This window comes from Biomphalaria glabrata, chromosome 14 (assembly GCF_947242115.1).
Source record: "Biomphalaria glabrata chromosome 14, xgBioGlab47.1, whole genome shotgun sequence".
In the NCBI taxonomy this organism is placed as follows: Eukaryota; Metazoa; Mollusca; class Gastropoda; family Planorbidae; genus Biomphalaria; species Biomphalaria glabrata.
This window is the reverse complement of record NC_074724.1, coordinates 36869390-37012430: the sequence shown is the minus strand read 5'-3', so window position 1 is coordinate 37012430 and position 143041 is coordinate 36869390. Positions and strand designations below refer to the sequence as shown.

Here is a 143041-nt window from a genome sequence, read left to right as displayed (position 1 = left end):
CTGACACACTTGTATTAATAATTTTTCATGGCTAGGTAGGACTTCATTGTTTATATATTGTATAAATTTTTGTTTAAGCAAGTTTAATAAAAATATTAATTAATATAGCCCAATATTTTATGATGAGAAATGTCCAGATGCTACTGTAATAAGTCCTTTCATTTAAATTTCAATATCTTGATTAAGAAACAAATGTTTTCCAAAGTTAGCCTATGTTTTAAAAATTTGGATTTGGATAAAGAATTGTTTAGAAATAACACAGGACTGAATATAAAAAATACCAGCAACCATCACAATATTTTCTTAGTACATCTAAAACTTGAATGTCAGCTTGTGGGATAAGCTTTTTTCTTTATATTTCATAAACACTTACTGTATTACTGAGTTTTTGTGTCTTGGTACAAGTTCTCTGGAAAGTGACAGTGTATTCAATATATCACTTGTAATACAAATAAATGATGATTCTAATTGCTCAAGAAAAAAATCTATTTACAACAAAACAAAATTAAGGTTTAACAATGCAAAACAATTAATTGAATTGCTTCTATATGCTACAAAACTAACCATTGGCTTCATCTGGATGGTTCATGCCAGAATGGTGGCGAGATCCTATGGCTGCTTCTTCAAGTGCTGGATTTGGTGGAAGTGGAACGCTGACATCTTAGGGAAAGTTATCTCCTGTCAGTTGTGGAAGTTCATTAGTGCCACATTGCCATGAAGGATTAGCCGCAGAGCTGTTCGTGTAGAACATAATATAAAAATTGCACATCTCATCATTTCCTGTAGACCTGCAAAAGGATATATTTATTGTCAATAAGAATTTTAAATAGTTGGGTTTATTTAGTTTGCTTCTAATTATGGTATACAAACTACAATTTCAATAGTACATTATTAATTTACAAGAGGATCAGAAAAAATAAGGTCATGTGGCACATTTTTTTAATGAGTGAAGGAACTTAATGGACTGTCAATCATTAGATTCATACAAATGCTACAGTCAAGTCCCTTACTAAGTTGTATATTTTCTGAGGACTAATTCTTTTAAGTTTTTCCTACATAAAAATGTAGTTCCTTTCAGACCTTGTGGTCTATAGGGCAGATGATGTAAAGGTCATCTGTTTCTGTGGCCTCTGGTTAACGATGGTGTTATGTGGCAAGTATAATGAAAACCGCCTTTATTTTTCCCCAACTAACAACAGGTATCCATTAGAGCGGGTTGGACTCAGAGGTGCCCAAAGATCACAACATTAAAAATTCCAGTCTTCACCAGGAGTCAAACCTGGGATTCCCTGGTGCGGAAGTCAAGCACTTTATCACTCAGCCACCCTGCTGCCCCCTCTTTACTTGTAAACCTTAAATTAATGATGATGACTGGAAAGAATCCTTTCATGACTTGTTAAACACAGTATAAATACATTTAAAAAGAATGAATAATAAAATAATTATTGAACTAATGGTTAAATTATTATCAGCACACATATTTAGAAAATAAATACAAATGAGGTGAAAATACAATACAAAGTCAATACACTAACCCAACACCCAACAGTATGATCCATTGAACTTGAGTTATAAGTACATCTAGCAGCCTACATAGGAAGTGAAAACAAAAAGAAATTAGCAAATAAATATCACACATTTGTTTACCTATGAAAGAATGTGATGTCTTGGGAATAGCAATATTTTTTTAATGATCATTCAATGTAAAAAAAAAAACGTTAAAATGTGCAGTGCCTTAAAGTGTATACTCTCTAAAGAGATGGAATAGGTTGCCTAAAACAGACATGAAAACCAATCACTTAGTATACAAGAAATAAACAAGTAGTTAAACATATGAATATAACAATATAGTTTGTTTTTTAAAACATAAAATATCAGTACGTTCTAGACATTGCTTTAAAAGTGAACTTTTCTTATAAAAATTCTTAAAAAAATAAAACAATCTTACTTTTACCAATTTTCTAGAGCAGGGGTGGGCAACCTTTTTGTATCGAGGGCCACATTTAAAAAAAATTGGGAATGGCGGGCCGCATATACGATTTAAAAAAAAAAATTGAAGTTGTCTTTTTATAAAAAACAACATCCCTGCAAATATACAGTTGTACATATTGTGCATCATTTTACTTTTTACACTCGTGCATAATGTTCCGGAACTGTGGAACTAGCTTACTTGTTGTTACCCTTGTGACTGCTGTCAAATAAAAGTCGAGCAGTGATTATACCTGTTTAGGTTTTTAAAAAATGCTTATTCACTGAATGAGACAATATATGTTCCGAAAGTTAAATGTAGGGACGAGCTAAACCTGACATTGTTTAGCATCACCAGATTATGCTGACCATGTCCTTCAATGGTGCATACTAAATCAAGGGATCCGAACAACACTCTGACCCCAAAACACTTCTATAGAACAAAAACTATTTGGAGAACTGCCAGATCTGGAAACCACTGCGCAGTTCATCTCATATTACTGATCTGAACCCTCCAACATCTAAAATGAGAAAGAAGAAGAAGAACAGATGTATGTGTACCAAAATAGTGTGAACAGCATCAAAGTTTTTTTTAAGTGTGGAAATACAGCTTCTGGCACCCATAAGACTCCCGCGCAAGTACTGACTGGAGATTCTATTTGCCAAGAGTCATGTCCTTTGGAACTGAATCAGCTTCTGTGATAAATGGTGAGCAGATGGTATTGAAAACTGGTTCTTGAAGCCTTAAAATTTGCTTTTATAAATTGCACAATTAAGGAATCTAAATAAGTGTTGTACTTTTAACCATTTCTCTAGAAATATTTTCACCTTTCAGGAAAGGAAAATGACAAAACTTTTCTTTAGCTAGCTTGTAGAAATGGGAAAGCCTTGTTTGAAAAGATTTAACATGCATTTGCATTTCATATGCAAACAACCCATTGCAATAGATATTATGAAACACATGAAATCTGTCTTCCACTCTTCATTACAACTATTGGTAACAAGGTCACGGTTAATGTGTTCCAAGTAACATAACATAATTTTCTTATCTGCCTTGCCCATTCTTACCTATCAGATACATTGGATTTTTTTGTTCCTAAATCCTAATTACCTGTGGTTAACAACCCCCTTGCCCTAATAAGCACTATTACTATGCAAATTTCTTTGCTGTTTAGAGTTTATGGTTGGGATATATACAAAATAATAATAATAAAACAACAACTATTTTTCTCCTTCAAAGCACGAACTCCATCAGTTGTTACACTTGTCATCTTGTTTCAAGCATATCCAATACTCAACACAGTTCTTCATAGCATTGAATAAATACTGGCATGAGATTGTGTCTTTGACTGAATGTATTGATGTATAGCCAATTAGCTTAATCTTAGTTTACTTAACACTTTTTATAATGAAACAGTTTCAATAATTTATATAGATATTATTTTTAATATATTTGCATTTTAATATGTATGTACTGTGGGCACACCTGATTTCTGTAGGTGACGGCGGGCCGCATAAAACACACCGGCGGGCCGCATGTGGCCCGCGGGCTGTAATTTGCCCACCCCTGTTCTAGAGAATGAATGTGATGTATTCTTAAATGATTAGGTCCAACAATTCAATTTTCAACAAATAAAAAAAACACATTAACTGAAAATTTCATTATAGAATAATGAATGTATAACAAAAAATAAATGTAGTAGGAATTCTAAAAACATACCAAAGCATCTCCAGGTTTGACTTCAATAATATCTTTCACTGGGTAAAAAGCCTATACAAAGGATATAATAGACAGTGCTCGATATTGTCTTGAAAATATTGCTTAGTCTTTTTTACACATAATTTCTTAATGTTAATATAATATTGTCAAGCTAACTCACTAGTGGCCATTGTGGATTTCCTTTGCCAATCTTAGGAAAAGAACCATTGTGTTGGTAACCAGTGATGACTCGACCTGGAACAATCGTTATGGTGGAAGAGAACTGAAAGGCACAAGGCTGTTACCTAGATCTAGTTTGAAGACCCTAATCCATTTTCTAGTTAGTGTGTGAGACATGAGGAAGTGAAGGAAGTGAAATAGTTTATCTTGAAGAGGAGAAAAGAGAGAAATTCTAACTCTTACCTAATCCATGAGAATGTGTTCTGTAGGCAAAGGGAAAGATACTCTTGTCCATTCTGAATGTACAGCTTATATCTACAGGGTACACTGAAATTTAAAAAAAAAATGTATGTCCTTGGGTGTTTATAATGTTTTAAAAAAAAGATTCAATTATTATTAAATTTCATTAAACAAAAAAAAAAGCTTTTTCTTTGGAATAATATCTACTGAAAATAGTCTATAGAATTTAGGAATTCTTACAATTTACATGTGGTGGGATGGTGAAGCCAGCAGACAACAAAAATATACCAGCAACATACTGGGGCCTAGAAGTGAAGGTTGTAAGTAAGCATTAAAGAGTATATAATAAGAGAAATAGAAAAAATCCTTGATTAAATTAACTAGATTTAGAACAATTTGAAGATAGAACTTTAAAAAGCAAAATGTTAATTATGCTAAGAGCCTTCAAATGCTAAAAGCGTTTAAAAATATAAAACAAGCTGTTGAAAGACTTCTGAAGATTCCAGCTCCCATGGTATCAACGAGGCGGATCGGAAACATTTATTTTGTGGAAAGTGGATTTGCAAGCAACAGGTGAATATGGTCCCCATTGAGTTCAAACAAGCCACCACACTATTCCACAAAGAGGCTGCCATAAGAGAGAGCTAAGGGCAGGAAATTGAGCTAAACAAAAACTATAGGTAGAAATATTTCTAATCGCACAGACTTATTGTTAGTCTAGATCTATTACAAATTTAATTACATGACCGATCCAAACTAATTGATACAATTACACTTAATATAAGCTTGTTTTTTTTTTAAAGTATTTTTATGTATTTTTCTTGTGTAATATTGTTTGTTACTTTACTTCTGAATTGTCTCCTAGTAACTTTACTCTTGGTATTACTCCAGTAATTGTAAACATTCATTTGTTAGAAACTAAACAGCTCTATTTTAGACCTGATCAACTTATAATGCTAAGATTAAATAGAATTTCAGTTGTATGTTCCTATTGGATTTCTAAAAATTTCTTTTAATAATTTTTAAGCTCTAATGATTTGTTTGATTTCTAAATTAATTCCATAATATTAATATAATATTATAATTCCAAGGTATTTTGAGCTTTGAGATATTGGTTTTGAATAATAAGGATAAGCAGTTTTCATTTGTTTTGGTTATCTCTATTAATAATAATACTAATAATAATCTTTATTGTCCTTATGGAAATTTGTCTTACAATTTGTGCATTACACCAAACAAAAACATTATAACTATAAGAAACCAAAGTGTACATTCACACCAGACGCACTCATAATTTACATGTGACAAAGTTTATACCAGATTGTTCTTATTTAATGATTTGATTGCCAGGGGAACAAAAGAGTGTTTGTGTCTGTTTGTCTTTGCTATCGGTGTCTTGTATCTCTTTTGTGATGGTAAAATCACAAAATCCTGACACAAAGGGTGATTCTTTATTTCGAGGATCTTGTTAGCTTTTTTATAGATGTTTGTCTCAAACAACTGACCAAATGGGGTTTGTTTCTTGCCAATGATTTTACCAGCAGCATTTAGGATTCTATAAAGTTTATTTTTATTTTTAATGCTCAGATTGCCATACCAGGCAGTGATATTGAAACTTAAAATATTGCAGATATGAGCGTGATAAAACATAGCCAAGGCCTTTTCGCTAACATTAAACGAGGACAGTTTTCTTAGTAATCATAATCTTTGCTGCCCTTTTTTGCTGACATAATCAGTATTTGCAGTAAAATTTAGTTTATTGTCTAGGATAGTACCAAGGTATTTAAAGGTTTGCACAATTTCAATAGTCTCTCCAGCTACAGAAACAACATCATTTTCCTTCTTTTCCCTACGAAAATCGATTATCATTTCTTTGTTTTTTTTTACATTTAATAATAAAAAATTATCTTTACAGTATTTTTCAATGTGTTCTATTTCTTTGAAATACTCATTTACGTCTGAGCTCTCTGAGAGCAGGGCAAGAAGAGCCGCATCATCAGCGAATTTTGTGAAGGAGCAAAAAGGACTATCGGATTGAAAATCATTGGTGTACAAAATGAACCACAATGGCGATGTCACAGCCCCCTGGGGCGCCCCTGTGTTAACTATGCATTCATTTGAAATAACATTGTTTACCCTCAGAGATCTCTGGGTCAAAAATTCATTAGCCCATAGTATTATGTATGGACTAATCTTCAACGCTTTCATCTTTTCAATCTCTCCCTAGATATAGCTTTTGTTTTTTAAACGGCAGTAGGTAGGAAACTACACATATTGAAATTTCTTACTTCTGATGTGTTGTGTAAAATTTTAGTCCAGAGTGATCTTCAGGTTCTGAATCTGAAATCACAAAAGTAGTAAAGCAAAAAACTATCTTGACTTGATATAAACATCAGTATATCTTTATTCTTTACTAAATGTTCTTTAAAAACAAATTCAAACATGTGAACACAAAATTTAAAAAATCATCAACAACTCAGTGACTTAAACAAAAAAAATTCAATTTAGATTAACCTTAGAAAATAAAATGTACCTTTAAAAACTTGAGCATAATGTACTTGTACAACAATAGTTGGAATGGAAGTTTTACTGCCAACTCTCAGACCTACACCTAAATAGAAAAAAAACAAACTTTGGCATAATTTACTTATAAAACAATAGTTTTAATTTACTTATTAATAATGATAATAAAGCTTATCTTCGAGTCCGAAGATTAGTGAGGAAGTTTTACTGCCAACTCTCAGACCTAAATATATATTTTTTTTAAATCTATTATAGCTCTATTTTAATTTCCTAAACATTTTTTGTTCATTTTAAGTTCACATGGCACTAAGAAGCTGCAACACATATCAATGCATCAGTAAAGCAGAAAAAAAAAATCCCACACATTCTGGTCTTCATGCACCAGTTTATCAAGTAGCAATCAAATCAAAGGTGTAGAAAATAAAAATATTAATACAAGTTATTACTGTTATATTATATAAGGGTCTTTAGTTAGATGATGACCTGGAAGTAAAGAAAATGTTGCCTTAATGGTTTCAATAAAAACATGTAGATACCTAACTATAGAACTAAGGAATAGTCTTATGTATTGTTACTATTCCTGGCTAGCTTAGACCACTGAGCTATGAATGTTTTTGTGGCAAAACCAAAGCTGTAAACATCAAGTTGTCACTAGAAATTAGTTAAGTCTGATAAAAAGAATTAGCTTATCGTTAAAGGGTTTAACATGTATAAATAAATGGATGGATTATAAAACCTCAGTCAGTCTTCCCTTGTTCAATTCATACAAAATGTGGTTTGATAGAGCACAATGGCATTAATAATTAATTAAATAATTCATCAATGCAAATATTTATTTTAAATTTTCCTTACCTTTGGGCATGACAGTTGGAGGAGCATTCTTAGCCCAGGCAAACATTATTGAGGACTGACCATTTTACACATTAGTGGACAGTTCCTGTTGAGTAGAGTAGAATAGAAACTTAACATCCACCAAACTTTTTTTTCTAAAGATTATTTCTTTTATATTTAAAACTTTTACATTATTCAAATAAGTCAGACTAAAAAAATAATAGTTGCTTTTAAAGTATGGAGAGCTCATTTCACAGATTCTTCTTTTCTTCTTCATCGTTCTCATTGTTATGTTGGAGTGTTCATATGACTAGACCAATACATGAGATGAACTGTGCAGTGGTTTCCAAATCAGGGAGCTCTCCATATAGTTTTCTTTCTATTGGGGTGATTTGGGGCCAATGTCTTATACGGGCCTCTTGGTAGAGAGAGCAGTTTTGGAGGACGTGGTCGGCATTTTTTGGTCATACTACACATGGGCAGATTTCACTGGTTCCAATTTTGAGCTTCCGGAACATGTGTTGTCGCATTCTGTTGTGTCCGGTCCTGAGTCGAAAGATTAGACGTTGGTCTTGTCGGGATAGCTTATAGTAAGCGTCATCTTTCTTGTGATTTGGATGAGAACTCGTCCATTTCTCATTTATTTTATCTACAATTAATTTCTTCATTTCTTCTGGATAGAGTACAGAGTTTACTTGTGAGTTAGTTCTCCCACTCTTGGTGAGTGTGTCAGCCTTCTCATTTCCTGCTAGTTGTATGTGAGATTTCACAGATGAATTTGACATAAGCATTGCAATGGTTTGAAATGAACACAAAAGATTTGCAAGACCATCAAATAGCCCTTTAAATTGACTTTTTGATGTTTAGTTTTTATGAATAGTTTATGGAAGTCTCAAGGAAAAAAAAAAGTGCCATTTAATAATGTCCACCACTTAGAAAGCCAACTATGTTCCAGTAGGGGGATTTATATTTATAAAAGAGAAATATTTCTTTAAAGACAAATAAAGGTAGACTAACTAGGAGAGAAAAAGACATCTTAAGATCATGTCCATTTTTGTAAAAACATTGTTGAAAACAAAGTTCTGTTGATTAATTGTACATTTTTGTTTGTATTATTATTTGTATTATTTGTATTAAAGAGTGTTGGTATTTTTGTAAGAGTGTTGGTATTTTAAATAACTAGAAAATTGCTCAAAATATTAAGAAGTCAATAAGCCTTTCAGTAAGTCTCTTTTACTGAGCTATGCCATTGAAAGAATCCTCTTAATGTCTCCAATGTATTCTGCTTCTTGAGAAGAAGACTCAACTCCAAGGTCTTTGTGTGCAAATAAATAACATCAAGTTCATCTTTTCTTAAAGGAGAAAGCTTCATTCTTTTATAAATTGCCTTTATATAGTGCTTGCAAAGCATGCTTAGTGCACTACTGTCAAATTTCTTGTATGGACAAAGGGGGGGGGGGGGGGAGAGAGAAGGTATTATGGAAGTTTTCATGCTGCCTTTAGGCAGTCAGCAAACACAAAGCTCAGTTGGGATTCAAGCAGACACTGCTAAGATATAATAATAATAATAATAATAATCTTTATTATCCGTAAGGAAATTTGTCTTACAATTTGTGCATTACACCAAACAAAAAACATTATAACTATAAGAAACCAAAGTGTACATTCACACCAGACGCACTCATAATTTACATGTGACAAAGTTTATACCAGATTGTTATTATTTAATGATTTGATTGCCAAGGGAACAAAAGAGTGTTTGTGTCTGTTTGTCTTTGCTATCGGTGTCTTGTATCTCTTTTGTGATGGTAAAATCACAAAATCCTGACACAAAGGGTGATTCTTTATTTCGAGGATCTTGTTAGCTTTTTTATAGATGTTTGTCTCAAACAACTGCCCGAATGGGGTTTGTTTTTTGCCAATGATTTTGCCAGCAGCATTTAGGATTCTATTAAGTTTATTTTTATTTTTAATGCTCAGATTGCCATACCAGGCAGTGATATTGAAACTTAAAATATTGCAGATGTGAGCGTGATAAAACATAGCCAAGGCCTTTTCGCTAACATTAAACGAGGACAGTTTTCTTAGTAGTCGTAATCTTTGCTGCCCTTTTTTGCTGATATAATCAGTATTTGCAGTAAAATTTAGTTTATTGTCTAGGATAGTACCAAGGTATTTAAAGGTTTGCACAATTTCAATAGTCTCTCCAGCTACAGAAACAATATCATTTCCCTTCTTGTCCCTACGAAAATCGATTATCATTTCTATGGTTTTTTTTTACATTTAATAATAAAAAATTATCTTTACAGTATTCCTCAATGTGTTCTAGTTCTTTGAAATACTCATTTACGTCTGAGCTCTCTGAGAGCAGGGCAAGAAGAGCCGCATCATCAGCGAATTTTGTGAAGGAGCAACAATAACTATCGGATTGAAAATCATTGGTGTACAAAATGAACCACAATGGCGATGTTACAGCCCCCTGGGGCGCCCCTGTGTTAACTATGCGTTCATTAGATATAACATTGTTTACCCTAACCCTCTGAGCTCTCTGGGTCAAAAATTCATTAGCCCATAGTATTATGTATGGACTAATCTGCAACGCTTTCATCTTTTCAATGAGTAAATGAAGTTGTATAGTGTTAAAAGCTGATGAGAAATCCATAAAGAGCAATCTTACATAAGTGTTCGGTAAGTCCAGATGTTTGTAGACACAGTTTAAAATATTTAGGATGGCATCGTCTACACCTTTACCCTTTTGGTAAGCAAATTGTAAAGGGTCTAACTTATTACAAAGATCATTCAGAAGAAACATTTTAACCAATTTTTCTAAACATTTAGACACAATGGAAGTAAGTGAAACAGGTCTATAGTCATTCATTTCCTTCGGTTTGGAAACCTTTGGCACAGGTACAATTATAGATGACTTCCACACAGGTGGTATCTCATGGTTTAGTAATGAAGTAGAAAAAATATCTTGGAAAGGTTCAGCTAGTTGTTCAGCACATTCTTTTAAGATTCGCCCTTTTATTCCATCAGGCCCACCAGCTTTCATTGGGTTGACGTTTTTGAAAATGTTACAAACTTGCTCTTTAGTAATCGCTAATTCTAAGCAGTTGTTAACATTGACATCCTCAAGGGCTTTGAGTCTTAGATAATTAAAATCTTTCGTGTCGAAGTGACAATAGAAATCATTTAACTCGTTGGCCAATGTTTTTTCGTCTCTTGTAGCAAGATTATTTTTAAATTTGACTTGTGCTCCTGCCATTTTGTTCATGATGCCCCACGCCTGTCTCATGTCACTTGTATTAATTGAGTCTTCCAGCTTGGTGCGGTAGTTTCTCCTCCCTTCCTCAAGAACGACGTTGAGATTTCGTTGAGCAATTTTCCTTGTCTGTCCATCGCCTTTCATAAATGCTCTTTTCTTTTTGATTATTGCCCGTTTTATTTTTGCAGTGACCCATGGTTTATTGTTGGGGTATATCTTGATGCTCTTAGTACTGACACACATGTTTTCACAGAATTTGATGTAATTTGTCACTGCGTCGACCCATTCTTCCAGATTTGAAGTGGTCTCTTTGAACAAATTCCAGTCAGTGCAGTCTAGACATCCCTGTAGTTTGAGAATATTGTCTTGTGTCCATTCTTGTACGTTTTTTTGAATGATTTTTCCTTCTTTAAGTTTTGTACGGTAAGTAGGCAGCAGTTGTATTGTTTTGTGGTCCGATGATCCTAGTGGTGGCTTTTCACGAGATGTGAATGCTCCTTTGATGTTACAATAACATAAGTCCAGAGTTCTGTTTTCTCTTGTCGGACATGAAATCAATAAAATCCAACTGACCATTGTTTTGTTCTGGGGGATTTACTCCTGGATGGTTGTGAGATCCTCTGGCTGCTTCTTCAAGAGCTGGATTGGGTGGAAGTGGAACACTAACATCTTTGGGAAAGTTATCTCCTGTCAGTGGTGTAAGTTCATTGAATTTACAATCTCCTGATGAGTCAGCTACAGAACTATTTGTGTAGAACATGATGTAATAATTGCACATCTCATCATTGCCTGTTGACCTGCATCAGAAACTATCATTAGTAAGTGAACAACTCATCATTTCCTGTTGACCTGTACAAGATTAAAAGAAAAAAATGTTTTGAAAATCAACAATAATACAATTGAGAAGAAAAAAAGTGTTTACTTAAGGTTTAAAACTGAAAGAGTTTTATCCTCATTATTTCTTTTCTTTACCAGATGTTTTGAGACTATCAGATATGGAATCAATTTAGACTGGTTGAGAAATGGAATAGTAAAATACAGAAATTTGTGGAGTTCCCACTAAGACTAAAACTGTTCAAAGGGTATGGATTTATATTTGTAAACATGTGATAACTTTATTTTTAAAGAAGTATCATTGTGGGCCAATAGAATGTAGACAAATGAAACTCCTCTTTAAATACATGAGGCTTAGATGTAAAAATTGATCTAAAAAGGAAAACTTTTTAAACAAAAATTTTTTGTTAAATAACCTAAAAAACTGCTATTGCAAAAAAAAAAAAAGCAGCAAATTAATATGTGGATTCATTTTTTTTGTTTTTAGTATCCAATTTTTTTTAGTGGTTTTTGTTGAATATTTAAAAAAAAAAAAGCAACTTTGTATTTTAAGATTTATGACTAGAAAGTAATTCAACCTCATGTACTAGATAAAGAAGTAAGAGTAGCTTCTTCAGCCATAATGATCTTTCTTAGAACCAAAGCTATTCAATAATGATAATAATAATAATAATAATTTTATTTATAAAGCCCTGTTAACAAACAAAATGTAGGCTCAAGGCGCTGTAATAACATTACAAACACAAACATGACAGCTAAAATGACAGTTAATCTAAAAAAGTTTAAAACAGATAGGTCTTAATGTTCTTCTTAAAAGTGGTGTAGCATGTTGTCTGTCTGAGATCAATGGGGAGTGAGTTCCAAACCTTTGGTCCGTGAACTGAAAAAGCCCGCAGACCGTAGCTTTTGAGGGAGAAACGTGGCACTATTAAAAGCGTTGAGTTTATTGAGCGCAGGGCTCTCTGGGGGACATATGGAGTAATCAGTTTGCTAAGGTACAACGGCATCTCGTTGTTATATATACACTGATGACAAAGTGTGGCGACCTTGTAATCGATTCTCGCTTTCACAGGAAGCCAATGGAGTGTGCGCAAGAGCGTAGTTGTAGTAGAATCTTGTCTAGTTTTTTTAAGGACTATTCTAGTGGCGTTGTTCTGTATACAATGCAGCTTGGCTATTTTGTCATCAGGTATACCTGCTAGCACGGTGTTGCAGTAGTCAAGGCGGGAGAGTATGAATGCCACAGCTAGCGTTTTTGTTGACTCCGTTGTTAAATATGGTCGGATCTGGCCTAATCTGTGCAGCTGCAGATAAAGACCTTTGCAGAGCTGACTTATGTGTGGGTCGAAAGATAGTGTTGAGTCGAAGAAAACTCCAAGATTCCGCACTACATGGACAAAAGGAACATGGCAGTTCATGATAAAGAGAGAATCTGTGCTTTCAACTTTTGAGACATTGTTCCTAGTGCCAATCTTAATTATTTCTGTCTTGTCTTCATTCATCTAGAGTTTATTTTCAACCATCCAATCGCTCACCCTTGCAATGGTACCACTGATTTTCTCTGCCAGATGCGACACCTCTGATGGTACTGATGAATCATATAACTGTGAGTCATCGGCAAAGAAATGGTATAAGATGCCGGTTGGCTGTATGACACCGCTGTAAGTTTACACTTGCAGACTTTTGTAAGTTTACACTTGCAGAAAATAAATCAAACTAATGCTGGTGTCACTAGTAGTGTCAATATTAGAACTAACTCACTTGTGGCCATTGGGGATTCCCTTTGCCTATTCATGATAAGTCCCATTGTATCGATAGCCTGTGATAACTTTGCCTAAGTTTAAAAATAAAAATATTTAAGTTTAAATATTTTTTATTTTGGAGTTTATTTGTTTTAGGTTAAAAAAAAAGATAATTTAAAAATTATGTTTTACCTAGTCCATGTGTAATAGACTAAAACAACACGAGCTTCAATAAACACAATGTTTTTATTGTCCATCTTTATGCTCTTTACTCCAGCCACTTGTTCTCTATACTCTGACTTCCTTTTACACACAGTTCCTGACACACTGCTGTTCACTCAAGCATGTACACTCAAGGTCCACTGGTCATTTCATACACAGGCACACACACTGCACTACCAGCCACGCAAAACACATACACTTACTATCACAATGAGCATGTGTTCTATATGCAAAGGGGAATATACTTTTCTCTTTTTGGAAAGTATAGCTGATATCTACAGGATATGCTACAATATGCTATAATATACAAAGAATAGCAAACAGTTTACATTTCTCAACAATTCCAAAAGACCAGACATTAGGGCTCTTACATTTTATGGTCAATAAATAATTTTGAAAATTATGATTACTTCCCTTACATTTAATCATAGACATATCTCTCTTACAGTGCTATCACATACTTCTCTAACACTTAATCATATATCTCTCTTACAGTGCTATCACATACTTCTCTTACACTTAATCATATATCTCTCTTACAGTGCTATCACATACTTCTCTAACACTTAATCATATATCTCTCTTACAGTGCTATCACATACTTCTCTAACACTTAATCATATATCTCTCTTACAGTGCTATCACATACTTCTCTAACACTTAATCATATATCTCTCTTACAGTGCTATCACATACTTCTCTTACATTTAATCATATATCTCAATTACAGTTTCATCACATAGATCTGTTACACTTTATCATATATCTCTCTTACAGTGCTATCACATACTTCTCTTACACTTAATCATATATCTCTCTTACAGAGCTATCACATACTTCTCTTACATGGTTCTCTTATAATGTGCATGTCTGTTGAACTGTTACATTGTTACCATGAAATGTCAATACTTACATGACACTTGGGGTGGAATTTGAAACCAGTAACTAGCCAAAAGAAATATTCCAGCCACATACTGAGGCCTAGAAGTTGGAGCAGAAAGAACGGTTGTAATAAGAGTGTTGACACTTCAATAGAAATGATTACACAAATTAAAATACAAGAGTAAGGGTTTAAAAACTTACTTCTGAAATGTGGTGTATATCTTAAGACTTGAATGATCAGTAGGCTCAGAATCTACATAAAATATTAAGAGTCAAAGTCACAACACTACAGGCTATATTAAGTAGATAGAAGGTAATTATAATAATAAGTCCAAAGATGAAGGAAGAATGCAGTATTTCATGAGACAGAAAGTAAGTGACATTCAAACACAAAACAAAGTAGTTGAGTAGTAACATCAATCAACAATCTTTTAGTTAGGTGAACTTTTAGCTTTTGTAGCCATTGTGTAGTTATATAATATGAATATTTATCTAGTACTCCCAATTCCAAACAAGCTGCAGCAGTTTCAAGCCACAAGAGATTGAGGGAAAATCCTGAGAGAACTCTATAAAACTTAAGAACTAACTATGGTATTCTTTACAACAGTTTAAGTTATATTAGCATGACAGGTGCTGGACTTGGTTGATACAAGCTATTAAGGATGTAGTAACAAATTCGTACAAGTGCTTCTTCTTCCTAGTGCCATTAGAGAATGGAATGGGCTGCCTGAATCAGCCAGGAAAACCAATGACTTGGCAGAGTTTAAGCCATTGATTAACATGCATGACTAAATTTACACATAAAATGCATTGGATTCTTCAACTTTAACTTGTTTCTTCAACTGAATTGAGATAAGCATTTCTCAGAATAACACTTGCAAATTCAAAAGAGAGACAGTGAACTATGAGATCTGTTTAGATCTCCTGTCTTAGAATGAGTCAGGCATGCATATTACAGTAATATATTAACATTGTCAACACAAAGTAAAAGTGTGACTGACTTACAAATATAATATTCCTCATCTTCAACAGGATAAGCTGTACATAAGTAGGCATCAGGCTATAGGGAAAAAAAAATTTAAACAAATTTAAACTATGCAAACAATATTGGAATGTGAAGGTCACATGACTTTCATTATTATTATTATAAAAAATTATTTTGTTTTTGCAAGAAAATAAATCAGTATAGAATAACAATCATCATGTTTTATTTATTATTATCTATATATAGTTATAACCCTGCCATGCACACCACCATTCAAGTAGTGCAGTAGGTGTGCACTGTTAGAGACTAGACTGAGAAGGAATGTTGACATTGAAAAGAAGAGAACCAAGTCCCCGCCCCACTCCCTCCCCAAGTCTAGGGCTGATGAACAACCTATGCTCAAGACATATTGTTATTATGTGTTTGTGATGTCCTGTGAATTAACATGTGAGCAGGTCAGGAGGCGCAAGAGAGACCTTTTCTCTCTGCTCAACATTAAATTTTATAACAGTAGGCAGATGTTAGCGCTACTGGGTGGGCTCAATCTGTGCACCTCGGTCTGCGACCAAGGGGCTAGAGTCGCCTAAGTAACCAGACAACTAGACTACACTAAACTAACTAAATTTAAAATGAAGCAAGAACAAAAACTTTACTTGAAATACTAAAAATAAAACGATACTTTATTTACATGAAAAATAAATCAATAATAATATATATATACACTAACCACTACAACTGAACCCAGAAATTAACTAAAACCCTCTAAATCTACGCCACTACCAAACACCAACAAACTAACCAAACCAACTATCTACAAACTGATAAAACCAACTATCTAACTAAATCACTACAACTACTGTGTACTATACTAGACCTAGACCTACTAGACACAAACACACTACAATAAACTAGTCTAGATCTACAATATTCTACTACTACAACCAACCCATAATACTAACACTAAAACAAGAACACCTTAGTTAGGCTTAGTACCTTAGCCTTACTATTAATAATAGTATTACTTCACTAAGACTAAGAACAAACTAAAGTTACAGTATAAGCCACTAAGCCGACTAAAGACTTTCTGATAGGGAGAGAACAAACTGTAATAATAAATGGCTCTAAATCAACACCGATAACAGTAAACTCAGGTGTACCTCAAGGTACAGTCTTGGGTCCACTACTATTTTTAATTTACATAAATGATTTACCAAATTGCATTAGTTCAGGAACAAAAGTCAGATTATTTGCAGACGATTGCATAATATATAGAACAATAAAAACAACACAAGACACAGATATTTTACAAAGAGAATTAGATGAATTACAGAAATGGGAATCAAATTGGAGCATGTCTTTCCACCCAGAAAAATGTCAGTTGTTAAGAGTAACAAAAAAACTAAAACAAATTAATTCCACTTATCTTATTCATGGCAAACCAGTATCACAGACTAAAAACGCAAAATACCTAGGTGTTATAATAAATGAAAAACTATCATGGAATCCACATATTGATGAAACTACAAAAAAATCAAACAAAGCATTAGGATTTATTAAAAGAAATTTCTATAAATCAAATAAGAACATAAAACTAAAATGTTACTTAACCTTGGTTAGGCCAATAATAGAATATGCATCCTCCGTTTGGGACCCCTCAACTCAAGAAAACATTAAGAAACTGGAACAGACACAAAATAGAGCAGTGAGATTCATAACAAACGAATATTCACATTTGACTAGAGTAACACCTTTAGTAAAATCACTAAATTTAGAAAGCCTTCAGGACAGAAGGCTCAAAAGTAAAGTAGCAATCATACATAAAACACTGAACCATAATCTTCAAATACAAAAACAAAATTTAATAAAATACTCTGAAAGACACAAAGATAAAGGCACATTCCTCGTCCCATATGCTAGGACAAATTTGTACAAATACTCCTTCTTCCCTAGTGCTATTAGAGCATGGAATGGGTTGCCTGAGCTAGCCAGGAAAACCAGTGACTTGGCAGAATTTAAGTCATTGGTTAATATGCATGACTAAATGCATGACGCGTAGGACGTAATCATCTTCTTTTTTGAAGTAACGTCTGTATTATATAAGATAAGAAGATAAATCCTTTTTTTTTCCTGACAATCCATTCAGATCAGATCTAGTCAATTCTAGTCTAGCTAGATCATATAATTAGATCGATCTTATATTATAAGAATATTAGACTGTCTAGAGTCTAGTCTATATAGAATAATATAGATCTAGAATCTAGGTCTACCATCTAGATCTAACAGTGAGTAGGCCTAGTCTAACCTGTTTCTAAGAAAAAGAAAAGGATTTTTAAAAATACGTTTAAATCATAGCATGATAGTAAAGGCTACTATAGAATGAGATCTAGATCTATATAATCTAGATCTACGTATAGATTATAGTCTATATTAAGTATATAGATCTAGATAATCCCGCCCTCCCCTAGGTGTTGATATGGTGCGCAAAGGTGCACGCGTTCAATATAATAAAGTATCATTCTCCGCCATGACACTATTGGTTGTTGTTTGTTTATTGCTGACTGTGAACCTAGATCATAATTAACATGGTGGCAGCGGTGTATTAATGATCAGAGGTAATCATTAATAAGTATATAAAGGTTTATTGTTTGCAATAATAAATAGGCAACAATTCAAGGCTACGCCGTGCAATGGCAGCTAGAAATTTCCTTCCTGTACCCGAGCCGCTCGAGGTAGAAGGAAACATGGCCGCTAATTGGCAAAAGTTTCACCGGAGCTGGCGAAACTATGAGTTAGCCACTAAATTGTCGGAAGAATCAGAGGAGGTCAGAGTGGCCACCTTTCTAACAATTATAGGGACAAAAGCGATGGACATATATGAAGGTCTTGAAATTGAGAAGGGAAAAGAAAGAAAGATGGAAGAAATATTGAACAAATTTGAAAGTTTTTGCATTGGAAAAACGAATGAAACTTATGAGCGCTATGTGTTCAATACTCGTGAACAGCAAGAAGGCGAGGACATTGAAAAGTACATAACAAATCTGAGAAGACTAGCAAAAACGTGTTGTTTTGAACGCCTGGAAGATAGCTTGATTAGAGACAGAGTAATTCTTGGTATTAGACATGAATGCCTCAAAATGAAATTGCTACAAGATAGTAGTCTCACATTGGAAAGGTGCAGAGACATTTGCAGAGCGTACGAGACCGCCAACAAACAGTTGAGACAAATACAAGCCGACCCTCCAATCATTGAGAAAGTATCAACACCTTCAAGAACAAACATTCAGAAAGGTAAATGCAGGTATTGTGGTACGATTCACGAATACATTAAAGAAAAGTGCCCTGCATGGGGTAAAATGTGCCTAGCATGCAAGGGGAGACATCATTTTGCTGTAATGTGCAAAAAGAAAATTCAGCAGGTGTCAGATGATATGTCTAACGATGAAAGACAGATACAGTCGGACACAAGAGATGATGTCATGATGGTAAAAAATGAATGGGTGATGTCTTTGGAGAACCACAAAACGAAAAGGATGACAGCAGTTATGACAGTAAATGGTCACCGTGTAAGGTTTCAAATGGATAGTGGAGCTGATGTAAATACCATCCAGGAAAAATACGTAAATAAGAATCAGATAGAAAAGGCAACGCAAAGATTACTAATGTGGAATAAGACTGAAATGAGACCCTTAGGGAAAGCCACTCTAACGACGAGAAATGAGAAAACTAACGAAACATTTGAGGTGGCATATATAGTTGTACCAAATAATCTAGCATGCCTTCTAGGTCATGAAACTTTAACAAGAATGAAGTTAATCAAAGTCAATAAAGATAGGTTCATAGCATCAGTAGTGAATAACCAAGAAGAAGACTGTAGTCCAAAGTTTACTGGTGATTTGGGTGACTTAGGAGAAGTGTCTTTAAAGATTGATAGCAGCATTAAGCCCAAGGTTCTGCCGTGTAGAAAGATCCCTATTGCTTTACAAGAAAGAGTTAAGGAGGAGTTAAAGACCCTAGTGCAGAGAGGAATCATAGAACCAGTGATAGAGCCTACAGAGTGGGTGAGTCAGATGGCAATTGTGGAAAAAGCTAATGGAAAAATTAGGATCTGCATAGATCCACAAGCCCTGAATAAAGTTTTACTAAGGGAATTCTATAATCTTGCTACTTTAGATGACATATTGGCAGATTTGAACGATGCCAAAATATTCAGCAAATTGGATGTGCAAGAAGCTTTCTGGCATGTCAGACTAGACACAGTGTCATCTAATTTGACAGCAATGATAACCCCTTTTGGTAGATACAAATGGAAACGATTACCATTTGGACTGAAAGTGAGTTCAGAAATTTTTCAGAGACGATTAAATCTAGCACTAGAAGGACTGAAAGGCTGTTTCAATTACGTTGATGATATTATAGTGGTAGGAAGAGGAAGAACGAAAGAAGAAGCACTCAGAAATCATGATATTAACCTAAGAGAGCTGATGAAGAGATGTCAAGAAAAGAAGATTAAACTGAACCATGAAAAGTCTGTTTTTAGAACAGCTGAAATTAATTTTTTGGGTCATATTATTACAGAAGCAGGAATAAAACCAGACCCGAACAAAGTATCTGCGATTTTGAGTTTGAATGCTCCAAAAGATGTTTCATCAGTCCGAAGATTCTGTGGCATGGTTCAATATCTTGCAAGATTTGTTCCAGACTTGTCGACAGATTTACAGCCCATAACAGAGTTGGTCAGAAAGAACACACCATTTGTTTGGTCTGATCAATGCACACGAGCTTTCAACAAGATAAAACAGAAAATATCGACTCATGGCACATTGATATATTTTGACCCTAACAAAGAGCTTACATTACAAGCAGGTAGTAGCCAAAATGGGTTAGGAGCAGCGTTATTACAAGATGGCAGTCCAATAGCATATGCTTCTAGATCATTAACTGATACTCAGAAAAGATGGGCACAGATTGAAAAAGAATTGTTAGCAGTGGTTGTTGGTTTGGAACGTTTTGACCAGTATACGTATGGCAGGACAGTTATAGTTCAGAATGACCATAAACCACTGGAAAACATCCTTCAAAAACCACTCAGTTCTGCTCCGAGAAGGCTACAAAGTCTAATGATGCGTCTTTATCGTTACGATATCCAGTTTCAATATGTCAAAGGCAAAAATTTGTTCATAGCTGATACTTTGAGTAGAGACCCATCAGAGGAAAAGAGTGATATCCCTGATGTTTGTGTCAATACAGTGGGACTGGCAATACCAGATGCAGTGCTGGAGAAAGTCAGAATCGAGACAGAGAAAGATAGAACATTGCAAACACTTATTCAGTATATCCTAAATGGATGGCCAGACAAACATAATAGTTTACCTGAACTCAAACAATATTTTTCACTTAGAGACATGTTAACATACGAAGACGGACTCCTGTTGAAAGGAGAACAAATAATCATACCGATATCACTTCGCAAGGAAATAGAAGAAAAACTCCATGCAGCACATCTGGGAGTAGACTCAATGAAAAGAAGAGCAAAAGAAACAGTTTTCTGGCCTGGATTATCAGCTCGAATACAGGAAATAGCCAACTCATGCTACATTTGTCAGAAAAATAAACCAGCAAATCAGAGAGAAGAATTAATACAGCACGAAATAGGTTCTAATCCGTGGGACAAGATTGGAATTGATTTATTTCAAATGTGTGACCAACAATATCTAGCCATAGTGGACTATTATTCAAATTTCATAGAGGTAGAAAACATGCAGTTGACAACAACACACGCAATTATAAAGAAACTGAAAGTTTTATTTGCAAGATATGGGGTGCCCAAAGTTTGTATATCTGATAGCGGACCTCAGTTCACATCGGAATATTTTTCCAAATTTATGATGGAATGGGGAGTGACTCATTTGAAATCTTCTCCAGGACACCATCAATCCAATGGAAAGGCTGAGTCAGCAGTTAAAATTTTGAAGAACATAATGAAGAAATCTAGAGAATCAAAGTCAGATGCTTATGAAGCTCTTCTGGAATTTAGAAATACTCCAAGGCAAGACACAAATCTAAGCCCAGTTCAGATGTTTTTTGGTCGGATGACTCGAACACTGATACCAAACAAAAGGAGTAACATTAAGATTTCTACATGTCAAGAGAACATTATGAGAAGGAAAGAAAAACGTCAGATGAGTGTAAAAACATCTTATGATAAGAGGTCAAGAAATTTAAGTCAGCTGAAAACTGGACAGATGGTCTATTTCCAATCTCCTAATGACCCTACATGGAGACGTGGAAGAATCCAGTCTCAAGTCAATCAGAGAGCTTACATTATTCGAGGTGACAATGGTGCAGTGTACCAAAGAAACAGAGTACATATTAACCCGAACAGAGAAACAGAAGAAGATATATTTCCCGATACTGATAACAACATACAGGACAATAGAACTCAGGATCAACACGTTCGCCACTCATCAACTCATCATTCCCTGCGACCAAGGGATCAGTTGAAGAAACCGACAAGATTCAATGACTATGTGTCTTAATGAACTATTGAATGTTGATTTTTAAATGTGATATGTTTCATATTGATTGAAGCGTATACATGTATGTTATGTTTAGTTGTTTATGTTGTGGTTTTGTTTTATTTTTTTTCCTATGATACTCCCCGAAATGTTTTATTTTTTTTTAAAGAAAAGGGGATGTTGATATGGTGCGCAAAGGTGCACGCGTTCAATATAATAAAGTATCATTCTCCGCCATGACACTATTGGTTGTTGTTTGTTTATTGCTGACTGTGAACCTAGATCATAATTAACACTAGACCTAGATCTACTAGACACAAACACACTACAATAAACTAGTCTAGATCTACAATATTCTACTACTACAACCAACCCATAATACTAACACTAAAACAAGAACACCTTAGTTAGGCTTAGTACCTTAGCCTTACTATTAATAATAGTATTACTTCACTAAGACTAAGAACAAACTAAAGTTACAGTATAAGCCACTAAGCCGACTAAATCCTTTTTTTTTCCTGACAATCCATTCAGATCAGATCTAGTCAATTCTAGTCTAGCTAGATCATATAATTAGATCGATCTTATATTATAAGAATATTAGACTGTCTAGAGTCTAGTCTATATAGAATAATATAGATCTAGAATCTAGGTCTACCATCTAGATCTAACAGTGAGTAGGCCTAGTCTAACCTGTTTCTAAGAAAAAGAAAAGGATTTTTAAAAATACGTTTAAATCATAGCATGATAGTAAAGGCTACTATAGAATGAGATCTAGATCTATATAATCTAGATCTACGTATAGATTATAGTCTATATTAAGTATATAGATCTAGATAATCCCGCCCTCCCCTAGGCATTCGAGGACACATCAGTTTACCTGGTTGACCTAAAAACAAAACATGCGCTGATCAAACTTACTCTAAGTATCTTTAATCTATGTAGTCTATTATCTCTATAGTCTATATATAACACAGTCTGACAAAAGAAAAAGGCCCCAAAGTCAGTACTGAATATTTTTTCCGGGGAAGGGGCTAAAAAGCTATGATAGCTTGTGAACTGTGTTACCTATACATCTAGATTCTCCAAGCCACCTAGTTGACCAAAAAAAAACAACGTATCTTAGAGCACGCTCAGTGTCTGTTGCACACATACAAAAAAGCATCAACGTTCTAGCATGCTTAGTGTGTGACCTAATTAACGGCTTGACCGATCAATAATTGGCTCCTCCCCCTTTTCTCTCATCATTGTTGTCAATAAAACTAGAGCAATGTTTTGGGGCGGTGTAGATGGCCTGGTATACACCTGTGTGTTGTGCTATTAATGAACTTTTTCTAATGTGTGTTGGTCTGATGGCTGTGATTGGATTGAGTCTTGAGATTTGTTACTTGATAGTATCTTCCCCTCACCCAAAGAAATTTTAAAATACCATATCTACATTCTATATCTCCCCCTTTCTTTTTATTTTAAACTAATTTAAAAAGAGAGAACTATAGTATTTGGATATAATTACTATTATATTGATTATAAAATAAATACTAGATTCATTATTAATTTATTAACATATAAAAAACGAGACCTATTGTTATAGTGATAAAAACGACTGGTCTTTTTTTAAACCTCTATGCGTCATGCATTTATTCTGCAACCCAATGATGATTTGAATATGATCACCTAAAATTTTGGCCGCAAATAATAGACATTAACAACTACACGTGCTTCTAGAGTCTGCCTAACTTGAAAGCCTAGGAAGATTTGATTGGTTAGTCTGTGAAACACGCCTTCCGATTTAGCAAAAACATCACAAGGTGTTATGTGCATTTTAACCGTGACCTCCGTGTATGTCGAAGGCGCCGTTTTAACGCGGAATACGGCAACTTTTTACTCCGCCCCACTGTGTAGTCAACTGTGCTGGTAGGAGGTGCTAACAAAGGGGAAATGCGTGGTCTTTTTTTCAGGACGCAAAGTTGTTTTTTTAATGCGTATTTTATTTTTTAAATCAGTTATAATTATACAGTTTAATAATAAATAATTATCTTATAGTCAATATTAGAGCGGTATTATTAATAGCTTATATTAGAATAGTCACAAGTAGATCTGAAATTTACAAAAATCCTACACACACGTAACTGGTGCAGGCTAGATCCATTTTTCAAAAATAGGGCGGGGTAAGACACATTTGACCTGTGTAAAAGTGTTGGCCTCATTCAGTCGTACAACGACTAAGGTTAATCTCGCAGAACACTTTTTCGTGTATATAACTGTAGAGCCCTATAGTGGAGAGACACTCTAGTCCACATTTTACGCATTAACCCTTAAGGCGCGTGAGGTAGTTTAGCCTCCATTGTTTATGCACTCATTGTAAAACAGCTCAGCACTTTAAGGGTTAACAGGTGGCCTATTTCGCTTTATTGGTCTATTTAGATGAGCTGGACATTTTTCGTATGGCACGCTTTTCTTCCAGAGCTGAGGCACGTGATTTTTTACTGTCCATACATTTCTTGGTCACCATCTCTCTCCGCGTAGTGTTCTAGGGCTATGTCTTCCCAGTATCAATGTTCACTGTTTTGAGGTCCCGTTTTATCTTATCTTATATAATAATACAGACGTTACTTCAAAAAAGATGATTACGTCATACACGTCATGCATTTAGTCATGCATATTAACCAATGACCTAAATTCTGCCAAGTCACTGGTTTTCCTGACTAGGTCAGGCAACCGTTTTATTACACCCAGATCTAGATTTTTCATTGACAGATGTGTTATTTGATCGCTAGACAACTCAACGCTATTAGTATTACGCACAAGGAAAAATACAAGGCAGTCTTTTCATCATATATAGCAACTAGTCGACGTATCGAGACATCGACTATACAAGCTAGGTCTATCTGACCAATCCAACACATTAATGGTTTACTGTCCAACTTTTAGTGTTCAGTCTAGGGCAGAGAGAGGGGGGATGTGAATGAAAGTGTTACATTTTTTTTCCCTAGGGTTGATTACCCGAATGCTCTGATACAACAAAAAATTACAACACACTAGCTATTGCAAACACGAAACATTCAAATTGCTGCAGTTAAAGTACACATAGCATCGAAGCAGTAAAAGGGATGACTATTGATATAAAGTAGCTAATTGGACTACTGTCAGTTTATCAATCAGGGCTGCATGTTGTATTTGAGAAATATCACTATTTTTATGTTTCTGGCTTAGCTTAAGCCTTCGCTCACTGATTGTCAATGTACATTGAAAATACACTTCCACTGGCAGTAAGCCTATTTATGGCAGGAAGGGTTAGGTTTCAGCAATCAACTCAAGAAAACATTAAGATAGGCTGAATTGATATAAGCTATGTAAGAACACTTACAGTTACAAATGATGATACATAAAGTAAGCTTAAAATAGTTTCTCAATTTTTTGAGATGACAAAATAGTTTTAATCGACTTTGATTTGCTTTGCCTTAAAAAAAAGTGGTTTATTGTGCTGTTATTCATAGTATGCGAATAGTAGAATATATGCATCTGTTTGGAACCCCTCAACTCATAAGAAAGTGAACAAACTGTAACAGACACAAAATAGAGCAGCGAGATTCATAGCAAACGAATATTCTTATTTGATTAGACAACACCTTTTGTAAAATCACTAAATTTAGAAACCTTTAGGATAGAAGACTTAAAAGTAAGTGCTTTCCTTGTGCTATTAGAGCATTGAATGGGTTATTTGAGTCAGTCAGGAAAACTAATGACTTGGCAGAATTTAAGTCATAGGATAACATGCATGACTAGATTGACACGCGTAAGATGTAATCATCATCTTTTTTTTTTGAAGTGACGTCAGTAATTTATAAGATGAGAATCAATGCCATCGTCAGAATCTTTTGCTCTCTTTGTAATGCAAATAATTGTCGAATTCATGTCTCGTGTCAATAATGTACTATAATAGAACAATAAGCATTTCACAATGAAGGAATCACGGCTTTTTTTTTATAAAAAAAAAATAGATGCCGGTACTCAGTGATTGATTGCCTAACTTTTAACTACTAATAAATTAATAATATAGATCTACGTTAAAATACAAGAAAAGTAATAATTTTTCCCCCACATTCCAAAAAAGTGCCGGTACTCCGTAGATATGCCTTCCGTCACAAAAAAAAGCCCTGCGTATATAGATCTATATTGTTATGTCTCTCCTACTGTTCAGGCTCTCTTCTAACTGCACCTTACGACACAACGAACTTAAAGAACCTCACAACTCAGTGCTCCAAAGTATCAGATCAGTCAATTTAATGACAAATACATCGCAACAACATTAACACTGTCTTTACAAAAACCTAGTCTTGTTACGCCTGGCTTCACACACCGTGCTGGTTCTCGCCTCGTACTGGTCACATTGCGAGGTAACGTGAAGTCAAGTCTTTCTAACACACTCGCTCTTATATAGTGTCTCTACTGGCCTACTCGAACCCTCTTGACCACTCCAGTTGATCACTTTCGCCGTGACTTGCGTGCGTAATATTTACACACAGGTCGTTGCCGAACACAGCTTGACCGCTCTTCCTGCGCTGGACAGTGGCGATTTGGGTATGCTAAAAATACACAGCACTACCTCCATCTGTGTCACCACCAGGTTTACAACAATATATATATTTGCTTTATATAGGCCTATACATAGAAAGAGAGACAGAGACATTTATATAGTATTATTATTTTTTCATTATTTGTAAGTTGTCTTTTTTATATGGACTTAGGCCTACATTTTTTAATAGATCTTTTTATGAAGTTGGATGTTCATGTCATTTCTTTTTTCTTCTAAGAAAAAGAATCTTACCTTTGCGTAATAAATAATCCAAACTTTGCCTGTAATACCCGTATGATTATAATAATCCAATCTGTTGAAGAATCTAATTATTCCAATATCTGAACTTCACTGAAGCATATTTCTATACAAAAAGTAAATTATCGAAAAGAAATATGTGCGCGCATGAACTGCAATGATAACACGTCTACTTTCACTAAAAATAGGTCAAACTTTTTTTTCCGTGTCTGAAACAATTCATGTAAAAATCAAACTAACACATTAAGAAACCCGGTCAATACAATGTTTGGTATCTCTTGCATGAATGACCTTTATTGTAAATTTACTATAAATATAGAATCTACTACCAAAAACTACTGCTACTAGAATCTACTACCAAAACATCTGGCACAGTGAGTACGCGATGCCGTGTGTAGGATACTATCTTGGATCGGATGCCTTCCAAGTTACTATTATGAACCAACAGCATGAGTCTCAAAAGAGTCAAATCAGATACAATGGTGACATATCAGCTTATTTCTCTGTAAAGAATGGCGTGAAGCATGGCTGTATACTTGCTCCAAAGACTCCAACCATCTTTCATCTTACCAAAAGATTGCGTTTGGCATACGGTCGTCCCCAGTGCGATATACGTGCCATGCCCAGCGTCGCTGTCAAACTATTATAAGCAATACCTATATCATGTCCATACCGCATTCACAAGAACAATACTGCTCTTGCCAGCGTATGTTCCTGGAGGAGCGCAGAAGTCATTGGGAAAAGCGTTCAAGAAGTATCTGCTTTCTGTATAGTACCCATTTCTCCGATCTTTATAGAAGAGTTGGGAGAACCACTTCTTGATAGACACTGATCTTTGTAGGCAGCCAGGGCGATTTATTCCATTTCCGCCACACTCTCGCTTGGAGGCGTACAGACATACAAAACATTGAAAAGATCATTTTTTAAAAGACATAATACATGAAAATGTATAATGATTCAAATAGGCCTACATTTAGCACCAAGATGTCCGGTGTCACAACGTTCTGCTTCGCACGAGCCGAGGAATAACACTAACAATGACACTGCAGTAAAACACACACACACACACAGATGAGGGGGGCAGGGCATTTTCTTGAAAAAGCAGCAAGCTGAAAATTATCGCTACAGCAACCTAACAGACTTGAATCCGCAAATTGGGTATTGGCCAGGGATTCCCCGGCATTTTGTGAAGTGGCCGGCCAAAGTAGAATAAACACTTTTAGTTACAAGTGCATCGATTAATGACCACACACCTGAACTGGCCAGTGAGGTCCTTTACAGCTGGTACGCTAAGTTTTTTTTTTTTTTTTAATGTTTTTGTTCAGTCCCTCCTAAATTTCGTGACATTTTGTTTTCCTATTCGCTGCTTCGCTTTTTTGTTTAGTATCCTCCATTTTTACTTGCTAGATCTAGATTCTATATCTCTATTTATTAATTCTAAATCTAGACTTTTCTAATTTGATTATTATTATAATACGTGATTCTTAAAATGCAATCTATAGACTTGTAAAAAAATTTCAACTATCTTCACGCATAAACAATTGTTTTTAAAGAACTACACTTAGTCTAATGGACCGTTCCTCTCTGTCTTTTGCCTAGATTAGGTGTTTAGTCGAATCTAGGCTTAGATCTATTTTCTAGAGTAGGCCTATATGACCCATGTTGTACTGACTAAAAACTGACTTGAACTTTTTTTTGTTTAGTATCCTACATTTCACTTGCTGGTCTTGCTAGATCTAGATTCTATATCTCTATTTAATAATTCTAAATCTAGACTTTTCTAATTTGATTATTATTACATGATTCTTAAAATGCAATCTATAGACTTGTAAAAATTTCAACACTCTTCACGCATAAACAATAGATTTTTAAAGAACATTATATTTAGATGTTTACTTTCAGACAATTGAATTATTTCTTTTATTAACATTTTATATTTCTTTTTCTTGATTGCAGCCCTGTTTTGAATACAACTAGATCAACAACTTCTGAAACTCCAATAATACTACCTGCAAGTGCTGCTGAAAGAAAAATAACCCTAACAGCCTTTAAATTTACTACATAGATTCTAATGCTGACAACATCAATTAGATCTAGATGCTGCCTGAAGATTTCATGTCTGTGGCATTTTACCTCTCGAGAAAAGATCTTTTCCCTTTGCAACTTCTTGTGTGGCTAATGAGGCCAATTGATACACAGCTGTGGTCACATGTAATCACCAGCCACCATTGCATTGTCACCTTTCTTCCTGCTGCTGCTGTGTATGGCATCTGCAATCGGAGACCCTTCCTTTATGCTCTCTCTCCATGTGGATCTATCCAGTGACACCTTTTCCCCAGCTGCTAGTGTCGATTTTGAAGATGCACACTATGATAAACTCAATGCAGTTGACTACAATAATCTCCATGACCACATTGTTTCAACAAGAACCTGTGTGGCCACATTGTAAGGGTCGAAATTGAAAAAAAAATATTTGTAAGCTATGTGCCAAAAATGCTCCTAATATTCAATGATGAGCTCTGACCAGGATAACAATCACACATTGTGTCCGGATGGCACTACATCTGGGTATCACTTCAAAATATCATAGCACGAGAGCAGCCATAACAAAAAGTACAACCAGACCATTACTATTATTATGGATACAGTGATGGTCAATACTGTTGTTGTGTTTTCAATAATAGTTTAATTGCTTTTTAGTTAGTTACAATGCTATTAATATTAAAAGGCATTTTTTTTAATTTTTGTTTTTAATATTAGAGATAATGGTAGGCCTTTATTTGCTACTAGTAGATTATGTAATTTGTTGAATGCTATTAAAGAGCTTCCATATAAAATATGTCTTAACATAATTCTTTAGTTTTTATTTCATAACACTATTACTACTATTAATAATAACACCTAAAAAAACAAACTATCTACATTGGATTCTAAAAAAATAAATTATACTCGCTATAGCTTTAAAAATATTTTACTTAGTTTTTTTTTTTACAGTGACCAATTAAGGTGTAAAATAATAAAAAATCAGTACTAAAAAAGACATTGTCATCTTGGCGTAAGTAGAACTGCTTCATTGAAGTATGTCATTACTGCTAACTGTTGATCATTGTGCAGGCCATATGACACCCTGCTTATTAACTAAAGTGTGCTTCAAGATTCTGCAGATTTTTCAGGACTTTGCTTATTTATCGTGTAATAGTAGATCATTAGCGGAACTAAGAACACTGATCTGGAAGCAGTCAGAAACTTTTTCTATATCAGCAGCATGTACATTCCTTTGATCTAAAAAAAAAAAGGTGATAGGGTTAGGATAAATTGCATTGCAAATAAAAATTACATTTTAAAATGCAAAATATAAAAAGTATAATGCAGAAGTTAAATAAATATAAATGATGGTATCCATATCTTGAGTCCACTTCCCCATTAATGTTTTGTCAGCTACCCTTATGAAACTTTAAAAACTGCATCCTCTTTGAATGCCATCTACAAGACAAAGATGATAGTGCCTAACATTTGGTTTGGCAGTTTTTTGGATAGCAGTCAATCTTGGTACTGATGCCAAGGTGGCTGGCTGATGACATTTCTCATCATAAACTATTAGCTGGTTCAACATTGTTTTTTTTAAATACATTGACAAAGTTTAGTTCTTTCCATTTTTCTCTTTTCTATAAGTCAGCATATTTTTATATTTCTATAAGTATGAGGGAAGAGGCTTCTGCCAATGACAGATCTTTTTGGAGACAGCTTGCTACCCAATGTGCCAGAGGGGGAGGATCTAAGTCTAAAAGTATGTCCCTTGTGTCGGTGGGCTGAAATCAATCACAACTGAAATTTAATGTCTAGCTTTGTTTTAAAAAACAAATTATTTCATATAAAACACTTTTGAGGAGTACACATAACACTTTCTGTCAACATTGTCTAGCAAGAGTGTCATGTGCAAAGCACAATGACCTGCCACCTTTACTTTCAACAACAAATGTCAGGTACGTATTAGGGCTCAGGGTCATTCTAGAAATTCCATCCCAGTCTTCGAACCCAAGACCCTTAGATTCAGAAACCAAGCCCTTTAACAATCAGCCAACCTTTTGAGAAGAATACTGAAATTATTACGGTATAAACCTTATTCATTGAGCCAAAATATCAAACTACAGCCTATGAGAAACAAAAAAGTAAACAGATAGAACAAGAAATCAAATGATGCACATGGGGATGCATTGGGCACACACTGGGAAGAACAGCAGACAACATTGCAAGACTGGACTTGAACCCAGAGAGGAAGAGAAAGTCTAGGAGACTCATGCAAACTGTAACGGATAAAAACGGTTTAAAACAGGGGACCAACTGGACATCCATACAATGCGTCAGTTTGCATAGACTATCAACATGGTGAACAACTCCATGAATCTGATCAGATGGCTGGAGCTGTAACTTGTGACGCCGGGAAATTAAAAATGTATCCTGGATTCGTTGGGAAGAAATCTATTTGGGTCTTGAGAGACACAGGAGCGACTGCAATTGGAGTGAAGAGACTACATGTGCACCCTCACCAGTTGACGGGTAAGAAAGTCCAATGTATGACATTTGGAGGAACAATTGAAGAATATCCCACAGCTGTCATTGACATTGATACGCCATTTTTATCTGGGAAAGTTGAAACATGTGTGTTGGAGAGGCCTGCAGCTGACTTGATTCTAGGAAACGTGATTGGCATAACTGAGCCTACCATCACAGATATCTACAAGTGGCAAAGGTCAGCAATGTCAGAAGTTACAAATGCGGTAACTAGATCTCAATTTGGTGTAATAGAAAACATGGGACAACCGATCCTACATAGATTGAACAGCCAGAATCAGAATTAACATCCAGTTATGCATTGAAACAAAAGGAGGACCAAACATTGGTTAAACTTTTTGAATTGGCGAAGCGTCCCACCAGTAAATTTAAAGTGAAAAATGGACTTCTGATGAGACAAGATAACAAAGAGAAACTACAGCTAGTCATCCCTGCCGCCGAAAGAAAAAGAATTTTGGAGTTAGGTCATGACTCACCTTTTGTGGTTCATATGGGGACAGCAGGAACAAAGATACAGCACAGTAGAAAGAGAGTGCTTGGCAGTTGTTTGGGCAGTAACCAAGTTGACCAGATATCTATTGGGCAGAACATTCGTACTCCGCACAGATCACGCACCCTTACGCTGTTTAAACACAAGTCGGTGAATTCCAGGGTAACTCGCTGGGACCTGATGCTTCAGGACTTTCAGTTGGAAGTGCAGCATATTCCAGGTAAAGGAAACATCATAGCGGACATTCTGCCACACTTATCATAGATATAAGCCTACGTGGCTTCTCACAAGCATGTGTTGCTTCATCAAAGACTTTGTGTCTTCAACAGTTTAGACTTTGTTGCTTGATGGTAGACTTTCTGTCTACAACTAAGACTTTGTGTCTTCATCTTTTAAGACTGTGTGTCTTCATCTTTTAAGACTGTGTCTTCAGCTTTTAAGACTGTGTGTCTTCATCTTTTAAGACTGTGTGTCTTCATCTTTTAAGACTGTGTGTCTTCATCTTTTAAGACTGTGTGTCTTCATCTTCTAAGACTGTGTGTCTTAACTATAGACTGTGTGCCTATTACATTGCAGTCTGTGTGACTACATTAAAGTCTGTGTGACTATGTTCAAGTTTGTTTGGATACATAAACGCCTGTGTGGCATATTCAGAGCATTTGTGGCCTATCGAACGAACATTTTTGTTGTATTGTGGTGTAATGTTTGATATTTGTTTTATAATCATTTTATTTAGTAATCTTTGTAAAAATCGATTATAATTTTAGGAGGGGCGAGATGTCATGGATGAATGTGTTTATGTATGTATAATCTATTTTTACAATCTGCGCGAATGACTGGAAGTGTGTTGGTTGTTAGAGAGACCAGCGTGTGTGATATGCAGTAAAGCTGATTAAAGTTTATGGGTTTGATCTAGTGCTTTCATTGTTTTATTTCGTTAACTAGAACTGAACCAGGGACACCTAGACGTATCGAGAACTAAGGTAGATTCTATAGAGTTATTATTATAAATATAATAAGGAATCTGTGACACAAACATAGATCAAACCTGCAGACCAAGAAGGAAAGTTGGCAGGATGGAAATGGATGGGGAATAGCCCAGAACAGAGTCAGAATGTAAAGCACTGATGCGGATCTATCTAATTTATGTTGCCTATTTTTTTTTATTATGCATTCATTCCAAGATAGAAAGTTCTATTTAAAATAGCTATACCATAACCGTAGGCCACAGAAACAGAGATGACTTTATATCATTTGCCCTTTGGACCACAAGGTCTGAAAGGGAAACTATATCATAATGCTTTAAAAAATCTACTTGCCATGAGGAAGAATAAAAACAGGCCATCTTTGCTGCAGTTCTTTGTTTTCTATCTGTTCCTAAAATATGGTTTCATTAAACTGTGTGCAGCTCCTAATTCTTGATCACCAGGAAATTCTCTGCATCATTATCTGAAAAACATTTACAATTAATGACCTAGACAAAGAAGATTAGTGTAGATACTGGAACTGAAAGCTATTTTTTAAATAGTTTAATCAAATTAGTACTTAAAAAGAAAGTTTTAGTACAAAAAAAATAATAATTAGAAAGTTAACTTAATTTCCTGAATTAACCTGTAAGTTTTAGCTAACCTATTATGTATTATCATATTAACCTATCCCTTAGTTGTTGGACCATTGGGGCACCACACAAGATCTGTTGGCCATATTTTCCATTCCTGTTTGTAATATTATCCAAAAGAAAAAAAAATTGATGTAGAGTTTAAGTTTTGCCTGTAACTCATAGGAGATTATTTCATTAGTCTGTATGCTGATCTAATTTAGAGAACTTGGTCTGCATCTTTATCAGAACAACTGTTAATGAGATAATGAAGGGATTCAGCTGACAAATAAAAGATAATGTGTTTAAAGTCTTAGTGATAGGGGAATTCTTGTGTGTATTAGCTTTCATAACAGTATTTTTTATATGACAGAGTTGTTAGCCCTGTGCATAACCATCTGGGGGGCTGCCCCTTTCAGCTCTCTAGATAGCTGCCTTTATTTTCGGGTAAAGTGCCCTAGCCTTTGTGGATCCCTCCACTTCCTGCAAGGCAGCAGGTTTGATTTTGGTCCACCCTGGGTATTTTATTTCCCCGGTACCCACCATATCTAGAGGGCATTCCCCTATCCACCACCTGGGGAGGCGCTCGATGGGAGATCAAAACTCCACAACGGAAAACGAAAAAGGACATGATTTTTGTTTTGCGACATGGAACGTGCTAAGCCTTATAGAGCAGGTGCGCTAGCCCAACTTACTGAAGTGTTAAAGAAATATAGGATACCGCTTAAAGCTCTACAGGAAATCAGGTGGAAAGACTCGGACATTCTCAGAACCAAGGAGTATACTATATTTTATAGTGGTGGAAGCACTAACAACTTAGGTACAGGTTTTGCTGTTAAAAAGGAAATGGTAGGTAATGTCATTGGATTTAAACCTGTAAGTGACAGACTCTGCTCACTGCGTTTGAAAGGAAAATTCTTCAACATATCATTTATCAATGTTCATGCCCCTACTGAAGATGCAGATGATAACACAAAAGAAGCCTTCTATGATGAACTGGAAAGAATTTATGATGAAGCACCAAAGCATGACATCAAAATAGTCCTAGGAGATTTCAATGCAAAAATTGGAAAGGAACCAGCATTCAGACCAACAATTGGCAAAGAAAGCTTACATGAAGAGACCAACAATAATGGCATAAGATTAGTGGAAAAGGAATGTCTATCAGCAGCACAAAATTCCAACATAAGAATATTCACAAGGTTAACTGGATCTCACCTGATAGCAACACCCAGAATCAAATAGATCATATACTCATAGATAAGAATCATGGATCAGACATACTAGATGTTAGAAGTTTCAGAGGAGCTAATGCTGACTCAGACCACCTACTAGTAAAAGCTAAACTTAGACAGAGAATAAGTACCATACACAATTACCAAAGAAAGAGAGCACAGCAATATGATAGTCAAAAACTCACAAAGGATCCACTTGTTGCAGAAACTTATAGAATGGCACTCCAAACGCAACTGACAACATTAGAAAAGGACAGCGAAAATAACATAAATGAGCATAGGGAAATAATAAAGCATGCTATATTACAGAAAACAGCAGGGTCATTGAGAGATGGGCTGAATACTTTGAGGAGATCCTAAATACCACTGAAGATGGAGATAATGGAGAATATAAACTGCCACATGGGGGACCAGATCCCTTAGTGAACCCTCCAACACTCATTGAAACATCAGAAATAATTAGGACCATGAGAATCACAAAGCACCAGGAGAGGACTAAATCACAGCAGAACTAATTAAATATGGAGGGAAAGACTTACATTCCCAAATACACAGACTAATGTCAAGAATTTGGGAAGAAGAAGTAATACCAACAAAATGGGAAACGGCTCTTATAACCCCAATACACAAAAAAGGATCCAAGTTAAAGTGCTGTAATTACAGAGGAATCTCTCTACTAAATGTGACTTATAAGATACTGTCTAGGCTTATAACTAAGAGACTTGGAAAATATTCAGAAGAAATCTTAGGTGACTACCAATGTGGTTTCAGACCCAACAAATCCACAACCGACCACATCTTCACACTAAGATGTATACTAGAAAAATGCCATGAATACAACATACCAATCCACCAACTCTTTATAGACTATAAAATGACTTATGACAGTATCAGAAGGAAATAACTATAAGGAAATAACTATAAGACACTCTACAGGATTTTGGAATACCCAACAAGCTGACAAGACTTATACATATGACATTAAACAACTCAAAAAGCAAAGTCATAATACAAGGAGAAGACTCACGGGAATTTAGGATTAAACAAGGATTAAGACAAGGAGACGCACTTTCCTGCATGCTTTTTAATTTAACACTGGAGAGAGTTATAAGAAATATACACATAAACACAAGGGGAACTATTACTAACTACTTCAGGAGAGAAAACACGGGTCCACAACCAACAGGGATGATATACAGCCAATGTCTACAATACCTTGCTTATGCCGATGACATTGCCTTATTGGGTAAAGAAACCTCTGACATGGCTAGAGCCTTCATACAACTAGAAGAAGCATCTCGACCAGCAGGACTTGAGGTCAATGACAGTAAAACCAAGTACATTACAATGACAAGAGACAATCAAACAGAGGGACAAAATATCAAAATCAAAGACCACGAATTTGAAAACGTCCAAACTTTCAAATATCTAGGAAGTACTATTAATTTCAAAAATGACCTACTAGCAGAAATAAAGGAAAGAATAGCAGGAGGCAACAGGGCATTTTATAGCACCCACCATTTACTTAAAAGCAAAACGATTTCAAGGAAAACCAAGAAAATAATATACAAAACTATAATAAGACCAGCAGCAATGTATGGAAGTGAGTCCTGGACACTGACAAAGACATCTGAAAATTTACTTAACACTTGGGAAAGAAAAATTCTTAGGAAAATCTATGGTGCCATACAGGATGAAACAGGGTGGAGGACACGCACTAACCATGAGATATATCAATTGTATGAAGACCCACCAAAAGTGAACGAAATAAAAAAGCACAGACTACGTTGGGCAGGTCACCTTGAAAGAATGTCAGACAACAGAGGGGTGAAAATCGTATACAGGCAAAAATCAAAAGGCAGGCGACCCAAACAAACAAGTCGACAAATGCAGTTAACAATATTTATTAAACCTGTAGCTTGTCTTTATTAAATTCAAAAGAGCATTTTGGCCTACTTCAAATACCTAGGAGCTATTGTCTCAGATGAGGGAACGAAACCTGAACTACTGACAGTCCACAGCAGCCCTTTCAAAACTTAAAATAATATGGAAAGACAAAGGCTTAGCCCTAGGCACCAAAATCAGACTGATGCGCTCTCTGGTCATGGCCACATTTTTATATGCTTGTGAGTCTTGGACGCTGACTGCAGAGCTAGAGAGGAGGATCCTAGCAATGGAATTGAGATGCTACAGAAGAATCCTAGGTATTACAACTGAAGAATCCTAGGTATTACATAATAATAACAATAATAATAATAATTTTATTTATAAAGCGCTGTTAACAAACAAAATGTAAGCTCAAGGCACTGTAACAACATTACAAACAAAAACAATTATTTTTTAGATAGACATAATGAAAGACAGACAAACATACCCATACATGTTTAGCCAGCAGAAAAACATCTTTCTCTATAATTCTAGTCTGGCTGCAAGTCGTCCATACATTGAGTATAGTTGATAGATAACTTCTTTAGTGTCTTGTAAATCTGTGCATAGCAAACAAACAAAAAATATTTGTAGAATCATAGTAGTTACACATAAACTCATTTTTTAACTGAATAAAGCTTAGCAGGATTTAATTTGTAGAATTCAAAGTATACCATCTTGATCCTTTCTCTTTCTTCTCAAACTTCATTTTTTGTACATATCTGAGGGCACGAGATGCATGATTACCTGATTAGGGAATAAATTCAAAAGATAACATTGCAATGTCTGTGAAGATTTACCATTTCTAAATACAACAGCAAACATTCATCTTAAAAAATATTATGGTGTTAATTTCTTTAAACAATATTTAGACAAAATACAAAAAATATTCAAATAAAGTTAAGTTTCTATGTAGTGAGTGGATGGCAAAATTCTTGTGCTCAAGAAAATAATATTTTCTGTGTGGTATTGGATAAAGCTGAAATATAGCTTACTGCATTTTGTCTATTTTTAACCTAATATTATAGAATTTTAACACTGAAAGTCCTATTTCATTCAGCCACTGGGCCTTTGTATAATTCTTAGGCACTAAAATCACTTAATTAAGAAAGCCTTCAGGATAGAAGACTTAAAAGTAGCAATTATACATAAAACACTGAACCATAATCTTCAAATACAAAAACAAAACCCAATAAAATACTCAGACACAAAGATAAAGGCACATTTCTTGTTCCATACGCTAGGGGCAAATTTGTATAAATGCTCCTTCTTCCCTAGAGCATGTAATGGGCTGCCTAAGTGAGTCACAAAACCTAAGACTTGGCAGAATTTCAGTCAATGATCAACATGCATGACTAGATTGACCTAGAAACATGCATAGGCCTTAATCATCTTTTTTAAAGTGACATCTGTAATTCATAAAATTAGATTAATTTTTACCATTTCAATTAGACCGATTTCTTAAAATTAAAGGAAATAATGGCGATACTTTTTCTAGTATAATGAAAAACCCATTGCAAATAAATCCCTTCCTACATTTAAAAGAGATAATATATACCTTAATATGAAATATACTTTAAAGAACTATAGAAGGTCTATGGAGAGACTGATACACAGGGAATGCGAGATTAGTCAAACAATCTTATGCAATGGCTATTTAAGGAACAAAACCATTTCTATTTCTTATGACATTCTCTTTCAATGCAATGCAAAAACAATAATAATAATAACCAGTAAGCTTCGAGCAGGAGGGGCTCATTAGCCATGGCTGGCTACCCACCTAGGAGAAGGAAAACTCTGAATTCAAACCTCTGTTGCCTTGCAGCTATACCCAATCATGAGAAAGGCTTTGGGAGTCAACCCTGAGGAAAAATCAGGAGCTGGCAACCTTAAGGCAGTTTGCAGCACCCAGTGCTACACTCTGGCAGAACCTGTAAGGTCACTGACCCCAAACTGTATCGGCACTGCTGTTCCTTTGGATACATCAGCTGCGTGGAGTGGGGGGAACTGATGTGTGGGCGACATCGTTCCAACCATAACTAATGCCCAGGCATTCATCTCATTTCCATGAGATGATCCATAGTCGCTTCGCCACTAAAAAAGGCCATATATACATACTATTTCTAATGTGACAATACATACCAGGTTTGATGTGACAACATATATGTAGTGTATATTTATTATTAATTTTCTGCATGAGTCCAGTGTGCCAGAAGGTCATGTTCAGTGTGTGTGTCTATAGTATTTCAACAACTAGAGATGTACTTATATTTGTTCATTGTTGGCTGTAGCTTAATCTTGTTGAATAAAGCCAATATAGTGGTTTTCTAGTATTGGTTATTTTATTACAATATACTAGACTATTCTGCATAATTCTGGGGCTATGATGAAGATGTTGTCATTCATACAGATGGTGGTGACTGATAGTACCATTCAAACAGATGGTGGTGACTGATATTACCATTCATTCAGAATGTGGTGACCGATAGTGACATGCAGATGGTGGTGACTGATAGTACCATTAATGTAGATGGTGGTGACTGAGAACTCCATTCAAACAGATAGTGGTGACTTATAGCACCATTCATGCATATGGTGGTGACTGATAGTACCATTCGTACAGATGGTAGTGGCTTACAGTACATTTCATACAGATGGTGGTGACTGATAGTATCATTCATGCAGATGGTGGTGACTGATATTACCATTCATTCAGAATGTGGTGACCGATAGTGACATGCAGATGGTGGTGACTGATAGTACCATTCGTACAGATGGTAGTGGCTTACAGTACATTTCATACAGATGGTGGTGACTGATAGTATCATTCATGCAGATGGTGGTGACTGATATTACCATTCATTCAGAATGTGGTGACCGATAGTGACATGCAGATGGTGGTGACTGATAGTACCATTAATGCAGATGGTGGTGACTGACAACTCCATTCAAACAGATAGTGGTGACTTATAGCACCATTCATGCATATGGTGGTGACTGATAGTACCATTCATATAGATGGTGGTGACTGACAGTACCATTCTTAGCAATTATACATTAAACACTGAACCATACAGATGGTGGTGACTGATAGTATCATTCATATAGATGGTAGTGACTGATAGTACCATTCATACAGATGGTGGTGACTAATAGTACCATTCATAAAGATGGTGGTGACTAATAGTACCATTCATAAAAATGGTGGTGACTGATAGCACCATTCATACAGATGTTGTTGACTTAAAGAACTGTAATGACACAAGATGCGTAGAAGTTGATGTGAATCGGGTTTTTCCTAAGTAATGTGACGAGTAAGAACAGAGTAGGATGATGAACAAGAAGAATAACGGACAAGACGCCTAGGAGGACGACGCTAGGCTAGCGACGACAGAGGACTGTGCCCTTTTTATTGTTTATTAAATTGTTGAAGTTATCAGCCTGCGTTATTAAGTATATTCTTGATTCATTCTGTTGTTGTGTCATATGGACTCGCATGCACCAGTAACATAGATAGACTCATCAACAAAATAGACCATCAACAGATGTGGCGACCCACGACGGCCAGGGCGTCATTTTGATCTACAATCTAGTTAACTTCATGTTCTGGATATATCTATCTACAATTCTACACTTGGCGAAGTACACTGGAGAAGTACTGGATTAACATTCGTTTATTTCTACTAGATCTACCCTACGTCTGTGCTAATTATCTGGACTGCAGCTGGATTTTGGCATCTTTGTTCCAGTGGATCTAGACTTTCTATTAGAGAAAATTCGAAACCGTTACCAGCGTCTAGCTTTGTCAGCCATGTTGGATATTTTTAGATTGAACTTGGATCTATATTGACTAGATCTATATCTATTGTGTCTGAATCCAGAACTATTTCGTCCGTTGAAGTGATTTAGGGCAGTCCGTCGTCAGTATACCTCTATCTAAATATATATACCTCAAGACTACTCAAGAGTGAAGATACCTCATTTTGTCAGGTTTATCTGTTTATTGTGAGTACGGAAAGTCATCTGAGTCTACATATCTAGTATCTACAAGCTGACCGTTGGATCGAGTCACCTTGTCAGGTTTGTTTTTCAAGCTATTAATTGACTGTTGCAGTGTTGCTGAGCTTACAATCTAATCTACACACGAGTGATGGTATACCCTACTACCACACTGCGTGACCATCTATTCAACTTGTAAAGTTGACTAATTTATATTCATCAAAAGAGAGAGTTGGACTTAGTCATTTTTTTTACCTCTCTTGAGACAGCACCACCAGCTTGTCTCAGTATTGACTTATGTTCCTGACCTGAAGACAGAAGCCAGCACCAACAGATCATCAAGTGGAACCGGAACCTTGGAACCTGACCAGAGGACTTTATCTGAGATTCGTACCATACTGTGGCAGCACCAGGAGAGATTGGCCTAACTCAGTACTGCCTGTCGAATAGCCATTGTGGGAGCACACCTTGCCTTGCCTAAGACTAAGACAGTGGGGAACTTGTGTGGAACTGACCGTTGTAGCTCCGTGGACTGAACAAAGGGGATCTAACTAAAGATAAGTTTATTTTTTCTCTCCATTATTATTAAATTAAGTCTATTAGGGACAGTAGATCTTTGTTAAGAGCAGGTTGCCTGATAAGGGCGTCATTATAGGACACATTAGAAAGTGGACCTGCTCCATTTAATAAAGTCTCGATGATTGTTTAGATTGTCTTGTTTTGTTCGTATCCACGTACATTTTATTTTTTTTAGAAGTCAAGTGAAGTTATCTTTATTTGTCTCTTTCAGTGTATACTTCCTCTAAAAAGTCTCATCTCATTAGAATAGATTTATTTTTTTTGTGTCTTATTACGTTTATTTTACATTATTCTTATTATATATTATTAATTTTATCTTAAGTAGATAAGGTAAGCCACGTTTAATCTAGATTATAAATTCTAGATTGTTTCCAGGTATTAACTAAATTGTTATACCTATGAGAGCCTTAGATCTATTTTATCCTGAGGACAACTGAGTCTAAGGAGTAATTATTTATATATAGATCTTTTGTCCCGATTAATCGGTTGACATTATTTTATAGATGTGTTTAAACACAGTCTAATTGGTCAGAATAAAATTTTTTGTCAGTATCACTGGATTGTGATTTACTGTTGGAGGTATAATATTGATTTATCTATTTGAAGTTGTATTGAAGTTGTATTGAATCTAGACTAGTGACTAGAATAGTCCTAGGGGTATTTATTGGCAAGAAGTAAGTCCATTGAATTAAGTATTGAGGTATTGATAAAGGTATATGATATTTGTTTATGTGGCCTAAAGTAAGTCCACTGAATTAAGGTGATATAAAATTTTTGAGTTGTATTCAAGTATTGTGGCTGTGAGTAAGTCCACTGAGGTAATATTTGTTAATATAACATTGAGCAAAGGTATTTAAATATATATATATTACAAGAAGTATTTGAAAGTGAGTTTTTGTGAAAACTAAATTGGGATATTTAGGCCAATAGGGAGGCCATATCAAAACTATATCGAGACATTGTTTAAAATAAAATAAGCATAATGGCAACAGCTCCAAACTTTGATTATGATTATATGGAGACTTTTCGCCAGCAAATTATTGCTGAGGCTAAACAGCTAGAACTTAAAGGAAAGGACCTAACTAGCTATGTGCAGCAAATGGTGACAATAGAGAGAGATAGAATAGATAAAGAAAGAAGAGAAGAAACAGAGCGTAGAGAGAAAGAAAAGGATAGGGAAGCACAATTAATAAAAGAAGAAGCAGATAGGAAATTACAATATGATCTTGAGAAATTGAGAATTGAAGCTGAACAAAATAAACAAAAAGTTAATAGCACTAATACTAATGATAGATCTAATACTAATACTACCAATGCCCCAGACAATCACATTGAAACCAATAATTGTAATAATCACACAAACAACACTAATATTTCAAGTGATAACAACCATTGGTTGAGGAAAAAACTACAACCCTTTCAGGAGGCTAGAGATTGCATTTCAGACTACCTAAAGAGATATGAAATTAAAATGGTTAATTGCAATATAAGGGAGGAAGAGTGGTCTCAAATTTTGTTAGACTTTGTACAAGGGCAAGCTCTTACAATTTGTCAAAACCATAATCATACTGTACAAAATAGTTACCAAATTTTAAAAAAGGAATTGCTGAATGCATATGGACACAATGCCAGCACATTCAGAAAAAAATATTTTGAAAACACACCTTCCAATCAGACAGAACCACAAACCACTATAAATTTGGAAAAAGACTATTTTAATAAATGGCTGGGATTTGAGAAGATTGACAGTACCTTTGAGGGATTAAAAAATTTTATATTACTTGATAATTTTGTAGCTAAGTGTGACCCGCAATTACAATCATTTATCAAAGAAAGGAATCCCAAAGTTTTGGATGATGTTACTGAGATAATAAGAACATATAAAAATGCCTATCCCAACAACCTTTTTTCATGTAAAGATAAAAAGAATATTGATCTAGTGGGATATACACAGGAAAACAATGAAAGAAGTAGAAATAGAAGTAGGGATAGCCAACATTTTAGATATAGCAATAGTAGAGATAGGTCAAACAACAGGGATGTTACATGTTATAGATGTGGGAAAAAAGGACATATGGCTATGAGATGCAGGGGAACACAAAACAGGTCAAACAGTAGGAATAATTATAATAGATCAAGTAGTACACATAATTACAATAGGACAGATAGTAGAAATAATTACAGAGCAGACAGTAGGAATAGGTACAGCAATTACAACAACAATTACAATAATAACACATACAATAGGAGTAAAAGCAGGGAATATAAAAATAGAGATTCTGACAGAGTGTTTTTTGTTAGGGAAAATAAAAACAATTTTGCTTTCTACCCAGCTTTTATTAACAATGTTCCAATAAAGGCAATCCGAGATAGTGGCTGTAACACACTCGTGGTTCGGGCTGATCTCATTGAGGCGCAATATTATAGGGGATATACAAGGAAAGTGGAGTTGGCAGATGGCAGTATAAAGGAATTTAAAGTATTTAAAGTGTTTATTGAGACACCTTTTTACACTGGCCATTGTGAGGGAGTAGCCATGCCTAACATGAGACATGATATGTTAATTGGAAACTTAACAGGTTTGAAGGAATGTTCAAGACAGGAAATTGAAGCATGGGAAAAGAAATATGAAAGGTTACAGCAGAATAGGAATACTGAAACAGATAATTACATTAGTAATATGGTAATAACCAGATCTAAGAACAAGCCAAAACAAGAAACTCAGGAACTTATTGATATGAATGATGAAATAGTTAATGGTGAAGAAGATAAAGAGAAAGAGGTTGAAATACAAGGTCAAAAACAAGACGAAACGCAAGCAGAAAAACAGAAAGATGGAACTGAAGAAATGAAAACAGAAGAATTGAAAGGAATAAACAAATTGGCTCAAGAACAAAAACAAGATAACATCATTGGGAAAACATATGACAGAATTAGTGACAGGAGAAATAATAACCCAATGGAGAAATATGTCATAGAAGAAGGAATACTATTTAGGAAAACAAAAATAAATGATAGAGAAATAAAACAATTAGTCTTACCACAAAAGTATTGGAAGGATGTCATGATTTTGTCACATGACAGTAATTTAAGTGGACATAGAGGTATAAAGAAATGTTTTAGAAATTTAGCAACTCAAGTATTTTGGCCTAAAATGAAAGGAACCATATCAAAATACATAAGATCATGTGATATGTGTCAAAGAAGGGGACTTAAGGGTAAATTAGGTAAAGCTCCATTACAGTCAATGGATGAACCAAATAAACCATTTCAAAAAATAGCAATAGACATCATAGGACCTTTAACTAAAACAGAACATAATAATAAGTACATATTGACAATAGTAGACATGTTCAGTAGATATCCTGAAGCAGTGGTATTATCCAATATAGACACAGAAAATATTATTAATGCTTTAGATCAAAAGTTCATAGTCAGACATGGGATACCAAAAACATTACTATCAGACAATGCTTCTATGTTTACATCTGAGTTATTTAAAAGATGGACATTAAAATATGGTATTGAACACATTAAATCATCGCCATTCCACCCGGAAGCCAACGGGCTTTGTGAACGCCTTAACGGTGTTATAAAAAGATCCTTAGCTAAAATTGTAGAAAATAATCAGAAAAACTGGGATCAATATATTAATTTTGTTCTATTTTCTATTAGAAATAATATTCATGAGGCAACTCAATTTTCACCATATGAGTTAGTACATGGAAGGAAACCTAGGGATGAAATACAAATTTTTAAAGAAAGTTTGATCTTACATAAAATAGAAAAGGAAAATGACAATGAAACAGCATTAGATTTAAAACAAATATGGGCGGAAGCTTTTGAGAATAACATGAAATATAAAGAAACAGTACATGAGAACTTAAATGAAAAAAGAAAATTAAGAACATTGGAGGTAGGAGACAAGGTATTACTTTTGGTAATTGACTTAAAAAACAAATTAGGAAAACAGTGGAAGGGTCCATTTGTTGTTACAAATAAAACAAGTGAAGTAAACTATAAGATTAATATGAATGGAAAAATAAAAACATATCATATAAATAATTTGAAGTTATACAATGAGAGAAATGAAAATCAATTTCAAAATTTGGATACAGAAGTAAACAATGAAAATCAAACTCAAAAGTTAGATACAGAAACTGTGGAAAATGAAAATCAAGTAGATGAATGTTTAATTGTTTTAATCAATGAGGAAACTAATGAAAATGATATTAAAAATATTCCTATACTAGAAACTAAAGATAACCAAACATGGGAAAAACTGAATTTAGAAAATTTATCTCCAGAAAAAACAAAAGACATAATAAATGTAATCAGTGATTTTAAAGAAATTTTTTCCAGTTTGCCAGGAAAAACAAATATCATAAAGCATGACATAAAGTTAACTAGTGACAAACCTATTTTCATGAAGCCTTATAGGATTCCATTACACTTACAGGGAAAAGTTAAAGATGAAATAGACAACTTATTAAAACTAGGAATAATAGAACCATCCAATTCAGCTTATGCTTCACCAATAGTTATAGCAAAGAAAAAGAATGGGGATATAAGGTTATGCATAGATTATAGACAGTTAAATAAAATAACTGAATTTGATCCTTACCCTATGCCTAACATTGATGACATATTACACAAATTGTCCAATGCTAAAGTATTTACAAAATTGGATCTGACAAAAGGATATTGGCAAATTCCTTTAACCAATAGAGCTAAACCTTATACTGCATTTATCACTCCTTATGGAATATTCCAATGGAACTTTATGAGCTTTGGGCTTATAAATGCTCCAGCTACCTTTAATAGGATGATGATGTCGGTTATAGGACATAGAAAAAATGTAATCTGTTACTTAGATGATATATGCATTTTTCATGAGGATTGGAAAGAACATTTAAAAGGAATTAGGGAGATTTTTGAGTTAATTAAACAAAATGGTCTAACAGTTCAAGCAGAAAAGGTAGAGATAGGCTTAGAAGAAATCACATTTTTAGGACATAGAGTTAAAAATAATACTATCAGTCCCATTGAAGATAATGTAAAGAAGATATTAGAAATAGAAATACCAACAACACAAAAACAGATTAAATCAATACTAGGGATGATAAACTATTATAGAAAATACATACCAAATTTAGCAGAGATAGTTGATCCATTAAACCAGTTATTAAAGAAAGGACAGCCTAGAAAAGTGACTTGTAATAGAAAGTGTATAGAAGCTATAGAGAAAGTTAAGCATATTTTTTCTACAAATTTGATATTGAGATTACCAGATGTTTCTAAAATATTCTATGTCACTACTGATGCTTCTGGTAGTGCTATAGGAGGTTGTTTGATGCAACAGTATGATAAATTACACCCAATAATTTATGTAAGTAGGAAATTATCTGATACTGAGAAGAGATACAGTGTCATAGAGAAGGAGGCTTTAGCTGTTGTTTGGGTTGTAACTAAGTTGGAAAGCTATTTACTGGGAAACATATTCATATTGTTATCTGATCACAGGCCTCTTAAGTTTATGCAAGAAAAAAGTATTAAAAATGGTAGATTATACAGGTGGTTTCTAATTTTACAAGAATATAATTTTCAATTGGAAGCTATTAGGGGAGAAATTAATATTGTAGCTGACATGTTGTCAAGAGTTACAGTGAGATAAACTGTTGTAAATAATGATTATTCATTTTGATTTGTTTATGCATGTATATATATGTATATGTTCTAGTCAATGGGTATGAATAAGTTGTTTATATATGGACTATATATATTTTATTTCCTTTAAAGGAAGATAACTCAGTAAAATATAAATTGGGAATTTTATTAAATCAAGGGAGATAATTATAAAATTTCAATAATTGAAGTCAAAGGTGTAAATTAAAGTAAGTATGATCATCTACAGTCATTATTTTTTTATATAATCATTATCATCCATCAGTAAAAGGCTAGGTCAGTTTGGAAATGGTAAGTGGAGAGAAAATATACTTATTGGTACCCAACAAAAAAGTTAGGTAGAATAATTTGGAAAGTTGTTTTGACACAAATATTACATTTTGTCTGACAGGAGGGGTTTGGTGTGATATGAGACAACCGTCAACGTACATATAGCCAATAACAGTATTTACTCTGAAAAACTCTGTTTTATGCCTATGGAGTCAGCAAAGGCATCTTCGTATGTGGACTATATACATGTGTATTTATTCTGAAAAACTCTGTTTTATGTCTGTGGAATCGACAAAGGCATCGTCGTATGGGGACTGTATACATGTCTTGATGGACTTAGTACTATTGGTTGGTGAAACTATTACACTGTACTATACTATTTTATCGTCAATGAGTGATGATTAGAACACCGCATACCAGATATTTTCTTACTAATAACTGTATTGGAACTGTATTGTTTTCTTGGTGTCAACATTCAACTACAGTGTGAACTTTGTGACATAGGAACATGGACAATTTCACCAGGGAACTGATGAAGATGGGAAACATGATGATGTCCATCAAGATCAAGATATATGTTTGTTTTGTCTTTCCCCTAAATTTTGGCCATATATATTGTACAGACATGACAGTAGGGATAGTGTTTTAGACTGAAAAAAAAAAAATTGACAAAATTTTTTTTTTTTGATAAAGGGGGGAGGAAATATGTAATGACACAAGATGCGTAGAAGTTGATGTGAATCGGGTTTTTCCTAAGTAATGTGACGAGTAAGAACAGAGTAGGATGATGAACAAGAAGAATAACGGACAAGACGCCTAGGAGGACGACGCTAGGCTAGCGACGACAGAGGACTGTGCCCTTTTTATTGTTTATTAAATTGTTGAAGTTATCAGCCTGCGTTATTAAGTATATTCTTGATTCATTCTGTTGTTGTGTCATATGGACTCGCATGCACCAGTAACATAGATAGACTCATCAACAAAATAGACCATCAACAGAACCATTCATACAGAAGTTGGTGACTGATAGTATCCAGGGTTCCCCCACCATTCTGAGATCAGGATTTCTGGAGATTTCCAGGAGTTTTTCAGGAGAAAATATTCAATTTCAGGAGCAGAAATAAATATTGAATTACCATATACATGTATAAAAATGTATTTTTTTTCCTTTTCAAGTTAGCAAATTCAAAAGTAACTGATTAAAGAGTAAAAAAGTACTTGTAAACCAATAAGCCTATTTGCACTACTCTTTCTATATATATTAGGAATTAATTAAAATCTCTAAAAACAAATTGCAATGTATAACTTACTTAGACTTAGGTCCTCCCGCGCCGTTCGGCGCATTGGGCGGCAAGCTGTCTCCATAATGATCTGTCACTGGCAATGTCTGAAGCCTCCTCCCATCTGGTGTCCACTGTTCTGAGGTCCTCCATGAAGGTGTGTCGCCAGGTAATACGAGGACGTCCCTGTTTGCGCTTTCCTCGTTTTGGCTTCCAGGGTATCGCAACTCTTGGTGTGCGTAATTCATTTTGACGTAGAACATGTCCCGCAAACCTCATGCGACGCTCAGTCACAACCTCACTAAGTGTTCGACTCCCAGTTCGGCATAGGATTTCCTTGTTTGAGATCCGGTCTGTGTAACTGACTCCCAAAATCCGTCTCAGCCATCTCTGTTGAGCCACATTTAGTCTTTTCTCAATTTTGACAGATGACTTCCACGTCTCACATGCATATGTAGCAGTTGGAATGACGATTGTGTTGAGAAGGTGTATTTTTGTCTCGAGTCCAATGGCTTTGCTAGTCCAAATAGGCTGCAGCCTTTGGAAAATGCTCCCTGCCTTTCCTATTCGACATGCTACATCATGGTAAGCATCTCCATCATTTGTTATGATGCTGCCAAGATACGTGAACTTGTCCAGCTCTTCAAGCTTTGACTCGCCAAGTCTGATGGGGACACCCTTTGCCTTATATCCCACTCGCATAATTTTAGTCTTATCCAAGTTTATGCGGAGGCCAATTTTGGGTGCCTCTCTGTCTAGGCTCTCCGTCATTTCTTGAATGCATTTATTTGTAGCCCCGAGTAGTGCAACATCATCAGCAAAGTCCAAGTCCGTCAATCGGAGTTGTTCATGCCATGGAATACCAAAGGCAGTCTGGTTCATTGCTCTCCTCATTATGTAGTCGATGGCTAGGAGGAAAAGGAAGGGAGATAAGATGCACCCCTGTCTCACACCTGTCTCGATTGTAAAAAACTCTGTTGTTCCCTCTTCTGTTTTAATGCAGCAACTAGACTGACTGTAAAGGTGTCGTAGGATCTGGACGAATTTTTCTGGGATACCGTATTCTCTAACTATTTTCCATAGTGATTCTCGGTGGACACTATCAAACGCTTTTTTGAAGTCCACAAAACTGATCATTAGCCGTTGTTGGTACTCAAGACTTTGTTCTATGATATTTCGTAAAACGAAAATCTGCTCTGTACATGATCTGCCTCTTCGGAAACCTGCTTGTTCTTCTCTGAGCCTTTCATCTACAGACTGTTGAAGCCGTCTCAACAAAACAGTGCTGAAAACTTTGCCTGGGGCAGAGAGGAGAGTAATGCCCCTCCAGTTGTTGCAATGTATAACACATTATCAATATCAGTTACCTATTTCAGCGGATATCACTTTCATTGATTGTTTTTATTAACAATAGCTGTCTTTAAATCTATAAAATCTAGCTCTGAATCATAAAGCTAGAAGTGAATTTGAAAGTAAAACCATGAATAGTTTAATTTTATATAGCAGCTTATACTATATAGACCATATTACACTATACTCTAAGCCCCATCTACTTCACAATCTAGCTAGATTTATAAAACTAAAACTAAGAGAGAGATTCCAAAATCTAAGTAGATCTTCTATTAGATCTAGAATTCTAGAAATATAATCTATACCATATATCATATATAACATACTCTAAGGCCTCCACCCTAAACTAAAGACAGTAAAGTAGAATAGTAGGCCTTATAGTATATTCAATAATATTCAGTATATTGGCTATATCACTATCTATATATCTGTCTCTAGAGTCTATCTAGATTCTATCTCTATCATTAATAATCATATCTAGATCTGACTAGAGATCTACTAGTAGTAGTACTACTACTACAAGTCGATAATTAGATCTAGATCTTAGATTGACTAGTCCACTAGATAGATCTAGATCATAGATAGTTCATACTGATCATAGTAGATCTAGTAGACTAGATACTAAGATATAGAGACAAGATCTACATCATATTATAATATACATAGAGTAAAGTGCGAAGTTCGAAATTATTAAGCCAGCAGGCAGGAATTTTCATGTTTGGATTTTTATAGCACCGTAACGGTCTGACCTATGAAAAAACTGATGGTATCTCTGAATTTCTCATCCTTTTTTCTATAAAAATAGATCTAATTTAATGTATCATTAGGCTTAGTTAAAATTAAATAAATGAGTTCAAAGAGGTGTTGGGTAGGTATCGCCAAGCGTACTTTACCTCGAGCGGATTTTTCCCCAGTTAGTAAGCTCGAATGGGTTGATGGAAGGTTCGAACAGATCAAAGAAAAAATATCTAAAAACATGTTTTAATATTTAATTTTCACTATATAGTCATTTTCTTTTTACACCAGCGCAAGAACACCATCCATTGCACCATTTCCCACCCTCCATAACTTCAAATAGTCTCTTTAAGCTGATGAGCAATCAGACTTCAAAATAGCCTTAAGCACATTACCCATTTCCTTCACTACCGGGAAGTAAAAAAAAAGAATAATTCCACACCTCCTGAGTTTGACCTCACCATGAACTTAGCCTTTACAAGGAAAAGGAAATAGTATGTGTCGGAAGTAAAGAAAAAAGGTGCACGCTCAGTAGCAATATAGTAGTAATTTGGTAAACATTCAAATAAAAAAGTTTTAGCAATAAAAAGTGAACTGTTCGAACCTCTTGACAAATCGGGGCTGCTTGAACTTCGCACTTTACTCTATATATCTAGTAAATGATTTAGTAAATCTAGTCTGGACAATCTAGTAGATCTAGATCTAGTCATTTCTAGTAGATCTCATCTATGATCTACTGATCTAGTCTAGGCCAGGCTAGATCTACTTACTTAAGTTACTACTAGATTTACTTACTACTATCATAACTATGATTCAGTATGATTAGTTATTTAGTATGATGATCATGATGCAGATGATCTATGTTAGTATCTACTCTAGACTCTAGTCACGACTAGTGACACTCTCATCTGATCTGACTCTAGTCTAGAATCTAGCTGCTAGATCTAGCTACTAGCTAGATGAACTCTAGACGATAATAAAAAAATTTGATGCCACATTGTGTTCTAACAGGTTAATTTTGGAGACGTTATATTTATGAGACATGGATACAATAACAAAAAAATATATAAATACTAATACAGCTTTAACATTTCAAGAAATATAAGAAGATGAAAAAAGACTTTAACAAAAGTCTTTATTAACTGAGGTGGAAGGGATAATGGGAGTTATATAAAAAAGTTAACCAGGATAAATATAATGGGCAATGCTGATGAGCAAAATTGAGCATTGGTAGCTTCTACCATCTGATATAGAAACTTGACTATTAGCCAAATAGAACACTAAGATACTATCAAAGAAGAAAATTAAAAGGTACACCACACTCAGCTCCACAAATAAAAGGTACACCACATTCAGATCCAGAAATAAAAGGTACACCACACTCAGCTCCATAAATAAAAGGTACACCACACTCAGCTCCATAAATAAAAGGTACACCACACTCAGCTCCATAAATAAAAGGTACACCACACTCAGCTCCATAAATAAAAGGTACACCACACTCAGCTCCATAAATAAAAGGTACACCACACTCAGCTCCATAAATAAAAGGTACACCACATTCAGATCCAGAAATAAAAGGAACTCTACTCTCAGATCCAGAAATAAAAGGAACTCTACTCTCAGATCCAGAAATAAAAGGAATTCTACTCTCAGATCCAGAAATAAAAGGAACTCTACTTTCAGATCCAGAAATAAAAGGAACTCTACTCTCAGATCCAGAAATAAAAGGAACTCTACTCTCACATTCAGAAATAAAAGGAACTCTACTCTCAGATTCAGAAATAAAAGGAACTCTACTTTCAGATCCAGAAATAAAAGGAACTCTACTTTAAGATCCAGAAATAGAAGGTATCCTACTCTCAAACCCACTTACTGTTTATTGTGAAATGCCATGGAAAGAGACTGAGCTAGTTTCAGAGTCATTTTGTTGAAGTCCACTACTTGTGGAGGACATGGCACAAGATAAAACAGTTTTTTACATGAAAAGAAGGTAGTGAAAGAACAGGACTAAATTTAAAGACTTTAAATAAAAGCATTAATAAATGTTAATTTATGGGTATGATGCTAAATAATTCTGGACATATTTTTGTTTTTGTTATTAAATAATTTGGTCTTCATTATTTTTTTGTTCTAAAAAAATTCATGCCTTCCACTAGATCAGCCAAACCTACTCAAATACTTAGATCCACAATGATAGAGGCCCATATCTTACTCCATAGGCTAGGTCCTACAAGTGCTTCTTCTTCCCTAGTGCCAGTAGAGAATGGAATGGCTTGAATCAGCCAGTACAGGAAACCCAACCACTTAGCAGAATTTAAGTCACAGATTAACATAAATGACTAGAAATGTGATGAATGTAATTATCTTCTTTTTTGAGATAACATCTGTAATCCATACAATATGATGTAAATCACTACAGTCTGTAAATGTCAAGCAGAGATTAAGAGTATTACTAAATAAGAAGGTTAATTAACTTAGGACATTTTATGAGCCTAAGAGACAGTCTCTGGATTTATCCTAAGTTAATCAACTTGACATACTTTTAGATCAATTATTTCAGACCTTTGAAAGCTTTGAAATTGATCCGATTCTTTATTATTTTCTTGTCTATGTGTTGATTCTTTTAGCAATATTTAAATCTGATGACAATAATTTATAATTATTAATTTGATATTTACCTGTGTTTAACTGTTGTGGTCAGCTTTATGTCCAGAAGAACTTGAATCATATACCTCTAGGTTGTCCACTGACTGGGTTCTGTAGATAGCAAATGGTACTTGCCTACCTGTCGACATAAGTCTTCGTACAGGTGACCATACATCTGGTACTTCCTGACAGTAGCTTTCTTCACTAGAATCTGGGGATAAAAAGTTCAGGGATTTTATAAAATATATTCAGGCATGACAGATAACAGCCATGAACCTAGAGTTGTTGTTTTTTAAATTTTAATCAGAAAATTTCCTAATCTCAGGATTCCCTTTGAGTATTTTTTTGTTGAAGAAATTAAAGACGGATCATTATGTTGATCAAATGTCACCTACATCAGTAACAGGTTAAATAGCTAGCTAGGGAAACTGTAGGCATAGTTAGTCAAATTAATGAAACATCGATATAAATGATTTGCATAACCACAAGGACGGAAGAATTGATGACGCGCTGTGGTTGAGTGCATAAGCACTAGGGTCCTGGGTTTGAATACCAGTGAAGACTGGGAGTTAGAATTTCGGGCACTCATGAGTCCACACAACTCTGATGGACACCTGACTTCAGTTAGGAAAAGTAGAGGCGGTTGGTGCTGGTCACATGACATCCTGCTCTTTAATCATCATCTGCCCTATAGATCACAAGGTCTAAAAGGGGGGAACAATAAATAAGTCATCCCATCTCCAGTAGAACAACCTTGATGCCACCTCCAGAGAGAGTTAAGTATATTAAAACTACAAAAATAAGGAATTTAGAAGGAAAAATAAGTGCCCCTTTCAATTAATAAATGACTAATGCTATATATAGTAACTTTGACTTTGAATAGTCATAAAGAATATTGGTTAAGCTAATTTTTATATAATGTAGGATTGAAAATATTTCATTGGTTGAATTCAAACTTGGAATTTTATTTCAAAATGTATGCAGCCTTTGAGTTTGTTTATAGTTCAATTACTCATCACCGCGGAAGCGCATAACATATATCACAGTACTGTAGTCTGGACTACTGTCTTTTAATGTTGCCATGTCTGGATCTGCATCATCAAGCTAGAATTTTATACACTCTAGATTAATACTTGGGCTTAACCAGGATTTGTTTAGGTCAGAGTGAATAGAATAAACAAGAAATAGACTCATCTGAGTCACAAGAAAGACAATGCCTATTCCAAAAATATCAACGTCTAGTCTTTCACCTCAGAATCAGACACAACAGAATGAGACAACATATGTTTCAGAAGCTAAAAATTGGAACTATCAAAATCTGCCCATGTGGAGTATCACCAGAGAATGCTGATCATGTCCTTCAAAACTGCATACTTTATCAAGAGGCCCAATCAAGACACTAGCCCCAAAACTCATTAGTTATTAACTTGGGGGAGTTACCACCTTCTACCAAGCGCGTCTAAAGGTGGCAGATAGAGGAAAGACCCTTACATATAAGGGTTAGCTGTGAATAGCAAATAAACAGCCGCGGACCAACTGGTTTGCAGTCATGGAGGATGAGATGAAGTATTCCAGTGGTTAGAATATTTACTAAAAACATCTCAGAAATCCATGGAAATGATTGCAAAAAGCGAGTATAGGGTGCTCTAACTCTAAACCCGGGTAGATGAAACTCGTTAGCTAGGGATAGCAGTTCATCTAGGAGAGAAAACTCCGAAAATAAACACCTGCTGCCTTGCAGATGATCTTGGATGATCAAAGGCTATGGGAGCACACCCAGAAAGAAAAGCAGGCTGAAGTCGGAGTCAATGGGCCTCCTGGCGCATAACACATTGACACGCAACCTCATCTATGTTGGAGTTCAGTAACCATTCTAATAGATGTGGCGTCCTGCCTGTGGAATCCCGCTGCGCAGGTAGGGGGCCGGGCTCTCCGCCTCGAAGGAGCAGGGACAAGAAAGTAAATACTACTGGCCAACACTCCAAGACCAAAAGTCTAAAAATCTTAAATGGAACGCAGAGGGCATCCAAAAGAAAAAAGAAGCTCTAAAAATATTTCTGCATGAGAAAGAAATTGATGTAGCTTGCATCCAAGAAACTCATTTGAACAGTAATCTTCTTTTCTCCATTAGAGGCTACACCTGCATCAGACAAGATAGAGAAATCAGACCCAAAGGAGGAATCCAAACCCTCATTAAAAATGACATCCCTACCACAGACATAACTATGCCCAACTCCTCAGAATCAGAAATAATGGGAACTAATCTAATTCTCCCAGATAGAAATATTAATCTATTTAACTGCTACTTTCCACCAGACAAGGAAATAGAGATTGACCACATACAAATACCTGACCAAGAAGACTGTCTAATCTTAGGAGATATGAATAGTCACTCTCAGAGCTGGGGATACCCAGACCTAAATGCCAGGGGAGAAGAAATTGAAGAATGGCAAGCAGAGAACAGACTTATCTTGCTTAATAAACCTGAGGATAAACCAACCTTTTTCTCAAGAGCCTGGCTAACATCAACCACTCCAGATCTAGCCTTTGCAACTGACAACTTATCCAAAAAGTGCACAAGAGAAGTTGCAGACCAGCTAGCCACCAGTGACCACAGACCCATATTGATCAGTATCGATACCTTCTTCAAAATATCAGAAAACTCCACCATCCCCAGATGGAACTACAAAAAAGCCAACTGGCACCTATTCTCAAAGCTCACAGACCTATACACAACTTCAATAAACTGCAAATCAAATCAGGTTAATAAGTCATTCTTAGCTTTCTCCAAAGCAATCCTCCTAGCAGCTAAGGAATCAATTCCCAGAGGAGCAAGAAAAGATTATATCCCCAACTGGTCTTATCACCTTCAACAACTCCACAATGCCACTATTGAAGCCAGAAACACAGTAGAAAATAACCCTTGTATAGAAAATAACATAAATCTAAAAGCAGCTAACGCAGTTTTCAGGAAAAATTACCTTTCCGCCATGAGGAAAAGTTGGCATGAAAAAAACAGAACAACTAAACGTAGATAGAGATGGCCACAAACTCTGGCATATAGCCAAATGTCTCAACCAGGAAGAAAACAGAACAACTCCTATAGTAAAAGAAAAGGACAACAAACCCCTGAAAGGCCAAGAAGCAGCAAATGAATTCATTAAGTTTTTCCAAAGCGTAGGACAAATACAAATTAATGAAAGTAGAAATAAAGATGTAAGCTCAGAAATACAAGATAAAATTAAAGAAAACAATCCAGCTTACTCCTTGGGAATGACCACTAATCTTAAAATGAAGGAACTAGATGAATCCCTAAAAGTCCTCAAACCAAAACAAGCCCCGAGCCCAGACAAAATATCTAATGACATGCTTCTTAACTTGGGTCCTCAAGCCAAAAGAAAACTGCTACAAATATTCAATGCTAGCTGGAAATCTGGCAGAATTCCAAACATCTGGAAAAAAGCCATTATGATCCCTATACTAAAGCAAAGCAAACCAAGAAATAAACTGGATAGCTACTGTCCCATCAGCCTCACTAGCTGTACTTGCAAAATGATGGAAAGAGTGATAAATGGAAGGCTGACATGGATCCTTGAGTCAAATAATCTACTCACTGAAGCCCAGGCTGGCTTTAGAAAAGGCAGATCAACAGAAGATCAAATTGCCTTCATCACACAAGAAATAGAAGACGGCTTTCAAGAAAAGAAACCAACAACAATTGTGTGGGTTGACTTAGAAAAAGCATTTGACAAAGTCTGGGAACAAGGTCTCTTGCTCAAGCTAATCCAGCATCACATATCCCACAGAATGTACAACTGGATAAAGGAATATCTAAATAATAGAAAAGTCTTAGTTTGCATGCAAGGACAAAGAAGCCACACAGTGGGTATAAAAAATGGCGTCCCCCAAGGAGGAGTCCTATCCCCAACACTGTTCCTAATATTCATAAACGATCTAAATCAAAACCTACCAAGAAAAGTTAAAAGCAGCATGTATGCAGATGACCTTGCCTTAATTAGCACAGAAGAATATGTAGGAACATCGAAATTTCGATTACAGGATGCTCTCGATAAACTCAATAATTGGTCCAAAGACTGGGGCATGTCCATTAACACAAAAAAGACAACATATACCATATTCTCACTGTCAACAAAACAACAAACAATAAAATTAACATTAGATAAGGAAGCTTTAGAAAAAAATGACAGCCCTACATATCTTGCAGTGACCTATGACCCGAGACTAACCTGGAAAAACCAAATAGATAAAACACAGAGTAAAGGCATCCGGAGACTATCCCTCTTGAAAAAATTAGCTGGCACAGATTGGGGAGCTAATCACAACATCCTGAAAAAGACTTATACCAGTTATGTAAGACATGTACTAGAATATGGTGCCACAGCATGGGGCTCAGCAGCCCAAACCAACCTAAGAAAAATAGACAAGGTTCAAAATATTGGTCAAAGGATAATGACAGGAGCAATCAAAACAACACCCATAAGAGCTATGGAGGAAACCGCTGCCCTGATCTCTCTGGATGAAAGAAGAGAAATAAAAATCCTTTCCCAATTCATTAAATTGGAAACCTTGGAGAGGCACCCACTCAGAACAAAAATACATAAAACTGACACAAAAAAACATCTCAAAAGGAACAATTTCATACAGGAATCTCTAAACCTAAAAAAGAAACACCAACTTGAAAAAATTACTCTGGAATCCTGGATACACTATAATGAATCTCCACCCTGGGACGAAAGCCCTCTTCCTACTATAAGGGACCATATTGAAAACATAAAAAGAAAATCTGATTACAGACCAACAGAGGAAATAAAGAACTGTTTTCTACATACCAATTACCCTAGCAATCAGTGGATCAGAGTTTACACGGATGGCTCATCCCATAAAGCCACCACAAATGGAGGAGCTGGAATACTTATCGAATGGCCAGATGGAGGAAAACTAGAAAATTCCATTGCAACTGGAAAGCTCTCTGACAGTCACTGAGCAGAAAGGGAAGCACTAGCTGCTACCATGCTAGCAAATCATCCAAGTTCCCCTCACAGTCAGATTGTCTTGCTAACCGATGCAAAAACAACCCTCCAAAGCTTGCAAAACTCTGATTCCTCTTATATTAAAAACCTCAGAACAGTACTTACAAAGCTCAACAACAACAGCAAAAAAACTGTTATTCAATGGATACCAGCCCATATATAACTAGAAGGAAATGAGAAGGCTGACACACTCGCCAAGAGTGAGAGAACTAACTCTCAAATAAACTCTGCACTTTATCCAGAAGAAATGAAGAAATTAATTGTAAACAAAATAAATGAGAAATGGACGAGCTCTCATCCAAATCACAAGAAAGATGAAGCTTACTATAAGCTATCCCGACAAGACCAACGTCTAATCTTTCTCAGGACCGGACACAACAGAATGCGACAACACATGCACCGGAAGCTCAAAATTGGAGCCAGTGAAATCTGCCCATGTGGAGTATCACCAGAGAATGCCGACTACGTCCTCCAAAACTGCTCTCTTTACCAAGAGGCCCATATAAGACATTGGCCCCAAATCACCCCAATAGAAAGAAAACTATATGGAGAGCTCCCTGATTTGGAAACCACTGCGCAGTTCATCTCATGTATTGGTCTAGTCATATGAACACTCCAACATAACAATGAGAACGATGAAGAAGAAGAAGAAGAATTAGTTATTAAGAGTTACGAGCAAAGTAATCATTCTTACAAAAAGTTGTCAGCTTCATAAAGGAGGAATTGTCTTTTTTTTTTTAAACTTTTTTTTATGTTACTTGCATACTTAGAATGAGAACAATAAACTGACCTAGACAAGAATAGTAAAAGAAAGAGGGACAGAAGGAAAAAACAAGAGAGACTTAGAGTGAGGACAATGGAAAATTCAAGCTAAACTAAGCAACAAGACCTAAAAGACAGTGGTCTATGTCTAGCAGAATAGCAGAATTATGACCCTCATAAGAAAAGACACACAAGCCACAGTAAAACAAATACAGAACACTACAGATATCGACATGCAGGAAATACTTCTATGGAGAGGAGGAACAAAGTACACCATCAAAAACTACTATTGCCCACCATCATCAACAGCAGAAATAGACATACAACTACCACACTACACAAGGACAATAATAGCTGGCGACGTCAATGCACACACACCTTCCCTAGGCTATCCACACTACAACAAGCGTGGCAAAGAAATATAGGATGTAACAAATGCCTCTAACCTACAACTTCTGCAAAACAAAACTTCACCTCCAACTTTCCTCCACAGAGCACACAACACAACTAGCAGACCTGACCTAACTTTTATCTCTACAGACATTACCGACTCTTCTAAAATAAAAGTACTTGAAGACATAGGTAGTGACCACAGGCCTATACTCCTCAATATTGGAACGCCAGGTAGATACCAATCCAACAAAACAACTAGATGGAACTATAAAAAAAGCTAACTGGGCAGCTTTTTCACAAGAAACACACACAAGACTATCAAGCATAATTGACACAGACGTCAAATCAACCTACACAACTATAGTCTCCAACATCTTACAAGCAGCAAAAAAACACATCCCTCGAGGCCAAGTTAAGAAATACAAACCTTTTTGGACACCTGAATTAGATAAATTAGTAAAAGAAAGAAACATGGCCAGGAAGACTATAGAAAAAAAACCTACTAGAGAGAACAAGACAACCTACAACAAATTGACAGGGCTTATAAGATACAAAATTAAAACAGAAAAAAAGAAAAAGTGATCACAACATGCGAACAACTAGATCTAAACAAGGATGGTCAAAAGGCCTGGACCCTTCTGCACCGGTTAGCAGGAAAGAAACAAATAACAAACCCCCAACCTATAAAAGGCACTGACGACATAATAACAGAAAACCTTAAAAAGGCTGAAACCTTCAATAAATATTTTGCCAGCATTAACAAGTCAAAGCCAAGAAAACAACTGGACCAGGCCTTCAGTAATATCTTAAAGAAAGAAGAAAAAGCTCCAACAGTCAACTGTCAGATCTTTGACACTCCCTTCACTCTACATGAGCTCAATACTGCCCTAAGTAGCCTCAAGTCAAGAAAATCCCCTGGACCCGATAAAATAACAAATGAAATGATTCTGGGACTAGGACCACAGGCCCAAAACTGTATACTTAACTTTATCAACCATACATGGAAAACTGGAGACATACCACAGGAATGGAGAACTGCAAACATAATACCCATTTTAAAGAAAAATAAACCACCTGGAGACTCAAAAAGTTATAGACCAATATCTCTAACATCCAACATTGGCAAAATGGCAGAAAAAATTATCGATAACCGACTTTATTGGTGGCTAGAAAGTACTTGCTCACTCCACAATGCACAAGCTGGCTTCAGGAAAGCAAGTAGAACAGAAGACCACCTCTTTCGTTTTATCCAGGACACAGTAGAAGGGTTTCATGAAAACAAGCACACTACAGCAGTATTTATAGATTTGCAGCAAGCCTATGATAGAGTGTGGAGAAAAGGTCTATTTTTGAAGATGAAAAAAATGGGCATCCATGGAAAAATGTACAGCTGGATCAGGGCATTCTTAAAAAACAGAACCATCCAAACCAGATTCGAAGGTGTCATCTCTAGTAAAAAAAGTTTGGAAGAAGGACTACCACAAGGTTCAGCCCTTAGCTGCACTCTCTTTCTGACCTTTTAATTTGGACTACAGAGAAATATCCAGTGCTGACTAGATCCAAACTAAATAGAGCCCTCACAACTATCTCCACATATTCAAAATTATGGAAAATGGAAATAAACAAAGAAAATCTTTAGCCACAGCAACAAAACAGCAAATAGAAACTACATCCTAAAAATAGACTCTCAGCTAATAAATAAAGAAGAAAATCCAACATATCTTGGTGTAAAACTAGACCAAAGACAGTCTCTAAAACACTTTATGTCAGATTTAAAAGAAAAGGCATCACAAAGATTAAACATAATAAAACACCTAACAGGAACATCCTGGGGAGCTGAAAAGAAAACCTTAAGACAGTTATACACTGGATATGTCAGATCTGTAATGGATAACTGTCTCTCCATACAAGTAGCTGCCAACAAAACCTATCAATCATCATTAGATACAATCCAAAACCAAGCCTTGCGGCTAATTAGTGGAGGTATGAGAACTACTCCCACAGCAGCCTGTGAAATAGACTCCAATATTGAACCTCTTAAGTTAAGGCGCAACAGAGCAGGATTAGAAGCTATTGAGAGATACAGAAGGTTGGAGGAAATATAGGAAAAACAACCAAAAAAAAGCAAAGGACTCTGATCCAACTTACTGACGAACTAGCCCTAAAACACCACCTACCCAATAACAGAGAAAAAATTACCAGGTTTTCAAACATTACACCCGGACCAAACTACAAACAACCAACCATCAAAACACATTTACTAAATAACACCTTAACAAAAGAATCAAATCCACTGGAGCTCAAAGTAGGCACGCTTGAAACAATCGAAAGCTATAAAAAAACAGCTATTTATACAGACGGATCGGCTTTCAAAGCTACCATCAATGCTGGTCTTGGTGCCTTCCTGGTCTTCCCTAAAAATAAACACTTTGAGATAAGCGCACCCAGTGGCGATTACTGCTCAAACTTCCAAGCCGAAATTGAGGCAATTACCATAGCACTTCAGACAGTGGAAAACAAATTATATGAAGGAGTGCAACCACCATCAGATATTGTTGTCTTTACAGACTCCCAATCTACTCTGCAAGCACTTAACAGCAGCACCTCAAACAGCCCAAGAGAGTTGACAACACTCATTGTGATAATCCACCAGATGATATCAAAATTAAATATCAATATCACACTACAGTGGATCTCTGGACACATTGACATCATGGGAAATGAAAAGGCAGATATAAGCTATCAAAGGCAGGTTCATCTATGGAACAACCAGATAGACCTGTTAACTACCTCACCCTAAGGTCAATGTTAGTCAACAATCACAAAGAGGAGTGGCTCATCCAATGGGCATCAGGAAACACAGGCAGAGCCATGTACAGAGAAATGACTACGCCTAACAAACTGGACAGTATTAACTTCCTCCCCCGCAAAGAACAATCTACAATCTTCCAACTAAGAACAGGACACACACCACTATTAAATTACCACCTGAACAAAATAAACTCCACACAACTACCCCTTTGCAGACGCTGCGCCCACCCCTTTGAAACCGTAAACCATATCCTCTTTGAATGCCCCTCCCTAATCCACCTTAGGCAGACCCTACTTCCACTACAGCCCAACATAACCAACACCCTGTACGGCAGTGCTGAACAACTGAAGAAAACAGCACACTTTTTTTCCTTGGCACAGTCTGCAAAAGAGCTCACAGCTCAGCAGCAATAAAGCTGGCTAGAAGAAGTTTTACAGTTTTGTGGACTCAGGAGCGCCCTTAAAATCCTGAAATTAAAAACCCAGTCATCACTCGGATTCAAACTCGAGACCCCTCAGTTTGAAAGCCAAGTGCTTTACCACTTATTCACCACAACCTGTCCCATAGAAAAAAATGTGCTGTTTACTTTTTAGCTGTTCTACACTGCCATACAGTCTTGGTTATTTTGTGGTAATTGGTTCTGTCTGCGATGAATTAACTTCTGTGAAATTTCCTTTATTAATTCACCATTGTGTTTATTATATTTCTAAGTAAAAAGAGAGAATGGTGTCAGATCATGTCTCAGTGGTTCAAGTGTAGTTACATAAATAATTTAGTGTTCTTGCTACAAGTCTGGAGCATAAAATTGAAACAATTTCAGAAACTCAATGAAGTCTCATACAAACTAGAAAATCTTGATGAATTTTATTTTTATTTAATGTACATAATCCAGCTCAGGCTTTAGAACAGTCACAAAAACAGTGTTTCTTGTTTTAAGCACCAAAGAGTTGTTTTTTTAATATTTGGCATGTTCAATAGAAGTGGAAGAAAGAGAGAAAGAAAAATATTGTGGGGTAATAGCTTGAACAAATTTGCTTCTTTAATTTTTTGTTTGTTATTTTTTTGTTGCCAGTTTCAACGTGATGCTAAATGCTGAAACAATGAACAATGCATACATATAGCATATGTGAAGCACTAGGGTCCACATTTTTATAAGAGAAATTAGTGAATTATATAAACACAATAAAGGACTGTAACAAGCAGGGCAATAACCAGTAACCCCAGAAACAGTCTTTATATATGTAATATGTATGCATCATTCAGTTTCGAAGTGAGACTGCAATTTGTGTTTTCAGTTAACCAGGAGATTATTGCAAGCTTCATTCAAAGACCAATGTCTGAGTACCACTCATGGAATCAAATTTTTAGACAGTCTTACTTACATGAGGTTAAGTGAAGAAACATGAAGTTAATCTTAAAAAGAAATTTAAAACAAAAATCTAACATAAAATGGAAAAAAATCTTACAGTCTGTACTTTGTCTTGTGTTAAACGAACAGCCAAAAGAAGCAAGCAAAAGCTTCATCAGCTTGAAACCACATCAGGTCCACATCTTTTAGTGCTGATCCCTTGATGTACATGACTCTATCAGACCTCTATTAGAAGACTTGCTTACTGGTTTCCAACTCACAAGGACACAGCAGAATTACATCTCTATTCTTGAAAAAAAAAAAAGATATATAAGGTTAAGCATTCTGATAGCTGAATTGAACATTTTTAAGTTTCTTGGGTTAAATTTTTTCTTTACAACTAATCAAGTTTTCAGTCCAATTTCTTTTGAAATATAGACAAATGGTCAACATCTTTACAAACTATATTTATTACAACTGTTTCTTATTGCTTTAAACTCAGATCTCAAAAGTGAAGTTTAGGAGATAGGTACTTGCAATCTATGAGAGATGATATAAAGCTCTTCTGTTTATGTGGTAATGGTTAACAAGGGTGTCATGTGGCCAGCAAAATGACCAACTTATTTCAGGTACCCATTAGAATTAGGTGGATACCCCCTTTTGCCAGCACTGCTGAGGAAATGTATGTATTCCTATTCATTTTTTATTGATAAATTCTTAAAGTACAATGAGTAAAGAAGTGAATACACTTAAAATAAAACCAAAACCTTCCACTTTAATTTTTGGCCTAAAGTGACACTTTTTGTCACCAGTACTGGAGAAACACTCATATTATATATATAAATATATATATATAACATATAGTTCGTCCATCGTGGTTCGATGATGACCACTTTGTCATCCAGGGGGCTGAGGGCTTTGCACTGGGGTTTTATGCCTCCTCATGTGGCTGGTGAGACCTATGTGAGCCCGGAATATTCGGACGCACACTGGGCAGGTTATTCCAGCTGGAGCTAGTGTCGTTTGCCTTGCTTTTCTTTTCTGGCGTTTTTCTTCTGCCAGCGTTGTTCTTTTTTTCTCAGCAACCTGTGCGCCAGTTTTCACAGCGCGACGCCATGATGCTCTGTCATGTGCCTCTGTCTCCCAGGTGCCTGGGTCTATGCTGAACGCCTTCAGAGAAGCTTTGAGGGTGTCCCTGAAGCGCTTTCTTTGACCACCTTGCAAGCGCTTTCCTTCGCTTAGTTGGCCATACAAGAGTCGTTTAGGGATGCGGTGGTCTTTCATTCTGTAGATGTGACCTGCCCATCGCAGCTGGGACTGCATCAGGATTGTGTGGATGCTTTGCAGACACACTCTTAGAAGAACTTCTGTATCTGGTATTTTGTCTTGCAATTTGACATTTAGTATTTTTCTGACATGTCATGTGGAAGTGGTTCAGTTTCTTTGCATGTTTACTGTACACTGTCCATGTTTCTGAGGCATAGAGCAATGTAGGGAGGATGACAGCTCTATAGACCCCTAGCTTTGTGTTTGTGGTGAAGCCACGTCTGTTCCAGACAGTTTTAGACAGTCTGCCATAGGATGCACTGGCCTTGGCGATACGCAGATCGATTTCACTATCGATTTTTCCATTCCTGGAGAGTGTGCTGCCAAGATATGTGAATTTGTCCACTGCGTTTATATCCTGTCCATTTATAGTGATGCTTGGATCCAAGTAGGCTTTCCCAGGAGCAGGTAGATGTAAGACTTCAGTCTTGTTCGTATTGATGGTAAGGCCAAAGTCTGAGCATGCTCTTGAGAAGTCACTGACGATGCTCTGCAGATCGTTTTCAGAGCAGGCATTTAGGGCACAGTCGTCAGCAAATAGCAAGTCTCTGATTACTGCTGCATTTGTTTTTGATTTTGCTTTAAGCCGCCTCGGGTTGAATAGGCCATCATCAAATCTGTATGATATATTTATCCCGTTGTTTTCTCTATTTGTGAATGCATCTGTCAGCATAGCGGAGAACATGATACTGAACAGTGTAGGTGATAGGACACAGCCTTGTTTTACCCCGTTTGATACTTCGAAGGGCTTATATATATATATATATGTTCCATCAAAAGACAAGATAATTACTTTGCAATTCTTATGTCAATCTAGTCGTGCAAGTCAATCAGTGAATTACTCTGCTAAGTCATTGGTTTCCCTTGCTGATTCAGGCAACCCATACGAGGTATGCATTAGAGTTTAGTGGACTCTAAGGCATCCTTGATTCCAGAAGTTCAAAACACAGTCTTCATCTGTATTTGAACTCAATATCCCTCAGTTTGGAAGCCAAGCATTTTACGACTCAGCACCCATGCTCCCAGGTATGTTTGTAACTAATTTTTATTACATGGTTCCCTGGTCATATGTTATGCACTCTGGGATCCCCACCACCCTAGAGGAGGTTTGGATTACTACATAAACTTCATTTTTCAAGGAACATAAAAAAAAACTTTAAAAGAAACACTTTTTTTGATAACTAAAATCAAAATTTTCAACTAATTAATTAATTAATTTATTGCTTTTATATAGTGCAACTTTCATGCATATAGCATGCTCAGAGCGCTTTGGCTCAATCTCATTTGTGGACCAGTAGGGGGTAGTTATCTGGGAGAAGGTTTTCCGTCCTGCCAATCTCAAGCGTACTTAGCCTCTAGATCCCACATCTAAAGGCAAAGATTAGTTTTAAATACTGATGAAAATAAATATTTATAATGTCAAATGGCCAAGTCAAATACATGCCCATGTGTACCTTTCTAGATTATTTGTGTATAGTTAAAGAACAAGGTATAACTAAGAGACATTACAAAATATTATTAACTTAGCTTCATAATGAAATATGTATATGATTGATTAATAAGATTATGAAATACATTAAGATTATTTATTTGATAATGCCCAACTATATAACATTACATTGAGACATGGTGGCTGAGTGGCTTCCGAACCAGGGAAAGTTCTGGGTTCAAATCCTGGTGAAGACTGGGATTTTTATTTTGGGATCATATGGAACTTATGATTCCATCCACTTCTAATGGGTACCTGACATTAGTTGTGGAAAAGTAAAATCGGTAGGTCATTATGCTGGCCACATATCACCCTCATTAACTATGGGCTACAGAAACAGATGACATTTACATGATCTTCCCAATAGATCACAAGGTCTGAAAGGGGAATTATAAAATAACATAGCAAAATTATGAAATAACTGTAAAAATACTTAGCTAGATTATGAACTAATCCTAAAAATACTTAGACTAGATTATGAGACTTGAGTATGATTACCTGGCTAGGTATAAAAACAAATGCCAGGGAAATGGTTAGAATCATTAAGAGTCAGCCCAGCCAAATGTCAGAGGAAACATCTCCATAGCCAACAGTGGAGAACGTGACAACAGCAAAATTGAAAGACTCAAAAATGTTGAAGCTTGAGCTGCTGCTTCCTCTCTGAATGTGTTGAATAGTGCAGATACTTGAAGGAAGGAAATCAAAAAGAAAACTTAAGTTAACTCATGTAAACCTATGTATATTTATGTTTATTACTGACAAAAAAATAAGGCAAGCTATTAACTCAAGAAACTGGGTCAGAGAATACATGGTCACTTAATTATAACTAATTATTTATTCAATTTAACTCACACTCTGTCAAAAACTAACTCTACAGCACAATTTCTAGAGGCTATATTTTAGATTCTGATAAAAAAAAATTTAGGCTATATTACATTTTACACAGCACTATATCTAGTCTAGGCTACATAGCACATAGACACACATAGATTTATTTATTATTGTTCTTTGGAATATACATATTATAATTAATAATTAATAGCTTTTATATAGCGCTACTTTCATGCTTATAGCATGCAGACCAACAATTGGCAAAGAACCAGCATACAGACCAACAATTGACAAAGAACCAGCATACAGACCAACAATTGGCAAAGAACCAGCATACAGACCAACAATTGGCAAAGAAAGCTTACATGAATAGTCCAACAATAATGGCATAAGATTAGTGAATTTTGCATCAGGAAAAGGAATGTCTATCTGCAACACTAAATTTTAACATGAGAGTATTCACAAGGTAACCTGGATCTCACTCTATTTAACACCCAGAATCAAATAGATCATATACTCATAGATAAGAGACATGGATCGGATATACTAGATCAGAGGTGTGCAAATTACGGCCCACGGGCCACATGAGGCCCACCTAACTGTTTAATGCGACCTGTGCATACCTACAGAAATTAGGTGAGCTCATAGATTATACATATAAAGAATGCAAATATATAAAAAATAACTAATTTTAAATATCTATATAAATTATTGAAATTTCTGATTCTTATCAGTTATGATGAAGAGGTGAAAGAAATAGTCCCTACACATCATTCTAAAAAGCCTAAACTAAACGTAGCATAAATTCTTATTTGCAATATTTTAAAGATCCAGTCAAAGATTCAAACTCAGAGAAGTACTTGAAGATTTGGAAATAAAACATTCCAATGTTCGGTACCACAGTAGTGTCCGCTGGCTTAGCATGGACAAGATATTGAGAAGAATATAGGATTTCAAGGAAGAAATTGTTATGTTCCTTGAAGGACATTGACTATGACTTTGCTACTAATATTTCTAATGAAGAGTGGAAGACTCAAACTTTTTTTTCTTCGGAGGTAATGCACATGAAATGTATGTGAATGCTAAATCTTTTCAAACAAAACTTTCCCATTTTTCCAGGCAAGCAAGTGAAAACAGATTTTGACATTTTCCTTTGCTGAAAGGTAAAACTATTTCTAGTAAAACGGTTGAATTATTTAAATTCTTTGATTGTGGAATGGGCTGAATACTTTGAGGGGACAATGAAGTATATGAACTGTCACATTGGAGGACCAGATCCCTTAGAGAACCAACACTCATTGAAACATCAGAAATAATTAGGACCACGAAGAATCACAAAGCACCAGGAGAGGACCAAATTACAGCAGAACTAATTAAATATGGAGGAAAAGACTTAGATTCCCAAATACACAGACTAATATCCAGAATTTGGGAAGAAGAAGTAATACCAACAGAATGGGAAACAGCTCTTATAATCCCAATACACAAAAAAGGATCCAAGCTAAAGTGCTGCAATTACAGAGGAATCTCTCTACTAAATGTGACTTATAAGATCCTGTCTAGGCTTATAACTAAGAGGCTTGGAAAATACTCAGAAGAAATCTTAGGTGACTACTAATCTGATTTCAGATCAGATAGATCCACAACTGATCACATCTTCACACTAAGATTTATAATAGAAAAATGCCTTGAATACAGCATACCTATCCACCAACTCTATTTAGATTATAAAATGGCCTATGACAGTATCAAATGGAAATATCTATATGACACTCTACAAAATTTTTGAATACCTAACAAACTGACAAGACTTATACATATGACTTTAAATAACTCAAAAAGTAAAGTCATGATAGAAGGAGAACACTCACTGGAATTTAAAATTAAAAGAGGATTAAGACAAGGTGACTCACTTACTTGCATGCTTTTCAATTTGACACTGGAGAGTTTTAAGAAATAAACACATAAACTTGAGGGGAAATATTACTAACTTTTTAAATACTTCAGGAGAGAAAATATGGTTCCACAACCAACAGGGACGATATATAGCTAACCTCTACAATACCTTGCTTTATGCAGATGAATTGCCTTATTGGGTAAAGAAACCTCTGACATTGCTAGTTTTTTCACACAACTAGAAGCATCTTGACCAGCAGGACTTGAGGTCAATGACAGTAAACCCAAGTACATCGCAATGACAAGAGACAATCAAAAAGATAGGACCATATATTAAAATCATAAATCACAAATTTGAAAATGTCAAAGCATTCAAATATCTAGGAAGTACAATTGATTTAAAAAATGACCTACTAAACAGAAATAAAGGAAAGAAAAGCAGGAGGCAACAGGGCATTTTATAGCACCCACCATTTACTTAAGAACAAAACAATATGAAAAAACAAGAAAATAATATACAAAACCATAAGACCAGCTGCAGTGTATGCAAGTGAGACCTGAATGCTGACAAAGACAACCGAAAATATACTAAATACTTGGGAACGTAAAATTCTAAGGAAAATCTATGGTGCTATACAAGATGAAACAGGGTGGAGGACATGTACTAACCATGAGATATATCAATTGTATGAAGACCCACAGATAGTGACGGAGATAAAAGGCTAAGGAGAGATCTGAATGGAGGGATGTGTTGAAGCCAGCTAAAGCCCTCCATGGGTTGTAGTGCCATTGGGATGGATGGATGGACAGTGTTTCCTGCAAAATGACTGAAAAATAATGACAAATATTAAAACAAAAAAAATATTTGCTCTATTCATATTTTACGATGTCTTAAGTATTTCTTTCAAAATAACTATTTTGTATTAAATAGGTTAAATAAGATCTAGATGTAGTGATAAATCTCATCATCTTGACATCATATGTGATACATATACATGACTTGATCATCATATACATAAATCATACAGGAATGGACTGGATTTCTAGATGCACTAAGATTCTACATCATGCAACAATACAGGATTACAGGCAGCACTTTGGCTTTCTTACTGTCACTAATACCGTAGTCTAACTGTAATACTTGATCTAGATTCAGATCTAGACTCTAGTAGACTGTCACTTAGTTTACTCATAGTCATAGTCACCATATAGATCTAGATATCATAGTTTCGGTCAGACGTGAAGACCACCAGCAGGAGGACGGGGGATGGGAGTGGGCATGGTTCGATAAATTCAAACGACAGTCCAGTGCACAAACCGCACGACCAGGCAGCCATCCACAAATACTACATCTAGAGATATAAATATATATATAGAGAGAGATAGATCTAGAAACTAGAATCTATATATACTAATAATGTAATATAGATCTAATATAATTATATAGAGAGTAGTTTATTTAATCCGGACATTACATGAATTCGGACACTAGCTGTTTGTGTGGTCATTAAATCTTTATTTTGATATTTAATATGAAACTAGCATGTCCATTTCCAATGATTCTGACCCAATTTCCTTCCATTTAGTTGTCTTTTTATGTAAGAAAAAAGAATTTCAAATGTCTACATGAGGTTTTTGTTTTTCCCTATGTTACCCGGATGACTTTACCTCTTCCTAGGGTTAAGACTATATTTTTTGGTTTGCTAAGTCTATGCTAATGAGCCCGGCAATACTTATTCTGTTTTTTGGAGCTGTTTTATTTGATTCATAAGCCAAGTTGTTTGATTTTATACAACAAAAATAATAGGGTGTTGGAATTAAACTACGATTTTCTTTACCAAAATTTATTTCAGACAGCCAGTTTTGGACATCAATGTTAATGATCTTATATATTATATTTGTTTGTTTGTTTTTTTCATAGAGAATAAATGGGCAAATGTTTGTAGTGAGCTTGATACATTGAATGTAGTTAAATGCCTAGATCTAGACCTACTAGATAGATTTATGGAGAGAGAATATATATTGTTTGTTTTTTTCATAGAGAATAAATGGGCAAATGTTTGTAGTGAGCTTGGTACATTGAATGTAGTTAAATGCCTAGATCTAGACCTACTAGATAGATTTATAGAGAGAGAATATAGAGGATTCAGCTATTTAGGCAAGAATGGCTATCCTAACCTGTACTATACTACAAAAGATCATCTGTATTAGAAATTTATTAAATTAATTTAATAAACAAAAAACAAAAATTTAGTTAATGTTAATATAGAATTAAAATCAGAGTTTATTGATGCCTAAATATAGAGACTGTCTGAAATAAATTAAATGGTCTCCGGAATAAAATAATGTGGGTCAAATTTGTCTGCATTAAATATAATAACAAACATAGGTTAGGGGTACAAATATAAGTAGTCATCCTTATTCTCCTTAAACTTAAACTAAAGAAGATTTTGATACTTATTTCTTTTCTATGTCGAACCATTGTCAAATAACGCGCTGTCAAAGTCAAACAAAGTCAAATTTTGGCCTATAGGTGTCCAAATAGCATAAACTACTCTAGATCTAGTTTATAAAAGATCTATTATAATTTATTATTATTTATATAAAATATATTACTATAGATCTAGACAATCACAATAGTCATTATTATCATAATAATAATAATAATAATAATCTTTATTATCCATAAGGAAATTTGTCTTACAATTTGTGCATTACACCAAACAAAAAACATTATAACTATAAGAAACCAAAGTGTACATACACACCAGACTCACTCATAATTTACATGTGACAAAGTTTATACCAGATTGTTCTTATTTAATGATTTGATTGCCAGGGGAACAAAAGAGTGTTTGTGTCTGTTTGTCTTTGCTATCGGTGTCTTGTATCTCTTTTGTGATGGTAAAATCACAAAATCCTGACACAAAGGGTGATTCTTTATTTCGAGGATCTTGTTAGCTTTTTTAGAGATGTTTGTCTCAAACAACTGCCCAAATGGGGTTTGTTTTTTGCCAATGATTTTGCCAGCAGCATTTAGGATTCTATAAAGTTTATTCCTATTTTTAATGCTCAGATTGCCATACCAGGCAGTGATATTGAAACTTAAAATATTGCAGATGTGAGCATGATAAAACATAGCCAAGGCCTTTTCGCTAACATTAAACGAGGACACCTGACGCACCAGTAGTTAAACTGGGTGATTTTAATAAATGCACCTTGAAGGGTGACCTACCCACCTTCTATCAACACATTTCATGTCCGACAAGAGAGCACAGAACTCTGGACTTATGTTATTGTAACATCAAAGGAGCATTCACATCTCGTGAAAAGCCACCACTAGGATCATCGGACCACAAAACAATACAACTGCTGCCTATTTACCGTACAAAACTTAAAGAAGGAAAAATCATTCAAAAAAACGTACAAGAATGGACTCAAGACAATATTCTCAAACTACAGGGATGTCTAGACTGCACTGACTGGAATTTGTTTAAAGAGACCACTTCCAATCTGGACGAATGGGTCGACGCAGTGACAAATTACATCAAATTCTGCGAAAACATGTGTGTCAGCACTAAGAGCATCAAGATATACCCCAACAATAAACCATGGGACACTGCAAAAATAAAATGGGAAATAATAAAAAAGAAAAGAGCATTTATGAGTGGCGATGGACAGACAAGGAAAATTGCTCAACGAAATCTCAACGGCGTTCTTGAGGAAGGGAGGAGAAACTACCGCACCAAGCTGGAAGACTCAATTAATACAAGTGGCATGAGACAGGCGTGGGGCATCATGAGCAAAATGGCAGGAGCACAAGTCAAAATTAAAAATAATCTTGCTAAAGAGACGAAAAAACATTGGCCAACGAGTTAAATGATTTCTATTGTCGCTTCGACACGAAAGATTTTAATTATCTAAGACTCAAAGCCCTTGAGGATGTCAATGTTAACAATTATTTTGAATTATACTATGACTATCTCACACTATCTATCTATACTATTAGTCTGAGTATAGTCACTATAGACTAGTCACTAGACTATACTTAATTATAATACTAAAATAGTATGACTATCTCAAACTATCTGAGTATCTGTCTATACTATTTGTCTGACTATACCATCACTATAGTCACTAGACTATACTTAATTAAAATACTACTATTTTATACTATATTTTTTCATACTAAATAAAATTATAATATAGTTAATGGACCTTATTCACTAATTGTAAACAAACATTTAGCCATGTGATTATCTATATCCTCTATTACTATACAAAGTATGCCATCCGTAGTGGCTGTCACGTGATACATATTTTTTTATTGTTTTATCAATATTACAATATTATGCCGTGGCTAAATGTGTTTATTTACGATTGGTGAATGAGGTCCATTAATATTATTTATACTATATTTTTATTTATATTACATATAGTACTTATAGAGTCTATACTTTATTACTTTATTAAATTATTATAGTATTAAATTATAGTTACACTACTAACTAGTTATAGATCTAGACAATGTAGTCATCTAGTCAGTAGATCTACTTATACACATTATAATAGTATTATACCATTTAGTCAGTTTAGTATAGATTTCTATAGATCTAGATCTAATCAATCTAATCTATCTCTAGAGATCTATATATTATTATATTTTAGATCTAGTCTATATTAACCCTTTCACCACTAAACAGTTGTCAGAAACTATCTATCACCGAAGACAGGCTTAGAGAAGGGATATATAACTATAACTCTGATGTATCAGAATTTTAAAAAATCAATTTTATGACTAATTTCACAGGAAAAAACTAATTAGATTAGATCTAATAAAACCTAACAAAAAAGTTAAAAACATTCTTTTTATAATAGAAAAAAATACAATAGACCTAGGGTTCACATTCAGCATCATTGAATGATTATAATGATATTATTATTAGATCTAATTATTATGATGATCATTCACTGGTGACTGATTCTTTCATCATATTTTAAGTCATAAATAGGCCTGCAGAGCTCAAAAACATTAAAATATCACGTCATATTTAGATCTAGATCTAGTTGCCTTCCAATCTCCCGTTTCACTTTCACTAGATCTAACATATTCAATACTGAATTCTAATCTAGATCTAGCTGCCTAGCATCAATTTTTTTTATTCATTTTCACTACTAAAAAAAATCGTTCTGAACTCAAATTTGTCAAATGAGACAAATTCAACAAATTTATACAAATGGCTCTAGAAACTCTAGATTAGTCTAGATCTAGTCTAGACCCTGAGTAGTCCTAGCCTAGTCCTAAGTCAATACTTAGTAAAGTTAAAGTAGACTATAACACTATCTATTAGATCTAGATTCTCCTAGATCTATATAGTAGTCGAGACCTACATCTAACTAAAACTTCTAGATCTAGATCTAGATCTAAAACTAGATCTAGATCTAAAAGTAAAACTAAAAAATTCAATTGAAATTCTAAATTAAGTAAATTACTTACCCCAATCATTGTTTATATCCATATAAACATTAATATTCCCATTAGAATCTTATTCTATTAAAGCCTACACATAAGCCTAAATATGTTCCATTTAAAGGCTAGCAAAAAAAATTAATTTTCAAAAAATCTTAATCCATGCTGTAGAGATATAGATCTAGATAAACATCTAAAAATAGCTTCACTATCGCTCTTCTAGGTCAGAGTTAGTAAAGGTATAAATTTTTATTTAAAAACTAGCAGTGCGTACGTAAACGAAACAACCTAAAATCGGCGACTTTAGTCGGCGCCTTCGACATTGAGGTCACGCTCTAGTTGTCCAGAAGGGCGTCGGCGCCGTAGGCGCCATTATCCCATTGGTGGTTAAAAAGGCTTTTTTCTAACTACCAGGCCTGGACGTGGGGCTCTTTACCCCTGTTCTGTCTGAGGGCTCCCAACGGTAGACGGCCATATCGATTGACTGGGCCAGACCGGACCGTGACGTGTAGGCTACACAGCGCACCGTTCCTGGGCCCCACTCGCTACAAGTGGCTGAGAGCAATGCTAACTGAGGGGAGCTTGTCTCATATTCCTATACTAATACTGTAACCGCCACTGTTCCGTACAAGGACCGCCACTCCAGCTAACGGGACACTGATGACGGCCCCCTTGTGGAACGGCGTGACGGACTTTTTGGACTGGGTTCCGGGCGTTTTTTCCATCCCAACCCCCGAGTGAGAGAAAAAAACAAAACAAAAGCTCACCCAGGGAAGCCCGGCCGGGCCTGGTTCGCTACACGTAAGCTACTTAGACTATCTAGTTTCCACCACTAGACGTTTCCTCCGGAGGGCCACGCTGAGGCGACGTGTAGCTGGAATTTCCTCCGGCTAGTTGACTACCAGTAGCGGCGTATCCCGGCCACTCTAGTTGTCAAATGGTTAAATATTGACTCTATAGCTTGCCATGTTTGTGTTTCAGACGTCAATAAGATAAACTTCTTGCAGAAGTAATCTTTTTTTTTGTAATTCGTATTTATAATTTTAAGTTCTCACTTTCTGGTCTTCGCTTTAAATGCTCTAAATTTTAAATTATCTCGAATTATGTAATTTGAGATCGATCTAAGTAAGAAGGAATACTAATAAAACAAATATTGATCAATAGTCTAGGCCAGGCCCTAGACTATGCTGACATAGTTTGAACGTAGAATTTGTGTACGCTATTAACTTACCCACATTTTAACATGTTCAGATGATTCGTTTAAAAATGTTTTTTCATTGAAAAAGTCATTGTGATAGATAAATTTAGATACAGGAATTTAAGTTTGTAATGAACATATTGGTTTTCAGAATACGCACATAGATTACTTTGAGTGATCTTGCTCCTCGTCAGCAATGCAAATTACCTGGAACAAAAAGGTCTTTCAGAAGTACTGGATACACTATCTGGACAAGAATAGGAACATAAAAAAAGGCAAAATATGAAAATACTTTTTAAAAAGCTTTTCTATGGTATGGGGAAGAACTCCACATTCGCAACTATAAATTTCAATATTGTAAAAGGAAAGTTTCCCTTTCAGACCTTGCGATCTATGGGGCTGATGATGTTAAGGTCATCTGTTTCTATGGCCAACACTTAACGAGCAGGGTGTCATGAGGCCAGCACAATGACCAACCTCCTTTACTTTCCCAAATTAAGTCAGGTCACCATTAGATTTGGGTGGACCGAAATTCAAAATCCCAGTCTTCACCAAGATTTCAAATACTCCCCCCCCCAACCACATTTTTTTGTACAAAGCTTATATCAACTCTGTCTGTTTGGTCAAAAAGTTTTGTAGTTTTTTTGTTCAAAAAGTATTTTTTTATGTGTTCTTGTTCATATATTAATTTTTAAGATGGGAATTTTAAGTCACTGTCCACTGAAGGAAAACCTAGATCAAAGTCAGCGCTATTGTGTCTCTAGTGCAGTGTTTCCCAAACACTTCGCACGTTCTGAGTATTTAGCGAAACTTTTCGCTTATTTGTTTTTCACTTGGTGGCCTTAATATGGATTGTGTATGTGTGTGTTTATATTGTTACGATCTTCTCTATCAGGCCTTCTGCAAACACTGCCAACAACACAACACATCTAAAACAACTTGACTACAAGAGCTTCAATAAACAAAGTGGCGGTTTAATGACAAATTACATCAACAACAGCCAATGAACACAATTGGCTACACTAACTGAAATGCTTTTCTTCACAACAGAACTGCCTAACTAATCCCTACAAGTCTCTCTAGCTCGTACAGCTACATCTTCGAGGACTCTCAAGGTACTGCACAGTTTTTCTCTTGCTGTCCTGGACTCAACTGTCCTTTCTTTACACCAATGTTTCTCAAACTGTGTGCCGCGGCACATTAGTGTGCCGCCGAAGATTTGCAGGTGTGCCGCGGGAGTTTTTAGAACTCCACACGTGCAGCGTTACACAGGTCTGCCTACTATTAAATTTTGATTTTACGTTGCGATGACATCTCCACTTGCAATGACCAGTAGTAGTAGTGGATCTTTCCATTATGACGGAAAGGGGTGTTAGCTATTCAGGCTATGGAAGTGTCCACTATACATATATTATTATAATGAATAAAATGTTGGCCGCCTTAGCAGACGCACAGCAGTTCTCGAATTGGAAACGATAATAATAAGCGATGTGTTTCAAGTAAATTGGTTAGGTGTATGCTAATAATAACAAATTAATAATAAGCCTTATTCATTGTTATCCATGGAGAAATACGTTAGCAAGAATGAAACTGCGAAAGCGTTAAATGAAAAGCAAAGAACCAAACGAAGGTACAAAGAAGATTACACCAGATATGGTTTCATATCTTCTGAACCATTGCCATTCTGTCTGATCTGCAATGCAACTCTGTCGAATGAGACGCTTGTTTCAAGCAAATTGAAGAGACACTTGGAAACTAAATATCCAGCTGTAAAAGCGCAACCGAAGAAATACTTTTGAAAACATCAGGGCTCAACAAAATAAACAAGCTAAGACACTTACGAACTACCTAAAGCTGCCAGAAAAGGGATTGATTTCAAGTTGGATTTTCTATTCATGACGAGATCTGGTGGTTAATGTGACGTTTCTCTCTGATTTATTTGACAAATTAAATTCAAGGACCATCGGAAACCATCATCACTGCATCCTCAAACTGAATCATTTGGTGAAAAATTGTCTTTGTGGCAAAGTAAGATCTCGAAAGGAGTCTTCGACTGCTTTCCTACTTACAATGAATGTGCTTCAACTAAAGAAATCACCCCCGAAATTCTGGACACTTTGACACACATGCAGTCAGCATTGTGGCATTAATTTTCAACACTTGGAAGTAATGAATATGGATGGGTCAGTTATCCATTTGGAAACAATGAAGCTACAAATTTGACAACTGAAGAAGCAGAGAAGCTCATTGATTTAAAGCAACGATGCCGTTCTTTAGTCAAGTTTTGCCGAGAAAAGCCTGGATGTGTTTTAGATTTCAATCAACAAGTTATATCCTGCAATCAGTTTAAAAGCAATCAAAATAATTCTTCCATTTGCATCTTCATGGTTTTGTGAGTTTGGATTTTGAGCACTGACTGAAATCAAGTCTAAGAAAAGAGAGAGACTTCTTACAATAGACGATGAAAAGTGAGTTTGTTTGTCGACTCTGGAGCCTCGATAAGATCACATTTGCTCTCAAAAACATGCACACCCTTAACATTAAATATATTATTTAAAAACAGGTAATATATTTTTTTCTTTTTATTATAAAACAACTGTTGCTCTTCGTGATGTGTTGCGAAACTTTTGTAGTTCTTTTTACTGTGCCGCCAGACAAAAAAGTTTGAGAAACACTGCTTTAATAACACACTCTTACATAACACGCACAACAATAGGAGCTTTCTTACCATGGGGAATAACTCTACACACAAACACATACACATCAACACAATGTCAACATCTCTATATTTTTTCTTTCTCTCTTTGTGTTTCTCTTCCTCTCTCTCTCGTCGTTTGGTATGCTTTGATTCTAGTATCCTCCCTTTGTTTCTACAAAACTGTATTTAAAAAAAAAATTGAAGATAGCACTAGGGGCACGAATATTTGTACAATGGGCTGAAGGTGACTAAAGATTCTCTCTTTCTCTCTTTAGGCACTGGAAAACATTGAAAAAAAAAAACATAACAAAAACATAAAAATAACATTTTTAAAAAGCACCAAAAAAAAAAAACAATGTTACAAAGACATTTAAAAAACAACAACTAAAAAACAAACAAACAAAAAAAAACGGACAGAAGCGAGACTACTACCCGATGTTCGCCTATCCGCTTCCACTAACATTTCTACCTAGGCGCCACCTTAAGGCCAGGGTGATCTGGAATTAACTCGGTGTCATTGAACCAGCTGTCTCTGCACCATTTGTCGTGGCGCCTTTATTGACCTCAACCTATCCCTTGGTTTGTTAGCCCGTTGGGGCACCACTCACGATCGCTCAACCGTCTTCCTCCATCCCTGTCTATCCTTTCAGAGACAAGCCCCTCCCATTCTTTTATGTTTGTTTTCTAATCGCTTTCTCTGTCTGCCTCTTCTTTTTCCTGGTATTGTTCTCTGAATGAAGGACTTTGCAAGTACTGAGGACATAATGGTATTGCCATAATATATTTTTTAACAGTGGTCAGCAGGCCTTCATTAACCTATTATAATGTCTTGAATTACTTTCCTACGCTCTTGCGCACGCTCCATTGGCTTCCTGTGAAAGCGAGAATCGATTACAAGGTCGCCACACTTTGTCATCAGTGTATATATAACAATGAGATGCCCTTGTACCTTAGCGAACTGATTACTCCATATGTCCCCCAGAGAGCCCTGCGCTCAATGGACTCAACGCTTTTAGTAGTGCCACGTTTCTCCCTCAAAAGCTACGGTCAGCGTGCTTTTTCAGTTCACGGCCTACATTTTGTTTGTTAACAGCGCTTTATAAATAAAATTATTATTATTATTTCCGACCCAGTGCAGTCTTGCCAATGTTGACATTATTTTGACGAGAAACTCGTGCGCTAATGGACACACGCGATGGCTGTGTAGAAGCACGGAGATACTTTTGGGCTGTATGACACGTTGCGGGTTTGACTGCAGACACTTGGTACTAGATTGACACGTGATATGACGTAATTATCTTCCTTTTCGAAGTAACGTTTGTAATATGTAAGATAATTTTTATCGACCCAATCAAATGAAAATTGTTTGTCTAGAACTGACCACCTCAAGTAACTACTGTAACCATAATAATATAGATGCAAATACGACTAAGATTCGCACACGGAACACATACATACTTACAACCAGCGCTCTATAAGTTAGACTTCTATGTACGTCTCGATTACGACAGATGACCTTTCGTGTCCCTTTTTTTTTTTTTTTTTTTTACATTTTTATCATCACTGACATAGACTTTGCAGTGGAATAACACAATGGTAATAACCTTATATAGAACACTAAGGCTTTTTACATACGAATGACAAAACAGTTCATAACGATACAGTACACACACACTCACACACGCTGACCTATTGTATGGCTGTGCAGCTGGATGAGTCAACCTTGCCTGGTATTGGTAATGTAGCATTATTTTTTATTTTGATCGCATGGACATATGGTCATTTTATTAGGATTAAGCTTCACTCCCCCCTATATTAATTTCGAGCTCTGCCAAGCGCATTAAATTAGATCCATTGATTTCTATTTCCAAAAGACTTTTAGGCTAAAATGTCTGTAAAAGCTAAGAAACTTTTAAAAGGTAGATTTAATTGAAAAAAATTATTTTGGGTAAGGATGATTTTGGTAACAGGAATTTCTATTGGCACAGATAATGGCAAACAATTGAAGACAAGACCTCACTAAATGTAGCAGGCCTATATATAGCTGGATAGTCCATAAATTAATAAAATTAAATTAACCATTTAAAAAATGTTCCACTTAATAAACAAACATGCTCAAGCCAACATATGTGAAACACAAACATATATATGCAATAAATAATATATCACATTTATTATTGTGCATAGTGTGAGCTATGAAACTACGGATGGCTGCCTGGTCGTGGGATATTGTCTAGTGATATGTGGTCTCGAAAAACCCGGGTTCAAACCTTTCCTGGCATCCCGTGGGAGTTTTGTTAATCCTCAATATAAAAATTAGGAAAGGTAAGATTTTTAACTGGGACCATGATACACCTTCTTTTATGCAAAGACCGGAGGCCAAGCCGGGACACTCCATATTTCTATTATATTTATAGTATACCAGCCTTTAAATACAATAAGTTATCTAGTCATGAATGCATCAATTCAAGTCTCTATACAGTATCCTGTTCACCAAGGCTAATGAGCCCCATCTGCCTGAAGCTTACTAGTTTGTGCGGTCTATAATAATATTATCAGAGTTGACTTCTGTGTCATCTCCTTCAAGTTGAATATAAATAGATATAAATATTTATTTATTACACTTTAAATGACTCGAGTACAATAAATATTTATACTTTAAATGACCAGTACTCATTGCGCTATACATTTAGTATCACACCCATAATTCTTGCACAGTTGATTTTCTACAGTTGTGGGCATGGTATTATACCCCACTAAGAACCAAACCAACTTCCACCAACTTCAACTATGAGCCACACATGAATTAGACTGGTTGTCAAAGGCTATTTGAGATGTATGCCATTAGGAAGCAGATATAGGTAGTGGATTGCTTATATCCATTACCACTTCCAACAATTACAACCTTGCAGACCTTGAGAATAATTTATTGCTTAACTATGCAATGTGATTCTAACTGAATGAGAGTGGATTTGAATGCCTGGATCATATAATTTCAACTGTATAGAAACATAGTCTCATTATTTTCTTTCATGTGTCAAGAGAAGCTCAATGTATAAAAATTGTATTTTATTATGACTAAATAGAAATTTTTATAAAGAATTTTTTACTTCATTTTTATAGTGGTAAAAAATATAATTATCTTCAAGTAGTTAAAGACTTTATTTTTGTGATATGAACACAAGATGTTCTAGATAGTGATCAGAGAGGAAAGTTGCTAACAAACATATCTAACATTGTGTGAGCCTACAAACAAACAAACAGGAGAACAAACACAAAGTAATAACTAGAGAACCATTTGTAATGGACATTGTTTTTATTGTTAAATGCTTTACAACTTATCTGTAAGCAAAATTAATCAGAAATTTGACATAAGAGTGCTGCACCTTTGGCTATCCAGTAATCTTGTGTGTTGCTTGAAGGAAGGTGGACAGTTACAACAAAGTTAGTAGAATGTCCTGCCAAAGAAACAAGGAAAGCAAAGTTAAAACAGTGGAGTTCAAATATTTATAGATCATACTATACACCTAGGGTGCAGCAGCTAAAAAAAACCTTTTATTTTTTAATTATCTCTAAAATGTTAATATAATAGACCAGGGCAGAGGCTCCTAACATCATTGCATAAAAAATATTACTGCCTATTATTATAAAACTACATCTATAGGGTTATTAACTTGGATGAAATCAAAGCCTGAAGCTATGGTCTTGGTTAGAAGATCTTGTCATCCACAAAGAAGCCCCTCACCTGGCAGCTGCTAGTTCCAAAGGAATGACAAAAAAAAAAGGATATATAATATTATAAAGACTCTATCCAGGATTTCTGCCAACACAACATAACCAACTTAAAGAACTTCACAACTCAGGCTCCAAATAATGTAAAAACTTTAATGTCTAATAAATACACAGCTAATACTGAATACTGAACAATAAGTGTACTGCAGTCTAAGCCTCTGAACAGCTGTACCAAACTCTACAGGCCTTTCCACCTCATCCTGGATTTAACTGTTTCCTATTGCCTTCACAATGAATCGTGAGACCCTCAATCATGAATCATCTAGACTGACACCTTTGTTCTTTATATAGGGTTCTCAAAGACCTTCTAGAAAGTGATCATAAGACTATCATCATGAATTGCATATGTAGTATTCAGAATACAGATCATTCCTGAAGTGTCATCCCTCATCACAGTAGACCACTCACAGAGTTCTGGCCTGTGCTATCAGTGTCAGCTGATTGCACACACAATTACCCCTACATGAATCAATTATAACAATATTCTAAAACACAAAAACACCCCTAGATGTCAGCCAATCTGTTTTGTATGCTGCAATCTTACACAAATAAAACACTTTTTAAATCTACTTAATATTAAAAAACCAATTTATTGAATGGTCAAAGGTAATCTTAGAAATATCAATGTGAACACATTTCGTCATTAACCCTAATAAATTATTGCCTATTTTAGCCTTCTATTATAATATATAAATATAACTTTATGCTTATTATTTAAAATCAGAAAAAAAAGTGTAAAATAAAATTAATTATGATGAAATAAGAACATAAAAAATTAGACATTAAATGCAAGCAATTAAAAAAAAATGCTCAAAGCAGGCACTGAAGCCTGATCATAATTTTAAATTCAGTAATTTCTACTACTAAATGGTTGATTTTTTTTCTTATTTTTAGCATTTTGTTAACATCATTTCTCAAAATAGTACATCTCTTGTTTCAGTCAACATATAGGAAAGAATAGGAAACATGTCTAGCTTTCTATAAAGTACAGTAGGTCCAATCCATACTACATCAAAGAAAGCTTCTACTCAAACTTAAACAAAGAAACCAGATAAGCCTACTATACCAGTATTGAAATACATAATCTGATTGGACAACCTGAAGTCATTTTCTGGGCAAACATGTCATCGGCCATTGTATAGAAGTAATGGCATATTGCTATTAGAAATACACTCAGCTCATAATCATAACATAGGAGGCACGGTGGATGACTGGGGTCCAGGGTTCGAAACCTGGTGAAGACAGATTTTAATTTTTTGGGATCTTCTGGTGCCTCTGAGTCCACCCAGCTCTAATGGGTACCTGACATTAGTTGGGGAAAATTAAAGGCGGTTGGTTGTTGTGCTGGCCACATGACACCCATAGGCCACAGAAACAGATGACCATTACATTATCTGCCCTATAGACCACAAGGTCTGAAAGATGAACTTTACATTACTTTATAATCATAACATATACACTTTTTCAGTTCCCTTGAATGTATCCCAAGCAGTGGTATCAAATAGATCTATACCTAACTATTGTCAGACAATCACAAAAACTATGTGCTGAGCTGAGATCTGGACATATATTAAAACTAAGCTGTAAAGAAAATGGACAGCTTCAGGAAACTAATCATGTTAAACCAATGGATGTACTAAAGCTAAAAAAAAACAACAGAAAGCAAACAGGAACTTATCAAAAACCTCAAATACAATCTTTACACTGGAAAACCACTAGAAAGATCACATGCACTCTATATAGGCCTACTGTGACTGGCACAGCCAAAATGCAAACACCATTATTGATTTGATGAAACCAATGAATAAATCTGAGAGTTCCTGAAACACAAACAACACGGCTAGAAGCCTTATAGTAATACTATGACATCTTATATCTCTCTGATGCAGGTCTCTATTCAACACACAGAGACTGAAGACTAAAATATGTCTGCATTAGAGATTTGCTATGGACTGATGCTTGCACCCTGAATGCCTCAAATGAAGCAGATCTTATCCCTGTACACATTTTGGCTTCACAAACACAGTAGGCATGGAACCAGAAATACTATGACCATAAACTACCTGATGTCAGGTCATTGATTGATAGGTTGAGCAGTATGCACTTTGGATTGTCATCAACCTAGTCCCGAGTTCAAAGCCTGCCAGCTGGCTGTCATGCAGGAGGAATGAGCTAAGGGGTAACAATCTCCATTTCTAAAGGAACACCCACAATGTATTAAAACAAAGAGTCAACATGCAATAATGTGTCCAGTTGGGGAGCACTGTAACAATATATGCTAATATAGATGATTAAACAAACTTGTGTTACACATGCTAGTGCAGCATTTGGTAGACTTCAAGAACAAGGAGGACCAAGGCGAGGACTCAGCATCAACAAAGCTGAAAGTCCACAGTTCTTCCCTCACTTTTATAAGCCATGGTCTCTATAGTCTTGACACATTCAATAGCTGAACTCTTTTTTGATCTGTGCCTCCTAAGAAAAATTTCACTTGTAATAGTAAGATCCTTTACATCTCAAATCAACAGTGTCCATACTTAAAAAAAAATGTCCAAACTCTGCTGGGCTGGGTATGTAGTAGGCATGACTTTAGTCCATTTCCTAAATGAATTTTTGAATGAATAGCTGTGCAAATGAGGATGTTCTCAACACAGAAATGATTGAGAAATTCAGGAATCCTCTTCTTATTCACAGAAAGACTAATTGTACTAGCTACAGAAACTATGAACACAAAAATCTATCTTGATATTTAACCAATCTTGTTATCAACAGAAAAAAATGTTGTACATTGTTATGACATGATTAGGATTTAGTTATTTGTTTCGGGAATAAGGGGAAAGTTTTACTTAGTGACAAGTGACGTGACAGATCTTTAAAAAACAAGAACGCTCCAAGTGATGCTAAAAAGAAGACGCTTCGTGTAGAGCAGTAACATAGATATACAGATTTACGGACATAGCTGACATCGGACAATTCCCTTCTTGATGATTAAATATATTTGTAGACCAACATCAGCGTCGACTACATATTTTGATTGTTTCGGCCTTTCGCCGGTGTTACGGAAGTAGTTTGAGTTCAGTGTTACTTCCAGGCAGACGTAGATCTACACTAGTTATATTTCAAAGAATCAACACCGTGCGGAAGCCTCAACAATATCTATATACAGAGTAAATCAGTGAGAGATGTACAAAGAAGAAACAAGTGAGAGCTAGATCTTAAAGTAAACAAGTTAGGTCTTGGAGAAAATAAACCTGTGAGAGCTGTAGCAAGACTTAACCAGACATGCCCATGAAAGCTATGGTAGGAGTTAACAAAAGATAGAAAGTGTTTTGTGAGAACATTGATCCCAGCTGTAAAGAAATTTGTTAACTTGTTACCTGTAGTGGAAAGTGTGCCAGCTCTTGCAGCTTTTTTGTAGAGTGGCGCTGGATAGAGAGATAAATCTGGTTCATAGTCTAGGCGAGGATCCATGTGCATGACAGGCAAACTGGATATCATTTAGAAACAAAGAATTAAAGATGACTCAATTTGTATAGAAATAATGAAAGCAGTAATTTTTTTTTTCTGATTTGTTCCCCTCAATATGACTATCAAAACAGAAAGTTGTTTCTTTTTTTTTATATTATGGTCAATTGATGGAGGTCATAAATAGTCCTACATGTTTCAAACTGCATAGTTCTTTTTACACTTTTATTAAGGTTAGCTTGAGGCTAGTGTCTTATGAAGAAAGCACAGATCTGATTTTTTAGAACTATTCTACTTGGGTCTGTGTCGCTGGTTCAGATTTTCATCTTCCAGGGAATGCATTTCTAAATTACATTGTCCTATGTAGTTGAGTTAATTTTTTTTTTTTCTTCAGGCTGAATTTTTTGTAGTGTGTATAAGAGTCATGTTCACATAAATTGTGATGAGACTAGGACACTCTTGGTTTCATTTCTGTCATCACTTTCTCTAAGTCTAACAATATTTGTTTGCATTATTTTGGATCTTCCATTTTGTCAGTCATTTTTTTTATAGTTAAAACATGTTTTCAAACTTGCTTTTTGAACTTCAACGAGCACTGAGAGATGACTTCACTTCAGTCAGTAGAAGACAGATGGCTTCTATTCAGTCAGTAGAAGACAGATGGCTTCTATTCAGTCAGTAGAAGACAGATGACTTCTATTCAGTCAGTAAAAGTTAGATGGCTTTATTCAGTCAGTAGAAGTTAGATGGCTTCTATTCAATCAGTAGAAGTAAGTTGACTTCTATTCAGTCAGTAGATGACAGATGGCTTCTATTCAGTCAGTAAAAGTTAGATGGCTTCTATTCAGTCAGTAGATGGCTGCCTGGTCGTGCAGTTTGCGCGCTGGACTGTCGTTCGGATTTATCGACGGTCGAGGGTTCAAACCCTGCCAGCTCCCATCCCCCGTCGTCCTGCGGGAGGTTTGGACTAGGAAGTAAACTATCTTCAACTCAGAAGGAAAATTCGAAATATGTAAAACATTTTACAGTAGAAGACAGATGCCTCCTATTCAGTCAGTAGAAGTTAGATGGCTTCTATTCAGTCAATAGAAGACAGACAGCTTCTATTCAGTCAGTAGAAGACAGATGACTTCTATTCAGTCAATAGAAGACAGACAGCTTGTATTCAGTCAGTAGAAGACAGATGGCTTCTATTCAGTCAGTAAAAGTTAGATGGCTTTATTCAGTCAGTAGAAGTTAGATGGCTTCTATTCAATCAGTAGAAGTAAGTTGACTTCTATTCAGTCAGTAGATGACAGATGGCTTCTATTCAGTCAGTAAAAGTTAGATGGCTTCTATTCAGTCAGTAGATGGCTGCCTGGTCGTGCAGTTTGCGCGCTGGACTGTCGTTCGGATTTATCGACGGTCGAGGGTTCAAACCCTGCCAGCTCCCATCCCCCGTCGTCCTGCGGGAGGTTTGGACTAGGAAGTAAACTATCTTCAACTCAGAAGGAAAATTCGAAATATGTAAAACATTTTACAGTAGAAGACAGATGCCTCCTATTCAGTCAGTAGAAGTTAGATGGCTTCTATTCAGTCAATAGAAGACAGACAGCTTCTATTCAGTCAGTAGAAGACAGATGACTTCTATTCAGTCAATAGAAGACAGACAGCTTGTATTCAGTCAGTAGAAGACAGATGGCTTCTATTCAGTCAGTAGAAGACAGATGACTTCTATTCAGTCAGTAGAAGACTTATGACTTCTATTCAGTCAGTAGAAGACAGATGGCTTCTATTCAGTCAGTAGAAGACAGATGGCTTCTATTCAGACAGTAGAAAGGAGGAAAGAGTTACAGTTAAATATTGAATACAATGAAAAAGTAGATATTAATTAAAATACATTTTGTTTGTTATATCCATTACAAGACACACACTGCAATACATGTCAAGTGTGTAAGTGTGTGGCTTTACAGGCTATTAGTTTGCCCCATGTTGTACTATCTAAGAGTATTTAAGTATTGGTTCATTTAGCTAGATGATATGTAGCTGAATGAAAGTTGTATACAATATTAATAAGATCGTGTTGCAAACATTAATGCCAATGTGGCCTTTTTTTATGAGCTCTTACTTTGCCTGCATCTGGCCTTTCAATTGGTCACCAACAGTCATGTGATCCCAGTCCCAGGCAAAACCATCCATATAGAGTCCATGTACAAGCACTCCATCATCAGGAACATCCAACTGAAAATAGATAGGATTGAGATATAAGTTTACTAGATATGCTGTTTTTTTTTAAAAATTAAACATGTTTGGGAAACATTTAAGTAAAGTAAAAATTTCCCCCATCTGTTTCTAAGCCAACGGTTAACGAGCAGGGTGTTATGTGGCCAGCACAACAACCAACGGCCTTTACTTTCCCCAGAGTTGGGTGTACCCAGGGGCGCCCTAAAAATCCTGAAATTCAAGATCCCAGCCTTCACTGACATTTGAACTCTGGCCCTCAGGTTCGTATGCCAAGCCCTTAACCATTTGACCACCACACCCCCTGGGAAGCATTTAGGTTCCTCATTATGTTATGATAAAATTGAGATCTGACAGAGGACGAGGAGGAGAAAACCACAAAAGTTTAATTAAATTTCTCTAATTTTTTTATACTTCCTATATTTCCATATCAAGTCTGATCATTTGTTAGTGTTTTTAATTTTGAAGTTCTATATTTTGATTTCGTAAACTGATTTAACCATTGTTTTAAAAATAAATATTGATTTATTAGAGAAATAATTTGATTTTAACTAAGAGTTTACATTTTGATCCATAGGTATTGTTTCGCCCTTTTTAACTGTACGCAACTGCTCCATAACTAGTGCTTCTTCTCTAGAATATGGCAGGAGAATGAACTTGAATGAGAGATGATCAATAGGCTGGTTGTACTTTCTAGCAAAATTTTGAAGAGTTCCAGTCAAGAAACCTGTAAATAAATAGAAGATATAGTCTTCAATAAGTTTTAATTTTTTTTTTTACAGTTTAAAAAAAAAATGCTTGCCAACTAAGTACAAATGGAATCTTTTACACATTTTTTCTTCCACTTCCCATTCTTAAACCAAATTGAAAATGAGCACAATTATTGATTGTTGATGAAAACACATTAATCAATCACAAAATTAAGCAAATAGTTAAAATGTTTGTTTTACATGTTTCGGATGTTCCTTCAGAGTTGAAGATAGTTTACTTCCTAGTCCAAACCTCCCACAGGACGACGGGGGATGGGAGCGGGCAGGATTTGAACCCTCGACCATCGATAAATCCGAATGACAGTCCAGCGGGCAAACCGCACGACCAGGCAGTTAATTACCAGACAGCAGGCTTATTGTGAACAAGACAGCAGTAGGTCTGTTACAAAGGCAGAAGGATACATAATTTGAGATCTAAAGGAAATCTACAGAGGACAGACGTAGACTACTGAAAGAGAACCTAAACGGATCACAGCAATGTCTACAACAATTATGTCTGCATTGGGTGTGGCAAAATATGTAGGTCACAGCTAGGACAGCCTAGCCGAGTGAAATGCTGCACTCCCCCTTGAGACTCAAATACATGCCTTCTCATTATTAGTCCTAAATGTACTAAGCAAAGTGAGATAAGCCTTGTGTAGAGAATAAGGTGACACATTTTTTTTAAAACTGTAAAACCTTCTATTTTTTTATCAGTACTTGAACAGCTCAGTGACTAGTACATTAGCCTTCCATCCTAGATACTTGAGACCTCCATTTCAAATACAGAATCAAGCAACTTTCTTAGTTTAAAAAAAAAAAAAATTGGTTTTGAAAGGGCAGCACCAAAACTTTCTCCCAGATTCAACCCCTTCCCCAACAGAAACTTATTGGACCATAGTGCACTGAGCAAGCTATTAGCATTAAAGTGGCAATAAACAAAAACAACTAATTAAAGTATTTCCAATTGCACAAGTTTATTATTATTAGTCTAGCTCTGTTAAAAATGAATTAGATTATTGATTCAAAATAAGTAATGCTATTTGTTTTTAAAAGTACTTTTTATATTTCACTTGTTCCTGACATGGTTTTGACACTTTAGTTTTAACAGCAATCACCTGCAGTTGCCTTAAATCAATGTGATCATAAATGGGAAGATCAAAACTCATCCTTTAATATAGGGCAATAAAGTCATACCCAATCATATTATGTTACAACTTAAAAATAATACTCCAAAAAGACAGTAATTTATTTTCAAACACATTTTCATGATGTTTATAGGACACATAAAACTTTGTGAAAAGATATTGTAAGTATCTGACATTTAGATCTACAACTTCCCAACAAAATTACAAACCTTGTGGAAAGAAGAAGCCAGACAACCAAAAAGACTTAGGAGGTCCATTAGTGATCCAATTGTCAATAAAACAACACCTCATTATCAGGTCTTTAACCCAAGATGCTAAAGACTTTAACGAAGGATAAGCGTTTCTGGCCCATAATTCTGGGACCTGAAAATGAGTATCAAAATGTGTATCAAATATACTAAAGTGCTTCTAAACATATCGTTAAAACTATTTGATTATTATTGTTACATAAAACACATTAGTGATTTGAAAAACTCTGGATTAGTTTAAACCATTAGTAAGCAAAGTGGATTTAAGATATTCCATAATTTATTTTCATTGAAGTTCTAATAATTTATTTTCATTGAAGTTCTATTTTTCTTTTTTGTTATAATATGTGAGATGTGTGGCTGAGTAACAAGAATTCTGTGGCAACCCATCGAGAGGAGGGGGGGGGGCTGAGTTTTATTCCAAACTTGACCAGACTTGTGTTTGCTGAGTGCCTGAAGGCAACCCATTGTCTCCCCCTGATCCACAAAAGGAATTGGACTATAATTCAAGAAGCTTGCTATAAAGCAAGAAACTTGTGCTTTACAAACAGAAAGAAATAACCCTAACCAAATTAAAAATCTATTGAAATTGAGTAAGTCATATAATTTACACAACAATGATTTTGTTAGAAAAAACATAATGAATGGAAAGTTGATCCATACATGTGTCAGGCTGTATTTTAAAGCCTTGCCTTATCTGTCCTGGCCCCCTGACACAGTTAATCAATTATGTCAAACAAGAAACACCACTACAACAATTCATATATATTGACTTGATGAATGTTTAATCTTATGATACATTGAATGAAGAGTGAGGACTAGAAACTCAAAATACCTAAATAAATGAAAAGCTACCAGTATCTTGGAATTCCCATATTGACATAATAAAGAAATCAAAAAAGACTATAGTTTATCATAAATGTTTGCGAATCAGACAGTAATATCACAATAAAATTCTATTTCACCTTAAACCACTATGCAAAATTGCATCTTAATTTGGGGGATCCTTCAACATGTGATAGATAAAGAATCTAAAAGATGTCATATAGAGCTATGAGGAATATCACAAATGGATACTTACATTAAACTAAATTAGCACCTTAGGATATCACTAAACATTTAGAGGAATTTCAAGACAAAACACTAGAAAAGAAACTACAGATAGGAGTAATACCTAAAACACTAAATTGTAGCTTGCAAGTACAATAACATTACCTAATATAATAAATACTCAGAGACACAAGGCTAAAGACACATTTCTTATTCCATATGCTAGAACAAATTAATATAAATAATCTTTATTTCCAAGAACAATTTGAGAATGAAAAGGAAGGAAGGAAAAGAAAAACAATGAGTTAAAAAAGAATTTTAAGCTCTTTTTCACATGAGGTATTTGAAGCTGCTAATACCTCGGAGATATTGTCTCAGATGAGGGAACAAAACCCAAATTATTGGCCCGAATAGGAGTCCACAGCAGCCCTTTCAAAACTTAAAATAATATGGAAAGATAAGGGCTTAGTCCTCGGCACCAAAATCAGACTGATGCGCTCTCTGGTCATGGCCACATTTTTATATGCTTGCAAGTCGTGGACGTTGAATGCAGAGCTTGAAAGGAGGATCCTAGCAATGGAATTGAGATGCTACAGAAGGATCCTAGGCATCACATTCAAAGACCGCATCACAAACCAAGAAATAAGAGACAGGGTTACTGTAGCGATTGGAGCCCATGACGACCTGCTAGCTATTGTAAAAAGACGAAAGCTTAAAACCTTTGGCCACATTACAAGATCTACGGGGCTCGCAAAGACCTTCCTTCAGGGAACAACCCAGGGAAAAGAAGAAGAGGCAGACAGAAAAAGCGATGGGAGGACAACATTAAAGAATGGACGGGCCTGCCATTGAGAGAGGTTCTAAACAAGGCAAAAAAAAGGGAGGAATGGAGAAAGACGGTCGACAAATCTTCCCTGGTGCCCCAACAGTCCAACAGACTAAGGGATAGGTAAAGGTAAAAGGTAAAGGTTTCACATGAGCCAGTGAGTAACAGGATGAATTCAGGTTGGAATTATTATCTTCTTTTTGAACTAAATTTGTATAAGAGAAGCTGACTTTAAGTTGAAGCTTCCAATAAAATGTGTGAAGTTTTTCGGGAAAAATAAAACTAAAATTTAACAGATAGATCTACGTTCATTCTAAATGTAAACAATAAATTACTTACATGGTTATTTAAAAAAGCATTGTATACATTCTCCAATTCCTCACTCATCACTATGAAACCTTTGATGGCTTTTTTCAGTTGTTCTAATGATGTCTAAAGGAGTAAAAATAAATTTTAAAAAACTTGACCAAATTATCTCTTAAAATGAAGCTCTGACTTACTATCATTTCACCATTATCACGAGAATTCCAACAGTTATTGCTGGGTATTTTCTATTCTGGTATCCATTGAATAACAGTTTTTTTGCTGTTGTTGTTGAGCTTTGTAAGTGCTGTTCTGAGGTTTTTAATACAAGAGGAATCAGAGTTTTGCAAGCTTTGGAGGGTTGTTTTCGCATCAGTTAGAAAGACAATCTGACTGTGTGGGGAACTGTGTGGATGATTTGCTAGCATGGTAGCAGCTAGTGCTAGTGCTCCCCTTTCTGCTCTGTGACTGTCAGAGAGCTCTCCAGTGGCAATGGATTTTTCTAGTTTTCCTCCATCTGGCCATTCAATGAGTATTCCAGCTCCTCCATTTGTGGTAGCTTTATGGGATGAGCTGTCCCTGTAAACTCTGATCCACTGATTGCTAGGATAATTGGTTTGTAGAAAACAATTCACTATTTCCTTGAGCTCTGTTGGTCTGTAGTCAGATTTTCTTTTTATGTTTTCAATATGGTCCCTTATAGTAGGAAGAGGGCTTTCATCCCAGGGTGGAGATTCATTGTAGTGTATCAAGGATTCCAGAATAATTTTTTCAAGTTGTTGAATGCATTGAAAGCCTAGAAAATTGAATGGAGCTACCAACTTGCTTTTACAAGAAACGGCCAGTTAAGAATTTTTGATTTCACTACATGAGATATTGAGGGCGCTGTGGCTGAGTGGTTAAGTGCTTGGCTTTGTGATTTTAGGACGCCCCTGAGTCCACCAAATTCTAATTTTAATTTAATTCTAATCCAAATTCTGACTTAAGTTGGGGAAAGTAAAGGCGGTAGGTCATTGTGCTAGCCACATGATACCCTGCTTGTTAACCTTGGCCAGCAAAATAGATGACCTTGACATCATATGCCATAAATATTGCAAAGTTGAAAGGGGAACTTATTCTGTGTCAATATCATATCATAAGCAATCTTCTTGTAATTCGCCTCGTGAACTATTCGTTAAATAAATCTAGACTTCAGATTTCATTTACATTAAACCTTTTATAATATCAGTAAGGTCTTTGTATACTATAATATAAAACATACTCATTAATTATTCTATATTTAAATCTTATTAACATGTACCTTGATTATTATAAGCAGTTTATTGAATCTTTCAGTTTCTTGCATCAACACTATGGTTAAAGAGTTTATGCGACCTTTGGCGTCAGGCTAGTGGATAAAGAAACAATATTTCGCAATCAATTTGTCAATTACTACTAAGCATATCTAATATTATTGAAAAAAACAACAACATGGTTTTTGATATTTTAAAAAATATTGTATGCACTATTATGTTGTTTTTCTTTAAATAAGAAGCTTTTAATAATGTAGTAGTTTTCACATTCAGCATTCTATTATGTTAGGTATTATTGCATGCCAAGAGAGCATTCTGTTATGTTAGGTATTATTGCATGCTAAGAGAGCAATCTACTGTTAGGTATTATTGCATGCTAAGAGAGCAATCTACTGTTAGGTATTATTGTATGCTAAGAGAGCAATCTACTGTTAGGTATTATTGCATGCTAAGAGAGCAATCTACTGTTAGGTATTATTGCATGCTAAGAGAGCAATCTACTGTTAGGTATTGCATGATAAGAGAGCATCTACTGTTAGGTATTATTGCATGCCAAGAGAGCAATCTATTATGTTAGGTATTATTGCATGCTAAGAGAGCAATCTACTGTTAGGTATTATTGCATGCCAAGAGAGCAATCTACTGTTAGGTATTATTGCATGCTAAGAGAGCAATCTACTGTCAGGTATTATTGCATGCCAAGAGAGCAATCTATTATGTTAGGTATTGCATGATAAAAAACTAAGAACTACTACTATATAAAGCTAGACACTAAAGCATCACAAGAACTAAAAGACTATCATGTAATACTAGGAATTATGGAATGATAGGATCACTAACAATATTAGAAACAGAAAGGCCTACTAATAATTAAAAGGATGGCCCAATAAATGGGAATATGGAAATCCATTGCTGGTGGCCCATACTTCAATAGGGGTGATGGACTGTAAGTAAAGTAAGTACTAAGAATTAAAAGGATGGCCCAATAAATGGGAATATGGAAATCCATTGCTGGTGGCCCATACTTCAATAGGGGTGATGGACTGTAAGTAAAGTAAGTACTAAGAATTAAAAGGATGGCCCAATAAATGGGAATATGGAAATCCATTGCTGGTGGCCCATACTTCAATAGGGGTGATGGACTGTAAGTAAAGTAAGTACTAAGAATTAAAAGGATGGCCCAATAAATGGGAATATGGAAATCCATTGCTGGTGGCCCATACTTCAATAGGGGTGATGGACTGTAAGTAAAGTAAGTACTAAGAATTAAAAGGATGGCCCAGGATAAAGGAATATGGAAATCCATTGCTGGTGGCCCATACTTCAATAGGGGTGATGGACTCTAAGTAAAGTAAGTACTAAGATTTAAAAACTACCATTTTTACTTGGAACTAATAATATTGGTACGTACTGTAAACATATTGGGATTCGCTCTTTCAATATCCAGTTTGTCAATCAATTGATCCAGGACAGCCTCAGCAAGTTCATAAATAATATCATGATTAGACATCCCACCATCAGCTGCTACGATTCTCGGTTGAATATCAAGTATTGTAGCTAGATAAAAATTTGTTTTACTCCTTTAGTTCTGCATGAACATAAATTTTTGTCTTAAATTCCAAACATCTCACCCTTTTTTGTTGATTTATTTGAATAAGAAGAATCAATTGATTTATTAGTGCTGCTAACAAAACAGTAGGCTCAAGGTAATAGGTGAACAAAACAGATATATAAAGCAAGAGTTTCGAACTGGTTTGAATGTTCTTCTTGAACATTATCAAATGTGGTTCTCCTGAGATCAACAAAAAGCAAGTTCTAAACGACCCACAATCTGTATCTTTTTAGGGAGAAAAGTGGCAAAGGAGTCTGTCCATAGAGCATAAGACTCACTGATGGCTACAATGTTGTAAGCCATAATAAAGCAGTGTAAAAAAGATTATATGACAATTTATTATATGACAATGAATCATATTCTTAACTAAAGTATTTCAAAACAAAACCAGTGTAAGTGTATATAGCAGTCAATTGCAACTGTTTTTGTTTCTATACAACCATTACCAAAACAAACACAGACTTACCAAGTAAAGCATTGGTTTCATTCAACTGAAAGGCTATGTTTGCATTCTCATGGAGCCCAAAGATTTCTGGCTCATCTATAAGTGGTAGAGATTCTATGTAAGCCTTGACAGTAGCCAATGTCTTGACAAGAGGTGGATAATAAATACCTTAGATTAAAAATAGATTAAATTTAAAAAATTACCTTCCATGGCCCATTGTATTTAATACAAAACAACATAACTTTTTTTTCTCAAAGACATTATTTCTTATGAGGCTGATGACTTTTGGTAAGCAATTACTTTGCTTTTAATTACTAATGAATAATACATTTTAAACAAAAGAACAATTCCCTCTCCCCCATACCTGAAATAAATCAAGGTTAAGGGCATGTATAAATCTAGTCAGAATATATAAAATTCTAATTAGATGATACAGATGCAGACATGGCAATATTAAAAAAAAGGGTAGCCTAGACTAGAATACTGGATCTAGATATTAATACAAGTAATAAAAGTTTCAAAGATGTAAAATGTTCTTGAAAAAGTTCATGTATTTATTGAACTTGTTGATGAATACATGCAGGAATATTTGCTGATGTATGTGTATTCAATATATAGATTATCTGGACCTCCAGACCAAAGTTAATTGTAAGAAATTTATATTTTGAAAAATTATAATGGTCAAACCAGAGTTTTCAAGTGCGGCCAATTAGCTAGTTATACTTAAACTGTAAATTTCTAAGAAAATTGTTAGAGCAGTTTTCAAGATCTGTGTCCATCCAAGTTTTTTTTTTTTTTTTTTACCCTTTTGCCAGCTGATAAGAGGAATAGTAAAATAAACAATGTATCACGAGCTAAAAAGTTCCTCACCCTGACAGACTAAAACAGTCTTAATCAAATCTACTTTCACTATGTTAAATCTTTGCTCAAGTTGCATAGGATTCTGAAGTCAGATTAGAATGGATTTATTCTAATTTGTTATATCAATTTTGATTAGGCTCATACTTCAATTCTGTAACTGGTTATAATTTATGTATGTTTTTTGTTTGCATATTTTTGAAAAGGAATTTTGCTTTGATCACTCCATGCAACTATTTTAAAGTGCATGTTACACCCCTCTCTATGACATTGATCTTAATAGCAATACAAACTTTTTGATCAGTTGTCAACGCTTCTAAACCCTGCAGCTTCTCTACAATCAATAGAGATCTAAATAATGTTGATGTGCCATTAGCTATTGACTATACCAGCATCTTAATCTTTTACAAATTATTAGTAGAACATTATACAAACTTACTGATGAGAAATCAATTTTGAATATTTGTATTTTACATCAAAATATGTTGATCAGTGTTAAGGACAATGTGTGTATGTGTGTGTGTGCTGAATGAAGTAATACTTGTACGAAGACGAAGATGCTACTTTCAAAGGTTAGATCACAGATATGGTGTATAAAAAGAAAAAAAGGAAACAGATCCTCAATTTATTTTAGTCCTAGTTTGAAACCTGCTAATAAACATCAACATCTGCCGCAAATAAATGAATAGGACTTCCTTTAGAATGTACTTTATATTGAACATACAATTACCTGATTCCGAGTATTTATATTTTGGTTTTAAGGTTTCAGGTCTGAAAAAAAAACTTTAAATTGTCCTTAGACATCTTTGATCTTGGGCATCTGTGACTCGACCACCATAGGTAATCTGTGGTGATAAAAGAAGTTTTAAATCATTCAACTAATTGTGTATTATACTGTACAAAAAAATAATCATTCATAAATGTTAACCTAAAATTTGAAAATTAACGAATATAGATTAATGTATGAAGTCTTTTATGGATGTATGTAGTTTGAAAATGTTAAAATGCACAATTGCCTTTTCAGAAATGTGATAATAATTCAATGTGAGCCATCTGTGGTCTGATGACAAAATGATACTTTTCTCTCTTGACTCAATTTAGCCCACTTCTGTTACTCCTTTAATCCAGCTTGGTCTCAAAGCCGGATATTGCATGTCTAGCTGCTGAGCAAAATCCATATAGAATATATGATATAATGTGCACTGTTTTGTCATTTTCGCTCCACATGAAGTGGGTATACATGTCTGGTCAATTCCAAAATTATTAATTAAGTTGTCTCAGACTATTACAATAATTTCCTTTAAAATTTTTCTTTTTAATTACACGTTTATAACAAAGTCATGAAAAGTCAAGAGATAAATATTTTTGGCTTAGTGTTTTAGAAAGAAACTAAAATATTTATATCTCATGCGCAAATGACAATACACACAATTCTCTACCTCTCCTGTTATATAGATCAGTGTCTCCCAAGGGATGTAACCATCTTTACAAAACATTTCCATGTTGAGCAATGCACACTCTCTATCACTATCACTAAAAGCGTACTAAAATAAAAATAGATACGACTTATTTATAAGAAAAACTGTATACATACATTTTTTTTTCTAAAAAGATAATATTTTGAAATGAATTACTTTAGGAAAGTGAAGAAATTATCATCCAGAGAGGACTAGTGACATTCAGAAACCCTATATAAAGAAAGAGAGAGAGTTGCAGAGTCAAGACAGTCTAGCACAGTGGAGTCCAGTACAAGATCAGAACAGTACAACAGTTATTCAATTAGAAATTGTGTGTTGCCAATAGTACACTATTTGGCATGTAATACATCAGACTCAATAAAGTACACTATTTGGCATGTAATACATCAGACTTAATAAAGTACACTATTTGGCATGTAATACATCAGACTTAATAAAGTACACTATTTGGCATGTAATACATCAGACTTAATAAAGTACACTATTTGGCATGTAATACATCAGACTCAATAAAGTACACTATTTGGCATGTAATACATCAGACTCAATAAATTACACTATTTGGCATGTAATACATCAGACTTAATAAAGTACACTATTTGGCATGTAATACATCAGACTTAATAAAGTACACTATTTGGCATGTGATACATCAGACTCAATAAAGTACACTATTTGGCATGTAATACATCAGACTCAATAAAGTACACTATTTGGCATGTGATACATCAGACTCAATAAAGTACACTATTTGGCATGTAATACATCAGACTCAATAAAGTACACTATTTGGCATGTAATACATCAGACTCAATAAATTACACTATTTGGCATGTAATACATCAGACTTAATAAAGTACACTATTTGGCATGTAATACATCAGACTCAATAAAGTACACTATTTGGCATGTAATACATTAGACTCAATAAAGTATCACTCTATTTAGAATCTGAGTTGCCACATTCTCGCAATTGGTGGTAGCTGTTTTGATTTCAATCAAGAAACAAAGGAGAGAGACACAACAATATCATTATTGTTAACTGTGTTAGGTTCATTATGATTTATTAGTTGTTTAATTAACAGGTCCATATTGCTGCATGTTTTGATGCTGAACATTTTCTTTTTTAAAAAATAAAAGAAATATTTATACTTTATATGTGTGTTTATTATATTTGTGTGTGTGTTGAGCATTATCTTTTTTTTTTTTTTTTTTTAATATTCATGAGCCACCAATTCATTTTAGAGCTTGCATTGCCAGGATGGTCTGCACTGAACAAAAACACATTTTTTCTTCCCTAATTGCATTTTCCATTTTAAATTGAACAAATCTAGTCTACAATATATCATAGTAGCTGCTCTCATAATACAGCCTCTCATTACTTTCAAACATTGATTATCTCTTTATCTCTTTTTTTTCTACACAGCACAGAGAATACATTTTTCTAATACATAACTTCCTTTACCAGTTGATTAATGTCTGCCAGGAATCTTTTATCCAAATAAGATTTAATAACAATATTATGTAAGTAATCATCCAGCTTCAATTAATTCTGACTCTATACTGGTATAGTCTTTCACAATTGTTATAAGGAAAGGTCAAAAAATGTATTTTCAATATACCAGGTAGATGAATTTTCTCGAAAAAAAAAAAGGTTGTTAGACAATTATAAATGTTTAACTAAATTTTTTCCTAGTAACTAGAGAAAAGTTTTTAGTTTCGAATATCCAGCACTAAATGAAATTTAATAATCTTAACACAGTCAGATGCCCCATGCCTAATTAGCATTAATTAAGGCCAACTCTCGTCAATTTATTATTTTATATCAGCTTCATGTCATAATTAATTTAATGGGACAAGCCTTAATAAACAAGTTGATTCTTTTGGAATAAAAACAAACATTAAGTTCTAATAATAACAATAGAAACACTGAAAAAACAACAACACAATTCTTAAGCTTTTTCTTTAGGGCCTCACTGTTGTTTTTTTTCCATCTATTTTTTAACATAAATAACTTTTTATTTTTTTAAAATAACTTCATGACACATGTTGCTGAGATTGCTTTTCTATTCCTTGTTCAGATTGTAAGGTTTTCTTTGCTGGAGGTGGTAATGGCAATAATATGAATAAAGAGAGGACAAAAGCAATTAAGAAAACTACATGACAAATGTAGAGAGTATAGATTCCCTATTCATCATGAACTGCCAGGTTTCTTTTATCCACTTAGTTTGCAATCTTAGGTACCCTACCCTGATTAAGTGTTGCCTGAAAAAAGTATTTTGAGCACTGGTGCTAGCTCGTGGCTTAGTTCTTTAAATGAAGCTAATATGAGTTTTCTCTGCCTCAACTCTTCTCTTCTGACCCACACATAAGTTAGCTCTGCAAAGATCTCTATCTGCAGCTGGGCAGATTAGACCAGATCTGACCATATTTGACAACAGAGTCAACAAAAAAAGTTAGCTGTGATATTCATACTCTCCTGCCTTGACTACTGCAATCCTCATGATAGCAGGTAGGTATACAGGACAACACCATCATTCAGCTAGAGCAGGGGTTCTCAACCTGTGGGTCGCGACCCCCTTGGGGGTCGATTGACAATTTGCCAGGGGTCGCCTAAGACCATCGAAAATATAGATTGTTTTTTTTCTATTCTTCTATTGCTGTTAGGGGGATTCTAAAAGGGGTCTCCGACCTTAAAAGGTTGAGAACCGCTGAGCTAGAGCAAATTCAGGACAATGCTGCACGAATCGTCCTATGAAAAACAAGAAGTGATTCTGCTACAGCTCTCTTGTGTACACTCCATTGGCTTCCTAAAAATGCAAGAATCGACTACAAAACTAAGAACGCCCTTTTACTAGAGAGAACTGATCACTCCATATGTCCCTCAGAGAGCCCTGCAGTCCATGGACTCAATGTGACATGTTTCTCACTCAAAAGTTACAGTTTGTGGGCCTTTTCAGTGCTTGTCTAAAGGTTTCGAACTCACTCCCCATTGATCTCAGACAAACAGCTTGCTTCACTACTACATTCCAAGAAGAACATTAAGACCTATGTGTTCAAAACTTTTTTTTTTAGATTAATGGGTCATTTTAACACTTGAGTTTATGTCTGTTATGTAATAGCTTTAATAATACCTATTAAAAAATAAAAAATTGAATGGGTCCTTACACTAATAGATAATATTCCAGTTCTAGTCTTAACATTACTCTTACTGTAATATTATGGTTCTACACTCTAACTGTAATATTCCAGTTCTACAGTCTTAACATGACTCTTACTGTAATATTCCAGCCTAATTTTTTCCTCTCAAGAATAACAGCATGAAAAAAACAAATGCCAAAAATGATCTTCCTCCAGTCCATTCCCAGAGCTGTTATAAAAAATGTTTAATTTATATAGAAACAATAAGACAAGTTAAGTCAGTCATTATTATTACTAATCTTTAAAATATCTTTTTTTTGTCATTTTTAAATTAAAAAATAAATCAACCTACACTATAATAACAAATATAACAAGTATGGAAAAGCTCCAGATCTTTGTTAACAGATGCCTACGCCGCATATTAGGAACTAGGTGGCCAGAAAAGATAACTACTATCGATTTGTGGGCGAGAACTAGACAAAAGCCCATAGCCCAAGACATCACAAAAAGAAAATGGAGCTGGATAGGACACCCCATACGAAAACCAGCTACCAATGTTGCAAGGCAGGCACTGGAACCCACAAGGAAAGAGGAAAGTGGGCAGACCCAAGCAAACCTGGAAGAGGTCAGTTATCAGTGAAGCTGAGGGTACTGGAATGACATGGCAGCAGATAAAGAAAGCTGCTCAGAACCGAGTTCGGTGGAGAGGTGTGGCCCTATGCTCCCCGGGAGTGCACAGGATTAAACCAACACTATAATAATCCATACACAATACATAGTGTAAATAACATTATTACTATTAACACAGAGGACTACATTATCATCTCTCAATACTATCATAGTGTTGGAATTTATTGTTAATTATTAAACAATTTTCTAACAAAAAACAAAAAAGTCTTACGGTGGTCTTCAAAAAATGAAGTTGACATATCTATGAATGCCCTTCTTAGATTGGCTCTAATGCCCTTAGGTGGCCCATTAGTGACTTTGACACTATTCTGAAGAACACTGACAGGGAAATGTTTGGCAGGCATTGAAGACAGATAGAGTCTAAAGTTGCTGTGTAAAAGTGAACTGGTCTCCTGGATATTTTTAATAATGTCTTCCATGGCATTCATCTATGAAGCAGCTAAATGGCAATTCTAAAAAGAATTTAATAAGTTAAATTTAAACTAAATGTTTTGGTTTAAATAACTTTTTAACGCAAAAAATGTTAAGTCTTTTAAAAATAATACAATCAAATTTTTAATTAATATATTTATAAATCTGGGAAAAAAAAAATCTATGTTTATTCAAAAATAATAAACATTGATTTCTGTTTAGTCAATGGCTAGGAGAGATTATAATATAACAGTTACCTATATACTTTTTGAAAATGACGATTGGAAAGGTCTAAGAAAAAAAAAATGCTAGCTTCTGTTCCTTACCTGTAAAAAAACCCATTCACCAAATTTGGTTGCATTCTTGATCATTTTATCTGCCACTGGACCTTGACCTTGGCCAAGTGAAATTGATTTTACACTATAAGTGAATAGTTAAAATAAGGAATCAAACCTACAAATTACTTTCTAAATGTGAATAGGAGTTAATAAAAAAAACAACCACCATGTAATTAAGCAATAATTAATTATACATAAATAAAATTTAGGAAATGTCATGTCTTTTGTTAACTCTAATAAGAACATAATAATTAAATTTCCCTCAGCCAGCTTGCTCCAAATTAAAAGTTATACAAAGAATTTATTAAATATATAATTATACTGTATAAAGATAAAACACATAAAAAATTTATAGGTTTCAAATAATTAGCACTTCTAGCCTTCTGATGGTATTTTATCATATCATCAGAGGGATAACATACCAAAGAACTTTCAAAATACAATGGCTCAAATATAACTAGGACTATCTGCCAGAAAATATGGGATTAAAAAAAATATTGCCACAAGAATAGAACCAAATTTTTTTTATTCCACTGCTCCAGAAAGAAAACTTGAGACAATAAAAAAACAAACAAACTATAGAACGATAAAGTCTAATAGTTATCCAAGCAAAATAATGCTGAAAATAATTTCAACAGACTCAAAAGTTGAGGAGGTCCTTTGCAAAGGTAGAAGCATTCTTGAACATATATTTAACATTAGACTGTTAAAGGAGAAAATGTCTTTAACAGCTAAATAAACTGGTACACGACTTCACAGATTTAAAAAAAAACAACGTTTGACTGGTTTTGGCATCATGGTATGTGGTAAGTGATGGGGGAGTTCAGCTTGGATAAAAACATTATCAATAATATCGAAGCCCTACACCTTAAGGTAAACAGCTCAATACTTCTGAACAACAAAGTTGGAGAAAGTTTTAGGACATCCATTGGAGTGAGGTAAGGATGCATTCTCTCTCCAGCTCTTATTAACATATTTCTGAAGCATATTATGATGGAAACTCAAGAAGGATTTACTCCTACTTGACCATATGGGCAGCCTTTGTCCATCTCGGGTTTGAAGAGGATATAGACCTCATTGGGGAAATTTCAGACCAGGTACAAGATATTACTTCAAAACTGTATACTAGAGCAGTCTGCATGGAAATCAGTGCTGATAAATTCAAAATACTAGTTTGTGCTGGAGATATAATGAGATGTTGAGGATGTTGCAGTACAGTCGAACGAACTAACATTAGAAGAAGTTGACTCATTTAAATACCTATGGTCAAACATTGGAAGAGATGGACTTCAAATCAATAAGAAATAAAAACCCTTTTAAGCTTGGCAGTTGTTGTCATAAGCAATCTAGAGAATCTGGAAAAGTAACAGCTTCCAACAAAATTAAAACTGCATTCTTCCCTAGTGGTCTCTGAACCCCCACATGGTTGTGTAAGTTGGATACTGAACACAGAAAGAAAAAATTCAAATAAATGCTACAGAAAAATGCTGGGTTTTTACTCTTACAAGTCAACACTCTGGATGACAAAAAAAGGAGGAACTTCTCAAGTCTATAATGTGAAAAGACAAAGCTGAGCTGTTTCAGTCATATGGGTAAATTTGAGGAGATTACAGAAACTCTTGGAAAATGAGGAAGCAGGGGGAACACTGTAATAAGAAACTCTCAGTCTAACTAGAGTTAGAGCCTTGACTTTGTGAATGAGATGATGTAGATCTACTTGTATTAAAAGCTAGTGTTACAAAGAAATCTAGTTCCCTATGTTGAAAAGAAGCTAATTGTTTTGGTTAAAACTTAATTTTCAAGAAGTAACTAACTGATATGAAAGGGCAACAGACTGACACCAGACAAAAAAGATGTCACAAAAATAGCAGCAGTTTCTCCATGTAAGCTTTATGTTTCTCTTTTCCATAACAATCATATTTAAATTCCCATAGAATTTAGCTTAAGTTAAAGAAGACATTTATGGTAGAAAAATAATTTAATGAATATATTTATTGAAAAAATGTCTGCATTTACTTTTCATGAACTCCCATATCTTTGGCTAAACATAGAAATGATGTCATTGGATCTGATCCTGGAGAAAGAACGAAGACCAGTGGAGTAGTCTTAGACATACTTTCATAGAGTTCTGGCAATGTGACAGGAGGACTTTCAACAAATTGTTTCCCTAAACATTCAGAAACAAACTCTGTCACTGCAAATGTTGTCTAGGATAAAAACAGAATTGACATAATATAAAAGTTAACAATAAATCCAAAAAGGATATAATTAATTTTTATTCACATAAAACCCAAGAAAAATATCTTCGTTGAAAATAATTTACACACAGTGCTTTATAGTTAGAAGATTATTTTGATCCTAACTGCAACTTTTTTCTATCATTTTCAATGGATCAACAATCTCAATAGCCCCAAGATATCTATTAGCATTGAAGGATAACCCTGGTATCAATTTAGATTAATCTAGATCTAGATCTATTCAATTAGTCTTTCTACCTCAACATTAAATTAATTCATGTTACAGAGAATATCAACTCCTTTTAAACATTTGAACATTGTGAGTGTAAGCAATGTTTTTAATTCATCATATTGTAAAAAGCCAGAATGAGCCTTTAACTGGGAAGGAGTTTGGTTAGCAGGCCATAGATCTAGATTATCCATTTGACAGCCCTAACCCAGGAATCTAAGATGTGATGTGATTTTACAGAGAACCTGTGCCGCAGAACATAGATCTAATATTTAAACTATGACCATGGTAAGAAAACTTAAGGCTATGGCCCAAAATCCTTTGATCCCCTTTGCCAGTTTCACAGTTAGAATAGTAGGTCTATGTACTGGTTTGTAAGACGTGAGTGTGATGCTCTTTCTTGGGCACACAACAAAACTTTTAATTGAAAACTCACCCTTTCCTCATGGAAAACTTTAACAAACATTAATTTTTGAAAAGCTGTCAGGCGATCATTCCAATTTCCATTAACTCTATCTGGAAGAGGCAGATCACCATCGTTATATTCAGGGGGATCCAAGACAGCGTAGAGAAAGCGCTCCGGAGGAGGATTTGCTCGAACCTAAAGTTTTTGATATAAAAAAAATCATGCTTTCTCAGTTATAATCTATACAATTTTAAAACGCAAAAACTTTCACAAGCTTCTTGCATTCATAACATTGTAAAACCTAGACCTAAAGGCCCAAGTCAAGCTGAATATATAATACATCCTTGTTAATAAAATGAGCCTTTTTAAAATTCTTTAACAGTTATTGTAAAGAAAAACACTTTTTTTCTCTTGCCTCCTGTTAGGAACATAATAATACAATAGAGTCGAAATACACTGAATGACTACACAACACACATCTCTAATATTTGCTGAACACATTCTTATGGAAAGTTACAAGCACACGTTAACATAACAACAACAACTGATACATTAAATCATTTTCATAACATTCACCCCATACCCCCTCCGGTTCAAATTGTGCCTAGGATTTACAAGGAAAGAACTAAACTAACCATACACCAAAATAATTGTTATCTTGTTCATTTTCTTTATTTCCAACAGTTATTGTATAAACTTTATGTCCATTGCTTACATAGATTGATAAATCATTATGTAAAATGGGAATACCCACTAGAGAAAGTGAAATAAAAAACTTTATTTTTGTCACAAGGCACTATTGTTTTGTTATTGTCACAAGCACTACAATTTTTGTGTGCAAGATGCCAAGTCACTTAATTGCTCCTAGTTGGAGGCTCAAATTTACACTCTTGAATTTAAAGGTTTATGTCTGCATCTTCTGCCTGTTGTTCGTTATGTCTGTATCTTCAAGGTGTTTTTCTTATGTCTGCATTTTCTGCTAATTGTTTCTTGTCTTAATCTTCATGCTTGTTTCTTTTGTCTGCAAGCTTGCTGGTTGTTTGTTAAGTCTGAATTTTTGTGGGCGTCTCCTTAATCTGCATCTTCTGCTTTTGTTTTTTTTTTATGTTTGCACTTTTGTGGTTGTTTTTTCATCAGGTAACTGGCTTGATCAATAAAATGCATTTCGACCTCATGAATATTATCATCATAAGGTTCAACAAAAGCTGTTGCATTTTTGGTGCAAAGATAGCAACTATCTGCTCTTAATTTTACGATCTTCATTTGGTCCATGTGTTCAGCTTTTTAAGATAGTAATAGAGCTTCTTGAGTTTGTGGTCAGGAAATCCTGATATGAAGCTAAGAACTAACCAACCCAATAAATGTGACTGGACTTGCCATCTGAGTCTAATTCAGTAACACTGGAACTAAAGTACAGAGAGCTGTACACAGTATACATTAATGATTTCAACGACAGATTTTTATTATAGGTTCATCCAAATGTGTTCAGACTAATGTGAATTCTTCAGGGCCATAAGAAATATAGTGCTTATTTTGATTGTTCATCGCTTTATGTGTATTGGCTCACCAGGCTATATACTATTACAGAAAATGTGTTTGGATAGCATTACAGAGTAAACAGAAGGGGTAGCAAGAGACTCTTGGGCACAGGATTAAAACAATGAATCTAGAATGACAAAACTAAATTTAGTCATCCTGTATGGAGGCCCCATCAGTTTCTTTATCAAATTGCAATATACTGCAGACAATTTAAAAATTATAATCACAGAATTAATGGGAAATAAAATAATGTAAGAATTCAAAACATTAAAACACATTTTTTTTAAAGAGATTGGTAATGAGCCTGGACTCTACCAGACTATCTTGACTCTGCCACCTCTTCTCTTTATAAAGGGCCAATGAAGGCCTTCTAGGAAATGACAGAATGTCCCCAGACCTTTTTTAGACAAATCACATGACCACATCACAACCTATTTTCAAGTAGAGTGTTCCTGAAGGGCCATCCCTCATCCTGGTTTAATGCTAACAGTAGATGGCTTCTGTCACCTGTGTGAGCGTGTCATATGCACATCTAACCTTACCCATATCAATAAGTTCATTTATAACAATATCCTTTTTAAATACTTGCAAAATGTATATGAAGTAAATATGGGTAAAGTTAAAAATTTTACATTTATGCATGGGCCCACTACAATTTGAAAGAGACCAACTTTGGGTACTAAGATCAATACTTATTGGTTTAGGAATGTAAATTACACATACTAATGTGATGATTTTATTGGCTTATCCATTCCTTTACCTGTTTAAAATACTTGAGAGAGAATTGATATATGGGATCTACTTCCCCCATGTCAGACACCACAAAGTACATAACCGAACCCCTCTCAGCAACACAGCGATATTTCTCCCGGGCCACACTGATCTTTTCTTCTGTTGTCTCGGATTCAGCAAGTCTTTGTTTGATAACTGTTGAGGTGACCTGTCAAGAAACAATTCAATGTAAGTCTTTGATAACTGCTGAGGTGACCTGTCAAGAAACAATTCAATGTAAGTCTTTGATAACTGCTGAGGTGACCTGTCAAGAAACCATTCAATAATATTTTTCTTTAAGTTGATCAGAATTAAAAACTAGTTAATACATGTCTGCTATACATTTTACATCTGAACTTATTTCAACAAGTGTATCTACACTGTTACTTGGTGTTTTTACTTTAAATTGGCAACTAAAACCAATTTTTTCCCAATAGCAGTAAAATTTATTGGTAGACACCCTCATGATATAATTTTCTGGTAACATTGTTAGACCCATTTTAATCTTAGAATTTTGTTTAACTTTATGAACATTGTTTTTTCTTGAACCAAGTCTAATAAAACATCATGGTATTTTTTCTGTTTGATTTCTAGTCTTCTACATCTTTGTTTTCTAAATCACATTATAATTATATGATCATTATTACATATTAAACTCTGCTAGCGGAATTATAAAAAAAATTATTTTAGTGCTGTGTTACTTCTGCCGAGAGATATAAGGAATGAGAGATCCTCAAGATGTGCTTGGGACATTTGATTGATGCTTTAATGGTCATAAACACCCACATTACCAATGGAAACAAGTGAAACTCACACATGTGAAACTCTCACATTTCAAGGCCTATGTGATACTTGCCTTAGAATCATTCAATGTATTGATAGGTTCTTCATTGTCCAATATATTTCCTTCCAATTCATAAAGTAACTTAAGAATTAAGAATTTTATCTTCAATAGATTTCAGCTGGTTCTTATCAGCATTGATTCTCATGATGAGTTCATTTCTTTGTTCTTCCAAGTCTGGTCTCTCTAAACTGACAACATCACTACAACCAATAGAAAAAAAAACAACAACCTTTTCATGTCTGACCTTTTAAATGTAACTAGTTGAAATTTTTACTGTTCCTAGTTGAAAATTAGTCTATTTAAAAACAGATTGTATTCCAAAAAAAAATTTCTATTTCTATTTTCATAATCAAAACAATAAAACAACATTTACATAAATGTAGGTTTTATTTTGGTAATAAAAATTGTAATGTATTTAGTTTAATTAATCTTATTTTTTAAAAAATCTTTTTAACAATTCGACTGGTTAATTTAGTCTTGAAAGAATGCTTTGGATATTAAGCCAGAGCTAAAATAAAATGCATGTAACTAAAAAAAAAACAGATGAAAAAGAAATTTTCAACCTAAGAAGTTGATCTTCAAGGCCTTTCTTGGTGACTGTGAAATTGATAACTGTTACTTTGATGCAGACTTCTGGCAAGTAATGTGGATTAGAAAGTTTGGTGGTCATATAAAAACGGAAGTTTCGATCATAGTCTATATCGCTATCCCCCAAGCAAATCAACACACGCCCACCCTGAAAAAAGACAACGAAAAAAAAAGATTAAAAAGTAATTTTTATTTAATCAGAATGTTGGCCTAAAACTCTACATATTGGGTATCACTTTGAAAATTTAGTTTTTAACTGCAAGTTCTATCCTTCCAATCCCTTTTAAGCTCATTCATGACAAATTCAATTATAATTTCACTTATGCTGATTTTATTTATAATAATCTTATTAATTACTAGTTGATTCATCATGATTCTATTTATGGTCATTTCATTTATTATAATATTATTCATGCTAAGATTTTTCCTTATCGTTTCATTGATGGCAGCCAGGTAGTGTGATATGCTGACTGGACTGTTGTTCGGATGGTCTCAATAGTACCAGATTCATAACCTACAGTTCAGCGAGAGGTTTGGTTAGGATGAAATTACCATCAAATCTGAAGGAACATGTGAAATATTTTACATGTGAATAGACTTCATTACTTTTAGAAATATTACAAGATAAACTAACTTTTGTTTTAATTTTAAAGATTACATCCAAAACGCTGTTCATTGAATACTTCCTGTAAACATGAGACACGAGCTAAGTAAAAGTAAAGTTCCCCTTTCAGACCTTGCTATCTATGGGGCAGATGATGTTAAGGTCATCTGTTTCTATGGCCAACAGTTAACAAGCAGGGTGTTATGTGGCCAGAACAACGACCAACCGCCTTTACATTCCACAACTAAAGTCAGGTACCCATTAGAGTTGGGTGGACTCAGGGGCAAATGAACTCCATCTTATATTTTCTTATATTTCCTATAAATCTATTGTGAGCCTAAACATAAAACTTAGTTCATTCCCTTAGAAAAGGAAAGAAAAATTATCATAAATCAGCCCATAACATAGTTATAATGAGAATGATGTTCGAGAATGTTTAAAATATCATTATCAAGATTTCAATCTACAAAGGAATATGGTAGGCAGACAAGATAAGGTAAGATGATCTGTTCTCTGCTATATTATAACAAGTAGGCTCTGACCAGAAAATAATTTTCTAATTGGACATACATTATGACTACATATACTCTATTCAATTAAAACCAGGAACATTCCAAGAAAACCACTAAGGAGACCAGATACAACACTATGAAATTCATTGAAAGCATTGGCAAATGGGGAGGGGGGAGGCATTCCATAAAATCATCCTTAACCTTTTATGTATTATCATTTTAGCCTCGCATTTTTTCATTCACAGTTACCTACAACACTATACTATTTATTTGTGTACAAAATATATTTTGATAACTTCAGCAACCAAGACAGGTGTTCTAAAAGATTACAGTAACATTTTTTTCCTCTCTGTTCAACAATACATTTGCATCTGAACACTCTGCATTAACACAGTTCTGTGCATATCTTTGAGAATTCTGGGATTAAAACAAGCAATAGCTTTACTTCACATATACCTAATTAGGCACCCCAAAAAAGTCAAAATCTACTCTTATAAAGAAACATGTTAAGTCCTTAGAAATGAAGCATTTTCATAGTGTCAAATTTGATAAAAGTGACCTTACTTATGAATATATAACTGAAAAAGTCAATAAGGTTACATAAAAGGTTCAATTACCTAAAGGAGTTTAAAGCTTGATATGTTACTTGTAATGTAAAGCACTTTAGTTATAGATGGAGAAATGAATTGAATGTTGCACTGACCAAACCCTCAAAACATATTGGAGTCCAAGGGTAGATTATGTGAAGTTGTAACAAGTCAGGAGACATAACTCCATCATTAAACCTTTTTGCTTTTACAAACACAGCTTTTACACACACAGAGAAAATTTTGGTATACAGTAAAGTGTTTAAATGTTTAGTTGTAATAGAAAAATGTTACCTGTATAAATGTTTGTTTTAACAAGACAGGTTCTAGTGCTGGATCCAAAGCTTCACCAACATCCTCCATCAAAACAGGTAAACCTGCTCTTATGCAAGCTTCCAGTGTTCTCAGAAAGTTGGAATTTGATAATTTAATAATTTTAAGCTTATTTAGAGCCTCTCTATTTCTGATCCATCTGTTGGCCTTAAAGAAGTGTCAACAATAAAACTCAGCTTTAATCAATACAAGTACATACTAGAAACATTATTTGTTTACTTAGAAACTTTACCTGTTCTTGTGGGTCAATCATCAAAGGCCACCTGCGACCTTTAGTTACAAGAACAGCGTTTTCAATTGACACAGCATCTCTTGGCAGACCATCAGCATTCCATTGTCGAATTTCATATATATCTGCCAAGACTGACACAAGCGTCATATTTTCTGTTGCAGGTATTTGAAGCTCAATCAATCGTTTAGTCCAACCTGTAGAAAAGTTTTTGTATCCAAATTATTAAATACATTCAAATGTCTTATAATGAATCTAAGTATTCATGCTAGATACATCCGAGTATTTCAGTCATGTCAATTGGTCGTTGCGGTAATATTTAGGTTATGTTATGCTACTTTCTTAAAAATGTTCTTTCTTAATATAAATATATATCATTCATATATATATATTAATATAAATATTTCTAAAAGTTTTAAACAAATAATTAAATCTGAGAAATACAAGATACAGTTAAGTTAATAATAGTAAAGTTCCCCTTTCAGACCTTGTGGTCTATAGGGCAGATTATGTAAAGGTCATCTGATTCTGTGGCCTATGGTTAACGAGGGTGTCATGTAGCCAGCTCAACGACCAACCGCCTTTACTTTTCCCCAACTAATGTCAGGTACCCATTAGAGCTGGGTGGACTCAGAGGCGCCCAAGGATCCTGAAATTAAATATCCCAGTCTTCACTAGGATTCAAACCCCGGACACCGGTTTGGAAGTCAACCGCACCTCCTAAGTTAATAATAATTGATGTAAAATATTTTGTTTCTAACTACTAAATCATATATCTGAGAGTAAAGCATAACTAAATAATGAAAAATCAAGCTAGACCTAGTAATATTTTCAAGAGTTATGAGAACAAGAAGTTTGTATAATTTGATGTTTGGCCAGGAAGGTATACAGTCTCAAATGATCAATTCAAAAGCAGAAAGCAGGAGGTTTGGACTAGAAAGTAGATTATCCTTATCTTTGAAGGAACATCCGTAACATGTAAAACATTTTATAAACATTTTTTAGAAACAGCCTTCACCATTTTCAAAACCTAATTCATTTTGTACTATTCATATTTTCTTATTGAGGATGATTAGTTGCCATGTATCAAGATTAATGGGCGATTAGGAAAACTTACAACTGAAATGAATCAAAAGCTGCTACAAAGGTCTAAAAAATGTATTTATGTATCCAACACAAGACTTAAGCTAGTCAAAAAACAATCAGTTAATATGGTATAAGCAGACATTGCATTAATAAAGGTTTCGTTTTTCAAGTTTTGGACATTCATTCAGAAATTAAGATTATCATGTACCAATCTAAACTTCTTGAGAACCAAAGCAGACAGCAGTGGGAAGGGTTCAAACTGATGACAGTTCTAAAGGCATACCACACGACCAGTTTGCTCTCTTAATGGTACTAGTTTTCAAGGGTGTCTGTATCTAAACATTTTAAAAGTACATTGTTTTTGATGTTTAGACTTACCTTCTACAAGTTTTTGCCTGTAAGTAGAAGTAAAGGCTCCATAGTAAGCTACACAAGCTGCTGCTATAAAAACATCTACTACATTTTTCAATTGTACATCAAAGTTGGCAACACTTTCCTCCCAGCGAACCTAAATGAAACATGATGTAGAAAGGGAATAAATACAATGGCCTCCTTCAGTTGCAAAATAACTATGGAAATGAGAAATGAGATGAATGCCTGGGCATTAGTTATGGTTGGAACAATGTAACCCAAACAGCTATTTTCCAATTTCTCTGCACAGCTGATGAATCCAAAGGAACAGCAACTGCTGATACAGAATGCGAAATGCGGTGGCGCAGGCTCTGCAAACTGCCTTGTCTGCTCCTTATTTTTCCTCAAGATAGACTCCCAAAGCCTTTCACATATTTGGGTATAGCCGCAAGGCAGCAGAGGTTTGAATTCAGTTTTCCTTCTCCTAGGTGGGTAGTCAACCAAGGCTAATGAGCCCCTCCTGCCTGAAGCTTACTGGTTTAGGCACTGGTTACACATTTTCCCCAGTTAGTGATAACAATTCTCCCATATCTAACATCTAACGAGTAGAGGCTGTTTGTCAGAGGAGTAGAGAATAAATATTTCAAGGAGTAGAGAATAAATATTTCAAGGAGCAGAGAATAAATATTTCAAGGAGCAGAGAATAAATATTTCAAGTAGCAGAGAATAAATAGTTCAATGATAAAGATGAGAAATAAATGAGTTTTTAGTAATGTCCCATTTCTTATTTCAACATGAAATCATGAGATTGAGATGTTGTTTTGGGATTCAAAGATAGTTGAGCTACTGAAATGTATATTTTTTAAAGTAGAAATATGAAAAAAAAATCACACCAAGAAAGTGACAAAATCATTGTAGTCTCACAATTCTTTCCAAGATTGTGTGTCATGCATGTCTCATCTCCAATATGGACATATTTTCAAATCGTTAATTTATTCCTCAAGGTGATATTTTTGTTTGCCTACTAACAGAAATAAAGGAAAGAATAGCAGCAGGCAACAGGGCATTTTATAGCACCCACCATCTACTTAAGAGCAAAATGATTTCAAGTAAAACCAAGAAAATAATATACAAAACTATAATAAGACCAGCAGCAATGTATGGAAGTGAGACCTGGACACTGACAAAGACATCTGAAAATTTACTTAACACTTGGGAAAGAAAAATCCTTAGGAAAATCTATGGTGCCATACAGGATGAAACAGGGTGGAGGACACGCACTAACCATGAGTTATATCAATTATATGAAGACCCACCAATAGTGAACGAAATAAAAAAGAACAGACTACGTTGGGCAGGTCACCTTGAAAGAATGTCAGACAACAGAGGGGCGAAAATCGTATACAGGCAAAAACCAAAAGGCAGGCGACTCAAAGGCAGACCCCGAATGCGATGGATAGATGACGTGGAAGCAGATCTGAAGCAGCTTGGGGTTAGGGCGTGGAGACGAAAGGCCCAGGAGAGATCTGAATGGAAGGATGTGTTAAAGCAGGCCAGAGCCCTCCATGGGCTGTAGTGCCACTGGGATGGATGGATATTTTTGTTTGATCATTTCAATTTATCTTTGATATTATAAAAACTACGCCCAGTAGGCCAAGTCTGACTAAGAATCATATTTTAATGTTATAATAGTTCTCATAGATTTTAAAATAACCTACTTGTTCATCAGCTAAGGCTGTTGTCAGTTTGGAAGAGCGTTTCAATCTGGCGGCAATCACAGCCATGTTTCTTTCCAAACTTTTTTTTTCAGCCATACTCTTGTCAAAGACAGCCTGAAGATTTTTAATTTGTTTCTCCACTTCAGCCAGTTGGTCTTGTTTAGCTTTGAGGACACTTAAAACCTCATTGAGAACGTCTTGAGCCTCAGCCAGTCTGACAAGGAAGAGATAATACATCTTGTAATAATAATATACCAACTATACATATACTTCTGTAATAAAACTATATATATCCCATGTTCAAAGTGACATCATTATGATTTAGTACAAAGTTTACTAAGTAATGACCACTAAAGTTATATTAAAATAAGTCTAAGAAAACAAATATAATTGAATATTTTTTTACTTATACCTAGAATGATTTAAAAAATAGCAACGCTTTGACTGCTAATTATTTAATGCTTTGACTGCTAATTATTTAATGCTTTGTCAGCTAATTATTTAATCCTTTGACTTCCAATTACTTACGCTTGTTTCTTTGGCTCAACTTGTTTAGCTACAGCAGAGTAAACATCAATTGCTCGAACCCATAGGACTAAAGTTTTACAAGCCTAGACGAAGAATAGATTTATCAAACAACATTCCATTATTACTCGGTGGTCATAAGAATCTTCAAAACATTATATCACAAATATTTTCAGATAAGTAGTTAATGATTTAAGATTTACATTCACTATGAAACTTTTCCATAAACAATGTAATTACAAAATATAATGTCTACTAAATAAAAAAAACAATAATGCATCTATAGACATTTTTTTTTCACACCAAATACAGAAATTGTTTTTCAGCTTAGAAGATTGCTGGTTGGCAAATAAAAAAGAAGAAAAAAAACAAACAAAACAAAACAACATTCAATGAAAAGTGGAGTTGTTTTGACATACTGTGGGCTTAACTTATCAGACAGATCATTTTATTAGTACAACATTTGTGGGTGAATGTTAGACTGTGTTACTCTTCAAGTCTCTGATCCAAATAAAAGAAAATGATTTCACATTCACATTTTGTTGTGTTTTTTTTTAACACCAGATCTTCTGTAGAATATTAAACACATGACTAGCCTAGTTGATCTAATTTTAAACATCTATGTTAATCATCCCTCTTTGCTTATGATGCTTTCAATATAGACAGTATCATCTCTTTCTACTAGGTTTTCTCCTTGAAGTTGTAGTTGTGCTTCTATGATTTTTAAATCAGTTTTCTCCACTTCTATAATGATCTTGTTTCATTTTAAATGAGCATGTTGTAGTTTTTGGAGGCAGATATCCTCTGTGAAATCTAGATCCTCCATTTTTTTTTGTCCATTGAATGCATGTGTTGCCAGCTTTTTACTTTTTCATTATTCAGTCTAATCATAATCATCAAACTCCATTAGAGTGAGGGCTTGAGAGGCTCAAATCCTCCTTGCAAAAGCCCTGGGCAGAAACCCTGCTGTCTTGCGTAGTGCATAAATGTCGCCATACAGGTTGAGAATTTTGGGTTTCCCAGACCTGTCGAGACGGAGATCAGCAAATCTGGGGCAGTCAAACAGAATATGAGGCAGGGTTTCCTCTTCTTCCCCGCAGCGGGGGCACAGTGAATCAAAATTTGGCCATAGCCGCGAGAAATATGAGCCAACAGGACTTTGGCCTGTCCTGCACTGTGCTATAATAGCTTGCTCAGGCCTGGACAGCCTCCACCACGGGGAGTGCAGTCAGGGCGCCTCATGTGCTCCCAGACTCCACAGGCTTTTTGGGACTCAGTCTAATGAGTTTTTAGAAATAATTTAATGATTCCTCTGACAATAAAATAAGTTACCTTTGAAACTTTGGCTACAACGTCAGGTACAAAACTTGGCATGGATGTATATTTCCTGACTTTAGCCAGCTTGGCAGCTGGGACATTTTCTTTGTCATATTCATAAATTTTTTTTAAGAAGTTTGTGTCTGCCAGCATGGCTTTACAACTCGCCCAGTCTGTCCTGAAAGACATTATTGCATAAGCAATCAACATTTTAGTGCAATGAATTACTGAAGGTCACGGTCATTAGACGTTCACCAAGTATAAAACATTAATGTTTCGTTTGTTTATTCCACTTACTTGTTGCCTAAGAGAATGGCAACAGCTTCTAGAACTGTCTGAACAAGTTCTGGAGGTTTGGTAAATACTCGTATCTCAGCAATGTCATTTTTGTCTAGTGCTAACAAAGCCTGAAAGCACAGAGTCATAACAGATCATAGTCATTCTTATTAATCTTAATCTTATATAATACAGACGTTACTTAAAAAAAGAAGATGATTATGTCCAACGCATCATGCATTTAGTCATGCATATTAACCAATTACTTAAATTCTGCCAAGTCACTGGTTTTCCTGGCTAGCTCAGGCAACCCATTCCATGCTCTAATAGCACTAGGGAAGAAGGAGTGTTTGTACAAATTTGTCCTAGCATATGGGACGAGGAATGTGCCTTTATCTTTGTGTCTTTCAGAGTATTTTATTAAATTTTGTTTTTGTATTTGAAGATTATGGTTCAGTGTTTTATGTATGATTGCTACTTTACTTTTGAGCCTTATTATAAAAACTAAAACAAATAAATTCCACTTATCTTATTCATGGTTAACCAGTAACACAGACTAAAAACGCAAAATACTTAGGTGTTATGATAAATGAAAAACTGCCATGGAATCCCCATATTGATTAAACTAACAAAAAATCAAACAAAGCATTAAGCATAACTAGAATGTTTGTTAGGCCAATAATAGAATATGCATCCTCTGTTTGGGACCCCTCAACTCAAGAAAACATTAAGAAACTGGAACAGACACAAAATAGATCAGTGAGATTCATAACAAATGAATATTCACATTTGACTAGAGTAACACCTTTAGTAAAATCACTAAATTTAGAAAGCCTTCAGGATAGAAGATTCAAAAGTAAGGTAGCAATTATACATAAAACATTGAACCAGAATCTTCAAATACAAAAACTAAATCTAATAAAATACTCAGAAAGACACAAAGATAATGAAATTGACATTCATGACTGTGAAATGCTATTTATTATTGCACCTCATGGCATGAAGTCGTGTATGGCAGCATTATGAGATTGAAGACAAGGAGATTATGGTCATCAGTAAAGAACATTCTTACAAAAATTTTTTTTTATCAAAGTGGGCAACTCTCAAGATACCCAACCTTTTCATGCCATGTGTGCGGCTTGTTTTTCAAAATGAAGATAATCTTCCCTAGCAGTCTTTGAGTTAAAAGAAAATGAGATCCTTGTTCAATGACAGAGAAGGAACAACGACCTTGTCATGTAATGACACTTTGTGAAAGACAGAAGATACAAAAGTCAAGTAATAATAATACATTCTTTCAAGGAAAACCAAGAAAATAATATACAAAACCATAATAAGACCAGCAGCAATGCATGGAAGTGAGACCTGGACACAGACTAAGACATCTGAACATTTACTTAATACTTGGGAACAAAAATTCTTAGGAAAATCTATGGTGCCATACAGGATGAAACAGGGTGGAGGACACGCACTAACCATGAGATATATCAATTGTATGAAGACCCACCAATAGTGACCAAAATAAAAAGAAAAGACTACGTTGGGCAGGTCACCTTGAAAGAATGTCAGATAACAGAGGAGCGAAAATCGTATACAGGCAAAAAACAAAAGGCAGGCGACCCAAAGGCAGACCCCGAATGCGATGGATTGATGATGTGGAAGCAGATTTGCAACAATTTGGGGTTAGAGCGTGGAGATGAAAGGCCCAGGAGAGATCTGAATGGAAGGATGTGTTGAAGTAGGCCAGAGCTGTAGCGCCACTGGGATGGGATGGAATAATAATACATAAAACACTCAACCATAACTTAAAAATACAAAAGCACAACCTAATGAAATACTCCAAAAGACACAAAGATAAAGTAACAAGTAACATTTCTTATTCCATCTGGTAGGACAATTGGTACAAGTGTTTCTTCCCTATTGCTATTGCAGTAAGGAACATGTTGCCTGAATCATCCAGGACAATCAAGACTTAGGTGAGTTTAAGTCTGTTATTAACTTACATGACTAGATTAACAAATGGATATGCTTAATCTATAACTCTCTTCTGTTTAGAAAGAGTGTCTGTAATTTATAAAAAATGTTTTACTTTCTCTGCAACTTCCAGCGCAGGTAGCGCCTCGTTCAAGTCTCACTGAGCATCATCTGCTATAGCCTGAGTTTCTTCAGCAGTTGTTTTCGCTCTGGCTTCATCGATAGCCACCTGTTTCTGAACCTGATTGATAAATTGAAAGAAAATGTTACCCATACATATTAAATATTTCATATTGATTAGAGGTTTGAAACAATCCACAGCAGCAATTTCTGAGCCTAATCAGAACAAAGTAATAGATAGATCAAAAGCAGCCTAGAATCTCATTAGTGCATTGAAATACTGATGGAGGTCTTTTGTTCTTAAATGTTGACTGGTTTCTACATCAGATATTAACTTTAATAATTACTCAACTTTTAATTGTTATTATCAGTGAATTTTATTACACTGCAATTGTTCAGGGAACAATACCAGGAAAAAGAAGAAAAGGCAAAGAAAGTGAATGGAAGACAACATCAAAGAGTGGACAAGCCCGTCACTGGAAGAGATTCTACTTAAGGCAAAAGACAAAGGAAAATGGTCTACAGATCATGTGTAGTGTCCCAACAGTTGAACAGGCTAAGGGATAAGTGAAGGTGATGTTTTCATGGTCTAGAGGTGCTGACTTTTCAGGTATTTGAAACAAGAACAGTAATTTTAATAGCCCTTGAATTTCAATATAATATACAAAAAAGCAGAGATTTGTTTTCTTCTTATTTCCTACAAATCAAACAATAAATAGTCCCAAACAAAGTCATAGGGCTTCAGACCTCTACTATAATTTATCTACATAATAGTGTCACCCCTTTTATATCTATTAATTGAATCAGGTACATTTGCATTTTGTTGTGTTAGGCACTATTCAGCCATAGCTTGTCCTTTCTTTTTTTAAATACTAATTGCCAAAAACAGCCCTTAGTTCATCAAATCTTAAAATGTATCATTAAAAAGTACAATTAGTAAACGATAACCTATGTACAATTTTATTTTCTTAGCCACCACATTTAAAAATACTATATTACTACTAAAAATCAGTAAGTTTAAAGTACAAATTATATTTTGATCCTAGCAATGGAATTGAGATGCTCCAGAAGGATCCTTGGCATCACATTCAAAGACCGCATCACAAACCAAGAAATCAGAGACAGGGTTACTGTAGCGATCGGAGCCCATGACGACCTGCTAACTATTGTGAAAAAACGAAAACCTTCGGCCACATTACAAGATCTACAGGGCTCGCAAAGACCTTCCTTCAGGGAACAGTGCCAGGGTAAAGAAGAAGAGGCAGACAGATAAAGCGATGGGAGGACAACATTAAAGAATGGACAGGCCTGCCATTGAGAGAGGTTCTAAACAAGGCAAAAAAAGGGAGGAATGGAGAAAGACGGTCGACAAATCTTGCTTGGTGCCCCAACTGTCCAACAGACTAAGGGATAAGGTAAAGGTATATTTTGACATGATTGTTTCTTTAAAGTAAACTTTATGAACATTCTGAGTTTTTTATTCAAGTTTTGTAATCCTATTTGAAATATAGTGATAATATAAAGTTCATTTCTGTCTCTCTTTGAACATATATACATATATTTTTTTTTCTAAAGCTAAATAAGAATTTGACAGCAATCATCCTATACTTTCTTAATAATTACCAATACTATCATACCCCTGATGATCATTTATTTAATTCCATCATTCAATGAAACTTGAACTCATACAACATTACTTGTCCCAACTTCAAAAATTAAATAGTTAAGATAATTGAATGATGAATGCACAAAAATAATGCATTATGTTATAAATAGAAACGTCCTATTTCCAAATGTCAACTTACAACATTAGCTTTCTCTTGATCTATTTTAAGTCTTTCCATCAAGGCAGCAGTGTCAGCAGACTTCTGTTTAAGTTCAGGCTCTAAAGCAACAAGTTCTTTCTTCATATTGTCAACCAAATTATTGGTTGAAAACAGTTTGGAAAGTCCATTAGCTACTCTCTCACGAGCAGTCTTAATATTACTACAAGAAAAATATGCATCAGAAGCATATTAAATAAACCAACATGAGTAAAGTTATTAACATTTTCTACAGCCTAAACTAATATGTTAGTATTCTTTTGTTGATCCTGATTTGTGCTTGCATTATAAGATGTCTGTGTGACAAATATATTACTCTTATTATGACTAAAGATAATCCTAGCTTTAAAATATGTCTATAAAACTAATTGATGTCTGTGGACACTTACAATGACACCATTTGAACTATCACTTTTTAATACAACTGCACTATAATAATAGTAAGGCTTTTCTTTGAGTCCAAAGATTAATGAGGAGTACAAAATTTTTCATGGCTTCACAGTCTCAACTGTGACCTGCAACTGCACTATAGAACTAGTAGCACTTAATTAGGATAAGCATTAAGAATTAGCCACCAGCAATATATATCAGTGCATCCAGAACCAAGGAGATGAACCATTTAGTGACAGTCATAACTTAGATAGAAAGATCAAACTTCAGTTATATCCAGATTTAGCTCACTATGTTTACAGCCATCAGCTCTACTACAACTTAGCTATTTTTAACTAACCTCATTTGACAAATCTAATAACTTATTCTAAACCAATAATATATAGTCATGTCAAAGTCAAGCAAAAGAACATTACTTTAAGGATAAAAAAAATAGAGAAAGATTAAAGGGCTGAGAAGAGTCTCACTGAAAAGGATAGATTTGTGCAATGGTCAAAAAGGAAGAGCAAGATTTAGTACAATCCAAGATAAATTTGTTTTTTTTACATTTATAACATCCCAAAATGTGAAATAAGTCTGACTTTATTTCATAAAAATATTTATAAGGAAGAACAAACAAAACATGTAGTCCTTGAGTTTTACGCCAAAAACAAACAACAAAAAAACATGTATGTCTTGAGTTTCATGCCGAAATATAATCTAATAAAGGTAAACTTTCATCTGGGTCGTTAGACCTAATAAAAACACAAGAAATCTTCATTCAGAAACCTAGAATTCAAGTATTTACTTTCATGCACAATGTTCAATATGAAAATATTATTTTCTCATTAGATTCTTTTGCAAATAATTATTTTTGTTTTTATAACAGTTTATCCTATATTATGATAACCATATTAAAGTAATTACATTTTGATAAAAGTCACTTTATCTTGATTAGTCATTATTTTATTTATTTTCAGGCTACACTTTTTAATCGACACTTTCATTGGTGGTAAGACATGCTTCATATTTGCTGCTTTAGCTTCATGCCTATGTTACTTTTGAATCCTACCTTAGCTACTTTGGCATTTCTGATAGTAATAAGTTGTTGAGCAATAACAGATAAAACTTCAATATTGATTCGGTTGAACTCATCAAAACAGCACCAGGCCCCTGACTGTGCTAGTCCAGAGAAGAATCCTCCCATCATCTGGAAGAATACAATGGAAATTGAAACTATCAGTTATGTTAAAATAACATAAAATTTTAACATCTAATAATTGCTCAATAAAAATGTAATTAACATTAATATAGCTGAAGGAGTCAAACCATAGAATAATTATTATCATCACTGATAGACCTCTGTCCTAAGATGACTATGGCTATCACATAGAGCCTTCCTTGTTGGGGCTATAGAGCCCTATTTTTGATAGGCATTTTCCCATTCATTCTGGTAGTTCCAGTCTTTTCCATTTAGCTTGGTTGGTCAGCTGAGATAATTGCAAGATCATTGCTGCTACATGGCTGTTTATAGAGTGTCTCTCTACCACTTCTCTACACATGGTGAAGTCTAGATCTATGTCCATGTCTTCCCAAGCATTTATATGCTCTTCTATTCATATGATTCGATGCATTCTGAAAGCTTCATTTGTAAATGATGATCACACATTTATCATCAAGATAGTAAAGCAACTATTTTCTATTTAAAAATATTGATCACCACAAAGGTTGTTTTTTTTTTCCTTTTGATCACATCCACTTGGTGGGGGCTTGTTTCACATACATTGACCATGTTTTGTACTCAGAACGCATGTATTGTAGACTTGCATCTTTTTGGGGTGAGTTTTAGTTTTATCAGACTTGTGAGCCTAGTCTAATGAAAATGGAAGCAGTCTTCCCTTCCAATAGCATATTATGGATTACATGAAGTTTAGAACACTAGAGCATCGCCAATAGAAACACAAAAAAAAAAAAAAAAAAAAAATCAAGAGAGGATTAATTTATTTCTAGTATAGAATCTTAAAATATATTGTGTTAATATAATTATCTAAGTCACTGAGCCTTGTGGAGTCTTATGTCATTCAGTTCTGTAGTGTTTATGTCACCCAGTCTCATCAGTCACAACATGTCTATATGTAAGCCATTAGCCATGGTGTTTTTCAATGAAAGTAAGCCTCTCTATACCATTTAGCTATGGTTTGTCTGCCCCTCAGCCATGGTGTCTCTTTTAATTCAATGAACAATTTGAACTAAATATTCAATTTTCACTAATTCAAATAAAGTCTTTATAAAAGAAACATAATTATATTTAAGGTCCTAATCACCTTATAATCCAAGCTGTCTGAACAATTAAACACTACACACCATATAGCCAAAGCTTTAGCCAAATCTTTAGTTGTTTCAGTCTTTCCAGTACCAGCTGGACCTGCAGGTGCTCCACCTAGATCAAGTTGTAGGGCTCCCATAAGGCAGAGATAGCATCTGTCCTATGAATGAGCAATGTGGCATGTATAGAAAACTAAAGATAAAGATGGTTGCTGTTTTAATGCATAAACCAGAAAGATGAAACTTATCCTTCCAGGAGGAAGAAAGAATTTTGTCAATGTCTCTATGATTGTGCTTTGATTGACTATTTGTCAAAAAGTAACATCTGGCATCACTTACAGACTTTGAGCTCCCATTCTACTAGATTACTAACGAATAAGCTACTAATATGTTCATCATCAAATCTTCAGGCTTGTACTGAGAATTGACAATTCAAAAGTAGGGATCTACACAAAAGTGGTAGCTGTATTTTTTAAAACTAAAAGCATTGCTATTAAGTTTATTTCAAACTAAAGAATTTATTAGCAATTAATTCTGTTGTGTTCAGTAAATTTGTTAAACGTGTTTGCCCAGTTAATAATCATTGATGAAATGGATATGTCAACTTAGTTATTCAATTATTTTATCTTTTTAATTCAATAGAAATATCCACTTGAATCCTAAAATAGTCAGCTAGGCATGTTCTGAAAATTAGTCAGGTCATGTCATATTATTCAAATGTTTTATCCTGACATTAATTCAAATGTTTTATCCTATCAATTGATCAAACAAATATGCCTGTCACTTGGAAAAATATAAACAGTCCAACGATTTGATTTGATTTTTGATTTGAGGCACATCGGCACAATTTAGGCCATGTCGTGCCTGCAGTCCCTTAAGGACTACTCTCTCTCTAAACAACAAGGGCCAGATTCTATACAGTCATATCATTAAAATCAAGGTCTATTCACAGTTAAAATAGTAAAGGTAGTAAAAATTTAAATATTTGGTAAAAATCTAATGTAAACAGTGCATGTTCATAAATCAGATCTTCGTAGATAGCCCCACTTCCCGAATAAAGCCATATCAATAAACTTACAGTCAGAGGTGTAATCACTAATCTAGGACAGGCTCCAAGGTACTCATAGCCATAGGTGTAGACAGTTATTGACATGCAGACAACACAGTTGTCCACTTCCATATTCCAATAATATCTGAGTTGTTTTTGCCAGTCAAAACTTAAAAGTTCTGATACCTGTTAACACAAGTTTTGTTGTTTCTTCATTTAACAAACAAATGAAAGAATCCCAAGGAGATTGAAATGGAATAAGACGAAGACTGAATTCGCAAAGACTTAGTAGATCAAAAGAAATGCCACACCAAAAAAACTTGGCTAAAGAGATTTTAAAACTGCCAGCAGCTACAACTTACAACTAGACATATTTATAAGATATATCTCCTGTAGGTTGTAAATGTTTCCAATGCACAAGCAATGTTTCTATTCACATACAGAGAGAAAAATATTTTTGTTTTTTGTTCCTAGCATTATACTGAACCCAGAAAGATTTTTTATTTACATTCAAATGATAATGACATGGACCTAAAATGACTAAAATGAGTCCTATAGTTACACCATAACCAAAACTATTCTTTCTTTTTAAAAACAATTTTTTGTCCCCAAAACACAGTTTGTAAAAGAGAAAGAATGAAACTGTAACTTGTGATTTTTCTTTTCTATCTTTTTAAAAAGAAGATCTTGTATTTATTTAAATGATGTTTTTTTTTTTTACTATTAAGTCTTGAGTGCTGGCAATCAAATCATTAAATAAGAACAATCTGGTATAAACTTTGTCACATGTAAATTTTGAGTGAGTCTGGTGTGAATGTACATTTTGGTTTCTTATAATTATAATGTTTTTTGTTTGGTGTAATGCACAAATTGTAAGACAAATTTCCATACGGATAATAAAGATTATTATTATTATTATTATTATTATAATTAACCACATTTGGGACATTCATGATTTTGTCATTTTTACAATGGATTACCATTTCAAAATTCCATTTGACTGATTCCATTTGACTGATTAAATTTGTAAAGCTTTGATTTATTCACAGGCATACTATTTTTAACAAGATTTTAAAGCTTTTGGTAATCTCAGGCTGCTTTCAGCCCATTAATGCACATTTCACCAGTCATCTTTTAAGAATAGTTCTTGGTCTTTGTTGAATGAAGCAATATGCATTTATGAATGATGTCAAACAATGTGATTAAGCCATCAAATGGAATTTAATTATATTAGGAAGATTAAAAAGTTTACTGTCTAAAATGTCTGACCTGTTTTTTCACCATTTCTGAAATTATGTCCCGTGCATGAACATTGATTGTAATAAGAGCGCAGAGTGTAGCTCGTGCCAGTTTAGGAAGTTCTCCTCTCACTGCCCCAGCTAGAAGATTTAACTCCTGTTGATAGATTGATAGAAAGTCACTTTGAAATTACTGATACATTTTAAGTGCTGATACATAATGGTAGAAAAGATAAGTTTTGTGAAATATAAAATCAAATAAAAATTTTTTACTGTAAAGCTTCTTTGTTCAAAGTCATTATTCCCCTGATAACTGTTCGAGAGTCTCTAAGAATAGCTGTGACATCACGGGTCCACATCATTTGACATATAGTTAGAACAACCTAAATACAAATTTGATATTCAATTAAGAGCAATACTAAAATGGGTTAGCTCTGTTATATACAAAAGTCTGAGGTCAATATGAGATTAATTATCTTACTTGTCTTTGTTTGTTCTTTTCTTGACAGTCTTATAACTTAGCCCAGTCGCCTAATAGCTTGTCCTAATAACTTATAACTTAGCACAGTCACCTAATAGCTCGTCCTAATAACTTATAACTTAGCCCAGTCATCTAATAGCTTGTCCTAATAACTTATAACTTAGCCCAGTCACCTAATAGCTTGTCCTAATAACTTATAACTTAGCCCAGTCACCTAATAGCTTGTCCAAATAATGAAACATTTATTCTGCTTTTCTATAATTTGAATTGCTAGTACCTATATTCTTCTACTTGTTTATAATTTCACAAATTAAATTTGTTCTAACAGTCGATTATTTGTCTAAATAGTTAATTATGTGTCTTTGTACTCTATTATTTAATGTACCAACATCTAGTGTCCTATTAATTTATAATTAGCCCTCCTAGTTTATAATTTGTCCTTTATGTCAAAGATTTTTCTGAGAATCAATACTTTTTGTTATTGCTTTCATGTTTATTGCATGCTCAATGTACTATGGTCCAATCTCTTTTGTGGACCAGTGGAGAGGGGGGGCATAGAAACAAGTTTCCTCCTGCTTTTATGCACTCAGCAAACATAGCTCTGCTTAAGTCCAGATTCAAACTTGAGTCCCCATTGATTGGTGACCAAGCCATAGCTCAGTGGTTTTGGCCTCTCAGCCAAACATCACACCAATTTTGTCCAACTGCTTTTGATTTGTTTTAAATGTATCAGACATTTTTTCCAAAATGAAGATTATTAGTTAAAGCCTAAACTTAAATTCCTGCAGCATGGCAGAGACAGAACAAAGGTGTCTTTAATGGTAGTGTAACTAACTGTCAAGTTAAAAAATGTTGAACTTCTCTTGATAAACTAGACAAAGCTGTGAAACCTAAAAAATATCTTATTTTATAGCATAGATTAAAAAAAGGGCATTCTATTATATAGACATGATCAAAAAAAAAATGGTTTTCAAAAGAATAGTAATAGTACCCATTATTTCTGCATTCAAACTAATTGAATGGAGAAATTCTAATACTTTTCTCAAGCTAACACCAAATAAAATGACATACAAAAGTTATTTACTTACTTGTGAAGCATTAGACATAATCCAAGAAAGAAATGACATTGTCTCATAGTCTTTGATTGACTTTTTGCACAATCGTCGTATGCTGGCAAACATGGCTTCTTCCACTTTTCCAAGCCAATCTTCGACATTACCTCTTGCCTTCAAGCCCTATAGATAAAAAATGAATTGTAGGTAAAAAAAAAAAGATTTGTTCCATAATGTAGACTATTTCCATAATTTGGGGTAAACATTTCTTCTTTTCATTAGACTCTGCTTTGTTGAGTCATTGACAAAGTTTGATTTTGAAGCCACAACCTCAATTTATTCTCATTGTTATTGTCCCTAATACCAATATTAGTAGGCTTATAGTTGCATTTAGTAGAAAGAAAATATAATGTTTAAGGTCACAATCACATTACATTTTACAATGACAAAACATAACTCTCAATTTTTTGTTAAGTAGTTCTTTACAGAGTCCATAATAAAATGTATTTAATGGCAATGTCTTTGATTCTGAAGATTCAGGGTGAACACAGTGGTTCTCATTACTTTGCAAACCCAATATTGACCTGCATATTTTGCCAAATCTAATGCAGACAAAGCCTGGGTTTATTTAAGTTTTCTTTTTGTCTTCTGCACCTGTCTTTGGCCACATTATTAAATATAAAGCTAATCAGTTTCTGTAACAGATCTATGTTTTAATAAAAAGTATGTGTAATTCCTAAGCCATAAAATCCTAAACAAAAAAAAAAGAAGCTACTTACTTTGCCCAATCCAATTTTCTCTCCTTCTGGTGATATCATGCTTAATATGTCATTTGTAAATTGAATCTCCTCCTCTGCAATTAAAAAATAAATTTAATAACTTACTTGTATTTTTTTCAAGCTTTTTCAAGTTGGAAAATATGAAGACACTATTAAGCTACTATAAATATACCAGGTGGAAGTCCCTCAACCACAGCAAACTCTAGTCTGTGTATAGCATCAAAACATTTACGTAAATGTGGTTGCACAGCCAATGGGTTTCGAGTCTGTGCAAGTATCTCAAGTAGTTCATCATTGGAGAGAAAGTAGAACCTTAGAAGAGACAGAAATTTATGCCGTCTACAAATATTATATGGACAAAAATACAATCTAATCTCTTCTAAAAAAAAACACTAGCTCACTTTCTTAGCTATTACATCTATAGGTAACTCAAAGCTCCCAAAGGTGTTGTTTTTTTAATATTCTGCATTTTCTAAATTTTGTTTAAATGAGAAAATTGGACCAAAAAATTATTTAAATTATAAAGCAAAGGAAGCATTCTATTTGGGAAAAAAGATTCAAAATTTAAATTGCTTGTGAATATTCTAAAATAAATCTTAAGCTAAGTAATTGTTTTTTGAAGAAAATTTCTTGACATAAAGAAGAGACATTTCTTTAAATAAAGATTTTAGTGTACAGTTTGTACCTATGTGTTAACTTAATCATTCATGTTAGCGTTAGGTTATGTTAATTAGAGCATTAACCAAGTCATTGATTCTATTAGTGCATGTAATCTAACCTAAAGCTTAACAATAATTTCTGTCTATAGCTAAGCTTAAATCTTGCCTTGGAAATGTAACACGCTTTGTTTCCAGGTAGGCTTCAAGACATTTCAGAATTGTATCCAATAATTCATTGTTATATTCAAATGTTTCCCAGAGACCTGTAAAGATGTCATTACTTTTAATGTAGAAATGTTTCATTTAAATATTTGTTAATGTTTTGTTCAAATACTTCCTAAAGTTACTGAAATAGAAAAAAAAAAAAATGTAATGACATTTTGACACTTTCAATAGAATCAGACAACAGACAAACAAACAAACATTTCTCAAACCCTGTTCCTACATTTTGATACTTGCTCTACAATTTAAATGGTTGCACTACACTAATGAACTTGAAGATTAAGAGCCATAATCATAATCAGTAATATATATATATACAATGTAAATATTACCATAGCTTTGATTATATCAATGAAATAAATATTTATTATGTAGGGCTAAGAAGTAAAAATTGAACTGAAAACAAACCTGGCTGTGTTCCATTACGTATAGCTAGAGGAGTTTTCTTTACTCTCCTCATAATTTCCTTGTAAGATCTGTCAACTTCAACAAACAGTTTGGCCTCCACTGGAAGCTGCCTCTGAATATCAGGGGCACTAAAAATTGATTCTAAATATAGCCATGTCCTCTGACAGTTGATCCATGATTCCTGGAAAATAAATCTATTTCATAATGAGATGGCACAATTAAAGACAGGGGAAAGAAACTGCAATCCATGGAACAAGGATCTAGGATAGTAGTATAATGAATTGGGATAAAATGGGGTAGCAAAAAGTTTGATAGAATAAAAGTCAGATAAATGGATTTAAACTGTAATGGAGGTCTGTGGCATTTTACGTCTCGAGAAACGATCTTTTCCATTTGCAACTTCTTGTGTGACTAAAGAGGCCAATCCTTGACTTTTTTCAAAGACATTACTGTCAGAGATGGAGTGACCTCTCCATTGCTGGGGGAAAGCCTGGGCGGTAAATTTGCGAGTGCTGGGCTGCCCACACGTCAGCACACGCCTCTCTAACGGAGGTAAGAGGTGTTGAAATAGACAAAAAGCAATTGAAAAAAATAGGACCTTAATATTTTAAAGAAAATAAACAGGATTTAAATTGTATGTAAGAAGGTATAAAAATAACAATAACATAGTTGGAAAGCAATTCAAAAAAAAAAAGGACGGGATTGATGAGTTATATCAGTGTTTCCCAACTGTGTTCTACGAGGTCTGAATAGGTGTTCCATGAACTACTGGAATAATTAACTAGTAGGCCTAACTCTAACCTCTCTTAAAAAATAAGCAAAGTGTTCCTCTAAATACTCAGAATGTAAAAGTGTCCATTTATGAAAAAGTTTGGAAAACATTGAGTTAGATTAACGGAAGTGTACACATTGATCTTTCAGATCTTGCAATCTATAGAGCAGATGATATAAAGTTCATCAGTTTCTCTGTTCAGTACTTAATGAGGGTGTCATGTCACCAGCACAACAAACAGCTGTCTTTACATTTCTCAACGAATGAGTTAAAGTTGGGTGGACTCTGGAGCTTCATACACAAATCAAATTCAAAGTCTCAGTCTTCACCAAGATATGAACCAGAGACCTCTTGATTTAGAAGCCAAGTGTTTTACCAATCAGTCACCATGGCCTCTGAATATCAACTGGAAAACCAACAATATACAGAGGCAACAAACATGGTCAGGAAACTTAATAAAATATATATTTAACATTTGATGGAGGAACCCTTGGGAAAAACAACAAACTGTAAGACTTTCTAAACTTTTAATACTTCATTACGAATTAACTTCTAACTACTTACCAAAGTCTTATTAAATAAACTGAGACTAGCTGCCCATTCTTCCACTTTGGTTTTAATGGGACCTACATGTTATGATTTCTGACCATGTGGTCCACTCTCAGAACGAGACTTATTACCCACCATTCAACTGTGGACCCTTGTTTCAGACGTGAAAAATAATAAACACTATAAATCATATTTAATTAGTGATTCCTGACTAGTGCATGTCACAATAGCTATAAAACAATGATGTGACACTAATCAATACCATAGTCACTAACTTTAAAATAGAGTGTGCTTGCTAAAGTAAGGTCTCCAAAAGGTGTATATGAAGTCACCAAAGTTGGTTTTTAAAAAAGTCAATAAGGGTGGTTAAAATAAGGTTGTCAAAGGTGCTTTAAAAATAGTATCATGATGCATTCATTAGCCTACTATAAGAATTATGAAGTAGTCAACAATCATGATTAGAATTTGGACTAAATGTAAAACACTTAAAAATCTAAGATAATTTTCATCTTAATAATGAATTGTCTAAAAAAATGCAAAACAATGGTAGATCTATAATACTAGTGTTAAATTACTTTTTTTAGAATGGCTTCCAGAGCTGCCTGTGCGGACGCCATGCCAGCTATCTCCATCATTTCTTCAGACTTGTCAAATGCATCAATCTCAATCAACAGGCCAAGTGTTAGAGGCTCATCTTTGATAAATTTATAATTCAATGCTTCCTGGATCAAGTCCCAGTGCCTTTTTTTAAGATGTGGGTTTCTCATGTCAGTTATTACCTGAAGCTGTGAGTACATGCAATAACAAAAACTTTTTTAAGATGTGGGTTTCTCATGTCAGTTACTACCTGATGCTGTGAGTACATGCAATAACAAAAGTTTTTGCTTGACCATTTGTCAAGAGTAAGAATAAAATGAATTCAAGAATTGTACAATTTACCAACAGTCTAGTTAACACACCACTTTTGTAATGAGAAGAAAAAAAAAACTTTAAATTTTAATTGTGCTGTTCAAATTTTGGAATGGCTTCCAGAGCTGCCTGTGCGGACGCCATGCCAGCTATCTCCATCATTTCTTCAGACTTGTCAAATGCATCAATCTCAATCAACAGGCCAAGTGTTAGAGGCTCATCTTTGATAAATTTATAATTCAATGCTTCCTGGATCAAGTCCCAGTGCCTTTTTTTAAGATGTGGGTTTCTCATGTCAGTTATTACCTGAAGCTGTGAGTACATGCAATAACAAAAACTTTTTTAAGATGTGGGTTTCTCATGTCAGTTACTACCTGATGCTGTGAGTACATGCAATAACAAAAGTTTTTGCTTGACCATTTGTCAAGAGTAAGAATAAAATGAATTCAAGAATTGTACAATTTACCAACAGTCTAGTTAACACACCACTTTTGTAATGAGAAGAAAAAAAAAACTTTAAATTTTAATTGTGCTGTTCAAATTTTGGAAGTCTTATCAAAAAGAAATTTGCATTTAAATTTCATTGAACTTTATTGTTTTGTACCTTACACTAGCCTGCAATCACTCTCTGATTCTATATGTTCTATCAACTTCGCCCTTTCTTAATATTAAACTATTCACATTTAGTCAACTGTTTACTTTATATTTTCAATGTTTAATTTTAATAGACCAATTAAATAACTCAAATATGTGTGAAATTTATAAGACTGCTTGAATGTGTCCTACAACTTCCTAAATGTAGGTCTACATGACTAGATTGACACATGGGTATTGGTCTACATGACTAGATTGACACATGGGCATTGGTCTACATGACTAGATTGACACATGGGTATTGGTCTACATGACTAGATTGACACATGGGTATTGGTCAGATTTGGTCTACATGACTAGATTGACACATGGGTATTGGTCTACATGACTAGATTGACACATGGGTAGTGGTCTACATGACTAGATTGACACATGGGTATTGGTCTACATGACTAGATTGACACATGGGTATTGGTCAGATTTGGTCTACATGACTAGATTGACACATGGGTATTGGTCTACATGACTAGATTGACACATGGGTAGTGGTCTACATGACTAGATTGACACATGGGTATTGGTCTACATGACTAGATTGACACATGGGTATTGGTCTACATGACTAGATTGACACATGGGTATGGGTAGAATGTAATTATTTAATTTTGTCTGCAATAGATATTAAGACGCTTCCTCCTGCACCTCTCTTTTCCCGAATTGTGTAAGTATTCTGAACTATTTACGAACTTCATATGGCATTAATGAAATTTTTTTCTAGTAGAAGAATGCCCCCCAGATATGGCAGGCTAAAGGAAAATCAAATACCAAGGGGAGATCAAAACCAGCATCAACCTTAAACAAGGGATGAGTGGATTAGTCATGTAATACTTTCCATTGTCTGGAGAAAGCCTAAAAAAATAATTGGTTTTGGGAGAAGAGATGGATGCCACCAAGGCCTACCAAACCCAATAAAATTCCATGACAATGAAACCATTGAAAATCTCAAGCTGCCAACAATAACCTTACTTCGTACTGAAATGCTACTGAGACACACTCTAAAACAATAAATTGTGGTAACAACAAAGGAAACATCCAAACGTATACCCGAAACCTAGTGTAACATAGCTAAAAACTTCACATCTAAATGTATCATGACAAAAATATTTTATGTGTTAATTAAAAAATCTAAATGAAGCAAACCTAATTGAGGAATTACGCCTCTAATAAACAGAAAACAAACACCTACTCTCTGATTCATAAGTTCAACTTTCTTCTTCAACATGCTGACCACATAATTGGGTGGTAGACCTTTCTCTAGCATCTGAACCGTCTTCAGGTATTTCATAGTGGTGGAGGTCATCTCCTCTGGTTCCAAGTTCATGAATGGAACCTGGTAGCACACACAACCAAAGGAATAATTAATACACAATTCTAAAAGTTTTTTATTGTTTTATTGCAAATATATATATATTTTTTTATTTAATCTTGTTTTTTTTTTGTGTTTAAAATCTTATAAACTACAGCAATATTTGCAATATGCATGTCTAATATAATGATTTCAATAAATGCAAGCAATGACTTGGTGCTAAATCTAGATATATATAAAACTTAAAAACTTAATGTAAAAAATATTAGGGCTTACAATTATTATTATTATTTAAATAAACAAGGGAAACATTGGGACAGTGCACCTAACAGTGAAGTGTTTAGATTCTTAACAGTCATATGCAGACATTCATTTTATAGATTACCCTTTTCACATTAAGGGTTTCCTATATGTAGTAGTAAATCTTTTTATTTAACAATACAATGGTTTTGTTTTTACACAGCTTTCCTAATTTTCATTTGAAACAGAATTATCTTTACAAAGACATCTGATAAATGAAAGACACTGCAGCAACCTTCTTATTTGAACCAAAAAGAAAATGCATCTGCCACTCATTAATATCTATCCTTGTGACTTTGAATAGTTGAACAGCTGCTCCACATGTTATCAATGAACTTAAAATGTTTTCTAAAGTCTGGTCAAAAGTCAGTTTATTGTGTAGGCGTATGTGCATGTTATAGGGAAGATATATATATATATATATATATATATATATATATATATATATATATATATATATATAGAGAGAGAGAGAGAGAGAGAGAGAGAGAGAGAGAGAGAGAGAGAGAAATAACTGTGCTACTCCATTCCATTGCTCTCCCATATTTACCTTATTTGAGATTTAAATATGACCAGCAGATAAACCTGGAGTAGGCGTGTAGCTGAAATAGTGTTGTATTAGGTAGATAGGCCTGGAGTCAAATTATTAGGCTATATAAATAAGCCCATGAAAAGTGCTGTATTAGTTAAACAGGCCTGGAGTGAAAATAGAGCTGTATTAATTAAATAACACTAATACAGTTAGATTGGCCGTAATGCAAGCCATGATAGGGCTGTATTAGATGTGCCTGGAGTTATGATAGGGCTGTATAAAACTGTATAAGTTTGATAGGCCAGGAGCCATGAAAGGGCTCTAGTTTATTAGTTAGATTGTCTTGTAGTAGATATAGCACTAGTTGTACTACATCTAAAGTTCTATTCTAGGTTATTATAGATCATATGATTAGTCATTAGATTGACTGCATCAAAATGTTACAATCAGTGTTGAGTCAGTAACAATGAAATTCATTGAAATGTATTTCTATAATCTAGACTAATAATTAATAAATACTAAAATAGTAGATCTAATTACCAATAGGCAATACTAGATTCTAGTATAATACAATAATGGTAATATAATAGTCATAGTCATAGTGTAATAGATCTCTAGGTCTAGGCAGGGAATTGGCCAATCCACTGGCTAGACTAGAGACTAGATTTAGATCTAGACTCTAGACTAGAGTCACTAGATCTAGACTGACTAGACAAGATCAGATTAGATTAGTCTGATTAGATCATTAGACTAGTCCTCCAGGTCTAGATTGACTAGATCTAGATTCTAGAGTATTCTAGACCTAGACCTAAGACTACACTACTCTACTCTAGTCTAGAGAGTAGAAGTAGACGTCACTTAGACAGTAGAGTCTAGTCCTCTAGACTCTAGACTAGTACTCTAGTCTAGGAGTCTAAACTAAGACTAGTTACTAGTATATAATGACCGTCACTATATTACTACTAGTTAGTAGTTAGTATAGTATTAGTAGATTCTTATATTAGGCTTTTGATAATTATGATACTAATGATCGATCTAATCTTGTGAGGGTGTAATTTTTTTACTAAGACTTTCGGTGTTGTTTTTATAAATATTGCTATCGCCACTCACATTCAATGATAACGTAGCTAGAACTGCACAAATGTTGAACATGTGTAGCAGACGCCATGCTTGTTTATATTACGATCTGTGACAGATTCTATATATAGATCTAGATATATATAGATTAGACTTCAAGGAAGAATAAATAAGGCCGGATTGTGATGCAGGCCAAATATTATTTGTTACAACATTAAAAATAAAATCGAGTATCACATAAGTAAAGGTTTTGTTTTTGTTCTAGACCTAGCGCGGCTAGTCGCTAGATCTACATCTATTAAAATGATCAAATACTGAATGAGAGAACATTATCATGGCAACTTTTTAAAACAAGGTTACAAAGACAGTTTGTGTGGAAACACAAAATCGACACCCGAAGTGGTCCACCCAGGCAGGTAAAAAGGCAGGTTTCAATATTTTCAGAAAGAACATCAGAATGAAATTCTATCAAAGACAAATGACAAAGAAAAATGGAGAAAGAAGGTTGACAGATCTTGTGTGGTGCCCCAGCAGACCAATGGATAGGTGAAAGTGGATGTGAAGTTAGCTGTGAACTGATAATGAATATCTAATTGCTCTTAGACATATCAGTATTTTTCATGTCATGTAGAAGTGGTTCAGTTTCTTATTAGCATGTTTTCTGTACACTGTCCACGTTTCTGAGGCATAAAGCAATGTAGTGAGGATGATAGCTCCATAGATCCCTAGCTCCCTAGCTTGTCTTTGTTGTGATACATCGTCTGTTCCAGACATTTTTAGACCGTCTGGCCTTGGCAATGCGCAGGTCGATTTCATTATCGAAAAATACTGAATGTCAAATGGAAAGACAAGATACCAGATACTGACTGAAGTCCTTCGAAGAGCGGCTCACCAAAGCATCCACACAATCCTGATGCAGTCCCAGCTGGGATGGTCAGGACACGTCTGCAGAATGGAAGACCGCCGCATTCCTAAACGACTACTGTATGGCCAATTAAGGGAAGGAAAGCGCTACAAGAACAGGGGCACCCTCAAAGCTTCTCTGAAGGCGTTCAGCATAGACCCAGCCACATGGGAGATAGAGGCACATGACAGAGCATCAAGGCGTCGCGCTATGAAAACTGACGCACAGGTTGCTGAGGAAAACAGAACAACACTGGCAGAAGAAAAACGCCAGAGAAGAAAAGCAAGGCCAATGACACTAGCTCCAGCTGGAATAACCTGCCCAGTGTACAGCCGAACATTCCAGGCTCACATAGGTCTCACAAGCCACATGAGGAGGCACAAAACCCCAGTGCAAAGCCCTCAGCCCCCTGGAAGACAAAAGTGGTTATCATCGAACCACGATGGACGAACTATATATATATAGTTATATATATATAATTGATCTAATTGTTTTGTAAAGGGTCAATCTCTTATTCTTAAAAAAACAAAACATTTCCTTAAAAAAAAAATATTATCCTTTAGTTGGAGTGTCTAGTGGCTGTTATGCATCGCTGCAGTTCACGCGATAATATGAAAAACTATTTATTAATTGTTGTTTTAATTTATGCCCAACTTATATGCATACTAAATAGATTTTTTCTCTTTAAAAAATGTAGTAAATAGTATAACAGCACTTACTTAACTAAGCAATACAAATGTAAAAAAAAATTGACAAAAAATGTAACACTGTTTCTGGAAATGTGTTAAAAATATGTTAAATAGTCATATCCCCAAATAGTAAATAGTTGTAAAAGTGGTGCATTTTTATGAAATAACTGGTTGCATAAGTGATTTTAAAAAAATAGATTTTTCGCTTTCAGAAAAGAAAAAAGGTGAAAAACTTGACTGACGGACAGGCATTCCACACAAAACTAATAGCGTCTTTTCCCCTTTCGGGGGCCGCTAAAAATTAGCAAAGTCAAAGTGTATCAGCTGCAGACAATGACACATACTTTGGCGTATGTTACATAGCCTGAAATAGGCACAATTAGCATATAGATCGATATATAATATATCTACATCTAGTTTAGCGCTACGGCTCTCAAAAACTTTATGTTACGTTGCGAAACTTTTTTTTTTATTTTATTTTTCGGTTAATCTTTTAAGAAGTAGATCTAATTTTTTTTAGCTCAAATGCAAAAGTTATTTTTGAACAATGACCAATACTAAACACTCGTCCAAGCTTCTAGCGGGTAAAAACTCGAGAACCTGAAGATATTCAAAGTGCAGACAATGTGGGAAAAGAGGCTTGACCTTAAAGAAAATTTAAAATAACGCATTTAACAAACAAGAATTGTTATATCGTTTACCTTAAGATGTAGATTAGAGACAAATTAGCAGACAAGTCTTAGGTAAATGTCAACTATTGTTCTCTTGTATTAATTCATCCATCCCAGTGGCATTACAGCTCATGGGCGGCCCTGACCTTCTCTAGCACATCTTTCCAATGTGCTCTATCTTGGGACTCGAGGTTCGACACTTGACTCGAGCAGAGTTGTGTTTACTGAGCGCCTAACGACAGCACGGAAAACCATCTACAGATGCCCCCTCTCCCCACTGGTCCACAAATGGGATTGGACCATAGCGTATATAAGCATGCTATAAGCATGAAAGTAGCACTTTATAAAAGCTATAATAATAATAATAATAATATAATCGTTTTTCAAATTTAGAGAAGAATTAATTAACTGCCTGGTTGGGATAGCTGACTAATAGTCGTATGATTAGCGCTTCGGAAAGTCATCACTATAGATCCGAGTTATAGGCCTAACCCTGGTTGCTGCCATACCATACAGGTTGGTCTATCTTTGTAATAAAACAAAACTTGTGAACATCGAAACGAGTATTTATCTTCTACAAATATTTAATTTTCTGACCTCTGTCCATCTTTGTACGGTGTTGTCCCATTGATCGATACATGTCCACATCACATCTCTCATTTTAAGTTCGGTTTGGACTTCATGTAGATAGTCCAGTTTAATCACCTCCACCTAAACCGTAAATGATCTTTTTAGCTATGTGGGTTAATTAAATAAATGAAGAGACTGATGGACTGCAAACGAACAACGAATTACTGGACAAACAAATTATATAGTAATGGAGAGAAAAAAAATGTTGGCTATCACGATCAATGAAGTTTTAGCAGACGATTGTTAAGTTTTTGCGTGCAAGCGAAGAGGCGGGATTGAAATTTTAAAAAATGAAGATCAAAATTGACAAAACAAACAAAAAAAAAAGGAACATTGGATGTAGCCATTCCCAAAAGACGCATTTGATTGTGCAATGGTGTCATGACCAAGTTCTTGAGGGGAGGGTGCACACTAGAAATCTGATATCCACGCATCTCTTGTTACGACCATTATGAACTACTTTACAAATGACCTACTTTGCACTCATTTAAAGAACTTCAGACGAACCTTCAACTCCTTTTGACGATCTTTTAATGCCTTAGACATTTGTTGCACAGATTCCATTTGCTCTAAGAGGTCATTCAAATATTGCCGGACTTCTTCCCGATCTGCTTTAGGATCTAGGAGCATTGGATTCTGTTGGGGGGAAAGCATTCATTTGTTTGCATTCAGAATCATAACAATTACACTAGAAAATGGGCGAACCAAGTAAAGTAAAAGTTCCCAAGTATAAAAACACATCCATATATTAATCAACAACAAAAATAAACACAATAAACAATGCACATATACGGAAAGTAAACAAGGTATTTCAAATGTCCAACCTGCATTTTCTCAAACACATTCTTTGCTTCTGACAAATAAGTCTGGCCATCTTTCTCTGCACACTTGTTGAACTTCACAAGAATGGCATCTCTCCCAGACAATGCTCGGTCAATCAAATTTTTAGAGTTATAGATGATAGGCTCCATGGTCTGGGAACAAAACAAGAATGTCTTAACCTTGCATATAATATTTCATATGCAGTATTCAAGTTCTCGAAACAATTATTACCATTATTTTCCCATTCATTTCCATATACAGTTACACCCAAGTTTTATTTCCTTCTATTCCGCGATTACCTCTTTTTTTTTTACACACGAACATAGGAAAAACTGACAGAGATAGACGGACTAATGTTCATAATGACTTCATACATTTATTTTTCCATGACAGACTGCCACTGGCTATGGTCTAATACAGTGATGCTCAACCGAATTCGACCTGCGGGCCATTTTAACTTTCGACACGCGTGTCGCGGGCCACATCAATAAAAGGTAAAATAATGAAATCCAAATTCTCCAAAAACTATTTGAAAATATTGGATCTAGTATTAATTAATGGGATATTTAAAGTCATCATTTTTTACGCGTCTAAAAATGGGATCATTTCTCTACTTAAAATGTGAGCGACATTGTAGCTACCTTTACCACCAACTTATTTTCTTGTCTCTTTTTGGTTAATATTCCCATCGACCCTCCAATCTCCAGGCGTAGTTTGACCAATCTTTTATACGCGGCTTAAACCAAAAAGGCCTTCATATTTGTTTTATAATGCCGCTGTATATGTTGTTGTTTTTGAAACAGCCAGACTTTCTTTACAAAACAAATATGCTGGCTAATTATCATGTTCCACAAAAAAAGATCCATTCACTTTTCTTGGTAGATTCCCATTTCATAAACTCATAAACGCACAATCGTTAAAGGTCACGGTACCAATCCTTCAGAGAAAAAGTGGAGGCCCTAACAGTTTTGAAGGGGTGAGGATTTGATTTTCTACTTTTGTGCCGACGTTTCGGCGGGCCGGATGAACCCCCTGCGGGCCGTACTTTGGGCATCACTGGTCTAATACATACTGTATTTTCCCTTCTGCAACCGTAGCAAATGGACAGACAATATACAGCAATATGCAATATAGGCTATTATTCGTCAAACGTCTTAAAACGCAATTCTCCTAATAACCAAATTTTGCGACCCATTAATAGTCGTCACGGGTCAGCTGACTCCTGACCAGGCGCCTTCGACAGTCACGGAGGTCACGCCTGACTCCCCCCCCCCCGCCCCCCGAAAAAAAAAAAGAAAAAATCAAACTACTGTTTAAAAATATATGTAGGCTAACTTCAATTTTAATGTGTTTTATTTTAGAATAATCACTAAAAAAACAGTCTGATTAATATAAGAAAACAGAGTACTATATTTTTAAATCTCAAATGCATACATATACTATCCTACTTGTATACATAATACATTGTCTTTTACGCTGAGTGATAAAGGGGAGGCTCTACATAATAACCTCATTATTTCAGATTGCGTAAGGAATTTTGTGCGGCCCGCGCCTTGAGATTCTAACATTTTGTGTAGCTCGCCAAGTCAATAAGCTTAGAGACCTGCTTTCAACTAAAAAATATTATACAAATGATTTGATAGGCCCCTATCATTCATTTTCTTGCTGTTTTTTTTTTTTCTTGTATCTTTTTTTCCCAATAACATATTAATACAGTACTCTAAACATTATAGCCTCCTTCAGTCGCAAAGTGACTGTGGATCATCTGTCAGAAATAATAAAATGAAAGCCTGGGCATTGGCTATACTCGGAGCGATGTCGCCCACATATAAGCCCCCCACCCCTCTCCACGTAGCTGACGTGTCTAATAACATCAAGTGCCGATACAATATGGGATAAGGGGCGTCGCACATTCTGCCAGAATGTTGAACTGTATGCTGCATGCTGCCTAAGGGTAATCAGCTCCTATTTTTTTTAGGGTTGACTCACAAATCCTCTCCCATGTTTGGATATAGCCGCAAAGGTTCAATTTTCTTTTACCTAGCCAGACAAGGCTAACGAACTCCTCCTACCGATTCTGTAAAGTTGTTATGACCGGAAATGGCAAGGATATAAGCTCTCCAATGCACATTGGCGGATTTCAGAGATGGCAGGCGGGGCTACTGACCCGGGGACGCCGCAAGAGCAAAAGGGAGCCCCACAATAGAGATTCAAACATATCAATTTCGACGGGTCAGAAACTTTAAGTTGTTAACATTTCTTTCATATTTTTTGTTCTCATTAGTACGACTATAGGCCTACTTTAAATCTTACGGTTGGCAATTCCGACGTGGTTAAGAAGTGTCCGCTTGTAGCGTGTTCGTAATATAAAAATGCAGCTCCGTATTTACAGCAGTGCGTCAACCCAGGGCCTTACCCTCCATAAACTCAAAAATATTTTATTTTTTTTACGAATATTTGTATATTTATTTTTTTAAAGAAGGAAAATGGCAAAAAATTTTCTAGTTCTCTATTTCTTTCATGTAAAAAATGGCATGCGTTTAGATATAAACATTATTATTTTTACTAAGTATTTTTTTAAAAAAGCTTTTGAAAAAGTGTAGGAGCACAACAGGTGCCTAAACTCTCAGTAGACGACTTTTTAATTTTATCCTCATTCTCATTATTTAACGAACACCATTTTCTAAATACTTGCATTACAACAATACTTCCATTACATAAGTACTTCCATTACATAAGTACTTTCATTACATAAGTACTTCCATTACATAAGTACTTCCATTACATAAGTACTTCCATTACATAATTACTTCCATTAAATAAGTACTTCCATCACATAAGTACTTCCATTACAGAAGTACTTCCATTACAGAAGTACTTCCATTACATAAGTACTTCCATTACATAATTACGTCACTGACATCACTACTCCTATTACATCACTACCTCCATTACATAACTACTTCCATTACATAAGTACTGCAATTACATAAGTACTCCCATTACATAAGTACTTTCATTACATAAGTACACCCATTACATAATTACGTCACTGACATCACTACTCCTATTACATCACTACCTCCATTACATAACTACTTCCATTACATAACTACTATTATTGTAAAACTACATCCATTACATCATCATTTTCATTACATCACTACATTCATTACATGACTACTTCCATTAGATTGCTAATTCCATTACATCACTACATTAATTACATGACTACTTCCATTACATTATTAATTCCATTACATCACTACATTAATTACATGACTACTTCCATTACATTATTAATTCCATTACATCACTACATTAATTACATAACTACTTCCATTACATTGCTAATTCCATTACATCACTACATTAATTACATAACTACTTCCATTACATTATTAATTCCATTACATCACTACATTCATAACATAACTACTTCCATTACATTGCTAATTCCATTTCGTCACTACATTAATTACATGACTACTTCCATTACATTTCTAATTCCATTACATCACAGATCATACTTTTGTTATATCGTGTATTTCCTGACTTTTCCGTTGAAAGTTGAAAGTTTGAAAGCCTTACATATTTATTCTGTAGGTCTACCCCTCCCCCTTCCCCTACTCACCCTGTATCATCTTAGAACTTGAATAGATTCTAGTTCTTCTTTTTGGCATAGTTTTCTGTTTTAAATGGCCTACCATAGCTTGGCTAAATCTGCACCCGTCACCGAATTAATGTGTAGTTCCACCTCCTTCGCCTCCCGTCCCATATACAGCTGTTTACAATTATTCGGTATTCGCGATAAGTTTACATTGTTTGAATAATTAGTTTCTTTTCCTCTTCTACTAGTAATGAATCTCCCACCTCCCCTCCCAATTTCACACGATTCACAAAAAGTGAAATTGTCATCTAGAACCAAATTACAATCTAGGCGAGACATAGCAACACACAATATGAGAATAATGGTGTCAAAAATTTAATAGTTATATATTAAAATATCAATAGGCCCTATAAAATTCTATAGTAGGATTTAGCTTCTGAAAAAAAAGCAGAAACAACTTTATGAATACACCGAAGTTTTCTTTTGTATTTTGTTTTTTACTGATTAAGAATTAGATTTTAATTTTTTTTATAAATCTT

General features: G+C 34.9%; 2 protein-coding genes, 1 long non-coding RNA gene and 1 pseudogene across 5 annotated transcripts; all 4 read right to left on the bottom strand.

Annotated features, from left to right (window-relative positions):
- Nucleotides 1-693: 693 nt before the first annotated feature.
- Nucleotides 694-23020, bottom strand: LOC129922795 (probable peptidyl-glycine alpha-amidating monooxygenase pamn-1). Of its 3 annotated transcripts, XM_056010117.1 has the most exons (13): nucleotides 22808-22948; nucleotides 15392-15446; nucleotides 14588-14639; nucleotides 14418-14485; nucleotides 13302-13374; nucleotides 11280-11555; nucleotides 7463-7547; nucleotides 6621-6698; nucleotides 6376-6427; nucleotides 4328-4392; nucleotides 4091-4174; nucleotides 1536-1589; nucleotides 694-788 (listed from the first exon to the last, which is right to left on the bottom strand). In XM_056010117.1, the coding sequence occupies exons 7-12, from the start codon at nucleotides 7506-7508 to the stop codon at nucleotides 1582-1584; spliced, it is 333 nt and encodes a 110-aa protein (XP_055866092.1). In that variant the 5' UTR covers nucleotides 7509-7547; nucleotides 11280-11555; nucleotides 13302-13374; nucleotides 14418-14485; nucleotides 14588-14639; nucleotides 15392-15446; nucleotides 22808-22948; the 3' UTR covers nucleotides 694-788; nucleotides 1536-1581. The 3 variants fall into 3 exon arrangements, with proteins under 3 accessions (XP_055866092.1, XP_055866094.1, XP_055866093.1); XM_056010119.1 differs by lacking the exons at nucleotides 694-788; nucleotides 1536-1589; nucleotides 4091-4174; ... (3 more) ...; nucleotides 7463-7547; nucleotides 22808-22948 and adding an exon at nucleotides 22955-23020 and having other exon boundaries at nucleotides 11285-11555; XM_056010118.1 differs by lacking the exons at nucleotides 694-788; nucleotides 1536-1589; nucleotides 4091-4174; ... (3 more) ...; nucleotides 7463-7547; nucleotides 22808-22948 and adding an exon at nucleotides 22955-23020 and having other exon boundaries at nucleotides 11285-11503.
- Nucleotides 23021-66810: 43790 nt separating this feature from the next.
- Nucleotides 66811-74687, bottom strand: LOC129922752 (uncharacterized). Its single transcript, XM_056009702.1, has 3 exons — nucleotides 74493-74687; nucleotides 69665-69811; nucleotides 66811-66953 (listed from the first exon to the last, which is right to left on the bottom strand). The coding sequence occupies exons 1-3, from the start codon at nucleotides 74512-74514 to the stop codon at nucleotides 66811-66813; spliced, it is 312 nt and encodes a 103-aa protein (XP_055865677.1). The 5' UTR covers nucleotides 74515-74687.
- A 6971-nt stretch (nucleotides 74688-81658) lies between these two features.
- Nucleotides 81659-133282, bottom strand: LOC129922751 (dynein axonemal heavy chain 6-like; annotated as a pseudogene).
- A 5336-nt stretch (nucleotides 133283-138618) lies between these two features.
- LOC129922800 (uncharacterized) lies at nucleotides 138619-140991 on the bottom strand. Its single transcript, XR_008774696.1, has 3 exons — nucleotides 140933-140991; nucleotides 138895-139044; nucleotides 138619-138706 (listed from the first exon to the last, which is right to left on the bottom strand). It is a non-coding gene; the product is annotated as an uncharacterized LOC129922800 (long non-coding RNA).
- Nucleotides 140992-143041: the final 2050 nt, after the last annotated feature.

Bases quoted from the DNA above. Each gene is read 5' to 3' on its own strand.
- LOC129922795 (XM_056010117.1), bottom strand. From the start codon at position 7,508: ATGTTTGCCTGGGCTAAGAATGCTCCTCCAACTGTCATGCCCAAAG. The intron at 6,428-6,620 runs GTACATTTTATT...TTGTGATTTCAG, and splicing joins TTATGCTCAAGTTTTTAAAG to ATTCAGAACCTGAAGATCAC. The intron at 4,393-6,375 runs GTAAGAAATTTC...CTTCACTTCTAG, and splicing joins TTTTACACAACACATCAGAA to GCCCCAGTATGTTGCTGGTA.
- LOC129922752 (XM_056009702.1), bottom strand. From the start codon at position 74,514: ATGGATATAAACAATGATTGGG. The intron at 69,812-74,492 runs GTAAGTAATTTA...GTCATTTTGCAG, and splicing joins GGATATAAACAATGATTGGG to GAAACACTGTCCATCCATCC. The intron at 66,954-69,664 runs GTTAGTACATGT...CCTTCCTTCAAG, and splicing joins TACAATTGATATATCTCATG to TATCTGCACTATTCAACACA.